General features: G+C 41.6%; 2 protein-coding genes and 1 long non-coding RNA gene across 4 annotated transcripts in view; 1 reads left to right on the top strand and 2 right to left on the bottom strand.

Moving 5' to 3' along the window:
- Positions 1-51,111, top strand: part of GPC6 (glypican 6) — a 1,079,188-nt gene extending 1,028,077 nt beyond the window's left edge. Inside the window, exons 8-10 of one of the 2 annotated variants that reach the window (XM_073894397.1) lie at positions 28,365-28,501; positions 42,181-42,356; positions 46,059-51,111. In XM_073894397.1, the coding sequence (XP_073750498.1) occupies positions 28,365-28,501; positions 42,181-42,356; positions 46,059-46,261 (516 nt within the window). In that variant the 3' untranslated portion in view covers positions 46,262-51,111. The remainder of the gene's footprint in view (positions 1-28,364; positions 28,502-42,180; positions 42,357-46,058) is intronic. The other variant, XM_025874780.2, reaches the window with a different exon arrangement.
- A 29,458-nt stretch (positions 51,112-80,569) lies between these two features.
- On the bottom strand, positions 80,570-115,125 carry DCT (dopachrome tautomerase). The gene is made up of 8 exons (XM_025875267.2): positions 114,816-115,125; positions 106,391-106,690; positions 104,233-104,333; positions 103,927-104,093; positions 102,173-102,352; positions 98,179-98,314; positions 85,862-86,063; positions 80,570-80,817 (listed from the first exon to the last, which is right to left on the bottom strand). Exons 1-8 carry the CDS (start codon positions 115,108-115,110, stop codon positions 80,645-80,647), a joined length of 1,554 nt encoding a protein of 517 aa, XP_025731052.1. The 5' UTR covers positions 115,111-115,125; the 3' UTR covers positions 80,570-80,644.
- A 14,358-nt stretch (positions 115,126-129,483) lies between these two features.
- On the bottom strand, positions 129,484-143,972 carry LOC141373101 (uncharacterized). The gene is made up of 5 exons (XR_012378752.1): positions 143,845-143,972; positions 142,188-142,362; positions 140,041-140,115; positions 139,371-139,505; positions 129,484-135,006 (listed from the first exon to the last, which is right to left on the bottom strand). It is a non-coding gene; the product is annotated as an uncharacterized lncRNA (long non-coding RNA).
- Positions 143,973-144,179: the final 207 nt, after the last annotated feature.

The following is a 144,179-nucleotide window of genomic DNA, read 5'->3' as shown; positions in this document are numbered from 1 at the left end:
CACTGGTTGGGTGACCGGGTCTCTTATAGCCTCAAAGGCCCTCAGGACCCTCCTACATCTCTACCAATATGAGCTTGCTAAAGGAGCACATCCTGTGGCATTGCCCCTTCTCCCATTCAGCTGTTTCTTTAACCTCCCCCTGCATGACATATAGTCCATGACACAAATCCTCCGTTATGACTGACATGACCCAAACAAGGGCTTCTCCAAGTTTACAGTTTTTCCAAATCACCTAGGGACCTAGGGATCATATTTAAAAGCAGTTTCTAGCCCAGGAAGCTGGGGTGGGGCCAAGATTTTGCACTTCTGATGGGCTTCCAGATGAGCCCTATGCAGCTAGCTCCCTTTAGTAGCAAAGATCTAGAGAATGCCCCATGTATCCCTGCCCACCATAGCTTTGTTCATGTTCTTCTTTCACACTGAAATTTCCTCCCCTTTTTTCATCCCACAATCTATATATTCATCCTTCAAAACCTTGCTTTAGTACCTATTTCTTGACACGATCTAGGATGGGACTTAGAATCTATCACTAACACTTCCTCCTCAGAACTCCTATAGCACACAGGGTCTGGACCACCTGTTTGGCACAGAGCCTGTGCTAATTTTATCTTTAGTTGCTTTTTCATGTATATATCCTAAATCCCCAATTAGATGTTTAACCCCTTGAAAACAAATCTCCACGCATCTACTCCTGGCTTTTACACCACAAATCTGTAATTCTAACTACCTTGGAACTCCATATTCAACATGGCAAAAACCAAACTCCCTACCTCCTCTACTCGGAAAACTTGCTCAGCCAACTGCACTTCCTTCTCAGAGAGCTGCAGTTATTTATTCAACCAATACTTGTTTATTCAACAAATATTTATGCCTACTATGAGCCAGGCAGTAGATATATGGTGGTGAATGGAGCAGACGTGGGTTCACCTGACACTTGTCGGAAGCCCCATGGAATCTTGGAGAGCCTCAGCTGACCACAATTTAAAAAGGGTGATTCCCTGGAGATTCAGTCACCCAAGGTAGAAACTACAGGGTCATCTTGATTTCCTCCTAACACACCACCCACATTCATCCAATTTATTATAAGTTTCTGCTCTGCCACTGAAACGTATCTCACACACAAGCACTCCTCACCTTTCTGTGCTTCTTGCCACTGTCCTAGAAGCATTGTCATCCTCTCCAGCCCTGATGACTGCACTTGTCTGCCTACCCCCTACCGATCCTCCTGGTTTCAGCCTCCTCACCTCCAACTTATCTTCTCAACAACCCTGGGTTTGTCATTGTCCTGAAATATCCATCTGGTCATGGCACTTCTGAGCTCACAAAGATAGATGAATCCACAATGCTTATGAAATAAGTGATAGCATCAAGTTGAACATGCCCATAATCCAGCCTCCACTAGCCTTTGCTCAGCCTTGAGGCTACTCGCCTAATTCTCCTACTGTGAAAGTGGAACACTTCAAATTTCAGCTCAAAGGCCACCTTCCAAGAAACCTTCCTCACTCATAAGTAACCTTTTCCATGGCACTTAGTTTGTACTTGTGTCACACAGTCTTAGATGATTATTATTTGTATATCTGTCTGTCTTCACCTCCACTAGATTTTAAGACTATATTTATCTAGCCTGCTCAGTACCTAGTAAAATTCCCTGATACCCAAGACAATTTGGGTTTGTTAACTGGAATGGTGGAAATGTACTTTTTTGTGTCCTTGGTGCCAAACACTAAGCCTTACTCTTGGAAGATGCACAAGAAAAAAAATTATCGGTAACCATTACCTCTTCAGCAGCTTCAAAACATGCAGTCTTTCCACCTTCATATCACCTGATGATTGAATCTCATTTGTGTACCTGCCAATGGAAGTCTTCTCCTTCAGAGCCTGTTGCTGGAGGAGTGTTTTTCAATCTCGGCTGCATACTAGAATCACTCGGGCCATTCTGAAAAATCCCAGTGCTCAGGCTGTGCCCCAAGTAGACTAATTTCATCACAGTTTCTGTGGTCCAGACCCAGACATCAAAATTTTTAAAACTCCCCAAATGATTCCAATATGAGAACTACTGTGCTAGGGAATAGCTCAGTCCCAGGCCCAGTCTTAGGAAGAGGCAAAAGAGGAGCCACAGAACATGGGACAATCTGAAGGACATTCATCTGGCCCCAAACATCTTCCTTGGTGGCCTGTTGTGGTTCCCGCTGTGAGCCAGCAGAATTTCCCTTTGGATTATAATCTATATATTGGATTATATTTGGATTATATATATATATATATGTATATATAATATATATATATTTGGATTATAATCAATATATTGTCTCCAGTCGTCATTGTTAAAATACATATATAATATATGTTCCCTGGAAGGAGTAATCCACTAATCCTCGAGCTATGTAAAGAATGAAAAGCAAACTCTTTTGTGGAAGATGAGGGCCTGGGAAGGACAGTCAGGGGCACACACACTGAGCTGGGCATCATCACAGGCAGTTCTGGGAAGCCAGAGGGCACAGTGGGAATATCTGATCTGTCGGAGGGGGGAGGGGTGATCTGTCAGTAAAAGGTGCCAGGGGCGGGGGGCAGGGGCACAGAAAAGGAAGTTGACAGCAGGGTTGGACCTCCACTGACAAACATGACTTTCTCAAGTTGGCCAGAGCTGACCCTGTCTTGAATCCCTGAAGTCAGTAAAAATTGGTCTGAAGTTTGATTTTTAAAAATTAATTGGCAGGTAGGGAGCAAGGAAAAATTGTAAATAGAGTGGGATGCCCAGGACCTGAGGGGATTAAGTCTCCTGAGTCTCCGCTGTTTGGGACTTCCTGAGCCTTGAAAGCAATACCAACAGATCCCTAAATGAAAAGGTTAGCAGCATCCAGTCGGAGTCAAAAGAAACTAAGGTAAGGAGAACCCAGTAAAAATAAAAGTTATGGAAAATTATATATATATATATATATATATATATAGCAACTTTTTCCCAAGCTTTCAAAAAAATACCACCTGGGGACGGAGAACCATAGTGATCCCTCTATACTCTCCTGCCTAATGAGAATCTCTGAAAGCAAAATACACCCAGAGTGAGTCCCCATGAGGTGGTAATTTATAAAGCTGCCCCTACTCCATGCTGATGCTGAAATATACTGGTTTCCTGGTGCACTGGAGCCTTTGGTGGAAAAAACAAAGCTGTAGGAAAGAACTTGAATAATGGAAGGCTCCAGAGAGATAAGACGACACATCTGGGTCTGTGATTGCACCTCAGATTCTCTCAACCACATCCCTCCCCAAGGAACCTACTTCCCTTTCCCCATAAACTAAGTCGAATAGTAATCATCCTTTGCTTTGAGTGGGAATCTCTGCTAAATTACCAACAGCTCTGCAGGAATGCAAATCTGTGGCTAAGTCAAGGGTCTGTTTTCCCTTCTGCGACCCTAACCCACCACCCTAACTCTTTTGTCTTAGATTTAAACACATTAACTAAACATGAAACAGAAAGAGGCTATTACTTAAGGGAATTGGATCCTGGTAGCATATCCTCATGAATTTCCCTTATGGGTTTCAGTCAGCAGTGGATGTCTCAGAAACATTCCAGATGATTTCAAGGAGGCAAGGGCAGACTGGTAATTAAACCACATGCATCAGGATGGCTTAGAAACAGAGAACAAAGTGCAAAGAAAGAACACAAAACAAAGAGGCAGGAAACCAAGGTCCTGCCTTAGCAGTTTGAGGTCCTGGACATGCTTTTCTACACGTCTTATCCACCCCACCCCACCCCACCCCCAGCTGCATTACAGAAGCTCCTGAAGTGAGCCGTGCCTTTGCCTCATGCATAAAGCAATGAGGCACAGAGAACATGGTGTGAGCCAAGGTCAACCAGGTCCCAGGACTACTTGGACCTTGCTGAGCTGGATTTGGATAGCAGAGGAGCAGGGCAGTGTGAACATGGAGCTAGCAAGAATGGGCTCACCCTCCACCACCTCAAATGCTACAACACTGTTGGCTGGATGTCTTCTCTGTGCCCCTGCAGATCTGCTCTTCCCTTTCTCCAGGCTGCTCCGGCTCTGAACGAGCCAGATGATAGGGACTTTGTCTCTGAGCTCCTTTGTCTTCAGGCTCCAGTCAGGCTTGGCCAATGGGAGGCAACCACAGGAGCTCTTGCGGCGGCGGGGGGGAGGGAAGTGAAACCCCAATATTCAGTCTCAAAGCTTCCTCCATGAGGAGTGGCTGCAGACTGGCTGAGCACCTCAACTGCAGGTCCCAGTTCCCCTCAGCCTGTCTTCCCCACAGCTCTCTCCTTCCCTCCACTCTTCAGTCCTTCAGGCCTGGGGGTGGTGACTCTGCCCCATCGGTGCTAACCGTGGGTTCTGTGCTATTTCTTATGGTTGTCCAAACCCCTGCTCTAAACTTTTTATCAAGTCCCTTATTGAATCATCTTCAAATCACCCAAGTGGAGTTGCATTGTCTGCTTTCTTCCAAGACCCAAATGATATAGCCCTCAAGCTCCAACAGACTAATCATGAGTTGTACCTTCATTGTTTCAATGTGGGGCAGTCCTCAAGGTGGCTAAGGTACTAAGGCGACAGTCTTAACGTGGAAATGTCTGGAAATGCCAAAGATGCCAAAAATGACTACCAGAGAGTCTCAGACACCAGAAAAATCTGCTTGATACCTAGAAGACCATGTGACCCTTAGCTGAGGGAAATGAAAATTCTTTTCTCTTGGTCTAAAGTCAGTTTACAGCTCATGAGGAAGAATAGTGGTCTCTGCAGCATGCCATGAGAGGAATCTACAGTAATGTGGGTCACAGAGGGATCCCCTTCCTTTCTGAGTGATAAGGAGAGAAAAGGAAGTGAATATAAGTTATTTGGAAAGAAAAGGAGGTAGAAATGAATTTGCCTCTGTGAGCCACCTTCCATCACAAAATGTGACCCTCTTTCTTCAGAACTACCCATCAATGGGAATTTGTTTGGGAATTTAATGTTTAACAAATCATGAGTGTTTGATGTAACATGAGATTACTTTATCCTCCCTCATCCCCAGACCCTCATGAAAATGAGATGCTGCTCCTCATTTGGGGATTTGGGAGAGAAAATAAAACAATCTAGATCTAGGTCAGCAGAAAGTCTGTTTGTTCAGTGTAAGTAGGGCTCTCCGCTAATTAACACTTTCCTGGAAAAAAAAAAAAGAGTGAAAGGCGTGTGCAAGGAACATATATATCCCTCTTTAAATGGCACCATTTCAGATTCAGAAAACTAGCGCTTACCCCCTCCAAATGGAATAGTAATTGCACGTACTGAAAATTAAAATTCTGGGAAGCTGCCAATGCTAAAAATTCAGTCAGTCACCTGATACAACTAATTAAATGTCTGGACTGCTAATTAGTATTTACTAAATTATGGAACTGAAGCTTTAACTTCGCTATTTTTGCTTCAAGAATTGAAATATCATGAAAAGAGAAAGGTAACCAAGATGTCAGCTTGGTTACTCTTCCAAAAAGTGGGATTCAGACTCTTATGCAGTTCCAAGTAATTGATCTAGTGATCCCGAAGAAGGAATGCCATCTCTAAGATCAAATCTAGATAGAAGAAAATATGATTTCTTTCCTTCTTAATTGCCCAAACACAGTGGTCATATAATAATGTGCACGAAGGGCAAATGAATTTGTACCCATGGCTACGTGTGCTTTTTAAAGGCAATATAATGGTTTTCTGCAACATCAGAACAGTGGATTTTCTCTCCCAGATGCTTGGCTTCTGAGGCATCCTGTACAAAATAACGTATTCAAAAGTCTGCTTCTTCCCCACATAATCATTTGTTCAAATTTTTACCCTGCACAGAATGGGCAAGTTCTCATAGACTTCACATCAGTTACTATGTAAGATCTTTTTAAGAATATTATGAGGCTTTCTCCATAATTCAATAGTCAACTAGAAAAAAATATTTATTGAGCATCTACCATGTGTTCAACACTCAGCTAACTGCCAAAAGATACCAAAATGTACAAGATATGGTTCCTTACCAGGGGCATGAAGATGTTTTATAGAGGCAACGCATCCCGAAATGAAACAATAAACAAGCCAAATGCACGAGATGCTAATAAAATAAAATGCTCATTTGTATGATAGGATGATCAAAATAAATTTCACTCCAAGAGTGTCCTCCAGTTCCAAAACTCTCCATTCTATATGTGACACAAATAATAGCAAAAGAATTTAACTAAAGGTTCTGCAAGGCGTTTTTTAATCATGAGCATGTCCCTATCAGAGTGCCTGGTACCCGGTAAGCTCTGGGCAAATGCTGAATGAATAAATAAGTACATGAGCACAAAATGTAAAGGATGTAGAAAGTGGCATGAATTGACATTACCCAAGAAGGCTTCAGGGCAGAGACTGTTCTCAAACCAAACCATAAAGCAGAGATTGAAAACTGTCATCCTTCAAGGTAAATCCAGCTATATAGATGTGTTTGATTCAACCTACGACGCAGTGTTGGTGGTGGGGGCAGTGGCAGTGGTGGTAATGATGATGGTGGTGATGATGCTGATGGTGGTGGTGGTTGTGATGGTGGTGATGAAAGGGAAGGAGGACGAGAGAGAATGTAAAAGTCAAGAGACTCCACATTCAAATCTATATATTTCTGTTGTAAAACAAGGTCTGCCTCTCTGGGTCCCCTGTTCACGTGGCATCATTCCTTTCTTGGGGTGTTGTCATCCCACTTTGCCCCATGCTCCATCCTGTCTCTCAGCTGTCTCCCCAACCAAGGCCAGGTGTCAGTCAACTTTTATTTCCATGTCTGTGCTGTTGCTTTCTTATGTAAGAGAAATACTTCTCCATATACATACTCTCCAAAGTGGAAAAATGATGATCCAAGAGAGACTTATGTTTCAAGGAAAATGTGAGAGAGTATCTCTTAGAAAAATGAAGGAATTTCTTTGCCATCAATATTAATCCGAATGTGTCTAGTGAAAGAATAGAAATTACCTCCTTACACGATCAATTACCTCCCCAGTGTGACCTTCCATAAGCATTTGATCTAAAACTACAACCCATCTTCTCACCCCCCTCCACGCAGACTCTCAACCCCTTTCCCCCACTTTATTTTTCTCCTTAGCACTTAACCCTGTCTGACATATATATGTTACTGGTTTCTCTGTTGATCAGTGGACTTCTCTAGAGAAATCATAGGCTGCATGAAGGGAGAAATTTTTATTTTGATTTATTTTTTGGTCACAACTTCAAATCTTGTACCTAAGACAGTGCCAGGAACATAGTAGATATTGAATGAATAAATGAGAAATGGACAAACAGCCCACTTCTCCAATTTCTTTCTCTTCATGATCTCTGCCTTAAAGGATGAAGAGGCTGTGGATAGAGAGATGTCTTTCCCAGTGGGGAAAAGTGACTTCCCGGAAATAGCATGGGCAAAGGCTTGAGCTGGCAGGGAGCAAGCACATAGAGAGGGAAAGGGGCTCTGTAAGAAGCATAGTCTAATTAAAATGGAATATGTGTCATGCAGTTGCCACCTAAGAATCCATGACAGGTGTGAACAATAAGGCCCTGCCCGATGGCCTCTTGTCACCAATCCAAATCGTGGCCCACTCCACACTGGTTTCCCAGCACAGACCCGGCACATCCTTCTTGACCCCACCTGAACTCTTGTGCCACCCTTCAGCAGATGCTCCAGAACAGAGGCTAAACTGCTCACTGTAGGCTGTGAAACTCCATAGCATCTGCTGGCATCTGCCCACTTCTCTGGCCAAAAATCCTGCCTCTCCACTTTTCCATTCACACCAAACTACTTTTCAAAGCCTGTGTGGGCTTGGTCCACATGAGCCTTCAAACATGGAGCTGTTCCACCTGATTAGGAGGCCCGGCCTGCCTCCTTCTAACATTCCTCAAGAGCCAGCTCAAGTAGCCTCATCTGAAACCCTCTCTAAGACCCTACCGGTGCTGGCAGACCCGGACCTTCTCTTCATACTTCTCTACCATCTGCTACTTCTTCTCTGGCAATGCTAACCATTGAAGCAGCATGCATCACCTGTAAGACATGATGTGAACACACCTGTGAAGAGTCCTTTAATTAAAGGCACCTGTAGCATCCTCAGACAAGTGCAGATACCCAGGCCTTGAGTGTGCCAACCTCACATCTTAGACCCTTCCTGGAACTTCATTGCTTTTCTGGTTAAGTGGTCACTGCCCTTGGACACTACCATGTGCCTATTGCATGGATTGTAATTTAACACCCCTCATCTCCTTTGCTGTGGTTTAAGTACTTTTACCTTTTAACAGTTGCTCTCAGTTTAATCAACTTTGGGTCACTGGTCTTTGCTCTTGAAAAAACCCGCAACCAACCCCTCTACACTCAAGCTTCTATTTCTCTTCACCCAATTTCTATCAATGTTGACATTACACAGTATTACTATTTGTTTTGATGTCTACACTTCTCCAAAAGAGAAAGTTCCTTGAACGTAGGGACATCTTTTTCCTCTTTGTAGCCCCGCTGTTTCTCACACAGAGACGGTCCTTAATACATGCTTGCTGACCGGATGCATGGACACACACGGTACTAGCCGTGCCTTTGGCCCTCTGAGAGGAAAGACCATGAATTAAGTTCTGGCAGTAGTACTGCATATTCAAAAAAAGTAAACAAATAAAAAGATTTTAAAAATACATATATTTTTAATTACTGCAATAAAACTCATGGAACCCTGACTTACCATCTTAGAAAAGGTAGATGTAAAAAGCTAGGTTAAATCTGAAAATGAAAAGACTTTTCGGAGAAAGAAAACAAAGTTAAAGTCACAGGGCTAAATGTGCCCTGTTGATATCACCTTGTCTACTCCCTGGCGCTCTGCGTCTCAGTTTTCTGGTTTCTGAATCCGTGGGTGGGATGTGTTGCGGGTACAGGCAGGGGTGGGGAGAACTCATTAGAAATGCAGATTGCCAGGCTGCCGCTCTAGTGGTCGGGTCTGTACTTAGAGCACTTTGAGCAAGCACCTGGGTACAGGTGACCCAAGCACCACATATGTGCTACCCATTTTTGATCAGGGAAAGGCTCTTTTCCTTTTAAAGACCACACAGGGTGTTTCCCTAATTGCCCAGAATATTCATCACATTCTCCTAAAATCCTTTTTTAAATCACGTTTTCATAAGCCTGTCTCTTATTGCTCTGTCTTCAGGAAAGACTATTAAAACAAACAAACAAACAAACAACCCCAAAACTATCAAACAAAAGTGAGAAGGCTTCCCAGCTTCTTGTGGAAAGGGTCACCTTTTCAGACCAACATTGAGTTCTGAGCCCAAGTCCCAGCTCCTTCAAAGTTTGGACTTTCGTCCCAACTGTATACATAATGAAGAAGGGAGCTTAGTGACGCACCTCATTCCGGCGCTGACTTTAATCACACCCCGCTTTTGACTGTTTTGGAGGAAACCCTTAAAAAGCCCTACCTACTTGAAAAGGAAATAAATTGAACATGGGTTGAGCTTTTTGAATGTCTGTAAAAAAGACATTAAAATGTCTAAGACATTCGCTTTGAAGAAGAGAGTTGGTTTTCCACACAGAAAATAATTTGAGGGCTCCTGGATGGCTCAGTAGGCTAAGCATCTGCCTTCGGCTCAGGTCATGATCCCAGGGTCCTGGGATCCAGCCCCACATTGGGCTACCTGCTCAGCAGGGAGTCTGCTTCTCCCTCCCTCCCCGTCCCTCCCCCCTGCTGGCGCGCTCTCTCTCTCTCTCTCTCTCTCTCTCTGTCAAATAAATAAATAAAATCTTTAAAAAAAAGAAAGAAAAGAAATTGAAGTAAGGAAATGAAAACTGTTTTCAAAAGGCTGTTTAATTTTCCCTTTATTGTAGTAAAAAGGAGGAAGAAAATGAAACATGTCAGCGGAATTTGTGATTTATGGATCACGGTGGCATATTATAAAAATTCAGAAATCGCTCCTAATGAGAAAAATACCAAAAATCAAATTGGTGAATCTTACTTATTCAGGTGCAAGACTGGAGAGGTTAAGGTTGCTTCGCCCTTCGCAAGGGCGACAGTGCTGAGCAACGCCCCACGCTCCGGGATAAAACAGAACTCTTCAAAGGAAGAACAGAAAAGTAACCTAAGACGGAGGCTAACTCAACACAATCACCGTCATAGTTATTTATATGCAGAGGTCCTGTGGTTGAGATCTTTTTTTTTTTTTTTTGGAAGAGATGAAGAGTTATTCTCTAAGTACCACTGCTTAGCTACCAAATCCATTAACGGATAGCCCCCGGCATTTTATCTTGAAGATTCCACCGTGCTTCCACTACTGTTTTTATACTTATCTGCAATAAAAAGATGATTCCTCCGAGTGCTTGGGATTTGGCTGAATCAGATTTACCGTCTAGTTTCCCGACCGAATTCCCAAGTACAGTGTAATAGGAAAAGGAAAAGCTCTTTCAAGTCTCCATGGACTCCTGTGGCAGGGTGGTGAAAATTTTGTTTTCTTTACTACTTTCCATTTCATAAGAGAAACTCTCAAGGAGAGGATTTCAAATGCAAAGTTGTTAGATACAGACCATTAAATATGTAGGGTTGGATTTCCAACCTATATATGTAGCCCTATGGGGAAATTCTCCCTTTGTCACAGAAACCCATGGGATGAGCTGGTCCATGCAGTTCTATGAATAAAAAATCCAGAACAAGAACACTTTTCCCAATTTAAAAACAAGAGGGATTTTTAAGACTTTTTTTTTTTTTTTTCACATTTGTGTGTTGGAGGAATGGCCTAGATTTTATGGTGTTGTCCCTCTAGGATGATCTTAGCACAACCCGAAAAGTATTTTTTCTGCCAGTAATTAAGATAGATGATAGGTAGATAGGTAGGTAGATAGAAAGATGATAAATAGATAGATAGATAGATGGATAGATGGATAGATGGATAGATAGATTCAAGAACAATATAACTGGGGCGCCTGGGTGGCTCAGTCATGAAGCATCTGCCTTCGGCTCAGGTCATGATCCCAGAGTCCTGGGATCGAGCCCCACATCGGGCTCCCTGCTCAGCGGGAAGCCTGCTTCCCCCTCTCCCGCTCCCCCTGCTTGTGTTCCCTCTCTCACTGTGTCTCTCTCTGTCAAATAAATAAAATCTTTAAAAAAAAAAAAAAAAAAACAATACAACTTACCACTGTGCATAACCAGAAGAGTAACCAGGCAAACAACATTTGGTTCTTTTTCTCTCTTTGGACCTCCTAGGGGAGTTTAAAATACTAGATCTTTTTTTTTTTAAAGATATTATTTATTTATTTGAAAGAGCACGAGAGGAGGGGGCAGAGGGAGAAGCAGACTCCCTACTGAGCAGGGAGCCCAACGCAGGACTCCATCCCAGGACCCCAGGATCCTGACCTGAGCCGAAGGCAGACGTTTAACCAACTGAGCTACTCAGGTGCCCCTGTGGACATTTCTTTAAAAGGCCTAGAAAATTAGGAAATTACTTGCAGGGCTGCTCTAACCATGGTAGTATTTATTGTAAAAGGTTGGTAAATAGGGAATCCTTTGGAAGGCACTGCTAGAATCATAGCGGTGTTAGAGGAGAACTAGAAAAGTAGCATGGGCCAATAAACTGAGGGTTGTACAAAGACTTCCAGAGCACTTTCCCCCTCCTCCGCTATATTTTCCATCCTTTTTGAAATGAGTAAGACCTACCAGCAGGCCACACAGCTTTTAGAAAGCATTAAAACATCCTAGCTGGCCAGTTCTGTTGTAATGGCAAATTGAGGATCTGAAGCCCAACTGTCAAGGTTCAAAATCAGGCCCTGCTGCTTGTGCTCTGTGATTGAGGCCAAGTGATTTCCCCCTCACAGCCCCGGCCTCCTCTGCTCAAGTGGGGTCATGAGAACTACACAACGAGGTGTGAAGGATGGGTTCATGGTGGTGTCCACCCTGTAGATGACATCTCACTAAAGGAAGAAGTCACAGTAGAGCTGCATTCTCAGTCAATTTGCTGCAAAGTGAAGGTACCTTTCAACATGTTCGTGCAAACTGGAGGTAATATGGAGCAGCCATCACTGCTTTCATGATTGTTATGAACACATGTCTCATCTCCTGGTTGTATGTATCAGTGAAATCCCACTAGGACCAGCCAGGGCAGCTTCATGCCTGTTGCACAGGATCCCACATTTAGAATCAAATCCCACGTTTGATTTAATGCTCTGCTACTGCCAGGTTAAAATTCTTCTTCGTTTTTTTTAACCAGAAGCCCCACATTTTTATTTTGCACCGTGCTCCACAAATTACGTAGCTTGTTTTGAGGACACAGTTTCTTACTAGGTCCTGTAAGCCTGGTCTACAAGGCACCGTTCTATAGACATAGTAGGTTTGTGTTAAGTGTCTGTGAATTAAGCTGACATTGTCACCAATGAGTAACTGAACATGAATTCATTTATTTGAGGCCGGCTCTCAGAAATCACAGCTCTTCCCGAGTTTAAGTCTCTTTGTGGACAGGCCTCTTTGGCCAATTGCAAGAGTCCCGATTACAATACTCATTTAAAGGAAATTCTGTAAATGTAGAACTGGATGGAGTATTTGCAGGATCTACATTCATAACTTTAGACAGGAAGATCCATTAAATGTTAGAAATTAATTTGTGGAGCAAGCAAAAACGTGGAAAAAGCATTAGCAAAATCACTTGAGAAAAGGTGATTACCAATGTTTTTAATATTGGCATAATTGGCAACTGATTTTTAATACGTTCTTGATCAATATAAAGAGGCATTTCAAGGGAAAGGAAATAAATCATAATGCCATTAACCATCACACATTATAGAAGTACCTATTATAAGAGAAAATCCTTTCTAAGTTTTACTGTTCTGGATCTAAGCTTATTCATAGAAATAAAGAATCAAATACTATACTTGATTTCATTTTGGAATATTAATAGGATTAAAATAGCTTTAAATTTTCCTTTGACCCACTAAGCTAGGAAGTCAAAGTGCTAAAAATATATACTGTTGCTTCAAAATAGGCAGAAATGGATAACTCTAGAAAAGGATTTTTTTTTTTAATTTTTGCGAAGTATAACAGCAAAAGGACCTTTTGGGAGAAATTTGAACCAATTTAAATGCATAATTTGGCTATATATATATATATATATATATATATATATATAAACGTGTCTATATTTGTCATGTAGCTTCACTTGTCAAAAAATATCTTAAAACTTATATAGTCACAGAAAGTATCAATAACATAAAATTTCACATCCCCCTTTTGAGAACTATGGCCTTAACATTTTGTAGGGAAATAAAGCTTTGGTTAACCTTGGCTCTGGCAGACCTCATTAAAATAACAGCCTGTCAGTTTCAAGTTTAAAATAACAGGGTTGTCAGTTTTATATGCAGTCGAACAATCTACAATTTTATTTTCTGGGAAGCCTGTAGGAAGTGCCGGAAGGGGCGGAAAGATTGGACAACAGTGCCATCAGGTGGCTCTAGTGGAAGCCTGTCTCTAACCACCTACGGGTGTGGCTGGACTTCTTGAAGGAAAAGGTGGGATGATACTGGGCTGCCTTGAACTTAATTTCTTTTCTTCAACTTTTTGACAGCTTTTTGTCTTTAAGATGCATGCACATGCCCAGAGCCAATGCAATTTATAACTCAAAATTACAACAAATCAACAAGATACTCTCTGCTCTTTAGTAACCTGTAATTTCTGCATATCAATGGCTTGGTGCCATTAATTTTCAAGAGAATAAATCTTGTGAAAAGAAAGGGATATGGGGAAAAAAAACCCTTTAAGATTTTTTTATGAGTATCTTAGAAAAAGCTCTTCAGACTGTTCATATATGAGTTGTATACTTTTCTGGATGATTGTTATACTTAAGTAAAAATAAACAAACATAAGCCAAAAAAATCTCTGTTACACAGGCAAAGTATTGGCAGATGTCACAAAGCTGAATGCAACATGTTCCCATTTATTTAAACGGAAACAATTCTAGGGATAGGCTGGATTTCAGCCAGACTTCAAATATAACCTAACTCCAATTCAGTTCTTTCCTGGTGCATTTTGGGCAGTTGATTAAGGGGAGGCAGTGGACAACAGAAGAATGACATCAAAGGAAAGACATACAAATGAGTCCTGCTAATTTGAAGTGAAGCCTACCCAAAGAATTCAGAAGGACATGCAGAATGCTCTAATGTTAAGCTAATAGCCTGCCTTCCTCTCAAACAATCCAGCCGCTCTTATATCACTGGCCCCCACTCCTAATATGCTCAGGAAAAACCTTACACCTGCATTCTTAGTATGGTAGCCACCAGCCACATATGGCTATTGAGCACTTGAGATGTGCTGTAGAGAGAGCTGACATGTGCTGTTAAGTGTAAAAAACACACTAGATTGAGACCAATCCATATGGTCCAATATGGTGGCCGCTACTCTCATGTGGCTACTGAGTACTGCAGATATCTGTAGACTGAATGGAGATGGGCTGTAAGTATACAATACACACTGAATGGTGGAAGAGTAGTACCAAAAAAAGAATGTAAAATATCTCATTAAGACTTTTTCAGATGTATTATATGTTGAAATGATAATATTTTGGATATACTAGGGTAAAGTATTTCTATTGCATATGGCTGCTTTAGACTCTCATTGCTTTCTGGCCCAGAAAGGCCATTCTGCCATTTCACAGGTTGTTCCTCTCCCACTAGAGCTAAAAAGGGAGATCTCTGACATCCTTGCTGCTTGTAGGAGACTAAGAGAACCTATTGAGGTTATGGGATGCTTAAGATATAAAGGTGAAAGTCAAGTACAATTATATCATGAAGTCTAATCATAAGAGGAGTAAATGGCACCCCTCATTGATGCTTCAGGGGGTAAATTGGATCTTGAAGGTAACCAGATGGCTCCCAGGGAAAGGTAATTTACCTCACAGGGATAAGTACTTGATTTCCAAGAAAGAGTGCACGCTAGTCACCCTATGCCATCTGTCCCCATAGAGATATTTCTATGCATTAAGAACTTCCAGCTCCAAGTGCCCTAGCAATATATTAACTTACCAAGTTTTACTAAATCTTTAAGAAGATAGTCGAGGAGGTGGTATTTTCTCCATTTAGAAACAAATTTGTAGGGAAATGATATGACTTTGCCAAAGATACAGTAAAAGCAAACATATCTCCATGTACTGGGCACTTTTCTCCCCTACTGAAGAGGCTTCACATCTATGAGCTTTTGCCACGTAGGGTACCTCTGCCAAAAAGAGCTCTTCTGGACTCTTCTACCTGCAAAATGCTATTCATCCTTTAGTCCCATTTCAACTGCCACCTCTTCCTTGGAGCTCCCCTTGATTCCACCATATCTACTCAATAATAAGACACTGACTATACTGTGCCCTACAATCCATGAAAGTATGAGATTTACTAAGCTTATTTATATGTAATCTCCTTCCCCTACTGGATAGTAAGTTCCTTGAAGGCAGGACCATCTCGTATCTATCACTGTGCGTCTAGTACATTGTGCACACTAAACAGATGTGTGTGTGTGTGTGTGTGTGTGTGTGTGTGTGTAATTGAGTTGACTACCCATAAATAGACCCTGAGCAACCATTTCTCCATAAAATAGGGACGTTTACAAGAGAGATGTCCCTCCCGATGGCAATAAGTTATTCTTTAAGTAAGAGCATCAAGAATTTAAATTTCACTTACAATTTGTTTGAAGTTTCAGAATTTAAATTTACCCTCTGCCTGTTCTACTTCATTTATCTACCTATTCATTCATTCATTTGCTATCTATTGAGTACTACTATAAACCAGGCATTGTGCCAGATAGGACACTCATCTCCTAGGATGCAGTGAACACAAAGGACAGAGGCCCTGCCCCTAGGTCCCTTGCAATCTGGGCAGGAAAACCCATTACAAGGAACAGGGACATCTGTAGGACAGGAAAAACCAGAGGGATCCCTTGGAGCACACACTGGGGAGTGACTGTGGATGTCAGAGGAGGAGTCTTAGGGGAGGGACGTTGGAGTTGAGACTCACGGAAGAAATTATCCACTAAATCATACTCTTCTTTTCCCAATGTATAGACCATATGTTTGAGGTAGAATTCATAGACATCCTTGGATCCTGTGATTTACATTCTTGGGTGCATTTTTTAGTATCTCATTTTGTTGTTCCTCAAAATCCCTCATGCCAAAATCACTGGCAATTAAACTTGAACCAATTGCCAATTAGATTCATGAAGGAAAAGGCAGACCATTGTGTTACATTGCAAATGTAACACAATGGATGCAAAAATATCATTTATTTTATATCACATAGTAGAAGTCTACATAGTTAAGTATAAATCAAATCACACATGCCCAAAAGAGATTTATGTGCTTTTGGTTGCCTATTCCATGAGACATTTAGGGCAACCCATCTCTACCCTAAATGGCTTTAGAATTTTGATACATCTGATTTCCACCTACCACTTTCTGAATATTTTCTGTGATGCATCTAAATTACTTTTCCAATATGTGAACATGTTTGCAAGTACGCTCCCTGGTGGATGGAATCACATTTGCAACACCTTCCTTAAGAAGTTCCTGCTCAATTACAGCAATCTCAGGTGAGCAAAAGAAAGCTTCTCATTCCCTAGTAAGTTCCAAATATCTACAGTGGCTTCAGAGAAGAGACGAAAATACACATCTATCTCTCAGCTTTGGTGTGAAACAATACAGCCTCAAACGTTTGGAATTAAATGATGAATTCTAAAATATTCAGGAATGCCTAAACTCAAAACTGTATGCCTCCCCCCCCCCCACTTCTTTAAATTAGCAGATGTACTTTTAATATCCTGGATTTCATTTCCTGAAGATGAGATTTCAATATTTTAAGAGTAACTTCAGGTGGTTATGTGCCTAACTGAATCATTGCATTATGTCAACCACAGGTAGAAGTAGAAATTCTGTATTGATTTTCTGAGTATCGTCAAAGATCCTATAATGGGGTTGCACATTTGAAATAATAGTTGGCAAATAATCAGAATTTTTTTACCAAGACTAGATGTTCACAACATCAAACTTTGTTTCACATTGGCAAAATTGGGCTACTAAATATATAAGCTTTGTCTGGCAGTTTTCTGAATTAGTGATAATTTCCCCGTCAGTCCTGTAAAAAGGGATCAATCCCAGGCCATTGCCATGATCTTATTGGGTACATTAGGTAATTGAGGGAAAGTGGAGGAAATCTGTTCTTCAAACCATAAAGAACTTCCAAAAGTTTTCATTCCACAGTGATAGAATAGATGGTCGTGGGAACAGAGACCAGTTATTAAATATCTGAATGGCCTTAATGTGCCTTACATAACTGCTAAAAATACTGAATTCATTCTCTTCTTTTGAGAATGCATCTGAGATCTTCCTATCCTGCCATATAAAGACAGCACTTCTAATAACCTAATTTAGAATCAGTGCTTGTCACAATGCATGCTCTAGATCAGGGAAAGCTCCTTGGAGATTTCTGCACCCACACAACCAAAATAATGCCTGAGAAATAACAGAGAACAATGTTAACAACCAAGGAAGATAGAGCTGACCTCAAAAGCCAAGAGCAGAGAGTGAGAGAGCAAAGACTGGATAGACCCAGTGTCAGAAGCGAAGCAAAGGGAGAATTTACCAGGTGATGGTCAGAGAAAAACAGAATCCACTCTCAGCAGCCCGAAACTAGCTATAGATCACAAAGAACAAAGCAAAGCAAGCAAAATGGTTGGGGGCTCAGTCTCAGGGTCAGTCACAGGAGGAAGAACAAGAATATGCTTATACTTTGTGGTCAAGCCTTGTCCATGAAAATCCCCAGAACTGCTCATGAGGGAAAGTGACTTAGTTTAGGTCAGGCAGAAAATTTCAAGTCCTCTTCACAGTAGGCATTGATATCTGTCATTGGAAATGTTTAAATGGAGTCTAGGTGAGTACCTGTCAAGAATGCTCTAGAAGCTTTGGACAATGGAAGCTCTGCTGAGTCTCCAAATTTCATGATTCAAGGATAACATCACTCCTTGAAATTATTTATATTGTCACACTTGAGAAGTAAAGAGTACCACAATTCAGGTACCCACGGTGCAAAATAATACTTTGGTTTCATATGCATTTCTGCAGACCTAATGTCTCCATGTCTTTTTCTCCTCACTGTTGAATTCAGTGATAGTTCAGTGTCAGACTGTGTCATCTCCAAGGTGTGTAGAATGCTTACTACCCTCACTTGCTTAAAATGCAATACCGTAGGGAATGAGGCACAATCAGAACATTAGGTATAAACATGAGTATTTGAAACTTGATTGTTTTCTCAAAATGGGCTGCAAACATCTGACGTGAACAGCATAGGAAGATATTTCTGGTTTTCCCATATTAATTCCACCGTGAGGACCAGTGTTTTACCAGAAAAAGACCTCATCTGTCTTTTCAGGGTCATGCACTTCCATAGCATCATCACGTAGTCAAGGAACTCCAAGCCTGAGGCCAGGCGGGATGACACAGACTTTAAATTTTTCATCCAATTCCTCATCCCCTAAGAAACTCAACAAAACTAAGCATTGTCTTTTTGAACCTTCAAGGATTCTCTCACTTCCTGCTGATTTTTTTCATCCTTCTTAGTTTTTCCTACAAAATATATGTGTGTTTGTCTCCTCGGGGAGGAATGTAAAAAGTACCATACCACAGGGAAATATACATAGTATTTTTTAAAAAAATATGGTAATATTTTGAAATATTTTGAAAAACATGGTAATAGACTAGAACTTATCATTGGATTCCCTGGGAACATCTGAGAAAGCCCAGAATGTAAGGTTGGTTTTAGGTTGTGTAGTGACCCAGGCACTCAGCACAACGCTCGGTGTGTCGTGTGGCCAAAGTCTACTTTGGGTTCACTGACAGACTGTGTTCAACAGGACCCTACTGTCATCCCCAAGACTCAGTTAATATTTTCCTGAAAGGAAACATGTTGTGAGTGGCTTCTCCGTGCATCTCAGGACCTGCCCAATCTTTACACTATAGACAATGTGAGACAGCAAAAATAATCTCAAAGAGTTTCACACACTCAAAAGACATGCGAAGTTGAAGTTCTCATGAATAGGATGCTAAAAACTATGTCAGCAGAAGGGACTTGAGTCCAGACTTGAACATAAATCAAGCAGGTATACTGAGCAAGTCTTGTGTCTTCAGCTTCCTCATTGAACTACCTAGCATTAGTAACCCCGACTTCCTCAAGAGTATTAGGGGGATTGCGTTTACAGATATTGGGCCACATCAGAAGAGTTAGCATTCCCTCCGAGACTTCAGAACTTTAAATACCCTACTCTAGACCATCAGTATATGTTTTCAAGTGAGTGTGAGAAGTTGTGAACAGGTTCATTCACAGACCTCTGTTTGATCACTGAAGGAATATACACGACTTGAATTCTAATGCAAGTTCACACAGTGAATTGAATGACTTGGTGCTGTAATAAAAGATCATGCTTCTCTAGAGTAAAGCTGGACAAGGTCACAGTCTCTGAAACTGGATTATTAAACTCTCGGGTTGCAAGAATAGTATTATCTATTGTGAATTTCCCTTAACTTGACCAAGTAAAGTGGCCTTGTCCATGAGGTAAAAGTGAGGCTGACTTTGTCTCTTTAAACAGATTGTTTTCCCAAGCTAACAAATGACCTTCAGCCTATAAAATATTCACATTGTCTTTCCCCCCTCGATATGTATTATTTAGTGTGTAGCCCTTTAAATATTAACCATCTTTTTTCTAAAGATATGGTATATATTATTTACATCCAGCTACATTAGGTTTTCATACAGATAAAATAGGTACATTGGAATCTTTGTGAAACCATGAACAAATAGGTCTTCCGGCCAGGTGCACACAACAGGTGCCCAGTGAAGTGAATTCTGGGGCGGGCATGATTGGCGGAGCACAGCAGGTGGCCTTCTCACAGTTCACATCTCACACTTCACAGGGAAGATCCGGGAGAAATTAAAGGTCCAGTATAGATGGACTTTGGGCCTCAGGTAGACAGATAGACAGCCATGGGCAAAATCTCCTGGAGGAAATCAAATGTGCCCCATCAAAGGATCCACAGAGGAGACAAAGGTAATAATAGCTCAAAAACACCCCTAATCAGTATTTCATAGGTCACTTTGCTTAGAAAACCAAAGGGAAGTTACTGGAAATGGTAGGGCTTTATACGGGTTATAAAAACTGCTTGAGATGGGATTCATTCCATTTTTACTTAAATTCTCATGGTGTTTCCCCAAGCCAACATTGCTTTTGAGATCTCCAAGGCTCTTCCATCATGCCTGTGTAAATTACGCCTAGGATGACATTTGAGATGACAGGAGACTAGAATCCTAATTAGAGGATTAGAGGGGTCACCTGAGATCTCACTCTCACTCAGGGGATAATCAGGTCGAGGGAAAGCACTTTTTTTGGAAGGCCGGCAGAATTTGTCCATGTCTTCCTTATTCTCCAAAGGGAAGTCCAAGAAGGCAGTAGCTGGCAGATAATCAATCATTTTTGAAATCTTACCTCCCTTAGCAGATAATCGGCAGTGCTCTTCATGTATTTATTCACTCAACAAATATACCTTAAGTCCCCAGGACACGCACAGCGCTGTTTACCGAGGCTCTGCTGCAGAGCAGATATTCCACTGGAGTCAGGAAAGCATAGGGGCTCCTTAGCAAGAGGAGGAGCCGAAGACCAGAGCCATGGCTAAAAGCAATCTGTTCTGGATGGATAACATCATCCCATTGTTGGAAGTGAAAACTTGGAGCACCATAATGCATTTGTTTGTTTGTTTGTTTGTTTTTAACCCCTCTGGGTAGAAATGACTAATTGCCCAGCTTCCTAATTGTCCCCATGGCAAGATTCAGTGGCCACAAAAGAGCAAGTATCAGCAAAGATGTCTTTGCTTGGGAGGGACTATGGTTTTCCCCAGGACTTTTCAGGCAAATTGATATCAGTTCTCCCAAAGCCCTTTGCTTTTAATCCCATCACATTTGCTCCATGTCTGCTTACCCACTCCTACACAGGGACACTAGGGTAGCGAGTTCATACTGGCCATATTGGTATCCCCAGAGTGAAGCATAAAACCTGACTGAGAGAAGGGACATATGAAGTGTTTAATGAATGAATGCTAGGAACAAAAGCCTTTTTCTTATTTAACCAATGCAATGGAAATTTTTCTGAATTATAATACACTTTCCTATCTCATTAAACTGATTTCACTGGATGTTTTTGCTTGCTAAGTCACTGATTCAAAATATATTGGGTCAGTCCCTGTGCTACAGATTCGCAAGCACCAAACTGGATCTCACTTCTCGATTGGCAAAAAGTCAGAATCATAGACCTCAGTGCATTTGTAACTGTGCATAAATTGTATATGAGCACTACTGAACTAACGTATTTTCTGTAACTTGTGAAAAGTATGCAAAAAGCAGAAACTTTTGAAGAAAGAGGTAAAACAAACAATCTTTATTTCTTTTACTTTGCAATGTTGCAGATGTATTAAGAGTAAGCCTGCCATTTTATTGTTGTCCAATTGCGCTTGTACTGTTGGAAATAAAAGAAATCCAAAGTTTCTTTGCAGAAGTCATTTTAAGTCACTCGTCCATTTAATGAGTTAGTGAAAACTACATAATCTAATCCATAAGTGCATTTAACCAGGATATGTCAACTGCTATAGATTTCAGTGCCCCAGGAATAAGCTACTGGAAGAGAGAGGTGCCACTAGAAGCCCCTTTCCACTCTGGAAAAGTCTGTCAGGATAATTGAGAAATGGCCATCACCATATGGACCCATTAAGAGACATATCAATCTGTAGATCGATTAAATATTAGGAAAGCTTAATTCCTCTTATATTTTTATATTTAAAAAGTAAAAATAGAAATTCTCATGTTTTCATCCTGAATCACATTGACTCATCTTGCTCTCACCAGGGATGGATACGTACCTCCACCACCAACCCAACAAACACGCTCCGGAGGTAGTGGCTATAGGACATGTCCCTCTTAAGCCTGTTGGTGAAAAAAAACAATTCTGAAGCCTACGCTTGAATTTGAATCTCATGTCTACCATTTATTAGATGTAGGGCAAGTTTCTTCACCTCTCAAAGACTCCATTTCCCATTGCAAAAGGGGATAATGATCATACATCAGCACGGAGTTGAGGATTGCATGTGAGTGTCTTAGCCCAGTGAAAGCTCACAGTCAGTCCCCAACTGCTTTGAGTGGTCACTGCCCTGTGCTGAATTCAGCAAGGCTCTTAAACATCATGTGTCCCGAAAACAAAGTCTCATTTCTTTTCCCAACTTTTCGTTATTTTAAACTTTTTCAAACAATACTGAAATGGTTGAAAAAAATAATAAAATGAACATCCACATGCCTCTCAAGTAGGCTCAGTGATGGTTGACATTTTTGCTATTTTCAAAGAATTAAAAAACAAAGTAACACTTTATTCCTAAACATCTCAACATCAATCTTTTAAAAGCAAAGACAGTCTCCTACATAAACACAATACCTTGATTACACTTAAGAATATTATTGGTAATTCAGTAGTATCATCTACTGCCCATTCTGTATTCAAATTTCTCCATTTATCTCAAAACCCTTTCTTATAATTGGGTACTTACCTCTTCCAAATCCGGGATTCGGTAAAGGTCCACCCATAGCATTAGGTTGTTACATTTTTAGTTTCTTTTCATCTAGGACAGTCTTCCTGCCTTTTTACCATTTTTACCTCTTTTGAAGAGTTGAGGCCAGTTGGCTTATTTAATATCCCACACACTGAAGGTTCCTGATCGTTTATTTATGGTGTCACTTAGTTTGGCCCTGTAACCCCCCAGTATTCCCTGTAAACCAGAACTTGGTAATTCAGAATCTTGATGAAATTCGAGTTCAATAACTGGGACAAGATCATTTCTTAAATCAAATTGTCAGACACCCAGGACTTAGATCATCCTTTCTGCTCTTTGATATTGTCAATCCCTTTGGTTTTGCAATCATTCCATCATGTCAGCTTCCTCCTTCTTTTGTCTGATTTTGTGATTCTGAAAGGGTGGGCATGAAAATGGTACCACTGTTTTCCTATAGTCAAGTATTCATGGACCTTCTGACAAGCCTTCAACAAAGAGTCGATGCTTTTACTGGACCCAGGAGTTGAAATTGTCCGAAATCAGAATAAACTCCAGATAAGTTCTAGAAGAGGACCATATTTTCCCTGTGGCCCCCAACAGTGTGTATTTGGATGGGAGGCCTGCGGCATAACGGAAGTTAACTTCCAAAATCTCTCAGTGGTGTAGATGCAAAACATTTAATACTCGGTGATTACTGGTATTACTGACATTACAGCATTACGAACTTAACACTGGACAAATGGCAACTGTAACTTGCAAGTACTTGAGAAAGTTAATTTGTCCTAGAATAGCACCTGTGGGAAGCAGAAAGACATGGCTGCAAACTCTTTCCTGGATCCCAGGGCTCTGTCCCCATCAGGTCTGCATTAGTAAGGAATTAGGATTCACAGTACTTCAGCGACACATTCTGAACACCAGTTCTTGCTAGCATAAAGCTTAGCTCACTGTCGTGTGCACTAAGGTTTCCAGGAAGAAAATTTTAAAAACAACTCAGGTCTCGAGTTACCGCAAAATGGTCACACATATTGTTCAGAGATAAAAATAAGAGAAAATGTGAAAATACTTAAACGGCGGACGGATGAAAAGCCTTGCATGATACTGAAAAACAAACTGCAATCAAGTGGATATTCTTTGGAATCAAAGGCGTGCGCCTCCCTGGTGGCTAATAGGGTCCCTTTTTTGCAGCTTGTCTGCATGGCCCCCTCGGCTGGAAAGTGAATTGGCCAATGTTTCCATGCAGAATGTTAAAATGGCATATGCACCCCTTGCTGTTCCTTTGCTGTTATGTCCTTCAATCGCACCGTGAAAAGCCCTGGCTACTGAAATACCAGAGTGAACACGACCTGATTATAAGATGTCCTGTGGTGACTCAGAGGGGACCCACACATTCCTCACTTAGCCAGGTACAACCCACCATTCCTCCTGCCCTTCTGACATGAGTGCGCCTTGTGGGACCACCTTATTTCGTGTTAGCAAGATTGTCCGTGGCCTTGTAATAGATTGGGACAATTAAATCTATTTTCCCAATCGACATGTATTGAGCTCCTACCATGTGCTAAGATATGTGTGACCAACGTGTCCTTGTTTGCTGGGACTTCCCAGTTTTAGTGCTGAAAATATGGCATGTCCTAGAACCCCCCCCCCCATGTCCCAGGCAAACTGGGGTGGTTGGTCACCTGGCCCATCTAAGCACTGAGGATGACAAGTTAGAAACCTCTCCCTGCGTCAAGAAGCAGGTGGTCTTAGAATCAGAAAAGTAAGCCAATTACAAAAACTTAGAGTAATCAGTACTTAAAATAATGAACAGGGCACCATGGACACAGAAAGTTGAATCTAACTAACTGGGAAGCGAGAGAATGTTCCTTGAAAGAGACAATGCTTGAGTGTGATTTAAAGAATGAGCAGCACGACATACACAGTTAAATTTTGCAAGCCTCAAAAGAGGAGATACTGGTGGGACGTCATGCTATTTTATTCTTTCTTTGTGTCCCAAAATACATATCTTTGGTTCAGATTCCCACAGTGTAATGGTGGGATCTTAGCATTAAATAAACAGAAAAGAGAATGGTAATTCTTGGTGTACTTATTATGGGACAGAATACACCTTACAGTATTTCAGGACTGAAGCTAGTGACAGTTTTCTGGATTAGTTATGCATATGCAATGCCTATTTCTTCTCCTGGAGTTTGTGTTTGAGAACCGTGAAAATGAGTAGCTTAGGGGTGATAGCCCAGGTTGCAAAGGTGAGGGACACCAATGTGGCACCTTGAAGAACAAATCAAGCGAGGGATTTTATTTTTGACATGCTTTATTTTGAAAAAAATTCAAATGTACTGAAAAATTGCATTTTTAAAAAATTGTATACTTCCATCTAGATTCATTCAGCATTAAAAATTTGCCACACTTGCAGGGCACCTGGGTGACTCAGTCAGTTGAGCGTCCAACTCTTGGTTTCAGCTCAGGTCATGATCTCATGGGTCGTGGGATCGAGCCCTACATTGGGCTTCGCACTCAGTGGGGAGTCTGCTTGAGATTCTCCCCCCGCCCCTCCCCCTTCTCATGTGTGCATGTGTTCTCTCTTTCTCTCTCTCTCAAATAAATAATCTTTAAAAAAATTGTCACATTTGCTATCTTGCTCTATCTCTATACATCTATGTGATGATGATGATGATGATGATGATTCCTGAATCATTCTAGAGTAAGCTGTGGAAACCATAACCCTTTTAACTTGAAGTAGTCCAGCGTGTATCTCCTAAGAACATGACGGTCTCCCATATGACCACAATATGAGTTCATATTCAGAAACTTCAACAACAACACAGTATTATTTAATATAGAGTCAATATTCAAATTTTGCCAACTATCTCCATAATATCCTTTCTGGCAATTATTTTTCCAACCTAGTGCCCAATCCAGAATCATATGCTGCATTTGAATGTCATGTGTCTTATTCCTCTTAATCTGGAAGAAGTACTCAAGCTTCCCTTGTCTTTTATGACTGACATTTTTGAAGTGTACAAGCCAATTTTCTCATAGAATGTCCATCACCTAGGACATTGTGTTTGTCTGATGTGTCCTCATGACTGGACCTGCATTATGAATTTTAGCCACATAAGTGATGTGTCCTTCTTGTCACCTCACATCTGGAGACACCCCAGATCACTTTGTCCCACTACTTCGATCACATGGTTAAGGTGGGGGCTGGCCCAGTTTCTACACTGTAGAGTGACCAGTTTTCCTTTTGTAATAATGAGGAATCTGTGGTAAATACTTTGAGATTGTGCAAACATCCTATGCCCCATCAAACTTTCCACCCAGCGTTTTTTGCATTTGTACTGGTTTGTGAGGGCTGCTGTAACAAAGTACCACCAAGTGGGTGGCTTATGACAGATTTACTGTCTCACATTTGGGAGGCTAGAAGTCTAAGATCAAGGTGTCAGTGGGGTTGGTTTTTTCTGGGATTATGAGGGCATATCTGTTCCCTGACTCTCTCCTACCTTCTGGTGGATTGCTGTCGATCTTTGATGTTCCTTGGATCGTAAATGTATCCCCCTGATCCATGTCTTCATCTTCACATGGTGTTGTCCACGTGTATATCTGTCCCTGTGCCTAAATTTCCCCTTTTTATAAGGACAGAGTCATACTGGAGTAGAGTCCACCCTAATGACTCCATTTTAACCTGATCTTTTGCAACAACCCCATTTCCAAATAAAGTCGCATACATTCACAGGTACTGTGGTTAGGACTCCAACATCTTCTGGGAGGGATGCAATTCAACCCACAGCAGCATCTGTAGCTAATATTTGCTGAGATCAGTTATTACTATGATGGCTGCAGAATGGTGATTTTTCTGTCACTTTCAACATTTATTAGTTGGCTTTGGGATTGTGTTTTTTTATAATTGATAAACAGAATGTTCATCCATCTATAGCTGGATAGAAGTGGCCACGTCTTTCAAGCAAAAAATATAAAGCAAAAACATACACACACATCTGTGCCCAAAGTAGTTGAAAAGGACTAACTCTCATTGCAAAGCTCCTTACCCAGTCGGATTGGCCAGAAGGACAGCCAGGGGTTAGGGTAGCCCGTGGACCAAAGTCAGCATCAGTGGGGGAAATCAGAGAGTGCAGGTCTCAAGCCATCCTAAACATTTGTTTTGTGTAAGCTACTTCTTGGAATGTCATTACCCAAGGATTCTCTTCACGCTCTAAAACAAAAGTAACATCACACTATTTAAGGGTATGTGCCAGATTCTCAAATTCAGTATTCTGATCATCTTCAGGCCTTATGGATGAGCAGACATTTCACAGTACTGAAGCCTCTTGTCATCATCAGAATCACAGAGAAGCAAGGGCCAAAGACTATATAAATCTGGAGCTGCTGGGAAACATGATTGGAACAGAGGTTCCATATTCCTTTGTATTTACTCTTAAACCTGACAAAAGATCTTTGGAATTGTTTTCTAAAACTCTATACTCCATCCACAGTAAACACTGAATACTTTATTTCCAAAGGCTATCGATCTCAAATACAAAATGCCAGTAAGTCTCAGTGGTTGTCCCTTCTACGATGCCTTGTGGGTATGCTAAAGCTGCTGTATCAACATACCACTTAAAGAACAGAAATTTATTGTCTATGGCTCTGGAGGCTAGAAGCCCTAAACCAAGATGTCGGCAGGATTGGTTTTTCCTGAGGCTGTGAGGGGACAATATTTTCTAGGTCTTTCTCTACATTGTCTTACCTTTATGCATATCTCTGTGTCCCAAGTTTCCCTTTGGACTAGGGCCATTCTAATAATCTCATTTTAACTTTTATTACCTTTGTAAAAAACAAACAAACAAAAAAAACCCTATGTCTGAATAAGGTCACATTCTGAGGGCCTGAGTGTTAGGACTTCAGCATGTGAATGTGGGGGAATATAATTCAACCTACAACAGATGCATTTCAACTATCCATAGGTTCCCGATGTTCACATAGGGAATAGAATAGAAAATCAGAGTTGTGACTGCATGAACCTAGTTGTTAACTATGGAACCAAAATGGTACTGAATCCCTGTCTCTACTCTTTCTGCAGGTGAAAAGTCAGTGCTGAGCCTGAAAGCACTAAAGATGGGGTTACTAAGCTTTTCCCCTCCAACCATCCATAGGGCTGAGGATTTTACACTTACCTGTATTCGGAATGACTTTTCTTTTTCTGCTGTAGAGATTTTTAAGTGGGTTTGGGTTGCTACTCACCATCCAAGTGTGCACTGTACAGACCTGTCCATCAGTTAAGAGCGGAGGTTACCAGCAGTCAAATTAGTGACAATATTTATTTCTTACAGAAACAAACAGACCATTGGGGAAGGCATTTTTGTCTCTCGGTGCATTGTTCTCGTGCATTTATCTGACATCCAAGCAAATGAATTCTAAAGAATATATTTAGGGAAATCTGCAATAGGGAACACCTATTTTTCCCAGTCAGAGAGGGACCTGAAGCCATTGAGATGCTTCGTAAGTTTTTAATTCAAAGCATGGGAGGACAGAAAAGATGGAAAACAAAAGCCAATTACCTGCGAACTCTCTGCCAGGAGCTAGAGGAAGATTGAGGGAGGAGGTAGGGAGGCTTGCCTGGGCAATAAATCCTGCAGCATGGCGTCTCTCTCTTAAAACTGAGTTTGTGCTCGTCCTATCACAGATTCTCTAACCTTCACCTGTGTCGTGTCCTTGTGTAGAAATGGGCAACAGCTGGGGAGACTATTCACTCTCTTTCCTTGCTTTCTTGATCAGGTCACAGACATAAAAGAGAAACTGAAGCTCTCTAAAAAGGTCTGGTCGGCGTTGCCCTACACCATCTGCAAGGATGAGAGCATGACAGCAAGTGCGGCCAACGAAGAGGAGTGCTGGAATGGGCACAGCAAAGCCAGGTGAGGAGGACTCACCGTTCTTCTGGTCAGGGCATTGCGCAGCCAGCCCTGGAAGGCTCTGCTGGCCCAACCCTACGGGCCTGTTTATGCAAAAAGCAACGGAGGGTGGAGGGACACGTCGTCACTTAGCGACAGCAGTTCAGAGTGACAGGGTTGATGGGCACCTGGGAGCACTTACTCTCAAGGCACCATTAAGCGTGGAATCCTTGTTCTGAATGCCTCGCCTCTGGATGAGGACGGAGGAACGGTGACAGATGCCCGGTTACGGATATCCTGAGATCACAAAGCGCCTTTTATGTTCGCTTAATGACTTGAAGACAGCAGAGCTATTTTTATCCAGAGTGAAATGTGCAGGGTGCACTGTTCTTTCCATCACAAGTTAAACAGGAAGTGAAAGTTCAAGTGCAATATTTTTCACCCTTGGAGAAAAAGAGTGTTTGATGGGCTCATTGGAAGGGTAAGGGAAAAAGAAAATGACCAAGGGACAACCGGGAAAGTGTTCTCATAGGTTCCCTGCCTTGAAAAGTCCCCCTGGGATCTCCGGATGGGAGATGGCTCTGTTTTCATCCTGCTCGGCTGCCCAGGGTTGCTGCCGCTTGATGTGGAATTTCTGAATTTCTTAATTCAGCCCAGAAATGGGGTTGGCCTGAGTTTTCCTGGGGTGGAGGAGTTGGACAGGAGAACTGGCTGGGAGCTGGTGAGCAAGGCAGGACACCAGGAGAGGAGGCTGCCCAAGCACGCCTCAGTGGGGATGCGGGTGGGCAGAGCAGCTGGTAAATTGGACTCAAGGAGTCTTTGGGGATTGACGAGCAGGTGCAGAAGTTAAGGGCGGGGGGGATGGGGTCTGTTCTGGGCCTTAGTGGGCATTTTCAAGCAGATGAAGCTGCTGTGATCAAAAGGAAACAGGAAGATCCATGGATATTAAGTTCAGAAGAAACTGCAGAAGCTAAGCAGGGGTGCAAGTGAGGTGCTCATTAGGTATTATTTCTCACATGGCTGAGTTGAATTTTTTAGCATCTATTAGTAATGATATTATTAGCCATACTGACTCCCCAGTATGCTTAGCAAGGCAAAAACAAGACAGCTATAGAAAGAGCTGTAATCATTTCAAATTGCTCCAGAATATCAATGTCCAAATCTTAGATCACGAGGGAAGACAGATATTTGTCATATCAACAACACGCCCCTCAAAAATGCTTAGTCATTTATCAGGGTCCGGCCTTGTAGGAAGGAGACCTTTGGCCAGCAAATTCAGCTGTGAAATTTAACAGCTTCTAATGTGTCTTTTCCTAATGATTGTACAGAAAGACACTGTAAAGGATGACCAGATGGCCTAATGAATAAAGTGGTTGATTTTCTGAGCTGCTCTGTTACCCATCTGTGTTTACCTTTCAGCCTTGGCTGAAATGAAGGCTGTTTTGAACTACATTCCCACGGTTACACAGGTTGCTGGCTATTAGGGCATACACAAAAGGAAAGATAAGGAAATGTTGCAGGAAGGGATTGGGGAGGGGACTACATAACACTCCATCAAGAAAAAGAGTGAGAAGTTGGTGGCCATTAAAGCTAGAGCTAGGGGAGACCGGGTTTAGCCGAATTCCACATTGTGCAGATCAGGAACCCGGGTGGGTGAATGATCAGTCCAAGGTTGCCCAACTAGCAAGGCTGAAAGCTGGAAATCTCCCAAGTCCTAGCCCAATATTCTTTTACGTCAACATCCTCCTGCCTCTAAAACAAATGGCTGCTAAATATTTTTCTCCCCCGGTTAGGAGAACAAATGAAACAAATCCTTAGCTCTATAAAAGATTTAGCAGACCTACATTCATTCATTCAGTCCCTCCATCCATCAGCAATGTTATTAAGCACTCCCTCTGCCCAGGCACTCTGCAAGACTCCGTGATTTAAGTACTCTATGATAGTGGTGATGTCTGTCAACCAATGAAAAGTGCAGTGGCAGGAGAGGGGACTTCAAGGGCCATACTGGTGCACTGTAGGCTTGGGAAAGGACAGTGTGGGTGGAGAACCACCCAGATCAGTACTTAGGGACCAGATTTTATTTTAATCCAAGGTCAATGGGAGCCCATTAGGGAAATTTATGCATGTGAGTGAAATTATCAAATTTAATGCAGTATAATCATTTGCAAGGATATTCCAGAATCTAATCCAGTCTACCATTTTTTTTAAATGAGGCTGTCAAATATTTATGACTCAAATTATATCCCCACTAAAAAATTAAAATTTCATAGTTTCTTTTTAAAATTCTTCCACTGCCATGAAATCTTAATAACTTTATATTTAATAGCATAGTAAGTAGATAACCAGTAAAGACTTGTTGAATTAATTTAATTGAAGCTTTCCTCTCATTCTCACCCAAATATTAATCGATCCAGGAACACGTGAGAGAATTTTTTTCAATTCCACTAACTATTTTGTAAGTTTAAAATCCACTTGTAATGCAGGTAATAACCTATATTTCCTTACATTTTGAGTATGGATTTTCAGATAATAGGCCTTCTAAAAATTTGGGATGCATGTAAAAAAAAGAAAGAAAGAAAGGTTATTCTTATCAAAGAACCAGAACCTTGATTTAAAAAAAAAAAAAAAATTCTATCAACAGGGTTAATGGATTGTGGAACAGAGGTGCCTATTAGCACTGATAGAGCCTGTCATGGTCTGGAGTTCCTAACTCAAGCCTGCTTGACGAGACCACCGACAGCGTAGACATTTCTTCCTCCCTTTATGTTTTATCCACCCGACTCCTGCAGCCACATTCTTCCACGCACACCCACTCGCAATGCCCTCTCCTCCCACCTAAGCATTTGATCTGGCTTGTCTTCCAACACCCATATTTGTCCCTGCTATTTTCTGAACGCTACCCCACAGCTTGTTACCATACTTCCTGGATTCAGGAGCATAACTGTTTCACATGTTAGCATATCTGAAATCAAAATGACTCCTACCAGGGATATGTCCATTTCTTTCCAGTGTATTGTCTTTTCCCAAAGAGCTGTCACTAAGTGAATGGCTCCTGTTGACACTGATGATGACTTTAAACAGAAAGAGCAGGATACCCGTAGAGGTGGCTGCTATGGTGGCTGCTGGGTGAACCTGCTGTGTGGAGAGGGTCAAGGGTCTGGGAGCAGAGGCTCCTCTAGAATAAGGACCCGCCCTCAACTTCCTGCTCCCACCGTCAGCCATTGCTGACAGATCTCACTCTGCTTCAGGAGCTAGGCGGGTCTGGAAACAGGAGGGGAGGTAGAAGGAAGAGGCTATGCCATTCGAGGGGGAAATTGTGTGTATGCCGATGACCTGTGAGCATTGAGGTCTCCATTCCACCAAAAAGACTGGTTGTCAGGAGAGGCTCTTCCCTGCTTCCCTTTCCCTTGCCAATCTCCCAGGACAATTTAAAGACCAATGCGATCATGTCTACGAAAATAGGCTGTGAATTCTAAACAGCGCTTCCCAAATGTTAACGTGCAGGCTACATACAGTCTTAGGGAGCTTGTGAAAAGTGCCGATTCCGGCTCAGTAAGTCTGGGGTGGGACCTAAGATTTTGCTTTTCTAACAAGCTTCCAGAACATGGAGTTGTTGCAGATCCTGGGGCCACACTTGGAGCAGTAAGGCTCAAAGACCGAACACCAGACACCCAATGGAACACACTTATACTTAAAAAAGATTCATCGCTTATCTGAAATCCAGATGTAACTGGCAATCCTGCCGTTTTATCTGGCAGCCCTACTCTAAGCTCCTATTAACATGTAAGATACTCCCTTTTTCAGTTCACGCACACCCCTCGGGGAGCATGTTATGATTTGTGGTTTTTCCTTGGTCTCCACGCATACCCTGATGCTTCCTTTAATGGGCTTTCCTTAGATTAAAAACAACAGCAACTGGGCTGAGGAGGTCACGTGGCGCTGGTGTGACGTCAGCCACTGAAGATAGCCGGAACACAGGCTAGGTTGAAGCCGTCTCGACAATGAATTGCTTAGGCTTCACATGTGCATCAAGAGAGAATTTGAAGTTGGAAATCCTGCACAGCCTTTATAATGCAGGGTATTGTCCACACAAACCTCTGGTCTCGAATGGGATGCCCGGTGGGCTAAGGATGGGTACTTCAATTCCCTGGCCAGTGCTTGACTTAGTTAATGCCTTAGTTCATGCTGCAGTAACAAACACACCAGAGTCTGGATGGCTTAAGCAGAAACTGATTTCTCATAGTCTGGAGGCTCTAAGTCCAAGATCAGGGGGCCAACAGGGTTGGGTTGCAGTGAGAACCCTTTTCCTGGCTTGTGGACAGCTGCTGTCTCTGCCATGTGAGGACAGAGAGAGAAAGAGGGTTCTAGTCTCTTCTTCTTCTAAGGGCACTAATCTCATCATGTGGGGGCTCCACCTTCACCCTCACCTACAACTAATCACCTCCCAAAGGCCCCACCTCCTAATACCATCACATTGGGAGTTAGGGCTTCAACATACAGATCTGGGGGGTGGGAAGGGGACATAAATTCTCTCTACAGCAGTTAGTACTCAGATTCACATCCTCCACTATCAGAACAGCTAATAAAGAATTTTCCTCAGAATTCTTAGCAGTGTCTGCTACTCAAGAAAAGCAGCCTAGGATGCATCCTCAGTGACCGACAGGACAGTAAGTTTGCAAATGTAACTTCTTCCATGTCTCGCTGACGTAAGCAAATTCCTAGAGAGAAATGAAAGAAGACACAGCAACACTGACTCAACTCAGACAAATAGCAATCAAAAGGAAGCTAGTAAGTAAGGGGAGGGGGGAATCGATAATAATCTAGAAGGCCAAAGGGGGAAAAAAGTGAAAGCAGCACGGTGTGGGTTACAAGTCTAGGCCTCCTAACGCTCCCAGGGTGAACGCAGAGATCCCAGAAGGACACGTGCAACCATCTGTCACCCCTGAGAAGGGCACCGTGGGTAGCTGGGGGGTCAGGACGAGCTGTGGGTAAGGAGCTGGAGAAGAATGACAGGATGCAAGCAGGAAAGCATGGGCTCTGAGGGAGATACAACTTGTATGTGGTTAGCGTTTGCAGGCTAGAGCTTGGTCAGGTGGCAGCCACCGGAAAAATAAAACCCTCATGGTGTTCCTACAGGCTCTTCACCTTTGGGCTCCCATCGAGGCAGATTTTACTTTCTGAGGCCATAACTCTGTCAAATTACATCACCATCTGTATCTTCCTCAAGGATTGTTTTCTCTTCCTGGGGATTCTTTGTTTAAGGCCACAGGAGGGAAAGAGGAAAGATGAGCACGGGGCATGATGGGAGGGGCGGGAAGAGTGCGTTGAAAGCGCCCCGTGAGAGGCCACGCTCAACAGCCTGTGGATTTTGTGACAGGACACACGTGGGTCCAGATGTGCCAGCGTCTCTTCAGTGATTTCCAGATTCCTCCCCCTCCCCATACAACCGGCAAGCCACTTCCCGCGTCCACCCCTCCGTAAGCCAGTGTCCAGCCTTCACCGTGTCCTTTCTTCAAAATGCCTTCTGGGAGGAGGCCAACCAGACGCTGGCTGATGAGGCTTATTCAGGTCCGTTGGAAACAGAGTGTTCGCAGGGAGCCTCTGCTGGTTTTCAAAGCCCCTGATCCTCACAGAAATAACTGTGTCCCCAAGGAAATCTTTCCTCAGGCCGGGAGATAAATACAGTAAATTGTAAGAAATAGGAAATGTAGAAAAATCTAGAAAGTAGATCAGTCCCTCTCACCAGCCACCGAGTGGATTGACTAAGCAAAGAAATAGCAAGTCATGACTGGGGACATTTGAGCAGATGGAAGAGGCTTGAAATGATGCACAGCAATGAGAAATCTGTCAAAGACAGTGACTTTGCGGAGCCGGCAGGACAATATTGTTTTAGTCTGATTGCAGAATGTGTCCCAAAGCACTCTGGCTGCATTTTAAAGAACTGCAAAGTATCTGATGTATACCCAGCCAGGCAACCGCGTTCAGGAAGGGGGGAAATCTGTCCGGGAACGAACTGGAAGCTGTCAAACCCAGCATTCTTGAGCGCATCCTTCCGTGCTGTGCACACGTGGGAGGGAGGAGCCCTCGAAAGCTGCAGTCCTGCAGCCGAGGGGTGCTGCGTGCACTCCCGCAAGTGGGGAAAATGCAGCTCCCAATAGGAGGCAAGAAGTGCATTGCTGTCAACCACTCAGCAGCCCTGGGGACTGGCTCATGGGTCTTTTGTCCCGCTCAGGCTGTAGGTCGCTGCCTCAAGCCCTACGAAGAAAGGATGCATAAGGGGGATCCTGCCAAGGAGTGGAGAGGCCAAGTCAAAGAGTTTAGCTTCTGCTCGATGCGGCAACCAAAGAGCTGTGTGTCCTCCAGGGGTCCCCAAACCATTTCATGCCACGCGCTCTCCAGCTGGAGGAAAGGCACAACAAATCGTTCCTCTGTACGGAGTCCAGGCTTTACGAGTCCAAATTCTGCAGCCGTCAGCCCCTCCTCAGAAATAAGTTTGGCGTCCGAGGGGCCATGTTAACAACTTCATTTTCATAAGAACGCATTAGGATTGCAGAGTGTGTTAGATTTTTCAAGCATTGTCATATAACTTAGCTCAGTAGGGCAGCTTATGAGACGAGGTAAGGATTATTCATGTAAATATACAAATATATATAATCATATAAAGCAGCTAACTGGCTTGCCCACAATCACCCTGCTGGGTCTCGGAATCTCAGATGTCCTGCGTCAGTCTCTCACCTTTGACAGTATTATAGGGTCACATCCCATCGAAGTACCTAATGTCACAGGTAACTCCAGCTTAGCAGTCTTCAGGAATGTATAAACCCACTTAAAACATAAAGTCACACTTTGCTTTGAGTAATTCCACTTTCTGGTCCAAAAAAAAAAAAAAAAAAAGGAAGGTGGGAGGAGGGGAAAAAGTAACCTATATCAAGAACTTTAGAGAAGTTACACTTAAAACTGAAATTTTTTTTAAAAAAACTGTGGTAAAATATACATAACATCAAATGTAACACTGTTACCATCTTTAAATGTACAGTTCAGTGGCCAGTAGGTACATTGGCATTATTGTTCACCATCACCACCATCTATCCACAGGCCTTTATCATCTTCCTAAACTGAAACTCTGAATCCGTTAAAGACTCGTTCCTCACTCCTCCCTCTCCCCAGCTCCCAGCAACCACCATTCTCTTTCCTGCCTCTATGAATTTGACTCCTCTAGTTACCTCATGTAAGTGGAATTGCACAATATTTGTCTTTTTGTGTCTGGATGATTTCACTTAGCCTGTCTTTAAAGTTCATCCGTGTGGTAGCACGTGTCAGAATTTTCTTCCTTTTCAAGGCTAGATGTATTATCTGTACATACCACATTTAGTAACCTGTGCATACATCAATGGACACATGGGTCGCATCCACCTTTTGGCTATTGTAAATAATGCCACTGTGAACAGAAGGGCACAAATATCTGTTCCAGTACTTGCTTTCGATTATTTTGGATTGAATATTCCAGAAGCGGAATTGCTAGATCATATGGTAAGTCTAACTTTAATTTTTTGAAGAACCGCCATACTGTTTGCCATAGCATTGCACCATTTTACATTCCCTGTAGCAAGCACAAGAGTTCCAGTTTCTCCATGTTCCCAAGCCTGTTGATGGTAGCGCACATTCGGTTAGGGATGCCTGCCGTGCTGGCCTGGTCACATCACTCATAGCAAGCTCCATAGACATTTCCCCAACCAGGGCCCTTACTTATGGCTGGGTTGGCTCTTGCACTTCAGCAAGAAACCATCAGGGAACCTTGAGGAACAAGATTTATTACTTAGGGGACCTGGAGAGCGCATGGCATGCTCAGTGACCACATAGCAAGGTCAGGGGTCACAGGGACAACCTGGGGCTTTGCCTTTATTCAGGTCGAGTGTAGGGTGCCTGAAATTTCTCAGGTTCACTGCCAATTGGCTGATTTCCTAATATAAAACCGAAGAGTAGGAATTAGGGCATGGGAAGGGAGATGTAGGGCATGGGAAGGGAGATGTGGGGCACTCAAGTGGTCAGTTCTCTAGGTTTTCCAGGGCTTTCTGAAAGGGGCACTTCCTGGGTGGGAGCAGCCTAGTTTCTTCTCCGCTGTTCTGCAAGTGGCCATTTCAGGTAGCCGCCGATGCATTTGGTCAAGATGCTGTCTTTGAAATGGATGCCCGGGCAATCAGAAGCTTAATGTCGGGCACTTACACTCCACTCTATGTCCCTACCAACACTTGTTATTTTGTTTTGTTTTGTTTTCAAATAATAGCCACTCTAAGGGGTGTGAAGTTTAAAATTTCTATTTTAAGAAAGCCTCTGAAAGAAGTTATGGGTACCACAGGCTCATAATCCCTTATCTGAGATCCTTGGGACCATCTGTGTTTCGGATTTCAGGCTCCTTTTAGATTTTTAGCAAGTCATCCTAGGGCTGATACTATACATTATGTAATAATACTCCCAGTGGGTGGAGTCTGAGGCTGTAACTCACAGTAAACCACATTCAATTTCTGCAGCAAGATGTATTACTATTGCCGCTAAGTGAGATAAAATGAGAACTCTGATTTAGCCTCATTTCAGATCAGATCAAGTTTTGTTAATAAGGGGAGTACAGGAAAGAGAAAAAAATAACTTTGGAAATTTTTAAAATTTTGAAACTGCAGATAAGAAATATTGGGACCTGTATTACTGTCATACTACTTAGATTAGTAAAACTCTTAAACCCACAGGAAGGAATGAGTATGTAGCTTAGAATTAGAAATCGCTGGAGAGACACGTATTGAATGCAGCTCATTTGTGGCAACAAGCAGGACTGAATCTGCTTTTGCCTCTCCGCTCAGTGTGCCTTGAGGCAGAAGCAGTAGGAGGAAGCATCTGTCACCTTAAAACAAACCCAAGCCAGGGGCCTGGGGCCCCCATTTCTCCCCATTCCTGCCCCGGCTTCCACTTGGACTCCTACCAACCCCACTGGGCACCGGCAGGATAAACTTCCTTACAGGTGTCTCGCTTCTCAGACTTTTACTGGCTTTCAAATCCCATTAGATCGTGAGAGCTGGGTGACCCTTTCCCCCACTGGGCAGATCCTTCTGTCAAAGCAACCACCAGCATTAATGAGGTGATAAGAAATACGGACTACAGATAGGTCAACATGTCTGTCCTCCTAGCAAGCACATTCATCTAGCAACTGAAAGGAGTGATTTTGAGTGGTGGCCATGACAGACATGATGGCTGGCCAGGGTGGGGGGGTGGGGGGGGACGACTTTCTGGGGTGTCAGGTGACAGAGGGTGACAAAGGGTGTCACCTCTGCCAGTGGGAGCCCCGACAGAGCCTGCAGCCACTCACAAGGTTGAACATATAAGTGCCCCCACCCCCCAGTTCCTACGGAACTCTTCCACCCCGATCAGCTATAACGTGTGGGTGTAAGGAAGGAAGCCTATGTCCACAATATGAAATTAGATGTTGGTCTTAGTCCATTCAAGCTGCCGTAACAAAATGCCGCATCTGGGTAGCTTAAAAACAACAGAAATTGATTGCCCACACTGCTGGAGGCTGGAAGTCCAAGTTCAGTGTGCCAGCCGGTCCAGTGAGAGCCCTCTTCCGGGTTGCAGATTTTTCAGTTTTTCGTTGTGTCCTCGTATGGTGCAAGGGCTAAGCTAGCTCTCTGGGGCCTCTTTTATGAGCTCTGCCCTCATGACCTGATCCCCTCCCAGAGACCTCGCCTCCTGAAACCATTACCTTGGGCATTAGGTTTTCAACAAGTGAACTTGAGGGGAACACAAATATTCAGCCCCTAACAACAGATGGGAAGAAAAATAATTCTGCAAAACTGCTGAAGGTCTAGTTCCTATACATGCTCTTGTAGAATAGAAGGTAACCTGAATGGGCGAGCTATGCCTGCTTGTTCATGGATGGCACCCACTTGCCACGCTGAGTGTGAAGCATTGACCAACCATGACACCCTGTTCAACCTTCCAATCTGTCCTAATTTCTGGGTTCTCCCTGCCCCTGGATAAATGTGCATCCAGCCTGGGAAGCTGGCTTATCTGTACCAAGATCCTGCTTCCTTTCCGTGTCTCCCCAAACTGTAATGGTGCAAAAATAGAATGCCGTCATGACAAGAAGCTGGTGCAAAATCTAATAAAGAATAGTATGGGCTCAAAGAGGCATCCATTTCTTCAGGACACGAGCATTATACAAAGAGACCAAACATGAGTCCTGGGCTTCTCTAGATCCCTCAGGTTGCCCTTTGGATATCCATAGATTTGGCCTCGGGATGTACCTCTGGAGTGACAAAATGGCCATTTTCTTTTTCAACTGTGCTTGTGGTTTAAGTTTCCACATTGTCTCTAAAGTTACCCTCTGAATACACCAAAAGGAGAAAAGGTTCTTGAGGACACGGGTGCATTGTTACTTGTTTTTATTGTAAGCGGCTGAGCATCAGTAGGCACAGTTAGAGGGTGGGTTGATTTGGCAGTCTCTTATTGTTCCTGGATGCTCAGCCTCCCAGGGGTAGCATTCCCATGTAAGCTATCGCAGTCAGCTTCTGATAAATGAGTCCCGGCTAGCCGTGCAGTGCGCACAGCATCTGAAAGAAACAAAGCCCTCCTCTGACCCAGCATAGGTACAGCTGCAGGAACATTGTCCGAGATGTTGAGGGGCAACACCAGAACCGACGGGCCTCTTTCAGCCACCCTCAACTCCCGTGTCAGCAAAGGCTAGCCTGCACTTGCTACTGTTCATGCCAATGAGCTTTAGTAATTAAGTAGAGCCCGTGGAGCCCAGCACATGTAACTGATGTCAGTAATAGTCAATCCAATGCCACATTTTAGAAGTCAAGTCCAGAAGCTAACAGAATTTATTAGTATATCAGCCATATTATGCTTTGCTGCAACACTAAAGAGAGGTAGTTCTATGACTTCTAAAAATTTCAATTAGGACTTTTTTTTTTAGGGCAGCAAATACTGTGAAGCTTTATGGAAAAGAATTTGCAATGCACTCTGTGTGTTTTATTATTCATTATGTGGTGAACATGGTGAAGTCGATTTTGTTCAAGATCTAGATGAAGACATGGAGCTCATTCAGAGGACCTCTGACTTAAAATGGATAAACCAATTCATACACAAATGCATCATGCATAAGATTTCAATAACTGAAAAATGGCTGAAATATAAAAATCTCTCCGTGTGTTTCCATTTCTTCTTTTGGAGGCTAATGGATAGAGAACCTTTGGTTTCTGGAACTTGGAAAATGACCCGCAGGAAGGGGAAGAAATGTAAGCATAAGTATGTTGCACAATGATATGTAAATAGGAAGGACAAAACAGAGGAATGGAAGTTTTCTCAGCTTGCAAGCCACAACAGTAGAAGCAGTAGAAGAATGATGATATAGCCATCAGGCAGCATTGCCCCCAGCCTATCGGGTTCCTGTCTCGGATGTCCCGATTCCCCTTGAGATCCACTCTTCATCCCTCCACCTGGGTCTCCACCCTGAAGGCGGATCTCTACAAACTGCATCACCCGGGTCCCCTTGCCCACTGGCCTCCAGTTGACTTCAGCTAAAGGGAGGCAGCACGTGGAGGTCAGAAGGAGGGACGAGAGAAGTCAGGGTATCATTCCCTCGACTCTCTCCCTAACAGGCCTTGGTTTGACAGTTGCTGTGTCATTCGGTTGCTCTCTGCGTTTTCAGTTCTTGGGCATACTGGTGACAGTCCCTTCCCCTCTGGCCCTCCTGCGATTGCCAGTCTTGGGGTTCCTTGCCACCCAGCGCTGGTTTCCCTGTTCATACCTTCATAAGTTGTCTCTCCTTCAAACCCTCTTTATTACCTCTTTGAGTGTGCCATCTGTTTCTTACCAGGACACAGACAAATATAGAACCTTTGTAAGAATTAGGAAAAGGCACCCGATGGGTACATGAGGGTTCATTATATGGTTGTCTCTGCTTTGGTATGCATTGAAATTTTTGAAAATAAAACAATTCCCAAAAAGAACAAAAAATAAAAATGTGTCCCTTCAGTGAATGCTGCCCTGCAGGTGCATTGCTCTGTGGGCACAGGATTCAGGCTGGATTCCAGCCAAACTCCCTCCCTCAGCGGGTGACTTTGTGCAGTGCATAAAATGCCCAGATGAATGTGGCAGCCCTCCAAAAGGATGGGTAGATCCCTAAAAGCTGGAAAATATCTTAAAGAGAAAGCAAATGTTGACTTGGGTCTTTAAGGATATTTGGGACTTAAATTGGAAAGTGCATTGCAAGCAAGGAATACCCTGCAGGACAGGTGAGTATAAACTGTATACAGGCTGTAGATTCTGTTAGGCAAGGAGGGCACTTTGAAGGGATTGTTGCAGCATAAGAAAGTAGAGACAGGATGGAAATGGGCCTTGACAGCTGAGCTATAAAATGTGAATTGTCATTTGTGATCAACCACGCAGTATGGTGCACCATTTGGACACGTGGACTCTAAAACTAGACCTCCCTGGCTTAGATCATGGTTTTGCCATCCATTAACTTTGCACAGCTACTCATCCTCACTCAGCCTCAGTTTTCTCTTTTGCAAAATGGAGATAAAATAGCATGCACCTCTTAGATGTGCAAGGGGGCTGAATTTTAAAATACCCATGAAGTGCTTAGCACGGTGCCTGACAGTAAGTACTTGGTAGACATCAACTACTATCACCAAAAGTTTTTCAACAGACGAGTAATTTGATGAAAACAATAGCTCATGAAGATTCGTCAGATCATGTGTGCAGGATGCACGAGAAAGGGAGAGGCAGGGAGGGAAGTCGGTTTGAGGCTGTTGTAGCATCTGCACTCTGGGAGAGCCACAGGAAATGAGGTAGAAGAAGCAGGTGCAGGGAGCTCTGGGAGAAAAAGAGAAGGAGGGCTGTAAATGGGTGGGTCGTGAGCATGAGGAGTCAGAGGGGGCTCCAGACACTTTTCTGAGGTCTGTAGCCTCCACTGGTATAAATGCACATAGGCAGCTTGGACAGTTGGCTTTGAAGGACTGACAGTTTTAAAAGTTTTGTACAAGTTAAAGGAATATGAATCTAAATTTGCCAGTAAAAGAATTAAAGAACCGTTAGATTTTACCCTTCTGCTTTGCCCAATATTGAATATTAGATCCAAGATACTGTTACCAAACAAAAACCCCAATGGACACCTCAAACATTCCAGTGCTAACTGGTCACACCTCCAATTGCCAAAGGGGGATTTTTATATGCAGAAGTTCTTCTGATTAAAGTCTGAGGTAAGGCGTCCTCGGTTGAGAGAGAGCATCCTCGTACAAGAGAATTCTCTAAGAGCATATGTAATTTACAAGTTCAATTCTTAGCAAAATTAACCAGAGGGCGGAGGAAGCTAGCAAGCCCTTGACTTTAGTATCTACCATTTGGAATAGAGGAGGAAAGTCGTTAATTTTAAGAAACAATTTCTGTAAGTCCCCAGTAGAAGATTCATTCGTGGGCAAGCCTCCCTACAAATTCAGTACCATTTTAAGAACCACCCTGAAACCACTTTTTAGCCATAGCTCCCCCTGAGAAAAGTTATCCCTTGTTTTCACTCTCTGGTCTTTCTTCGCAGGAGTCAAGCTCAGTTGTTGCAGATGTCCTGGCCCACTGTCAGAGACAGCACAGCACAGTCTGGTACCCAGGCCCCTCCTGCCTCACGTTAATCTGTTCTCTCCCTGTCGGCCTCACAGATACTTGCCCGAAATCATGAATGATGGGCTGACCAACCAGATTAACAACCCGGAGGTCGACGTGGACATCACACGGCCCGACACTTTCATCAGGCAGCAGATCATGGCTCTCCGTGTGATGACCAACAAACTAAAGAATGCGTACAATGGCAATGATGTCAACTTCCAGGACACGAGTAAGGAAGTCTTTATTGGTACCAATAACCTCCACAGTGAGAAACAGGTTGTAGATGATACCCCACTTTTTCTTCAAGAGCAATGTGTACCTTTAAATCTTGTGTCCTGCTTGCCCGGTCTGCAGAGCTCTTTACAGTCCTTTGGACCAAAAGCTCTGATCCACAAAGCTTAGGATTCCACTAAAATCATAACTGGTCTTAAGGAATAGTTTCAGTGGATTACATTCAATGCTTCCCAAGCTAACACTGGGTCTCATTTGCCAGGTGATCCATTTATGATCAAGCAACAAAGTAATGTTTTCATCTTCTTCTTCCCCCATCATCATTTACATCTCTGCCCCAAACTCTTATCCCCTTCTCCAACCACCAAAAGAAGAATGTTCTGAAGCTTCCTCAGACAAGGCTAGGTTAAAATCCCGGTTTTATCACTTACTGACTGGGGTCTTAAGCAAATTATTTCTTGAGTCTCAAGTTTCTCTTCTATAGAATGGGGAACGTTCCAGCCTGTGAGGTCGGGTCTTTGGGAAGTTCATTTGCGGCCATCTGTGAAGGAGCTAAGATAATATCTCATGTGCCCTGGGTTCAACTGCGTTAGCTCTCCCTCTATCCAGTCCCTCACGTATATGAACTGTAGACACCGGTCTCTGAAATAGTGACAGAAATAATGAAATGCTGGTGCAATAGGACCCATGACTAGTTTATTAGCCATCCCAAAATATCAGCAGTGATTGGAAAGTCTAGTAAGTGAGCGTTAAATTAAATTTGGGGTTTGTGTAAGTGGTTTTAAGATGCGTAACTATACAAATTTGGGGGGGTTATTTTATTGCTTTGGGTTTTTTTTTTTAAAGATATGTACCCTTAAACAGAGTTCTTGGGAAAAGATTTCTTGAACATAAGCTGTGCAGTCACCAGTGATTCTCTAATTTGGTCACTGAAGCAAAAGATGATGCTTGTGTGCTTGAATTAATGAGATAGAAAGAAACAAGTTACAGATGGAGGACATTAAGTCATCCAAGTCTTAGCCAGCATCCTACCGAGTTGTCCCCTGCAGAAAATTTTTAGTGCTTTATTCCATTTTAAGCAACTCAAAAATTAATTTTCTAAATGCAAGATAATTGCCAACCCACTAGACTTTATTGCTGTAAGATTTCTGAGAGTCCTCCTATTATTTCTCCTCCTCTTCACTAAACCTCTTCTTTACCTCTTCAGAAAAGAACCTTCCACGAGGTGTTAGCCTTTGATGCTTCTCCCCTGCTTGTTCCTTAGTTTCGCTCCTCTGAATGCATCGTCATCCTCTCTTTCTAACGAAATGCTTTATTATCTGGAGAATGACTATAGGAATAAATAATTCAAGATAATGTAAGAATTAGTTGAGGTTGGCCTTGTTTCTCTCTCCTCTCTGACCTAAAGAGGTTATGTACATGTCAGTCTGCAAAGCTTAGGGAACGTCCTTGTGGAGAGATCGCGCTCCACTTCCCCTCACAAGAAAATAAAAATTAACAACAGTTAAGAGCATCACTTAGCTCTAACCCAAGCCCCATATTTGGTCCTCCATTTTAGGATAGTGTCTGTTCTATAAAGCATTATCACATCTTACAACAATCATCATCCTTCCTGCCTTTGACATTTTAAAAAATCACCCCTTAAACTCCTGCATTTCTGACTCCTTTTCAGAAAGAGATGGGGCCATTATTTTTCTCAGCTGGATCTCCTGTCATTATTTGCTTACCGCAGTTTTAATATTCTAGATCACTTTAATAATATCTTTGCAAAGGTTATATTACTTCTTGTTCATAATACCAGTGTTAAGAACAATTCCCTTAGCAGTTCTGGTATCTCTGAATTTAATTAATGGGCATTTCCCCCCTTGTAAAGGCCACTAAAGATAAATCCGAGAAAATGTTAAGAACCTGGTATAGTGTATTCAAGTGATCTTACCTGATATTTAGATGTCCCATTAAAAAAAAAAAAAAAGAATCATGCTGAGTTGTGCCTTGCTTATTCAGGGGGACCGTAGAAGAGTCCCTGCGTTACTTTGGCGGCACTTACGTAGTATCTAGCGCCCAAGATGGCGCCGGTATGCCAGGGGCAGCTCAACAAGCTCAACCTTGTTTTAGGCCAATAGGGAGGAATTTATTGAACGAATCTTTGAGCAAGTGGGGCAAACAGTAAATATCATTACCAGGTTTACAGTTTCCTCAGTTCTCCCAGGCACATTATCTCATTTCTACCCAACGATCCTGTGAAACAGATAGGAATATATTCATTTTCACAGCTGAGCAGGCGAGCCACAGTGAGGCTCACCGGCTTGCCCTCGTTCACTTAAAGAAAAAAACGGCAGGTTAAAATCTAGGTCCTCTTTGCTGTAGGAACCATGTTTTTTTGTTCTTTGCTTTCCCATCAGGCCTCATTGCAAGTGCTGCGTTTGGTGCCCTCACACACTTCACCAGAATGGCTTCACACATACTCTACATGTAAATGCTATTGTCTGGATCTGTTGAGATAAGGAAAGGGACAGAAGTTGAGGAAACTTCCCAAGGCACATTTAATTATTCAGCGAGTAATTTTTGTGCACCTGCTGCACGCCAGGGACCGTTAAAGGCAGTGGGGATACAGAAGTGAACGGTATACACCACACGAAGTCTCTACCCTCCACAAGTGTACATTCTCACAGGGGACACAAGAAAACCAGCAAGTTAATACTACAGTTGCAAATGGCAATAAGTACTTTCACACAGCTAGAAGCTGATGGAGACCGAACCGGGACCCAGGTCTGAGACACAGGGTTTGTGAAACAGGAAGGAACCAAGCGGTGAGAAGTGGGACTAGAGCAGGCCCAGAAGGCATGGCAGGCAAGTGGGAAGATGCCATGCTAAGAGGACATACGAGGTGGGCACCTGGGCATTGCTTTCAAGCAGGAATGGCAAACATTTTCTGTCAAGAGCCAGATATTAAATACATTCAGCTTTGAATGCAGAATGAGACAATGCAGAAGCGAAGGGGGTGGTTTTGTTCCAGTATAACCTCATCCATGGACACTGAGGTTTAGATTTCACACACACCCTACTCATACGTCACAAAATACTATTCTTAGTTGGATTTTTTTTTTTTAATTGAAAACATAAAAACCATTCTTGGGTTATGGTCCTGACAAATACAAGCAGCTGTCCCTAGTCATCAACCTCGGGGTCAGAGGGAGAAGTTGGTTGAGATGGAGCTCATCCTCACTCTTAGAGAACAGAGGTGGAATCAAGTAGTCAAAATGCATAATAATATGTGCCTTTCACAACTATGTGCGCCTGTTCCTCAGGTTGCCTACTTAGCCGTCTTTGTTTACTTTAAACCTCATTTCAAAATCCTTTACCAAAGCACAGTATCTGCTGAGAACAATGGCCCCAAAATACAAAAGGAGCGAGGGACAGAATTTCTTAAAGCAATTTAAACATTAGCCAGAATATGAAATACCTCTCGAATGCCAACACGGTAGGGATGGCCCCTAACTGGATGTCAGTTAGCACTGTGTGTCAGACATCTCTTTTGGTCGGGTCGGCCCGCCCATCACAAACCTGTCCGCTAACAACAAACCCGTTGGGGGGGTTGGGAGGGGGAACGTCCCCTTCCACCCCCAGACCCAAATCTGATGGGTGCCCCCACTCCTTCCCAGTCCTGGTCTAACTTTCTTTCTCAATCCGCCCACGCCAGGCGATGAATCCAGCGGCTCGGGGAGCGGCAGTGGGTGCATGGATGATGTGTGTCCCACGGAGTTTGAGTTCGTCACCACAGAGGCCCCCGCGGTGGACCCCGACCGGAGAGAGGTGGACTCTTCGGCAGCCCAGCCCAGCCGCTCCCTGCTCTCAGGATCTCTGGTCTGCATCGTCCTGGCACTGCAGAGACTGTGCAGATAATCCTGGGTTTTTGGTCAGATGAAACTGCATTTTAGCTATCTGAATGGCCAACTCACTTCTTTTCTTACATTCTTGGACAATGGACCATGCCACAAAAACTTACCCGTTTTCTATGAGAAGAGACAGTACTGCACTCTGCCTCCCTTTCTGTTTGCCCAAAGAGTACTGGGTGCCACACTGGACTGCTTCCTCTTTCCTTCAGCTCTCTGTGGGGACCTTGTTTATTCTAGAGAATTCTTAACTCAAATCTTTCGTACCAGGAGATTTTCTTACCTTCATTTGCTTTTATGCTGCAGAAGTAAAGGAATCTCACGTTGTGAGTTTTTTTTTTTTCTGTTTAAAAAAAAAAAAAGGCAGGAAGAAAATAATTTTCCTTGTAAAATCAGGCCAAACCCCCAAGACAACCACACTTTCGACAAAGGAGCCAATAAGAGAGAAAAATTAAAAAGCTTTAACACTGTAAGTTCAACATTGCCAGCCGACTCCCAGTATAAGCTTTTCTGTGATAAATTGGGTTTACAAAATGCTTTCGGGGAGAAAGTTTGAGATTTTTTTTTTTAACGTGGTGAAAATACAGTGTTGTCTTGGAGGTATCGTCTTGCACTCTATCCACACAATACCAAACTGATTTGGGGGTACTGATACTAAATTTAGAATTCCATTGTTAACATGAGAGTAAAATTGCCACGACCCAGCACCTCTCTCTCACCTTGCCCAATTTCAATTTCAATGATGGCACCATTTTCCTTAATTCTCTTAATGTCTGTCCCCTGTATCCAATGGGCACAGATTTTTCTCTTCATCTCCAGCAACTAGTGGACACTCCCATCAATTCATCCTCCTTAAGGGTCTGAACTGAAAATAATCTTCAGTGATACAATGGCTTTGCTCTAGCCACAGGTTGGACGTTAATTCAACGTTTCTGCCCCTGTGCTCATTACCGTCCCAAAATAAGAGTTCTTTTAATGAACTCATAAGCAATTAGATCCATAAGTGAGTTTTCATGTTTAATGGTTTGCTTTGTGTCAGTTGGTTTCTGCATCACAAGGGCATTCTCTTACAAAATAACTCACAACAAAAACCGTCAAGACAAAAAAAAAATATATATATATATATAGTATTGACATGGAGATTTCTTTCACTTTTTTAGTCTTAGTATGATCATCTATTTTTATATCTCTATATATATATAAATCACAGATTTTAACTTCTTAATTCCAAGCTCAGGGTTGACACACCTTTGTAACGAAAATGTTTTGTCAACCACCTCTTCTTGTTTTGTGCTGCTCAGAGAAGGGATTCCTCAACGATCTGTGAGCACCAAGAATCAAGAAAGAGAACTTTTTACGTATCTAATTGTCCGTTTCTTAAAAGTTTGCCAGGGCACACCCTTTTTTGCATGAGCGTGTTTTGTCCTGGGTGCTCCAGATGGTACCGGGCTCACGGGGGGAGCCTTGGGCGTGCAGGACTCTCCTGGTGATGGAAACCGTAGAATGGTGTATACACACAAAACCATTGCTTCCATGTACGCCTTCAGCCTAGGATTCCTGCTTGGCACTTGGACTTGGACATAGGACCTAACTCAAGAGGCCACTTAAGAGCCACAAGCCTGACTGATCCTCCAAGTGTACCAAAGCCAGGCCCTATGCTCCCCCTGGTAGAGAGAAGCAAAATAAACCAAACTGGGGCTTTAGTCATACAGTTGGCTCTCCATGTGTTTCTTGGTTTTGATGATGATCTGGGGTTGGGAAAAGTAATGTTTCAAGACACCACCGTATGCCAGTCACATTTTATTTAACCCATTGGCAGAAATGGCATGTAAATGGTATTTTTTGATCTTCGCTCTCATCAAAATTATAATTAGTTGTTGATTTAGTCCTCACATTTAAGTAGAACACATGCGGCACAATAGTATTAAGTATATTTGAGCACTTTTGCAAAACTGCAAAGTATTTAGAAGCATCTATTGCTATTTTATGCCTAGGGAAATATAAAAAGTAGGATTCTGTGAGACTTTGTGGCATCTTTTCATTAATTATCTTTATGAAATTAACACCTGATCTAATTCAGCATTGCATACTTCTAGAAAACCATCCATTTCACTGCCAAACTTCGGCTTCCTATCACCAATTACACAGAAAACATCTCTATGAAGGACCAATCATTTATGTTGCCCATTTCATTGTATGTTCAGAAATCAGTATTGTCTTTCACTAATAATTAAGGTGCAATACAAATTAAATCAATTTTGATTTTCCAGAATATTTGACTAATAACTTGTTTTTATGGCTTTAAACTCCGAGTCTTTCCTTTTTTCAATATTTCTGCATTGTCTTCTGTGAAGTAGATCAGAATGCCTTGTTTCCTCTGTGCTTTCACCCCCAAAAGGCTTTGTGCATGTGTATGAATACACATTATATTAATGAATGTGAACCCATGCTCCGTATACACTAAACACACAGATAATATATAAACTCCTGCTTCATTTGTTTCAACACCTTCATGATTGATAATATTCATATTGGTGAGATAACAGTGATCCATACGAGCCAGGCAGAGAGCTGAAATGACTATCAGTTAATGATGCCACAACATTCATCCCCTGCATGGATGTGGTCAAAATATTATTCAAATCGCACTTCCTAGTTTTTATCATCATCCGACTGTGTTGTACGATTTTCAGACCAATGTAACATGAGACTTGTTTTCTGTCCTGAGGGAATTAGTTTAATCTAGTTATCCCATTTCAGTAAGTATTTCAGCATTCCTCCTCTCCCCTGCCCCCTGCCACGTTAATTTCTCTCGTCTCAACATAGCGATCGGAGATGAAAGGATGCTCCATTATTTCTCCCGATCTGCCCTCATTTGCTTTGATGTCCCCTAAATTCTCTAATCACATCACAACCTCTGTTAGGAGTAGGGAGGAATGGGCTCACTTGAAATCAGACACTAGAAATTGTTGGGTGACGCTCATGACCGCAAACACTTAGCTTTATTGAAGTGCCTCTCTTTACATGTTCTTTAGTTATAATATGTATTTTTCTAACAGAAATACACGTCTGTAACTGGTGTATATTATACTTTGTATATGTTATAACAAAAGCTAAACAGAGGCTAAAGTCTTTAGCAGAGAAGAATGAATTGCCAATTCATGAATAAGAGCTCTGCTTATGGTTCTGTATCGAAGGGTAACCATGACAGCCTTCTGTCACCTTAATGAAGATCAAGTGGGTACTCTGATGACCGCCATCATAGAACAACGTTACCACTAGCAATCAGACTCCCTTACGGTGATTTACCCAGAGAAGTAACTGGTATTACCTACTTTCATTGTAAGGGTTAGGAAATACTACTTTGTCTACACTGAAAAACACTATTAAGTAGTAATTGTAAAAGTAACATTCTGTAAATCAAACACATTGAAAATATTATTGGACACAGAACCCTGATATTTAATTTATATTCCCTGCTGCAGACATTAGCCTACTTTAATGCTTTAGCCATTACATACATGTTTTGGCTACACACTGAACACCAACTAAAGTCCCCAAGGAGGAATAGAAACTTAGCAAATTCCTGAGTTGTGACTCTTTTATGGCTTCTCTCCGCAAGGCTAATTATCAGGTAGTTTGATTACAGGTGGAAGTGTTAGCAAATGTAAGTTTTGACTTACCCAAAACTTGCAGAAATACAAACTCATTTTTATTTACTTACAGTCACTAATAGACCTGACTTTTAACTTAAAAGAGGGTGTGTGAGGGGAGTGTGGGGGAGCAGTTTAGCTTTGCCAAGAGAAGAGTAAAGGAGACCATAACTTATACATTTGCAACGTGTTTCTCCTTGGTGGAGACATTAGCCAGTGTTTAGTTTCAGGCCAAGTTATACAAATAGAGTATTGATTTGTATGCATTCTGGAGCCTTGCTGCATCACGGTTTGCTATGGCGTGGGACTCAGCCTAGCCTGGGGCTATTTGAACCTCATTCAAAGTTGAATAGTTACTCGAATCTTTGACATTGCCTTGTAATGAGGGACTTCCATGAGAAGACACCTGATGATGGATAATAGTGAGGTCTCTGTGTGCATATGCATAATATATATGCAGGACAAATGTGTGCACCAATCAAACCTAAAATTTTATGTGACTGTCAAATGAGTATTACTTGGGTTAAGATTTTTCATTTCTGATTTGGATAGAAAATTGCTATTAATCTTGTATTAAAATAGTTTTTAAAAATCTACCAGTGCCCTTTCTGCATTTTCTTAATTATTGTCATAGTCTACATTTCAGAGTTTTTGAATTTCTCTTTGTTTGAGACCTTTTTAGAAACTGCAATATTAAAAGAAAGAAAAAGAACCATAGATTAAATCAGCACCACTCATCTAAATATCCTTGGCTTTTGAAATCATGAACTTTTAGAACTTTGGAACATTTGAGAGTTTCCAAATGTGTCTGGAAGATTCTCTCCTTTTGTATTGGTTTCTTCTTTAAGATAAAATTTAGTGGCCTGAGAACTGATGTCAATACTTTAGCAATGAGGTAAAAAAAATTAAGATAAAATGTGAAAAGACTAACCATTTCCAAATTCAGCAAATTGCATTGATTTTTCTATTTCTGAAAGTTTCCATGCTATCAGGAACGCTAAATATTGTATGACATGCTAAAGATTCATTTAACAGGTATTTATTAAACTCCTACTCTGTGCTAAACCTGCTCGAGGCGCTGATCACTGGTTATCAAAACCACCAGCTGGAAATTATTCATTCTCTATACAATTAACCATGATTACTACAAATACATCACTTATTTCAAGAATGCTCTTTTAAATAAAGGAAACCATATAAATAAAGTTATCAAGACTACAATGTTTAACCGTAAGCAATATTTTAATTTAGTTCGTATTATTACTATTTTGGTTTCTAATGAGAAAAGTGATTTCTACATAAGAATTAAGAAACTTAAGGATAATTCCATATATAAAACCAGAATATAACAAATTTTATTTGGAATTCAACTGAACCCAATTTGATGGAAAGGAAAAACATTGAAATGATCTTGGGAAAAAAAATAATAAAACCACCACAGAGCCCTTTATCAGGTAACAACAATATTTATTTTAATTTGCTCTTTGGATAAATATACTCACAAATATGAAAGATGGCATTAATTTTTAAAATACCAACTTGCAAAGTAGTGACAATTAGACACGGATTATTGTTTTCGGCTCAAGAGCTAGAAAGATGCACCCACAAGTTTGTCTATTCAAACAGACGTTCACAATTCATTTAGTGTGGATGCATTTCCATTCCATAGACATATGTATTTGTTTATGTAAACACGTGGCCAAACATATTTTGTTGGCTCGTAAATGGGGCACACAGCAAAGCCGGGAGGAAATAGATGCCTGCCTTTATAGCTTGCTTAAGGAGTTCATTCTCCTTCACACCTCGAAACATAAAGTAGAGCAAGAAAATGGAAATTTTACCCTGTGAGTGCTCACGTTCGGAGAGAAGCAGAAAGACGGACAAACTGACTTAAGACAAGTGTTAGAGTATTTACCCTAGATAAAACATCTGCTCTTCAATAGGAAAGAGCATCTGTGGATTTTAAAAATAAAGGGAAAATTTGACTTAGGCAATAATAGTCATCCATTCTTTCAAAAGATGTGTAATGAGCAATGTAATGAGCAATAGTGCTGGGTGTCAGACCAAGGCATCAAGATTTCTGCTCTCAGACAACTTACATCCAGGTAGGTAAGAGACAGACAACTCGCAAGTAAATAATAAACAAGATGACATCAGAAAGAAGAGATGCCATGATGGAACTAGTACAGGAAATGAGACAGTGATTGAGGAGGAGACTCTCCAGGAGATGCTCCCCAGGTGATACTCGAGCTGTGATCTCATGACAGGAGGGAGACAGCCATGTGCAGACCTGGGTGCAGAGAGTTCCAGGCAGAGAACAAGCAAATACAAAGATCTCTGTCCAGGAATGATCTTTGGGTACTCCTGAGTGGCTGGGGACTAGTAAGTGAGCTGCCGGGTGGTGGGAGATGGGTGAAGAGCTAAATGGCAGCCATATTAGGCAGAATGGTTAAAGTCATGATCCTTTGCCACCCGGTAAAGCCAGAGCCATAAAAGGATCCGTCCCTATAGCAGCAGCCCTGCTGGTGGCCCTTAAGAGTATTTTAAGGCACCTTTTAGCAAGGAACTATGCTAAGATCTTTATGTACTTGATCTTTATAGGATTTCTATGATGTAGGAATAATAACGCCCATTTTATACCGAATAAAATGAATCACAGTGAGCTTAATTAACTTGCCTAGTCACCTAGGTGAGGCCAAAGGAACCGAGATCTGTAATAACTAGGCAGAAAAGTGGCAGTATGTAAGGATAATTTGGGTGTTTTATTATAAGTACAAGAAAATTATCCAAGGGTGTTCTGAGACTTGGCAACGAGTGTGGGAACAGGAATCCATAGATGTTTACTTGCACAGAGGGTAATATTAAAATTTTATTCTGAGATGAAGTGCCATTTGGTGGCATTTGTTGTGTTTTGTTTTTTTTTTCAAAATTAAAATCCAAAGTAAATAAACTACTGATTCCAGGTTCTTGCATAGTTTTGAACTTAAGGCCAGTGTGAACCAAAGCTTGATGCCTAGGGAGGAACATGTGTATCAAATCTGCTTTCCCTTTGTTTGTTAATTTGGCTTACACTTCATAGTCACAGACAGCATATCATCCACATCCACTTCCCAGGATTCCTCCCATGCATTAGCCTTGTCTATCACTTATTTATCCATGCAGGTGGTCAAGTGGACTCTAAACATAAATCAGAACAATCCAACAAGTAGTCAGTTCAAACAGACAACTAGTCAGGCTGCTTTGTTGACTAAACTGACTGTTACAAGATCTTGTGAAGTCTATGACATTGAAGATCCAGCCAAATCAAAGTCCTGGTGATCACTTTCACAGTTAAAATAAAAACCAAAGTGCAGGGCACCCCCTTGTGCCTTTCTTCCTCATTGAGTTGACACTCCTTTTATTGTTAGATCCCACCTCATGTCACTGCCCTCCTTCCCTGAGAGAACTGGGCTTATTGATGACAGATTTTTATCCCTCTTGAAAAGGTACTCTTTAGCCATCTCATAAAGCTAAGTGAATGTCAAATCAAAGAAAAGTTTGTCTACAAAACTCTGTTTCTCTTTTGAGATATAAAATGCCTTATTCTTAAGTAAAGCATTTCACCCCAAAGGCAGCTTTAAAACTCATTTTATTTCATAATCTTTTCCACGCCTCCATGAAGTAGGCAGGAACTACTACCCTTATTTTACATATCAGAGAAGCTACCATGGTCTTATCAGTATGTCTACTCTCTCCCTTTTTCCTTTTGCGTTGTCCCACACCGAGTCCACCCAAATCTTAAAGGATCCGATGTAAATCATTTGGGCTTTTATCAGCCTCTTGCTAATTTACACAACCAGCCCAGCAGCTCAGCCACAGGAACCCACGTCTGGTAGAATAATACCCTAACGGTGTTCCAATTCATCTCTGATCCTGAATCACGTATTGTGAATTAGCACAGACCGAGTTCCTGCACATGAAAAATTAGACGTCCCCACATTATATTAAGCCAAAGAAATGTCACCAGAATGGCTTTATTAAAAGCTTGTTAGTGACATAGTACTGATTTTATTGGTTTTTATTTGAACCATTTCTTGTGAATGAGCATGATAAGGTGAATTTTCTATGCCAAATATAAGCCCAGGTTCTATACATTTGTTTGTTTTTGAGCTTGAGGGCCTCTCCTTTCTTTTTGAATGTAAAAGAGAAAATTTTATATTGAATATTATGTCCATAGACAGAGAGCATGAGCCATGAGAAATGTGCAAGCAAAATGATTTCTCTAGGAAGGAAATAAGGACTTTCCTTACATCCGAAATGTTTCTTCCTTTGAAGCAGTCCTATGATCTTTCCCCTCCTTGTACCTCATGAGCAGGGAGGGTGATGTAGCTTGCACAGAGGAGGTAAAATGAAGAAAGAGAAAAGAATAGAAATCCAGTGCCATTTGAAACACATGATGCTTCTTACATTTATCTGACCATTCCTGAACCTTCACTGTGAGTGTCCTGAAAAAGAAATCCCAGAGAAAGGCCAAGAAGCTATGAAAAGGTGCTCAACATGACTAATCAACAGGGAAATGAAAATCAAAACCACAATAAACTATCACCTCACACCCCCCCCAAAAAAGGCGGGGGGACAATAACAACACTGGTGAGGATGCAGGGAAGTGGGAACCCTTGTGCACTGTTGGTGGGAATGGAAAATGGTACAGCCACCATGGAAAATGCTGTGTTTTTTCCTTAAAAAATCTAAACATAGAATTACCATATGACTCAGCAATACCAATCAGAATTGAGAACAGGATCTTGAAGAGATATTAACACTCCCATGTTCATTGCAGCATTATTCACAATAGCCAAGAGGTAGACGCAACCTAAGTGTCCATCAATGGATGAATGAATAATTTTAAAAACGTGGTACATACATACAGCAGAATCCCAGTCAGTCTTAAAAAAGAAGGAAAAACTGAATGGGAAGAAATCAGAGAGGCAGACAAACCATGAGAGACTCTTGACTCTAGAAAACAAATTGAGGGTTGCAGAAGGGGAAGCGGATGGGTGGATGGGGTAACTGGGTGATGGGCATTAAGGAGGGCACGTGATGTGATGAGCACTGGGTGTTATACGCAAATGATGAATCATTGAACACTACATCTGAAACTAATGATGTACTATATGTTGGCTAACTGAATTTAAATATAAAAAAAGAAGGAAGTCCTGTCATACGCTACAACACAGATGAAACTTGAAGACATTATGCTCAGTGAAATGGGCCAGTCACAGAAAGATGAATACTGCATGATTCTACTTTTATGCAACATCTAACTCTGTCAGGCTCCTAGAAACAAGAAATAGAATGCTGGTTGCCAGGGGCAGGGGGAAGGGCAAAGGAGAGTTGTTGTTCAATGAATATAGAGTTTGAGTTCTGCGATATGAAAAGATTCTAAAGGTCTGTTGCACAACAATGTACATAGAGTTAATGCTACTGTATTATACACTTAAAAATTATTAAGATGGTAAGCTTTATGCTATGTATTTTTTTTACCATAATAAAGATAAGTAAATAAATCAGAATACATGTGCCCTGTTCCCAAGACATCTAGGGTCTAGTATAACGGTGGGAATACCAAACAAATTCATACCAGCTGACTGTATAATTACATATGATGAGTGTGGTGATAAAGGCTTCCACCAAGCACCATTGGAGTGAAGAGATAGGCAGGGGTGTTGTGGAAAGAGAACTGGTTAACAAAAGATAAAAGAAATAAAAAAAGAAAGAAAGAAATCACAGAAGAACTATGGTACGTTGAATGAATAAACACTCTTCTCCCTCGCGAGGCATAAATAAGAAGACTGTATGTCCCAAATCATCTGAGACAGTTATATCTGCTGTCTCAATACAACAATTAACAGTACCTCTTTCACTCTCCAGAGATTTCCTGGTTTGAATGGTAAATTGTATGGTCACCCCATATATGAATAATGGCTATCCACAAGATCAATTTACATGTAAATGTATATGACACCTTATAATTTTTCCAAAATACCCACCCAGCTGAGGAAGTACTGGGTAATGTTATGCACAACTAAACTTCTGACTTAAATCCACCCTGTCTACTTGGAAAACATCTGGAATCAGAATCAAAAATCCAAAGACGACTCTGACATTGTCAAGGACACTGTATGATCCCAACTCACAAATGTCCAGCTCTAAACACTAGCCAGGTTTCCTCTCAAAATGGACCATACTTGGAACTTGATCCCAGGCGACTCCTCCTGCTTTTTAGCAATTTTGCTGTATGTGTCAATTGGCGCTGCCCCAGAAGTTGTATTTTGGTTCCATTTGCTGCTGCTGGAAAGCTATGATTTGAGGCACGTCTTCTTCATTTGCCGAACTTAGTGGCCCCGTAACAGCTACAATCAATGTCTTTTGTGTTTTGAGTCACAGGCACAATCAATGTCTTGACTGCTGTTGCTAACTTGGCCATCTAGATCGTCTTTCTCAACCTTTCTCCTGCCCTATCATACAGGACACATCAGGTGGTGCCAATAATCTCCTATGCATTCAATGCAACCCCATCCTTTCTCTGCCACTCAGATGAGCGTACCAGAGTGCAAGGAAGCTATCACAGAGCTACTGAGGCGTTTGTTCCAACTTACAGTCATTCATAAATTTTACTCACTCAATTCTTATTTCTAACAAACTACTTGCAACACTTTCCAACAGATTCCTACTTTGGATTTATAAAACCATGCACTGTTCCACTTAACATCTGGGAGGCCATGTTCCAGAGAGAAAAAAGTGTGATATAAAAAGTGCCACCTGCTGATACCCAACATATAAAGAGATACCCCTTAGACCGAAGGCCACTGGCAGAAAAGAACTTACTTTTTGATTAAGTCACTCAGCCCTTCAAAGGGTACCTTGAGCTCCGTTTTTTGCAGAAGCACTTATTCTTCAAGATATTCTTTAAAAAATGGTTGGGTATAAATGTGTAGGTTTGCACTGTCCACAAAACAGAGATGAAAGTTGCTATTAGAATTAAAAACACGACACAAAAAAAATTATACAAGACTTGCAAAATCTAGCCAACCATCTAAATTCAGTTCATATATTTATACTGTGATATATATTTGGGAGAACATATAACCGATCAAGATATATCCCCCCTCCTCTAGGAGAAAATAATAGCACGTACTAAAAAATAGTAACAAAAGCAATACCAAAAATAACAATGCTAGGAATTGTTCTAAGCCTTTCCCTCGTATTAATTCATTTTAATCTGCAAATAAAATGTTCTTTAAAAATGTAGGTACCATTATTGTCCTCATGAAGACAGATGAAGAAACCAAGGCACAGGTTAGCTAAATGACTCCCCAAAGTCCCCTGTAGCTAGAAATTAGAGTATATTTTAAAAAAATACTGAAATCGTTATTGACAACTGCCAAGATATGGAATTGTCCACCAACAGATGAATGGATAAAGGAGGCGTGGTGTGTATTTACACAATGGAATATCATTCAGCTGTGAGAAAAGAAGAAATCCTGTATTTGTGATCATGTGGTTGGACCTTGAGGGCATTATGCTAAGTGGAATAAATCAGACAGAGAAAGACAAATACGGTACGAGATCACGTATGTGGAACCTAAAAAAGTTGAACTGATAGAAACAGAGAGTAGAATGGTGGTGACCAGGGCCTGGGGCAAATAGGAAGATGGTGGTCAAAGATCTAAGATAATCGAGTTATAAGATAAATAAATTCTGGGACTTCAGTGTAGAGCATGGTGATTATAGTTAATACTGTGTCATATATCTGAAAGTGCTAAGAGACTAGATCTTAAATGTTCTCACCACAAACGAAGGAATGTGACAAGATGGGGGTGTAGGCTAATGCTGTTCCGTGAAGAGGTACACAGCTCTGAATGAATGGAGGCAAAGTTCTACGTGCCGTGCAGGAGCAGAAAGGAAGGAGGGAGGCTACCTTCTGGAAATAATGATCTAGTGGGGGCTCCATTGCAGGCAAAGTACGTGAAAAATCGTCAATGATCATCTCATTTCCATATATGCTTTTACTCTGCCAAGATCTTAAAAATGGTGTTTCCTGCAAGTACCCTGGGGTCTGGGGAAAATGCATACATAACTCTGGGAGGATATACTTAAAGCCATATGTGCAAGCATATAAATATATATGGGTTAGAATAATTGATCCTATAGAGATCTGGGTTTTCTCCCCCAATTCCCTATACTCCACAGAAAAAAACAAGGCAAAATATTGACTCGCAAAATTCTCATTCAATCTTAAAGTCTGGGTGACATTAAGATAAACCACAGTGGCTTTGCGCTGTTCATGAGATCATCTAACCTCTTGACGGAATTACAGCTTTATAATCCTACCCCCTCTCTTTATTACCCTATGTACAGCACTCCATTAGCTAGAGTGCAGTCAGAAAAAAACCTTCCCAGCTGCTGAATTACCCTAATCACAATTCTTTGCTTACCTTGCCCGCTCTGGGCTGCAGGGCGGGGGAAGGAGCAGAAGATGGAGGGGAGGAGAGAGCTGATGTTTCAGTGACAACTAGAAGAAGGTGCTTGACATTTCTTCCCTGCTCTTAGTCAGCATGACAGCCCATTCAGTCTCCACCTCGCCCAAGCCTGTATCAACCCAGTGTGGAATATGGCAATTTCCTAAGCCACGGTCATTAAAGTAAATACCATTTCTCCCCATAAGTCTCCCTTTAGCTGCTGCATTCCTTGTGCTTGTTTAGCTCATGATATTTCATGCCAGATATTTTAGAGACAGTGCTCAAGTGCAAATGGCCAAGCAGCTAGATTGTGAAATGCCATGCTCCCATCCATCAGGGGAAGTACACTGCAGGGAGGTTGTGTTTTGTATTTGTTTTACATTCATTATGTGTTTCTTGCTGAGCCTGCCTTTCCCACAAATATTGATGACTGAGATAATGACTCTCTATTAACACCAACTCATGTTTGGTGATTGTGAATCTTCGGAAAGTACTTAATAATCACATTAAAAGATTTTGCTTTATGGTGGTGGCAATCCTGACAGATGTGTTATTGTGTTGTTAGACAAAAGCTGTCTTGAGAAGGTTTCAAGGTAACGTTTAAAAAGTAATCTTTTATTAGGCTGCCTAGCAAGATGCCCCATAAGCCCTGAAAACACGTAAGAGGTTTGAGTTCGGATAAAGAATGTGTTACCAGATGGCAACAGTAATTACCCTGTCCCCAAACTCAAATTGTATTTACCCTGCCTTTTGCCTACAAAGTTGCCAATGCAATATCCAGCTTTTCCACTGGAGCGCACCATGTCATATTTCCTGCTGGCACATATATTAATGAGCGGGTGCTTTTATTAACAGTGTAAGACAAGAATATTTCAATCTTGTTGTTACCCCTGCTGCCTCATATAGATCATAAAGGACAAGGATAAAATTTAATTTGCAATAACTCTTTGGAGCCAGAGTAATGCTTGCCCAGGAGTTCCTTGTCAGAGCATCGTGGCTTTTCATTAAGTACTCAGCCACTAAATTCTTTTCAACTCTGGCAGAAGCAGCCAGGGAACACTTTGGGAGCTCTATAAAAGGCATTCTCCTAATCTTCAGACCATTGGAAAGACTCTTTAGCATCTGTTAAAATATTTTTTCCTTCTAATCTGCCTGCAACTAATCGGGAGAAAAATCCGAGATGTTTCTTAATTAAGCAATAAGAAATGGTGGAGGGTGGTCTGTGCTGAGTTAATCACAGTTGTAAAGCATGAAAAAAGGAAAAGAGTTAAGTACCCCTAAATCCTTGGGCATCTCATTTCCCTCTGAATGTGCCTTATTGCTGTTATTAAGAAGTCTTTTTGTATTTCAGGATAGGAAGCTCCAAATGCGGAAAAGCTCAAGTGCAAGGGAGTGAGGCAGAAAAAACCAGCAAAATCCTCCACTGTGGCCAGGAGAGGGGAGGAAGTGGGGGAGCAAGGGGTAGAGAGGTGCTTCACTCTGCTCTCTTTTAGCCCCTGGCTTCTGGGAGTGGCCTATGAAGTGCGTCCTCAACCAAGAAGGAAATAAAACCGTGACAACTGTGAGATGTCAGGCAACAGGGGAGGTGCCAGCTTCACTACAGAGCACAAGCCCGCTTCACGTGACCCAGTTCCTTGTGCGATTCTCAGGTCATGTTCATCAGCACACAGCTGGTGAAGGAGACAGTGTGAGAGCCGAAATCTCCCTCCCCGAAACCAAGTGTGCAAACTTCTCTTTAAAACCCCCGGAAAGGTGAGCACCTAAACCCTCAAACCTACCTCCCAGTCCCTAGGAATCCGAGTCCCCACAAACTCCTTACCAGCAAATCCAGAGGTTACAGAGGAGCATGGCAAACTTGCTTTCTCTCCAGACCACTAAGCCGGGAGTCCTCCCTCCTGTTTGGTTCAACCCCGAGACCAACCCTAGGAACTAACTCTGGAACAGTCTTTCACATTGTTACATGCACTTCTCCCCTCCGTGAAAAATCTGCCCGTGCCTCGTTAGACCTAATGTTAGGGAGTGATTGGTTAGCAATCTCAAGGTCAGCGAGGACAACAACCTTCATCTGCTCTGCCATCAAAATTGTGAACTTCATCCTCACAAGAACTGGATGGCATAGGGCAGCACACAGCCCCTCACACTGCCTGCTGTTTTGTCTTTTCACTCTCGTTGACATTTTATTCATTGAAGACAGCAAAATCTGTCTGCTTGAAATCTTATATTAAATATCAGAATTAAGTACATAACTGGTGTTTTTGCACTTTCTCCTCCGCACAGTTGACCCTCACGATTTGCAGATTGCATTATTTGCAAATTTGCCTACTTGCTAAAATTTACTGTAATCACCAAATTCACTCCAAAGAGCTTCCACGGTTGTTTATAGACATGCATATGCACAAAGCAGTGAAAACAGAGTCACAGACCTACACATACCAGGTGAGGATGGACAAGGTGACGCTCTGCTTTTTCATATCAGTTCTCCTACTAAAAACAAGTGTCCTTTTCACAGTCTATTTAGTGCTCTGTTTTCACATTTTTGTGCTTTTTGTTGGTAATTTTGCTGTTTAAATGGCTCTGATGCATGGCGCTAAATTGCTATGTAGTGTTCTTACACTCAAGAAGTCTTTGATGTGTCTTACAGAGAAAATACATATGTTAGGTAAGCTCCATTCAGGCATGTTGTAGTGTTCGTGACTGTGAGTTCAGTGTTAATGAATCAACAATTTATATTGAATAAGATGTCTCGACACAGAAACACACATAAAACAAAATTGCATATTGATCAGTTGATGAAAATGTTGTGGCCAGGGTCTTGTAGAATCTAACCTTGTATTCCCCCAGAGGCAATAATTCAGTTTTCGCTAATTCAGAGTTTGCTGCTACTTTGTAGAACATAACTACCATGAATAACAAAAGTCGACTGGATCATCAACATTGCTTACTTCAGCGCAGGACCAGATGGTCTCCCTGGTGAATTTTATTAAACATTTAAAGAAAAATCAACACCAATCCTTCTCAAACTGTTCCAAAAAATCAAAGAGGAGGGAACACTCCCAAACTCATTTTATGAGGTATCATTATCCTGTTACCAAAACCAGAAAAAGACACTACTAGAAAGGAAAACTATAGGCCAAGATCCCTGATGAAGGCAGATGCAAAAATTCTCAACCAAATACTAGCACACCAAACTCAGCAGCACATTAAAAGCATCATTCACCATGATCAAATGAAATCTATCCCTGGGATGCAAGGATGGTTCAACATATACAAATCAATCAATGTGATACATTGCATTAATAGAATGAAAGAAAGGAATCATAGGATCCTCTCAAAAGATGCCCCCCAAAAAAAGCATTTGACAAAATCCAAACATCCATTCATCCGTTCATGATAAAGCTCTTCACAAATTAGGCATAAAAGGAACACATCTCAACATAATAACAGTTATTAACAATAATAACAGTTAATAATAATGTTGACAAGATCACAGCTAACATCAATGGTGAAAGGATGAAAGCTTTCCTCTAAGATCAGGAACAAGACCAGGGTGCCCACTCTCACCACTCCTATTCAACTTAGTACTGGAAGTCTTAGCTACAGCAGTCAGACAAGAAAAAGAAATAAGAGGTATCAGAATTGGAAAGGAAGAAGTAAAACTGTCTCTATTTGCAGACAACATGATTTTACATATAAAACTTCTAATGACTCACCCAAAAAACGGTTAGATCTAATCAATGGATTCAGTAAAGTTGCAGGATACAGAATTAACATACAAAAATCAGTAGCATTTCTATACGCTAACAATGAAATTTTTGAGAAAGAAATCAATCCCATTTACACTGATATCAAAACCAATAACATACTTAGGAATAAATTTAATTTAGGAGGTGAAAGAGCTGAACACTGAAAACTACAAGACATTGATGAAAGAAATCAAAGAAAACAAAATAAATGAAAAGGTATCCCGTGTTCATGAACTGGAAGAATTAATATTATTAAAATGTCAACACTACTGAAAGCCATCTATAGATTCAATGCAGTCCCTATCAAGATTCCAGTGGCATTTTTTTATAGAAGTAGAAAAAACACTCCTAAAATTTATATAGAACTTAAAAAGGCCCCAAGTAGTCAAAGAAATCCTGGAAAAGAGGAACAGAGCAAATAATCCAATTTAAAAAGGGCAAAAGACCTGTTCCTCCAAAGAAGACCTATGAAAAGCCAATAGGTACTTGAAAAGATGCTCAACATCACTGGTCATTAGGGAAATGTAAATTAAAAGCACAATGAGACATCACCTCCTACCTGCCAAAATGACTATCATCAAAAAGACAAAAGATAACAGATGCTGGTGTGGACATGGAGAGAAGGGAGCCCTTGTGCACTGCGGGGGTGACTACAAATTGGTGCAGCCACTTTGAAAACCCGTACGAAGCAGCCTCAAAAAAATGAAAAATAAAACTACCATATAATTCAGCAATTCCACTTCTGGGAATATATATCCAAAGGCAACAGACACACAAACTCAAAGAGGTATCTGCACACACATGTTCTTAGCAGCATTATTTACAATAGCCAAGACATGGAAACACCCTAGTGTCCGTTGGTGAATAAATTCATAAAGAAGCTGTGGTATATCTATACCAGAGGATATCCTTCAGCCATTAAAAAAAAAAAAGAGGAAATCCTACCGTTTGTGACAACACGGATAGATCTCAACAGCATGATGCTAAGTGAAATACATCAGACAGAGAAAGACAAATACTCTATGATCTCACTTACATGTGGAATCTAAAAACAAAACCAAACTCATAGAAACAGAGTGCAGACTTGTGGTTAGCAGTGATGGAGGGTGGGAAGGAGAAGTGGAGAAAAGTGGTCAAAAAATCGAAACCTCCAGTTCTAAGACAAGTAAGTACTAGGGGTAGAATGTACCACTTTCCTCTAGTAACACGGCTGCATGGTATAGAGCAAAGTTGTAAAGAGAGGAAATCCTGAGAGTTCTCAGCACAAGGAGAAAAAAACTGTTTCCTTTCTTTTTTTCTTTTTATTGCATCTGCATGACAAGATGGCCGTCAGCTGCACCTGTTGTGGTAGTCACTTCACAATACGTGTAAATCAAACCAAAAAAAGAATTGCTTCCTTTACATTCTCCCCTCTCAGGTGGCTAGAACCAAAGCTGATAACACTGTAGTGGTTCTGAGGTGAAGTCACATCCATTTTAGAGAAGGGGTATTCTTTTAGCCTCCTCTCTAACATCTGAGATCGCGTAGTTTTTTTTATTATTATTATGTTATGTTAATCACCATACATTGCATCATTAGTTTTTGATGTAGTGTTCCATGATTCATTGTTTGCATATGATACCCAGTGTTCCATGCAGAACGTGCCCTCTTTAAAACCCATCACCAGGCTAACCCATCCCCCCACTCCCTCCCCTCTAGAACATCACGGAGATTTTTAAAAAGTCTTTTGATCTGGCCCACAGCTGGGCCGCTCTAAGGCAACTTTCCCTCCATACATGTGGCATTCTGATGTCAGTACCTGAGACCACTTGAGGCCCCTGCCTGTGGCTTTTGACAAACTTTGGCCAGGCCCACAGCCCTGAGATCTGAGAAAATCAATACCTTGGTTTGCCTATAACTCTGCTCTAAGGCATAAGAGAGACCGAAGTGCGCTATCATAAGAAGTATTCGAACATATTCTTCTAGGGTCTTGCTGGCCAGCAGACTCCACTGATGCCCCGTGTGCCTTTGAAGAATACAGGGAATCCGTCTCTGACCTCAGCCAGCACCCCCAGCAGGTACAACTACAGAATGTACCACATCCACCCCACAGAGAAAACATGGGATGCCTCGTGCACGAGAAAGGTACAGTTCTAGGTGCTAAAATAGGAACCGTGTCCCTTTCTTCCATGGTCTCTCTCCCAACTTGTCACGGTGGCTTTTTTTTTTTTTAATTTGCTATTGAACTCTGTCTTTGTTTTAAAAGAATTAAAATGTTGCATGAGTTTCATTGGTCATCTTTATACTGTACGTTGACAGTTTGAAATGAAAATACAAGCGCATTTCACTCTAATGTGGAAACCATCAAAATTGCATAATCTGTACTTCTTCACTGGTGCATATGTATTTTGTTCTCACCAAGACAGTGAAAACACTGCACCAAACTAACTCAACTGTTTCCATTTCACTTCTTAATACTCACACCTTCTATCAACCCTCTCTACCTTCGGCTTCCTGGCAGGTAAGGAAGGACAGGAGGAAAAGGAGCTATGGGTGGCTCTGCTTTTCCCCTTCCTTCCAGGTCCTACTGTGAGGGTGAGTGCTTGCTGAATAGGAAAGTAACACAAGTAAGAAACACTATGATGAGGTTCACTGGCCATTTGTGTGACTTAGAACATCATCACCCCCTTTCTGCATTCCAGGCAAGTTCTCACTCAGATGAAGGCATGGCCCTTGGGGTCAGCAGTGCTCCTACTCACCAGTCCCAGGGGCATCGTGCTTGCTGGCCCCCACCTTGTGTCTTGCTGGACTCCCTCACACCCCTGGGGGGCACCAGAAGTTTGTGCTCATGGGGCAACCCCAAGGCTATATGAGAAAGCAGGCATGAGGCACAGAAGACACACATAGTATGCCTTCTCTCATGTGGCCTGTTGTGCTATCCCATCAGACTTCGTATACAAAGCTCACATTCAAAGGCAAAATGATTAGGAATTTCAAGATGGCAAAAACAGAGTGTTAAAGTGAGCCCAGGGCCCTCCAGAGCACAGGACCCTGTGGGATATAGGTTACACACTCACGATGCTGGCCTGGGCACCTAGACTGGGCTGGGCCACACACCTGGAGCCACATGTGGCTTCCCGAGTTATGTATGGAAAACATGCACTACCCAGACAGGGGAGTCTTGAAAATAAGGACCCATTTCCTGGAGAATAACGAACCCTTGAAATAATGAATGTGGTCATTCAGCCTGGGTGGGTGCTGGTTATTAAAAAGGAAGCTCTGGGCCTTACCTGAGAGCTCGTTGAGCAAATTGTAGGAAGTCACTTGAGAAGGCACTGAGATGATCCCTTTCACCAAAAAAAAAAAAAAAAAAAAATCCAGGAGAGAAAATCTGAGGTCTGGGTGTGAGTGAGGAGCCACACAGATAAGCTCAGCCCTGGAAATACTTTAGAGATGAGCATGAGCAAGGTTTTCAAGACCCATGGGGCCTACAGGCAGTGGTTTGAGGAAAAGGGGTTCTCCAGTGTGTACAGTGGGAAACAGCTCGAACAGGCCAACTAAAGTAGGGGGCAGGCTGGTAGAGAGGACAAGAGAAAGAAGAAAGGAGGAAAAAAATCCTGTTTTGGAAGCAGCCACGTGAAGACCTTTGGGAAGAAGGGAAGATAGATTATCTGTGAGGTGCTGTTGTTTGAACTCTGAAGGCGGGACTCTGAGTCCAAACTTCAGAAAATAAGAGGAAGCAATTACCAGAAACAGTGAATGCAGGGAGCAAGGGAGAAGATAGGGGAGCATGTTGGCAGGGGGCTCTGAAGCCTGCATGCAAGGGACAGAGGAGGTTACTAATTGATGGTTTGGCTTTGAAGATTTGGAGTGTCATTCCAAGATCGTTTGTACATCTATTTGAAACAGACTGCCATGCACAATTGTGTATCACGGTGCACAGACCACAGTGGTCGTCCCCAGGATTCGCCCAGGTCCTGGCTTCATGCAGCTGCGTCTTCCCTTTCCCTTGGGCGTGCATGGCACCTGTGACATGTTTCTAACCACTAGAAAACAGCAAAAGTGACAGGAAGTCTGTGGCTGCATATGTGAGATTACGTTGCACAGGACCGAAATGTCCGTCCTGCAGAAAGCGCCTCTCCCTTGCTGGCTTTGGGAAGCAGGAAGCGTGTTGGTGAGGCCCAGGGAGCAAGGAACTGAGGACAACAGAATGCAGCCAGCCCTTCCCTCGTCCAACGTCAACATAAGCTTTATGACCTACAAAAGTCAAGGTAGGCTTTCTAAAGTTCCGTACCCATGTACTGGTTATCCCTTGCTGCGTAACAAATGAACACAAACATGGAGGCTTAAAACAGCATGCACTCATCATCCCATAGTTTCTGCAGGTGTGGCTCAGACCTTGATGGCAGTCTTGTGAGCACCAGAGCAGGAGCCCCAACCATGCTGTGTCTCCCTCCAGACCCACAGGAACCAGGAGATAAGTGTGTGCCTCCCTGGCGGTTTCATCCTTCTCATCATCCTGACCTCAGGACCATGTTGCAGGTTCTAGCACCTTTACTTCAGTGGCTTGGTGGTCACCTCCTGCAGATGAGTTCCCAAACCAGTAGTTCCAGCTCTGAACTGCTCCCGAGTGCCAACTTCCATCTTCCATTTCCTAAAGTCACTAATTCAAAGAGTCAAACAGTTACTATCTAGTCATTCGAGTATTTAACCAATGTTTGCTAAGTGACTTCTCTGTGCCAGGCACTGTTCTGGGCACTGGAAATGAACTAACATCCCTGCCTTTATGCCACTTATTTTCTAGTATGGGAGGAGACAGATGCTGAATGTTTGTTGGATAATGTTAAGAGCTAAAGAGAAAAAACAAATGAGAGAGAAGGATATAAAGTGCCAACGTGGGGAGCTGAAATTTTATACAGGGTGGACAGGGAAGGTGGTGCCTTTGGTGTAAAAACATGCAAGTAAGAGGGCAAGCCAGGCATGTGTGAAGGAAGAAAGTACTCCAGAGAGAGGGAACAGTAAGTGCAAAGGCCCTGAGGCAGAGTGTGCTATTTGAGGAACAGCTAGGAAGCCAGTGTGGCTGACATAGAATGACCAAGATAGGGAGAGTGATAGGAGATGAATTCAAGGAGGGAAGGAAAGGGACAGATTTTGGGGGTCTCATAAGTGATTGTACCGTTTTGACTCACAGTGAGAGGGGTGTGATTGGGAGATTTTGAATGGGGTTCGCTACTGTGATAGCAGTGTGGGGGTAGACTGGAGGGGGACACGGGCAAAAGTAGGACTTGCTTATTCACTTCTAGAACAGCATCAGACACATACTTATTGGTCAAGAAATAAATGCTTAACACTTGAATGTTGTCAAATCTATTGATCTTTTACAATTTTTTAAATCAATGTCTTAAAAATACTTTCTAAATTTGGTGTGGTAATTAGAAATGGTCTTTCCTACCATTACATTCTAAAGATAATTAACTTACATTTTCTTCTATCACTCTCACAATCTCATTTCTTAAATTTGAATTTTCATCTATCTACAATCTATTTTGGTGAAAGGAATAAAATTAGGAAGCCAGCTTTATAATTTTCCAAATGGCTAGTCATTCATCCAAGCTCCGCTTATTATATAATCCAACTTTCTCCTACTGACAATCGGGTGAGATTTAGTTCTTATTCTGACATAAATATGAGCTATTGATAAAAACCATTCCTTATGCCTACTTTGTCATCATACCAATATCCCCAAACAGAGGCATTTACATACCATATAAGTTTGTTGATTGATGATCACTACCTAAATTACCTGCTAACACAGTGACTAACAGTTCTATCTCTTACTTTTCATCGCCAACAATTACTCCCTGTGATTTAAAAAGTAGGAGGAAAAAAAACAGAAACAGAGAGTCACAGAATTTCCCCCAGTCTACATGGGAACAGACTTGAATGTTTAATATCACTCTGTGTCTACAGCACGGGATGAGAAAGCAAACAAGAAGTTAGATACAAGGAAAACCATTTTCTTTCCCTCCATCTTCCAATCCTGTGAAATATTTCCATTTTAATTGAAAATGGGAAATAGGAAAAATTACGTAAAGAACTCACCAGGAAAGAAAGCCTATTGTCACGGTAGTCCAAGAAATGTTGTTAGAAAGTCAATAACCAACATTTACAAAGTGGGGATGGCTGTGACACCCCTAGGAGCATCGGGATCGGACATTTGGGTTGAGTTATGTGACCAGATATTCCACAAAAGGTTCAATCTGTCGTCTTGTGTTTGGTTGATTTCGTGTTCTCAGCTTCAAAGAAAGGGATGCCTGAACGTCCCCCCTGGCATCCTAGGGAAGGTGAGTCACTGAATGTGAGCCTCTACGGCAGTGGATGTGGGGCCCCATGAAAGCCTCCAAGTTCAGCTTCTTTTGGAAATAAGAGCAGGTGGCGCTGTTGTCCCAGGAAAGAAGTGTGATCAGACACCTGGAGCTCTTAAGGTTTGTAAAGGAAAAGCTGCCAGGTCCCACAGGGAAACACTCTCCTTCCTCTGCAGGGAAAGGGACAGGGAGTTCAGAAACAAGACTGGTCTGATGTCCAACCCCACGTTGCTGGGGCAGCTGGTCCCCGGGCAGAGGCGTGCATGTGTCACCAAAGGAGCTTCTCCCAACTGCAGCTCAGGCAAAGGAAAAGGGACAGGGCCCTTCAAAGGACAGCAGTGGACAAGGGTGCACAGATCCTTTCAGTAAAGAGTGGACCAGGGTGTGGTCAAAGGGTATGAGCTCTCTAAGATAAATAAGTGGCAGGGATGTAACATACAACATGATCACTCTAGGTAACACTGCCCTATGGTATATTTCAAAGTTGCTAAGAGAGCAAATCTTAAAAGTTCTTACAAGGAAGAAAACCATTTTTTATCTTTTTTTAGATATCTATATGAGAAGATGGATGGATCTTAAGAAAACTTGTAATCATTTCATAATATATGTAAGTCGAGTCATTGTGCTGTCCACCTTAAACTTATATGGTGCTGTGTATCAATAATATCTCAATAAACTGAAAGGGAAAAAAAAGATAGAGCCTGAAAAAGAGGGGAAAAAATGTCAGATAGTTGCAACAGAAACTCTCTGGCCCACAATGCCTAAAATAACCATCTGGCTCTCTTTTTTTTCTTCTACTTTAAATTTTTTATTGTTAGGCTAATCACCATACATTACATCATTAGTTTTTGAGACCATCTGGCTCTTGACAAAAAAGTTTGCAGACCCCTTCCTCAAAACAATAAATATAGCTTTATTACCACAAAATTGAAAAGTATGTGTAGATCTGTGGTTTTTATATAATTGAAAGTAAATGAAATATTAAAGACAACTAAATTCAATTATGATTTCAAATGATTCGTCTTGTGTTGGACGAGATTTGGATGAGTAATACATTTATAAAGATGTAATAAATTTATAAATTTATTTCATAAATCTTCCATTGATATCTTCATAAAATTAAGTTTTCTCTTAATTTTAGTAAATTCAATGTTTTATCATTTAGATTTCACATAATTTATGTTGTTGATAGTAAAGATTGGAAGATTAAAAATACAATATAACTGTACTTGAGGTGTTCAGTATTTTCCTAAATTTTCACAAAACTGCCAAGTAAATGTAAATTTTAAATTATTTTTCATATTTTGTTTCAAAAACTTTTTGCTCTACAATATGCAAAATGTATTAGATTTTAACAAATAAATAAGTTATTATTTTCACCCCTAGGAGCATCGGGATGCTTTTTTTTAAAATACTTTAAAAAGTATTTACTTTTAAAAATTTAATAAAACCTTTAAAAATATCTTTATAACATTGAAAAAAAGGTAGACCAAGGTGATGGCTGAACTGTTTACAACGAGTTTTCAAAATCCACACGTGGAATCATGAGAAACAATAGGAAGAACAGTTAACAAATTGCCAGTGCTTTTTTCCTCAGGGATGAAGTCAAACTGAGGACTACATAAACCCTGGCAGTTTTGAGCAATTCAGGAAGGGGAGAGCCCCGAGATGGAAATCCTGAATTTCTTACTAGTGGGTCATATATCATAAAACTGGAAAAAAAAGAAACATGATCCTTTCTGGACCTCAAGGTTGCAACTTCAGTCATGCCTACTACTTTTGGAAAGAAGCTTTTTAATAAGGTTACGAATATAATTTCTATCTGCTAATAGAATTGGTAACAGTGATGAGTGATAAAAGTTGATATTTGCTTTTTTCCCTTAAGTTTTGTTCAGTAAGTTTATAGTTTAGGGGAGGGATGAAGTTCATTCTGCTTAGATTTAACAGTTTAAATACATGGACATTACTTTGATATGCTTAATAGCTTAATGAAACAGAATAGTCCAGGGTTAGGATTGCAGGTTAAATTTAGCCTTGGCTAGGGGCACTGGGGTGGCTCAGGTGGTTAAGCAGTGGATTCTTGATTTCTGCTCAGGTCATGCTCTCCGGAGGTTGTTAGATTGAGCCCGGCATCGGGCTCCACACTCGGCAGGAAGTCTGCTTGAGGTTCTCCCTCTCCCTCTGCCCCTACCTCCTCGATCTCTCTCAACTAAATAAATAAATGTAAACAAACAAACAAATAAATACCCTTGGCCAAATACTGTTTACCTGACAGCAGCCAAATCTAATTCTAATGGTAGTAAATATCCAAAGATGTTGAAGTTGAAAGCCCAGCAGCAAAGATGTATTCCCAGGGAGCGAAACGATATTCTAAAAATTTTAAGTACACTTCACCATTTCCACATAATGTCTGATGATGTATTTTCAGGATTTTTATTATTCTTTCTATTCTTTTCTTTTGCAACTAACCAGCTTACATCCTGCTGGGGTTAAATCTATCCCCATTTGATTTCCATCTTTGACCCAGTTGTATTACATTTGTGAAACTTATCACTAGTGTCAACTTCTTTCCTTTTTTTTTTTTTGTTTTGTTTTGTTTTCCACTTGCTTTTCTACAATATTAAGGAGTAAACATGAAAGTAAATATTCAAATAAGTACGCAAATAGTGCAGGGAGAAAAACCTAACAAATCTGTGGAAACTGAGTTGGTGCCTGGCAGGGGGCCCCCCATGTGGTGTAGCCCACAATTTCCTTTGGTTGGACAATATAGGCGAATCCCATGTAAGGCAGTCTAAAGGTATCAATGCATGATTTGGGGAAGAATATGTTCTACAGCAGTCAAATATGTGAAAGACAACAGACAAAATATGGAAAGACCAAAAATGACCTCTGGAAGTTTGAAAAGATACATTGCAACCTTCAAATATCCAGGCGTGAGCCAAGTAGGAAGGGCATATGGCTCAACAGGGGGCGTCTCTCCATTTCTCCTGCCTGGTCTGTAAGCCAGTCAATGGCTCAGGATCCAGATGGAGAGAGGCGGAGAGAGGCGGAGAGTTAGTCAACCCTTTCCCTCCCGACTGTTCAGTCCCCTTCTGTTTCTCTCCCACCTCAAAGCCAAACCAAAGGAGCAAACCAAGGAAAGGGCAGGGTCTGAGGATCCCAGGCACATCTGCGGTGAATCCAACTTGAGCCTGTCAGTGAAGCTCATGTCTTAGAAGGAACAGGACAGTGGGAACATTTGCTCTGGCTTCAGAGGGGGGAAAAAAGAATGGTAATGAAGCAGAAGCACCGTGTCAATTGCTTAAAGTTCACTCACATTTAACATTTCACACACCATTTACATTCCTGTTCTCTCTCCACCAAGTGAAAAAGGCAGCGGTGCCCTTTGGGGCTTAGCCGGACTATTGGCCTCCCTGAAGTGCCTCTCTCTCTTTCTCACTCTCTCCTTCCGCTTTTTCCTGACTCAGTGGTGAGAGGTGTTCACGCCAAAGTTGAAACCATCTGTGGCTCAGTGACGCTTCACCCCCAACGGAGCGCCAAGAAATCACACAGGCCCTTCCCGCGTGAAAGAGCGACGATCCTCCAGCAGAGCCCGGCTTCGTTGTGCAGCTCACTTCGCAGACCCCGCGGAGCCTGCTTTTGCGTTTCGGAGCCCTGATCGCCCGGCTTGATCAGTGAGATCACCTGCAGCACTGCTGTCTCACATCGGGCATTCCAAAGAGACCTGACAAGTTTACTTTGCCATTTACTGAGCGACTTCTCTGTTCCAGGCTGCTATAGGCTGAACCATGCCCCGGCCCCCATTCATATGTTGAAATCCCAACCGGCAGTGCCTCAGAATAGAACCATATGTGGAGATAGGGCGTTTAAAGGGGATGATTAAGTTACAATGAGGCAATTAGGGGGCCCTAGTCCAATGTGACTGGTGTTCTTAGAAGAAGAGGAACTGTGGACACATGCAGGGAGACACCAGGGATGCATGCAGGAGAGACCGTGTGCAGAGGCAGCAGAGGGTGGTTGTCTTCAAGCCAAGAAGAGAGTTGTGGGGTAAGAGAAACCCTAGCTCAAACAAGCCTAAATTAAAAAAAAAAAAAGTGCCCCCTCATCTTCAAACTTTCCCTCAAGGAGACAAAATGGCTGCTGTGATTCCAGACTTCATGTCTTCACACCATAACACTCCGGGGTAAGACCTTGTCTTTGGGCTTTACTTCCCAGAAACCTCAGCAAAGATTCCTTTGCAATGTTAAGGCTTTCGGTTTTACATTCGTGTTTGAGACGCTGCAGCCAGGGTTATGGAATAGAGTAATTGACTTAAGACCAGGTTCCCACCCAAAACACAGAGCTGAGGGTCTCAGGGTGGAGATGGGAGAGACTTCTGGATACCTTGTTAAATAAAGGTTTCCAGGGGCTGGGGGGAGGAGAGAATGAGGACTTACTATTTAACGGGCACAGAGTTTCTGTTTGGCATGACCAGAAAGCTCGGGAAATAGATGGTGGTGACAGTGCGTGACAACGCGGATGTACTTAATGCGGCCGAACTGTACACTTAACAATGGTTAAAATGGCAAACTGTATGTTACCTCTATTTCGCCACAAGAAATTAATCTAAAAAATAAACTTGAAAACTTTCTTAACACATTCCACGTGCATGCCAGCTGAAGCCAGTTGGTATTTCATCCCCAAAGTGCCCCTCTGCCATTGAAAATAGTCCTTGGGAACACTCCCTAGCCACAGAACCAGGGCCAGGGCCAACGGGCATAAAAAGAAACCTGCCAAATGTCAACACAGAGAATTATGCTCAGATTGTATTGAACACTGGCCTGTGACAGGGCTCAGGAAATACCGTGCTATTCACGAGAGCAGAGAACCCTTATCTTAGACTGCCAGATATTTCACACGGGGAAATAATTAAGGTCAAGTCTCTTACTGGTGGTTTGAATGGGAAAAAAACAGTGAGCTTTTTAACAAATATTTGCTAGTGACATTTTTTAGTGTCTAGAGGAAGGGAACAAGCTCCAGTGGGGCAAGTGACAGCTACAAATGGAAAATGAGCTGCAGCATCTGTTTTGTCCTGTGTCTATGTATGGTGAGGTACCTACACAGAAGTCTCAGACAAACCTTCCAGAGAGCGGAGTTCTTGCCTTCTGACAGCTACGACAAAGCTGAGCAGATTGCTCTGTGATAAAAGCTATGCCATTGCATCCTGTCTCCAGCAAGTGAAAAACCAGGTGTGAGGCAGCCATCTAGCTGCAAGGTGACTTCACTGTCATGGGACGTTCTGAGCAGCGGTTGTGCGAAAAACAATGAATTTACATCCATCACGCCCTGTGTCAATTTCAGAATGATTTTATCATGCGCGCTCTTGTGCCGCCGCTAAGCTGGAAAATGTGGACTGTGACATACCGAAGCAGAAAAGGAACAAATTTGCATGTTACTGGGCTGGAAGAGCCTTTGATTGTTGGAGACGCCCAATGATGCTGTCAAGCACCGGCAGACAGGGCACCCAGAACGCACCAGATCTCCGCTCCCGGCGGCTGACAGCAAACTATTGACTCAGCACAAGATCAAAGAGTTGGAACTGTCTCAAGTAAAAGCGTTAAAAACACCAAGAAGCCGGCATCTTGATAAGAGGACATTGAGAGGCAAGAAATGCAGAGAGAGAAAGAAAACAACCTTGAGTCTATAATATGTTACAAGCCTCGGAATTGTAAAAATGCCCGATACGAAAAGAAAAGGTGCAGCTCAAATGAGAGTTGCAGAGCTGAAAAGGTTGGAAGTTGTATGCTTGTCACAATGGAAGAAGAGACAGGGGAGCAATAGAGTTCCGCAGGATTATGACTGAGATTACATGTCTGTGTTCAAGGCTGATCACTTGCTTGCACAAGTAGGTCTGTGACTTCAAGCACCGACACATATGCGTTTTAGCTGAGTGTGCCTCCTTGGTGTCAAGCGCAAGACTTTTGAAATACAAATACTCCTTTAAGAAGAAAAGAACTGATCCCTGGCAACAGTCAAGTCAAAGTTTGCTATTTAAAGAAGCAAATAAAAATATTGGAAATGAGACCTTCAGTAGAAACATTAATGATAAATTTGCTGCTTTGGGAATTGGCTTTTCAGCAAAATGAGCCATATAATAACATACCTATCAGTGGGGAATATATTAATGATTCCCTTCAAGAGAGGGTTTCATCTTCTGGCAGCATTCTAAGTGTTTCAAATCTGACTCCCCGATTTTTTTTTTTTTTTTGCCCTTTCCTACTTTCCATAAAAACAGCTACCGTCACCATGTCTGGGATCCCCATTGGAGAGAACCACCAAAGAAAGAGAATAACAGGTAGCTCCATTTTTCTCATGTAAACACGTCTCAAAATAAGCCAAACAAAACAAAACAAAAGGGATTGGGGGGGGGCGCCTGAGTGGCTCAGTCTATTAAGCATCGGACTCTTGATTTCGGCTCAGGTTATGATCTCAGGGTCATGAGATGGAGCTTCACTGAGCGTGAAGCCTGCTTGAGATTCTCTCTCTCCTTCTCCCTCTGAAAAGAGAGAAGAAAGAAAGAAAGAGAGAGAGGGAGGGAGGGAGGGAGGGAGGGAGGGAGGAAGGAAGGAAGGAAGGAAGGAAGGAAGGAAGGAAGGAAGGAAGGAAGGAAGGAAGGAAAAGGAAAAGAAAAAGGAAAAGCCCTGCCCTTTAATTCCCCCTTTAATCTTTACTTGGGTACACATACTAGAAGGGGAAACTATAAAAACTAGATAGCATGCTTTCTTTACCCTTTGAGTCCCTTTTCAATCACTTAATATCAGATAAGCCACTGTGGGCACCCAAATAAATATTTGCTTTTGGTACCATCCTGCCCAATAGTCTAGTCTTGAAAAGTGAATTTTCCACAGTGAAGGACATTTCCTGACACCGTTCACACCCTCGGCTGAACTCAGACACTTAGATCTGGTTTCAGTTCACTGATTCAGTATTTTTTTCAGAAAACTTCTAAAAACTTTTTCAAAATTTGCCAGCTTCTCGATAACAGTTTTTAATTGAAAAAGAAATTTCTCCAACCTCCAGCTATGGTATGATCATATAAATAATATTGTATGATAAATTATCCCCTGTGTATATTTGACAAGCATAAAGGAGTTTTGCCTGGTAGCTGAAATGTTCCCCCAAACTTTTACGGTTTGCTGTTGAACATTCAACATTTCAAAATATATTAAAAAGGAAATTCTAAGAGCCTTAATTATGACTACCTTGCCTGCACAGGAAATCATTTCCTTCTAAATATTGTGCTTTATCTGTTCTGATTTCTGAATTCATGGCAAATCTTTCAGTATTTGTTTTTTGTTTGTTTGTTTGTTTGTTTGTTTGTTTTCCCAACCCAGGCAATTAACCACCGTATTGGAAAACAGCTCTAAGAACTTTACCACATGTTGCAATTTTCTAATAAAACACAAGAGGGCAGGTTTTGCTTTATTGTAAGCCTAATTCCACTGCTGTTCATCAGGACCGTCATTGTGCTAATTACAAATTCAGAAACACTTAATAACATACAAAGTGAATGAGTCATCAGAGTGTGTGCTCTGGCAGTGAAATCTCTACGATTTTAATGAAGGACAAGCTTAAGCTTTTCTATGAGGCATTATTAACGACGCAGGGCACAATTACACTTGGGGGAAACGGTGATAGTTTTAGCAAAGAATGGCTTGAAGAAGGATGGACCAAATTCAGTCATATTACATCCCTGAAGTCTGACTTGAGTCAATGGGGCAAATAACACAAGTAGGTTAAGGATTTTTGCCAAAGAGACACAGTCTTGATGAGAATGTATAAAGCATACACGCTTTGAATAGGAACCTTGAGTTTTGTTTTATTTTCTTTTAGACAACTTCAACTTATCATATTGCTCACAATTTTCTTGCATGTTGTTTTCAAGATTTCATTAAACTACCTGCCAAAGCGTAATTACATTCACAGGGGTTGTTTTCAGCTTGAATTACCCTTGTAGCTAAAGCCAAAGTAGCATGTCATCAGTGGATAGTTTCTGAAGAAATTCGTGGGTCCATCTGCATAAGAAAGGCATTGGTTTGCCTGCCTTCATAATTTGGCCGCTAACTCCTTCCACTGAAACAAGGCTTTTAAGACACCAGATAGTGGAGGACCCTAAAATGATATCAAGAGGTCTTCACTTTCTATCGTAGTCCCTACAAATGGTAGAATTAAGGTCTACCGATGGTGGGAAGAAGAAAATAGCTGGATGCGTACACTTGCATTAGGTTGCACGGAGTAGATGTCCACATAGTGTAATGGACAACTCAGAATCTGAAAGAGAGGTTGTCACTAATTTCATGGCAGGGATTGAAGACCCCACTATCTTATGTTTTATCCAGCACATGTTAAAACAGAAACCAGAGGCCCTGAATGAAAAGTTCTACCTTGAGATCAGCTTATTCCTTAAAGAATGTTTATAAAATACTCAGGATGAGCAAGGCTCTGTGGAAATAGGAAGAGTTCAACCTTGGGTTTTGCCATTGCATTGGGGAGAGTAATTATTTCCCCACTGGCAAGTGAACTGGCTCTTTTCTGTCCCTGTATCAATTAACCACCAACATTTTCTGGGTACTTAAAGTGCTTTGATAAAATGGCATTGGAGCGTAGAGAGAGGTGTCCAATCCGACCTCTAGAAGCTTCCATTCTAAATATGGAAGCGAACTCCACATAACCATTACTTCATTGACTCTAACTTCTTTCTTCTGGGGTCTCCAACAAAATGATTGAACCGGAACGCTTCCCAGGAGGATCAGCAAGTTAGTTGCTACAGGCCCTTGCCTCCCTGGTCAGTGACTTAAGTAGCCACCCTACCCGACCTCCACCCAGAGATCCCTTTAGACTGTGGGCACATCAAAAGTAACTCAACACTTGGGAAGAGGCATGAAGTTGTAATTATGTATTGTATATATATATATACACATATATTCCAATATATGTATACCGAGTGCCAAAAAGATGGGAATTGATGTTCACAAATTAAAAACAATAGCCTCCAAAAGATGAACAATTTGCAAAACATTTATTTTTATTTTCCTCTTTAATAAATTTTTTACTTCTGGTTAACATGAGATTAAAATTATTCATTAGGATGATTATAATTAACAGTGTTAAATCCTAAGCAAGACACAAATTAATATCAAAGAATTTTAGAATTAGAAGGGAATTTAATTCACAAAGGAAAGAGGTTATTAGATTTCATTCACTTCTGGACGTTAGCTTTATAACAGCATCTCTTTTGAAACAGTAATTCATATACATACAATTTTTCTAATTCTGAGGATATAAGCATGTAAAGTGATCTATTCAATTTCTTCAAGGTTGATGTTTTCCCCCCTATCATTGAGAAACATAACCCTACGACGCTTCGTGGTATTTTCTGAGTTTATGTGCATAAGATTCCGTGTAAGTAAATACTAACTTGTTCTTTCTAACAGGTTTGTTCTACCTTTAAATTTCTTAAAAGGCATTCATCACAAATTGACTGTAATGTCAGGAAATGTTAGAAAATTTTATTCCTCTTCTATGAGCTACAAAATTAAGAAATCATTTCTCTTAGGAAGACATTACAAAACATATTTATAAGAAGTTGCATCTTCTATAGATAAAAGTGGCTAAGTATAAATGATTACCCTCTATTTCTACCTCAGATAAACCTTGCTTTAAATAAATTATGCGGGAATGCAATAAATGAAAATTCTGATGTACCAGAGAGGCAAGAGAGAGGTGGTTATTTGCTTTATGGAATTATTCATATAGCTCATCTATAAAAAGTCATTTTCCCTGCTACTCTTATTTTTATTTTATTTTTTTAAGATTCATTTTATTTATTTGAAAGAGAAAGAGAGTGAGAGAGAGCATGAGTGGGAGGGGCAGAGGGAGAGGGAAAATCTCAAGCAGACTCCCAGTGGAGGGCAGAGTGGGAAGCAGGGCTCCCTCTCATGACCCTGAGACCATGACCTGAGCCGAAACCAGGAGTCAGGCCCTCAGTGGACTAAGCCATCCAGGTGCCCCTTCCCTGCTACTTTTAACATGTAATTAATTTCAATGTAACTTTTCGGAGACACACCTACCATGCACAATTATATCTTCATTTCAATATTTCTCTTTTGGTTTAAAAACAGGATGTAAAACTGTATTATTCCCCAACAACCCTGAGTTTGGAGCATAAACCTTCCAGAGTGGAGTATGTTCGTGAAACTTTGCCAAATTTTCTCCATAGATACTGTTAAAGGCAGGAACTGCGATCTATGTGTGGAGGGGTGGGTAAAGAGACCCAAGCAGGGCTTCAGCCCATGAAGGACTCTGGGCTATTTTGATTCTCATCTGCTGAGCCCACTCTCAGATATGCCTATGGCTTTATGAGGCTCGCTCAGACTCAGATTTGGTTCTGATGGGGCTATGTCCATTTCTCCGGCTTTCACAGTCTTATTTTGGGGGGATAACACTGTGTCTTGATGAATCTTGCACCATCTAGCTCCCTCCCCTCTATGTAGAAGGCAGCTAGCTCCAGGGTCCACTTCCCCTTCCCACCCATCCTTCACACACATCCATTCCAGTAGAGAGCAGCTGAAATGAGTGGACAGACAGGCTACCTTCTAGAACTTTGGCCTCACCCCTGAAGCATAGGTACCAGATATGAGCAGATGAAATTTACCTTGCAACCTCAGTAACCGCTAACTTCTCAGAAGTAGGGATCATCTCGGTAAGCCTGAGCATCTTAGTAAATAAAGATGGCTTCATTCTTCTCTCTCACAATAAGATGATTACTTAGTAGAACATAACCATTTAATTCTGAAATGTTATATTTTGTATGGATGGTTTGCTTTTAAATGATAAGACTTCATAAGTAACTGTCAGCACAGTGCGGCATTAATAAAATCGGAAGTCAACTCTTAAAAATAAACCAACTGCAGGGTGCCTGGGTGGCTCAGTTGTTAAGCATCTGCCTTTGGCTCAGGTCGTGATCCCAGGGTCCTGGAATCGAGCCCCACATCGGGCTCCCTGCTCGGCGAGAAGCCTGCTTCTCCCTCTCCCACTCCCCCTGCTTGTGTTCGCTCTCTCGCTGTGTCTCTCTCTGTCAAATAAATAAAATCTTTAAAAAATAATAATAATAATAACAATAAACCAACCGCATTATATGTGGAAAACTTTTCATCTGAGGCTACCTGGTAAAGAAACTGGTTCAGGATCAGCCAAATGAGACCTCAGAGCAATGGAAGTCTACTCAAGTTGTCAGGATTCTAGCCTTACAGCCTTTTTCAGCCATCCCTTCCTGGAAGAAGTGGTTCTATGCGGGTTAGGAGATTTAACACAGTATATTAATTAACTAGAAAACTCTATAATTTAATCTCTCATTTATTTTTCACTATAGAATCAATGTTTACCCAGCTACTGAATCTCATGATATGTCTCCTGTTAAGAACTACAGATTTTGATAAAATCTGGACAAAAGAGAACCAAACTGATCATCCATTCCTTCCTTTACTCTCCGTCCTATTTGAAAAATAAGGCCTATTTTCCTCCTCAAGGCTGTTTTAAAGGCTGGAGAAGAAGAGAGAGAGAAAGGAGAAAAATAAGCCACAGAAAGATGATCAGGAAGGCGTCTAAAAGCATAGCTGTTTATAGCTAACCTCATGGAGACTCAGGAAGCATCTGCCACCCCCACCCCCTGCCCCATTCCCACTGAAGACACTTGGGCTAAGAAAAAACGAACCATGATCTTGCTCAGGTCTCAAGTTACAATGACCTGCAAATTAGAATGAATCTGCTCTATCAGTTGTGTGTGCGCGTGCGCACGCGCACTTCACTCTCATGTCCTTTCAGAACATGAGGAGGCTTAATCAATATGGGGAATTATTATCAGATACCACAAATTGTCAGCTCTACCTTTGTTTGATGGTAGAGATAGCCTCAAACATTCCAGTTTGTGTTTGTTAAACAAGTAAACCAGAGACTACAGCTAAGCATCTTCTGTACTGGGGATGATCACCTTAATAGGAGGGACTGCGTCAAACGTCTTCAGCTAAAGGAAGAACACGGAGTACTAGTTTGTTCATCGGCAGGGTCAGTCCTACAACTTGGCTGGCGCCTCTCCAGGGGAAGGCGTGAGCTCTCTAGGCTTCTTCTGTGTACTTCTTGTTGCTTAAATGTGTCTCCACTAGGGGTGTGTAGCCTTTCCGGAGTCTTCTGTACTGAAGGAAAAACAGCACCACAAAAACACCAGCCAAAGCCCCCAGCATCCCTGCGACCACCAAGAAGGTTGTGGTCCAACCTGGAGTTTCTTCAGCTGGAATTAAAGCAGAAGAGAAGGGTCTTCAACTGGGATTTTCATCAGCTAAATACTCTTAGAGACGAAAAGAATGAACCAATTTGCTTTTCACATGATTTTTGTTGATAAAGCAAAACTATACCAGCTAGAATAAAATTTATCTTCTTCCCCACCAACAATTTGTCATATCCACAATTGTTTTTCTTGAGGAAATGGCATTCCATTATTTAAATACAGCTAATTGCATGTTTTAAATTTCTTACAATAAACATACAGAATAAACCCTCCAAGGAAGTATATAACTACTTTTGTGAGTTAGAAACTCATTTGTTAAAGTGTATGCTAAAGTAGTATCTGGGGAACTGGAAATATACAACCCTCAGGTGGAGAAATTCTGCTATTGTCTCTACCTTTTTATAGGGTGATAAATGTATAAGACAGATCAGATGGGCTGTTATAACAGAAGACATTCAATAGCAGGAGCAGATGAAATTTGTACCCATTTAAAGAGTTGTGAATAAAACCTGAATCTTCCACCTGATAAATCTAATACTCGACTCAAATAATATTTTATAAGCACTCTCCACAAAATTAATGGATTTCATTTTAATGTACCTATGCCTATCTGTTGTGTCTTTTAAAAACTCTCCTATCAGCTGTTTTTTTAAAATTGTTTTAAAGATTTTATTTATTTATTTAAAAGAGAGAGAGCACAAGCAGGGGCAGGGGGTGGGGGAGAGGGAGAGGGAGAAGCAGGCTTCCCGCTGAACAGGGAGCCGGACACAAGGCTCCATCCCAGGACCCTGAGATCATGACCTGAGCCGAAGGCAGACGCCTAACCAACTGAGCCACCCAGGCGCCCTAGGCCAGCTATACTTAAATTCAGTTTCTCTCACCTGGGGTCTTATTCTATACCCTATACTTGCCTAACTGTAAAATCCCCCTTCTAGTTTTTTCCTCCATTCCACAGAGGGCCCTTACTCATCCTGCAGGGATTCCTCCAAGATGACTATAATTTTTCTCCTCCCGCTACAATCCAACATCTGTTGCCAGAACCATCTTCTTAAAAAACAGATGTTTATTCTGACATTTCTTTGTTCAGGAACCAAAAATGATTGTTCTTTTAATTGTGGTAAGATACACATGACATATATTTAACCATCGTAGTCATTTTTAAGTGCTCCAGTCCAAGCATTAGTGCATTCACAGTGTTCTGCCACCGTCACCACTATGGGACTTTTTTCATCCTGCAAAACTGAAATAATATCTCCCCAGTACCCCAGCCCTCCAGCCTCTGCAACCCCCTTTCTACTTTCTGTCTCTATAAATTTGACTACTCTAGAGACCTCACATAAGGGGAATCATACAGTTTTTGTTGTTTTGTGACTGGCTTTTTCATTTAGCATAATATCTTCAAGACTCATGCATGTCATAGCATATGACAGGATTTCCTTCCTTTTTAAGGCCACATAATATTCCATCTGTGCATACACCACACTTGGTTTATCCATTCAGCTATCAATGGACATTGACTTTTCTTTTGTCTATTGTGAATAATGCTGCTATGAACAGAGGTTTACAGATAATCTGTTTGGGTACTTGCTTTCAATTCTCTGCTGGATCATAAGGTAATCTGATGTTCAATTTTTTGAGGAGCTTCCATATTGTTTTCCACAGAGGCCACGTACCACCCTGCATTCCTACCAGCAGTGCACGAGGCCTCCAATTACACCACAGCCTCATCAGCACCTATTACCCACTGCTTGGTCAGTAATAACCATCCTAATGGGTAGAAAGCGGCCTCTCATTGTGGTTTCTGCCTAGTTTTTAAGGCCCTCTGTAACCAGGCTCTTTTCACAGATCCAGATTTAATTCAGGGATTCTTCTTCCCAAGGCTTCTCCAGCCAGGCTTCTTCACGCAGTCCTCTACACAGACTACACCTTTCACAGCACTGTTCCCTGCCCTTCTTCAATTTAACATGCTCTCTTCTCTCCGCCTCCCCTACAGAAGATCCATCATCTCTTTGAATCTGACTGAAGACCCCTCCCCTTCAAGAAGTCTTTCCCAAAATTGGACAGCCACATGCAGAAGAATGAAACTGGACCATTTCCTTACACCACACACAAAAATAGACTCAAAATGGATGAAAGACCTAAATGTGAGACAGGAGTCCCTCAAAATCCTGGAGGAAAACACAGGTGGCAACCTCTTCGACCTCAGCCGCAGCAACTTCTTCCTAGAAACATCGCCAAAGGCAAGGGAAGCCAGGGCAAAATGAACTATTGGGACTTCATCAAGATAAAAAGCTTTTGCACAGCAAAGGAAACAGTCAACAAAATCAAAAGACAACAGACAGAATGGGAGAAGATATTTCCAAATGACGTATCAGATAAAGGGCTAGTATCCAAAGTCTATAAAGAACTTATCAAACTCAACACCCAAAGAACAAATAATCCAATCAAGAAATAGGCAGAAGACATGAACAGACATTTCTGCAAAGAAGACATCCAAATGGCCAACAGATGCATGAAGAAGTGCTCAACATCACTCGGCATCAGAGAGATACAAATCAAAACCTCAATGAGATACCACCTCACACCCGTCAGAATGGCTAAAATTATCAAGTCAGGAAACAACAGATGTTGGCGAGGATGCGGAGAAAGGGGAACCCTCCTACACAGTTGGTGGGAATGCAAGCTGGTGCAGCCTCTCTGGAAAACAGTATGAAAATTCCTCAAAAAGTTGAAAATAGAGCTACCGTATGACTCAGCAATTGCACTATTGGGTATTTACCCCAAACATACCAGTGTAGTGATCCAAAGGGGTACGTACACCCCAGTGTTTAAAGCAGCAATGTCCACAATAGCCAAACTATGGAAAGAGCCAAGATGTCCATTGACAGATGAAGGGATAAAGAAGGTGTGGTATATACATACAATGGAATATTTTGCAGCCATAAAAAAAAATGAAATCTTGCCATTTGCAACGACGTGGACGGAACTAGAGGGTATTATGCTAGGTGAAATAAGTCAGAGAAAGTCAGAGAAAGACAAGTATCATATGATCTCACTGATAAGAATTTGAAAAACAAGGCAGAGGATCATAGGGGAAGGGAGGGAAAAATGAAACAAGACGAAACCAGAGAGGGAGACAAACCATAAGAGACTTTTAATCTCAGGAAACAATCTGAGGGTTGTGGAGTGGGGGTGGGGTGGGGATATGGGGTGGCTGGTGATGGACATTGAGGAGGGTATGTACTATGGTGAGCGCTGTGAATTGTGTAAGACTGATGAATCACAGATCTGTACTTCTGAAAAAAAAATAATACATTATATGTTAAAAAACAAAAGAAGATAATAGGAAGGGGAAAATGAAAGGGGGCAAATCGGAGGGGGAGATGAACCATGAGAAACTATGGACTCTGAGAAACAAATTGGGTTTTAGTGGGGAGGGGGGTGGGGGGATGGGTTAGCCCCGGTGATGGGTATTAAGGAGGGCACATACTGCATGGAGCACTGGGTATTATACGCAAACAATGAATCATGGAACACTATATCAAAAACTAATGATGTAGTGTATGGTGACTAACATAACATAATAAAATAAAATTTAAAAAATAAAAAAAAGAAGGCTTTCCCAAATGCCCCACTTCCTTCTCCAAACTTCAGCTATAGTTATGTCTCTCTAGGCAAAATTGTAAATTTCTTTGTCAGACCAATACGTGAAACATGAATTTGTGTCTCCTAATGAGTTAACACATTCTGGGCAAATTCAGACTCTCAGTCTACACCTGTTAATTAGCTGATGTTGGAGGAATGGAAGTAGGGGCAAATGCACATCCCAAACTTTGTGATTGTTACTATGTTCAATTCCAGAGAAAAGAGAATGAAGTTTCAAAAAGATATCTCAGTTGTCCTGAGAAAGGAAACTTTAAATCAATAAGGAAAACAAGCAAAGTTGCAGGACTAGAAGGAAAAGCAAGGGACAGATTCCAGGGCTTAAAAGACTGAAGTCAGAGAGAGAGAGAGAGAGAGAGAGAGATGTCAGCTCACAGGTCACTATGATTACACCATAGGCAGAGATTTAGGGAAGATAGAATAGACACAAGTGGAGAAAACTCACCAGCAGATGCGCTGTGTGTTTTTTTGGGTTCTGGACAAAATAAGATATTTTTTATTATTTTGTCTTTTCTTTCTCAACCTGTCCTAAGATTGTTTAAACGGCCCATGGAGCTATATTGGGGCTTGGGCAAATAGAAAAATATGTGCCCATATATATACTTATCAAAATATCCTGCCATATTTTTAACCAAGTGGAAAAAAGCTAATAAAATATCTACAGTGTAAAAACATGACTTGAAGAACTTTAATTAAGAACACATATACGTGAAGCCCCATGCAGCCCAGTCTGTTGGCAGGCCAACATCAACCTCATAAACCCACCCAACAGGGCTGGTATGGGCTAATTGGAAATAACTGGTCTCATTACAAAATAATGCAGGGTTGAATAAGCAACAATAACAACCGCCTGTCTTTATTTAAAATCTTGATAGTGTATTCATCGTTTTTGCTTTAACTTTGATTTTAAGAAAATATTACATTACATTATTGTTTATCTCAATTACTGAATTTTTTGGTCTCCCCTTGAACTTTGTGTTCAGGGCAAGTGCTATACTCACTTCACCCTGAACCAAGCCCTTCCTTCAAATGATGATTCTCCAAGTCCTGATGACCTCCATCCACATGTGGCTAGTGCATTTTGATTTTATTGGCTAGACATTTCAAACCAGTTTCTTATTAATTCAGATTATTTATTTATTATATATTTATTATATGCTATTATTTATTAATTCAGTCATCAAACTAGTCCCTTTTCTGATATTTAATTGGTAGTTTAAAGGCTCATTTTGTTTAATATATATATTCTAGAAAATTGTTAATAAAATTAATTAGTACTGAGTACTGAGTACTTGAATATAAGGTCTTGGTTTGCATTTTTGAAAAGAAAGAAAGGTCCTTCGGAAGATGAATGGATTATCCCCATAGAAGTTGTATTTGTTACCTGGCAGATCAATGGCATAGCTATAGCCAAGTTGGTCTGCAGTTAAAAAGAATTCCTCATTTGTCACCGGAGGGAAGAAAGGAACCATGTTATACATCCGATTGTGACCAATGGGTGCCAGTTCCTGAGGCCAGGCATCCACAGAAGGATTGGATCTTTTCATCCACTCATCAAAAATGGCGTCGGTAAAGGAATGAAGTACCTGCAAGACAATTGAACATGGCATTTGACATTGATCTGTCTGTCCCAATCAGGCCAATCTCATTGGAGCTTTCTCTAAAGTGGAATGGGGTTCTTCTGGACATGAGGATCTTCTCTATACCCAACCGTATCTTGGTGACATCCCCACTGACATTTTTAGTTACGTTTTCAAGGCTGCCTGGCATCTCTCCAAACAGGATCATCAACCCCTTGTCAAGTGAACAAATGAAAGTTCATTTGCAGATTTAACACTGGTTTGGGAACAGCGGATGCCTTTCCTAAGTGAGTGTTAATTATTAAGTTGGAGAGAAGGGCAAGTATAAGATAGATATCTTTGGTTTTGGTGGGGTTTTTTTTAAAGATTTTTTATTTATTTATTTGAGAGCGAGAATGAGAGAGAGAGAGCACATGAGAGGAGGGAGGGTCAGAGGGAGAAGCAGACTCCCTGCTGAGCAGGGAGCCCGATGCGGGGACTCGATCCCGGAACTCCAGGATCATGACCTGAGCCAAAGGCAGTGGCTCAACCAACTGAGCCACCCAGGCGCCCTGGTTTGGTTTTAACAGAAGAGGAAGAAGAGGCTGTGTTTAACAATATCGAAACACAAATGGAGAGGAAGGGAAGGGAAGGGAAGGGAAGGGAAGGGAAGGGAAGGGAAGGGAGGGAGGAGAGAGGGAAGGAGGTGGGGAGGGAGGAAAGAAGGAAGGAAAAAAATCTCCAAAATGGGTTTTCAGATTTTTCCCAGCAGGACAACCCTTCTATGTACTCATTTCATAACACTCTCATTTGAATTTTCAGTGTTAGGCCAGCAAAAGAAAGTCTAAAAAATGTTGTGATGTGCACGGTGCTCATTTTTATTTTCTCAAGGAAGTTATTACAATCCTTCTCAATTACAGCAATTATTATATGTTTTAAAATATTAACAGCAAAATTTCCACATTTATAGCCCCAATTTTGCAACACAACATAAATGTGAGAGTTCAGCCCAACTTTAATGCTGGGTTCCTCTTTTATTTCTAGGCTGTAAGTTCAAGGACCTAGGGACACTGTTCCCTTCTCTTCCCCTGGGTCCCAAGTGCTGTCATCCCGGAGCCTGTCATATGGGGATTGGGGAGTATTTATTCCAATAAATGCTTATCAAATGAATTCATGAATTCATTCACCCTTATTCCTTGTACTCCAATTAGAGCACTGGTCAAATTATACTATAACTTGTTACTATTTTCTTTAACAACACCCCTAACTCCTAAAGGTCAGAGATCGGGTCTTTTTACCTTTGAAGCATCAGCTTAGCATGCAACCTGGACAGAGCTGATGTTTAAATAAGAATTTGTTGTCTGAAGACTGTGCCATGCAAAGTAGTTTTGTCTTTTGTACAATTCAACTAAAGAGGCCCCTTTCTATCTGGTGCTGTTTCCTCAACTTGCAATCCCATTTCTTCTGTTTTCTGGCATCAGTCTATCTAAGACCAATGCAATGGTGCCTGCCCCGAAGAATGTTGCCCTCATCAGGCAACAGCAAGAACTTTCTACCTATATTGTCTCGCATGGCTACATATAAGATAGTCAAAAGAATCAAGTGATTTACTCAAGGAGCTTTTTCCCGAATGCATTTTTACAGTTCATGGCAGAGACAATCATCTTAAAAACAAAAACATCAAATTTTAAGACCTGGGCTTTTACAGAGATAAAAGATTTTTTTTCCTACTTCTAAAATCTTGGATTTGAGTAACAAAATTGAAGCTCCAAAGAAATAAAGGTATAATGTTTATTGCATAAGCAACAACTTTGGAAGACATGTGAAAATGCAAGTGATCAATGTTTCCTACAAGGAGAGCTTAAAGAAAGTCATCAGCCCTGGAAAAAGAGCTAAGTGTTAGTTATGGGTGTAGGTCGCCAAAAACGTACCTCACGTCCTGAATCCTGGGAACTCCAGATAAGGTTAGAAGGTTCCCATACAGGGAAGTTGTGCTTCATCCTCCAGCCGTAGCCTGGGGAGCCTGCCAGTTTCAAATAGAACTTTTGCCACAAACATGGAGCCCAAGCAGTAGAGGCTGAATGCCTAAGGATAATATGCACTATTTGTTGCTTACCAAATATCCACTCTCTTTTTCCTCCGTAACTTCCTTTTTTTTTTTTTTTTTTGAGTGAAGCAATGTATCAAACTATCACTGAGATTGAACTAGGAGTCACTGAATGGGACTTCCAAGAAAGCTCTTTAAAGGTGGAGGTCTCAGCTTAAAAGTGACCCTTTTCCCCTTTCCATTTATCCTTGCTGTTTCCTGGAACATGGATGTGATGGTTGGAGTTGCAGCAGCGATCTTAATTGCTAATTAACAAAGTTAGGAAAAGAAGCCACTCACCAAGGGTGGTAGAGCAAAAACACAGAAGGGTCTGTGATGACTCTGGAGAAACAATACCAGCCCCGGACTACCCGCCACTGGGGATCTTTTATATTAAGAGAAAAATACACCTCTTTTTTTGTTTGGGCTTCTATAACGGGTTTTCTGTTCTAAGCAGCTGAACCAAATCCTAAGTGATACACAGAAAAAGTATCTAGGGGTGTACCAGAGTGTATTTTCCAAAGGTCACACAGTATCTCCTGAGCTTTTAGATACTGTCTGAGTTCAAGTCAGAGATCAAATTCTGATTAGAAAAAGAGACAAGGGACTCGTAGGACACAGGAAGATCCAGATTCAGTGCTGCAAGAAGCAAATAACTTCTGGAAAACACCAGAATTCACCCAGTACAAAGCATAAATAATTAAGGAAGGGACAAGACTCTGCAGCAATTCATAATTTGGAGAGATAAAAGAACAGGGAAAAATAATAAGGAGAGATTATAGGTCCCAGAAGGGCTATAAAACATTGTACAATAAATGCTCTAGTAGGAACTATATACAGAGCACCCAATTTATAGAATGTAGTAAAAGAGGTTAGTGTGTGCCAAGAAGATGCAAAGAATGCAATAAACAAAATACTGCAAGCAATAACGTATCCACAGCCATAAAGAGAAGTGGTGCAGCCTGTAGAATAGATATTTTTGTTAGAGTTGTGAACATTGCTCCAAAACAAGATACCCTGAATTGCTCTTGAGAAACTAATAGTATCTTGGTTTCACATTAGTCAAAAATGAGCTCAGTTAATGTCTCTGTAAAGGCTAAATGTAATTGAAGGGTAATAAATAAAAGCAAAAGTAAAGTAACAGTATACTATGGTTGCTTTATATCTGCTATAGAGATACATAGTTATATTTGGGTATTAAAAATTGAGTGCTTCAGAAATGAGGTTACAAATTTGGTTCACAAACCCATTCTATCTTGTTCCAACACATAACGATAGGTACAGGAAGAAAAAAACTTTCACCTTGGAGGCAGTGTTGAAGAAAGTGTGATTCTATGGGCTTTCAAGGTAAACATTTTTAAATGCAACCCTTGCAGAAAAAAAAAAATCAATCAATCAATGGCTATTGTGCTGGAAGGCATAAAGAAACTTGAATAAAATATAGGGAAAGTGTGCATATCTTTTTCAGGATCACTGGGGGATAAAGTTACTATCAAACTTAACCTTAACTTAGATGTTTGCACAATCAGATTCCTGCCATAATGACCACAGACACCAGTACATCACCAAAGACCAGCACACTGTGGTGTTCACCACTTAAGTTCATGTGTTCCTGTCTAGAAGACATCATTCATGGTCAGAGTGAGTCTTATTGTGATAATGTTCTGCTCCTCTGAGAACTCATATATGATCACTCAGAAATCACACAACAGACACCCAGTTTCATATGGGAGGTTCCATTTAAAACTTAAGGTAGGGATGCCTGGGTGGCTCAGTCAGTTAACAGCTTCTGCCTTCAGCTCAGGTCATGATCCCAGGGGCCTGGGATTGAGACCCACGTTGGGCTCCCTGCTCAGCAGGGAGCCTGCTTCTCTCTCTCCCTCTACCCTCCCCACTCATGCTCTCTCTCTCTCAAATAAAGAAATAAAATCTTTAAAAAAAAAAGAAAAGAAAAGGTACCCTTTTTACATATATTTGTATAATAACATTGTATACAAAATATAAATAAGTATACACAAAATATATGCAATATACATTGTATGTAAGATATATTAGCATGTATATAAAAAGAAATATCAGTTATGTATGGCGGCAGATGGTACCTAGACTAATTGTGATGACTGTTTTTGCGATATATACAAATATTGAATCATTACGTTGTACACCTGAAACTAACTTAATTTTATATGCCGGTTATATCTCAATTTAAAAAAGAAATATCATTTGAGCCCTTGAGGAAGAAAGCTTATACTTTAAGGATTAAACTTTGAACACATGCAAAAAGAGGACTATAAGAGGTTCTGCTATTAGTACGACAACTTTAAAAGAAGTCACTGGTTCAGCATATGTCATAAGCAGGTGGGAGAGAGAAAACCAGGGGGATGTCAGAAGAGATTCTAGATAAGAACTGAGATACTCCCAGGCCATTCATGTCTAAGGAATTACCAAAGCCCTAGGAGAAAGGAACCCAAATCAATGCTATAACCACTTTAGATTTGTATATAAATGTGGTTTGTCATTATACTACTTAATTTCATCAATGACAAAGAGTATGCAGTTCATCTCTTAGTATAGGTTTAGTTCTTCTCAATAGAACATGGGTTTATCCTTACCAAGTTTAGAGTTGAAAAGAATTTCTTCAGGTGCCATTTAGCCCCTGTCAAGTTAAAAAACCAAACTATCCCCTAGACCAAGGGTATAGAAATCCTGCCACCCTGGGATGCTCTGCCCAAGCAGAGGGCCAGCCACCATCTCTAATACCTCAGCTCTTACAAAATTCACCAAGGTGTCACATTCCTTAGGAATTATTAACTTTATCTCAGTTGTTTAAAAATACATACACTAAATAAATAAATGTAACATTATTCAACCTTCTGGAGGGCAATTTGGCAGTATCTACTGACATTTCAAATGCATTTATTTAATCTTTGACCTGGTAATTCTATTCTCTTGACTTACTCTACATGTTCATGCACTGAAGCATTGTTTGCCAAGCAAGAGATTAGAAACCACCTACATGCCCATTGACAGAAAACTGGCTAAAATTTTCAGGATAAAGCCACAGTATAGAATACTATACAGCCATAAAAAAGGAATGGAATGGCCTTTATGAACTGATATGGAATGATTTAGAAAAAGTAAAAAATAAAAATAATGAAGTCACAGATGTGTCTATAGTGTGCTGCCATTCAGAAAACATATTTGCTTGTATATTTATAAAATGAATCTGGAAGAATAGGGGAAAATGGTAATTACTAGCTGGGAGATGGTAGTGATACAAAGACTTCATTTTATGTCTTTTATATTTGAACCCCTTATGTGCATTATCTATTTTAAAATTTTGAAAAGAAAGTATTTAGGAAACGATGTAACAACCTAAACAGTTTGCCTTATAAGTACAATTGTACAAACATAGAATAGGAGAGGAAATAAGCAGAAAATTGAGATGGAATTACAGACAATTAAAAATCTTTTTGCCAAGGTGCCTGTGTGTCTCAGTCAGTTAAGCATCTTCCTTCAGCTCAAGTCATGATTCCAGGGTCCCAGGATCGAGCCCCACATCAGGCTCCCCGCTCAGTGGGGTGTCTGCTTCTCTCCCTGGTCTTCCCCCTTCTCATGCTCTCTCTCTCTCTCTCACTCACTCGCCCTCAAATAAATAAATACAGCCTTTTAAAAAAACCTTTTTGCCAATATTTCTGTAACTCTAAATCATTAAAAACTGTTAAACTATTAAAAACTTAAAAATTAATGTAAAACAATGTTAATTTAAATACTGAAGGTGTTAGCCTAATTATACTTTTCCTTTTTTTCTTAAGATTTATTTATTTGGGGGGGAGGATTAGAGAGAGAGAGAAAACCTCCAGCAGATTACCTGCTGAGCGAGGAGCCTGATGCAAGTCTCGATCTCACAACTCTGAGATCATAACCTGATCTGAAATCAAGTTGGATGCTTAACCAACTGATATGCTTCTTCTTTTGTAAGAAAGATAAATAAAATGGATCCATTTTTAAGTGCTTCATTCTTGGGAAGAGAGAAGCAATGTCCTATATTCGTCTTTTTAAATTTTTAACTAAACTCATACCAATTCACAAGTATTTTATACTTGTTATTATGACCTATTAATTTTACTAATTGTACTACAGCCTAGAACAGTAGAGTCAGAAGGGTATTAACTTCATGTAGTCCATTAGATTCTTGTTTTTAGAAACTCATTTTCTCTTTTCTTGCTTTTCCCCCCTAAATTAATGGACTTAATCTTACCCAACTATTAGTCATTGTTAAGAAATAAATGATGATAAGACTATGTATACGTCTTATTCCATGTATGAGTTCAGTGTATAAGATGACAAACAAACACATGAGCTATGCAGTGAATATTAGCCGTGCAATCTATGAATCCCCTAGTCACTTAAGAATTGAAAGAATTAGAACTTGCAAAATGTACCTTTCTAAAAGAATAACATTCAAATACAGCCCTAAGAATAGTTGCTTTGAAGCTGGAAGGAAAATATTTAGTCTCTAACATTGTTTCTTTCTTGGCAGTTAACTCAACTATTTAACGTTAGGGTCTTTTGCTTTTCTTTTTTTTCCCCCCTAGATTATACCTAAATTCAATACTGAAGACAGCACTACTTAGCATTTCTGTGACCGAATCATATTTTCCAGATAAATGTATGCATGTCCTTCAATTACCTTATGAATTATTAGAACTTCAGAGATTGGTTTCAGAGTTTTTCTTGTATTTTAACATTATATTTTTTACTCGTTATTGTGATCAGATACAACTTTGCCCCTCTCTTGCTTGAAGAGATTTCAGGAAAATAATTTTAATAAATGTTGCATGCAATATATTTGCATAAACTGCCTTATGAATTTGAAATTCCAGAAGCTATCACTCTTTTAACCAAAATGCTGTAACCTGGATCTCAATATGTGCAAGAATTATTTAAGCCTAAATTGGTTTCAACATGAAACTTTATGTAAATAGCCTAAAGTAATTGTGAGTTCTGGAACTAGTGCCAAAACACTTCATAGCTGCAAAAAAAAAAAAAAAAAAAAAAAAAACTGTGGCTTTTCATCTGCTTATATGCACTTGACAACTTATACCAAAGAAGAACAGAATTTTAAATATTAAAGGTATTAAAAGTAATGAAGGCAAGGATGATTAAATATTTAGTGCTTTGAACTACACGTAAGTCACAGAATTCCTCATCCATAAAGTCATAATGTGGCTCCCTAGAGCAGGAAGAGAAACATGACTGATAGAGGAAACATACTACAGAGAAGGGACATTAATTCCTTAGAGCAGGAGTTGGCAAACTAAAGCCTGTGGACCAAACAGAGCTCACCACCTGTTTTTTATTTCTCTCTCGTAGAGAGAGAGAGCATGAGAGAGCATGGGGTAGGGGAGCAGAGGGAGAGGGAGAGAATCCCAAGCAGGCTCCACACTCAGCTCAGAGCCCAATGCAGGGCTCAGTCTCACGACCCTGAGATCATGACCTGAGCCAAAAATCAAGAGTCAGACACTTAACCGACTGAGCCACCCAGGCGCCCCTCACCACCTCTTTTTTAAATAAAGTTTTATTAGAACACCACACTCACTCATTCATGTATTGTCTATGACTGCTTTCATGCTACAGAGGCAGGGTTGAATAGTTGCAACAGAGATATTGGGCCTGTAAAGCCTAAAACACTCACTATCTGCCAAGCTCTACACACAAATTGGGCATCCTCCAAAGAAGGAGATAAGATGGAATAATCCTTGAAACCTCGGGTGTTGAAAAGCAAGTTACTAGCAGCACCCTTCTTTCCTTTCGTAGGAGAGAAAGGTTGTGTGGAGGCATATAATCCTGAATATGCCAGAAGATTCTGCTGTTCTGCTCATAATATTTTGGCATACTGGATAAGGAGTACTGTGACATTTTTTCTCATGAATATGGACTGGGTGTATAAATTATATAGTTGAAAGTGTATGTTTTACAAAAATTTATTTAGAGAAATATAGTATAGATAACTAGATGTAAAGATACAGAGCAGAGAAGGGAGACACAAGTACTGCATGGCATAAGCTGATGGCTGAGATAATGGCCAGAAAAATGATGTGAAATACCCAGTTAGAATCAATAAACAAGGCAAGCATCCTACAGAAGAGCTAACACAGCTGTGGAGGTATTGCACAGAAGCCCCCACCTTGCTAGAGGCTGGGATCAAGAGTCCACATTCCTGACAACTCCTTCATGTTTTGTCACACAAATACGAGGGAAGAAACACTTTTTAGAAAAAAAGGAATAGCTCATCAACTGCTCCATGTCTGGATTTCCCACAGCTCACCCTGGCCAGGCACTCATCTATCTGGGAATCCAGAAACCTACCCAGACCTTCACACCACCAGGCAAGCTCAGAGCATTGTGAGCTATACATTTACCCTCCCTCTTCATATCTCCTTTTTTGGTACCCGGGGGGAGATAAAAAATAATAAGTCACCTTTGAAATACCTCAGTATTCCTTTCAGTAAAATTGCCCTAGGGCGCAACTGTCTGCCATGGAGAACAAGATAAGAAACCTTAATTAAGGTTTGGAAATTCAAAGCCAACATATAGTTCTCTAATTCTTTCCCAGCGACTACCATAAAACGCATTGTTGTCTTATGATAAATTTTGTATTGTACTTGGCAGTTTCTAAAGCAGCTTTGCATTATTCTAATCTATTCAGTGTTGCATTAATGAGCACACCACTCTCCTCCAACACCAGATCAAGCCCTGTGACCTGCACTTTGCAGAGCGGGAAACACAGGCTTCACACTTTCAAGGAGACTCCCAAGATTGCACAATTCAGGACGAAATAAAAAAGTTATTTGACTTGTAATCCAGTGTTCTTTTGACTATGCCATGTGGCCTCCCAGAAGCCCAGAAAAACAAACTGCTAGAAACTGATGGTATGGACTGATTTATGGCCCCCTCAAATTCAGGTGTTGAAACCCTAACCCGCAATGTGACTGTATTCAGAGATGGGACCTAAAAGAGGTAATTAGGGTTAAATAAGGTCATATGTGTGGGGCCCTGAGATGATAGGACTAGTGCTCTTATAAGAAGAAACCCCAGACATCTCTGCCTCTCTCCACTATGTAAGGACACGTCACCAAGAAGGCAGTGGTCTATAAGCCAGGAAGAGAGCTTTCCCCAGGAACCACATCACTCAGCACCTTGATCTTGGACTTTCAGCCTCCAGAACTGCGAGATATGAATTTCTGTTGTTTAACAGTCTATTTTATTTTTGTTACGGCAACTTGAGCAGAATAAGATACACTACTAAAATTAACATTAAAGTGAGGAAAATTCTGGAAAAAGAAAAAACCCATAAAGTGTTTGCTTACTACAATGCAATCTATACTAGATAATATTTAAACTAATTTGAATTCAAAATACTGGCAAAATAAAAAAAGACCAGTGGTGAAATTTCTTCTTCTAATTGCTTTGAAACCATCCATTCAAGACACACAACCCTGAAGATAATGTTAAAATAGTGGATAGTGAGTTAAGTATCTGTAAAGCAGAGACACTGTAGGAGTTTAGCAGCTGGAGTACAAATGTTTAAGACATCTAAAGTTTCTAAACCAACTCTGGTGAGCTGTACTTAAGGGGGGAAAAAGCAGCCCCCCCCCCCCACGCCAGAGAGGGCCTGGCTCTATCAAGGAGGCCTTGGTGGGGACGCCTGGGTGGCTCAGTTGGTTAAGCAACTGTCTTCGGCTCAGGTCATGATCCTGGAGTCCTGGGATCCAGTGCCGCCTCGGGCTCCCCGCTCAGCAGGAAGTCTACTTCTCCCTCTGACCTCTCCCCTCTCATGCTCTCTCTCTCTCATTCTCTCTCTCAAATAAATAAATAAAAATCTTTAAAAAATATTAAATTAAAAAAAAAGAGGCTTTGGTGTTCTGCGGGGCATAAGCAATCATGGAACATCAACATCAAACAAGGTCACTCTGTGACCGTGATGGATCAGGACAAAAACAAGACAACTCCATGGTTGTGTCTGAATGTAGACAAAATATGAACATTGTCCAAACCATACAATACCTAACAAGAACATAGCCCTTTCCCGGCTATCACAAGCGACTCCCACTGCTCTACCAATTACTAAGAATTACTGGGGTACTCAATCATAGAATTGCCCCGCTTCCTGACAGCATCCAATCCAGAGCAAAGCCCTGCCTCCTTACACCCTCCGCATCTCAGGTAGCACAAGCCCAAATCCTTTTCACTCCTTTTTAGCCCCTGAGCGCCTCGCTGGGTTCCCAGTCTGTCCCAACAACAAGGAATACACCATCCTTGGTCTTACGGAACCATGGCACCACGTGCTCCACTACAGGTGCTCCTCGCAGTCTCTGGCTGGAGGGCGCTGACCAAGGACAGCTGCGATAACATGACCCCGACCCGCACCTCCCCTGGTTTGTGAGTCTCCAGAGAGCCCCTTGGTGAACAGATTTTTAAAACTAACAGAGCTTGGGATTCTCACATTATAATCCCACTGCCGAGTTTCTTTCTGTTTTTCCTTTTGTTTTAAAGTGAGACCGAAATCGGACTCAAACATACATCAAGGGAGTTAGTTCATCACATTTTGAATTTTAAAGAACCGTGAGGTTCCTCCCTACCCAACAACAGCTCTCTCTGTACTGGCTGTATTTCCCCTCCGAGATATGAAGCTACTTAATAAATTAAGGAACATCAAATGTGGTTTTTGTATTAATTGAAGACATTTGTCATTTTTTCTGCCCAGCACTCCTTCCCCACCTTCCGTCCCCCTTCTGGCTAACACAAATTTACTTCCCCACAGGCAGCTCCCTAAAGCTGTGTGGGTTGGGGTCACACACATGCGTGGACAGTAGGGGTGAACATGTGACCTTGCTCTGGCCAATCAGAGTACCTCCTTTCCACTTGCCATACTGATTGGTTCACGGAGGGCAGGTAATCCAGGCCCGGCCCGTCCTGGGACCGTTCTCCACTACTCTGGTAACGTGGCTGCTTCCGGCCCCTGCCCCACGTGCTAAGCTGGTAGCGTGCTCGTTTGTGGCTGCCGATGGCTAGCTCGGTTACCACATGGAAAGAAGTTGTTCATGAAGACAGAGATAGAGTTGACATCATTTGAGCCCCCAGATTCGGCACCCCTCCGTTTCCCAGTTATTTAAGTCAATAAATTAATTTTTTTTATCGTAAATTAGTTTGGGTAGAATCTACTCATTTGCAAACAAAAAAGAAATGACTGAATATAACTGCAAGTTTGCAAACTGACCCAAACCAATTTTTCTGTTCAGCACTACCAGGTTCTCTTACACATTGGTAGCGTCCTGCGTTTGGCGGTGGACATTGGCCATAGTCCTCACCCTCTCAAGTAAACTCGTAGCCATGAAAGCAAGTAAAGACAGGATTCTGGTAAACCTACATTGATTAGCAAGTAGACACAGAAGGTGTAAAAGAACCCGTTCTTGTATACCCAGGGAGGTCCACGCCATCTTCTGACGAGTGTCTTACGTGGAAGATCCAGTCCAAAGTGGTCACAGTGATATTAGGACAGCAAGAACAGCTCATTTTTAGGCAGAACGCTTTGTGAGTGAGGGGGCCAGGAAGAAACACCAACAGAGCTGTGGACTTGGTGTGCTGGGTGGCTGGGCTTCATGCAAGGCTCACAGTAGTTCCACCACTCATCTTCAACATCACTCATTTTATGATTGAAAAATTATTGTCATTATACTAACTTATTATATAAATTGTGATATAATTTATAATATCACTATGCTAACTTATGAATCCACCTCTGGACTATAAACTCCTGTCTGTTGTCATTCCAAAACTAACCATCTCCAAAGCGTGGGTTTCTGAAAAGGGGACTTTAAATGCTATCTAACCACCTCTCAGGCGCAGAATAAAACGAATTTAACATTTGAATACATCCCATTGTCCACAAAGAGAATATAACACACACCAAACCTTAATCTTACTGAAAAGCAAATAAATCCAACATCTTACGTAGAAAATTTTTCATCTAGTCTGAGCCTTTGAACATACCACAAAGACAGGATCGTTGGCAGCAGAATGTGGCAAAGCGCTTGTCCCATTCAAGAAGGAATGAACCAAGTTATGTAGGCTCATCACTTGAGAGTCCAGGATGCCATTTGCTTTATCAAACCCTTCCAGGGCATTCCTGAGAGAAAATCAGTCTGTCAGCGACAACAGTTACAATTGATAAACGTCTCTTTTTATTGTTTCCAGCCTAAATAACAGTCTTCTGACTTGAGATGGGGAAGCTCTATCATAGCTAATTAACTACAAATTAATCCCAACTTTAATGATGATCTTCTATCAGGGGAGGGAACTCTTAATCAATGCTCCTTCTGCACCTGCTCAGTTGGATTATACCTCTTTTATATACTGTATGACAATTCTATATCTTCATATCTGTCTCCCATGGCAGACTATGAAGTCCTAGAGGACACAGACTGTGTTTTCTCCAGATTTTTATTGCCAGAGCTCAGTACAATGCCCAGCACATGGTCCGTAATCAGAAATATTTTTTGAATTAACATATAATTTTATATTCCCATTCCTCAACTAAATAGACCTCCAGCTTGACTGTAACATATCCGGCATTCTAAATGCATCCCCAAATTCCACTTAACCTTGTTTTTTTCTCCTCCCCATTTTTAGGTAATTCAAATTGTCCCTATCCAAACTCAGTGATCCTCAAATTTAAGCATACATGGGAATCACTGGAGAGAAACACATATTTCATGCCCCACTTCAGAGTTTCTGATTCAGGAAGTGGGGGCTGAGTCTTCACAATTTGTGTTTCTAACCAGCTCCCAAGCTATCCCAGTTATGGTAGTCTGGGCCCCACACTTCGATAACCACTCCCTTAACTCAAATCTATAAAGTTTGCACTCCATTTCAATAGCATTTTTACTACCGTGAAAAACAAACGTATGCTCCTTTTCAAACAATCTTAAATGTCAGCCTTTATAGGACCTTTGCCACTACTCAGAGCTGTGTCCAACCCCCGCACAGACCCTGAGCTCTGCGGCACTGGGCACAACCTCTGCATTTTTCAGTTTACCCCACCTCCGCCCCAAATAACCCATCAGCTGTATAGTTTACACATAGGAAAGAGAGAATCTGGTTTGAGGGGAAGACCATGAATCTATCCACCATGTCTTTTTGGAGCCCCATTCATCTTTGCTTAAAATCTTATTTATAGCCATACTTATTTCCCACAACTCTTAAAGTCTTTTTAGATGGAGCGAATTATTAGTTGGCCTTTAAATTTCAAGTATTGTGGTGTCATTGCTGTGCCATTTGGTCTGTAATACTCCTCTGAGATCTCAGACTTCAATATTAAGGTCGGATACATTTAAAAGAAAAGAAAAAGAAAGCGCATGATACGTTTAAGAGAAAAGAAAAAGAAAGAGCATGAGCAAATATTTTTAAATTTAATTTTATTATGTTATGTTAATCACCATACATTACATCATTAGTTTCTGATGTAGTGTTCCATGATTCATTGTTTGCGTATAACACCCAGTGCCCATGTAGTACGTGCCCTCTTTAATACCCATCCCCAGGCTAACCCATCCCCCCACCCCCTTCCCCTCTAGAACCTTCAGTTTGTTTCTCAGAGTCCATAGTCTCTCATGGTTTGTCTCCCCCTCTGATTGCCCCCCTTCATTTTTCCCTTCCTACTATAGTCTTTTTTTATTTTTAACATATAATGTATTATTTGTTTCAGAGGTACAGGTCTGTGATTCAACAGTCTTACACAATTCACAGCACTCACCATAGCACATACCCTCCCCAGTGTCTATCACCCAGCCACCCCATCCCTCCCACCCCCCACCACTCCAGCAATACTCAGTTTGTTTCCTGAAATTAAGGATTCCTCATATCAGTGAGATCATATAATACATGTCTTTCTCTGATTGACTTATTTCACTTAACATAATACCCTCTAGTTCCATCCACGTCATTGCAAACAGCAAGATTTCGGGGTTTTTTTGATGGCTGCATAATATTCCTGTGTGTGTGTGTGTGTGTGTCTGTGTGTGTGTGTGTCTGTGTGTGTGTGTGTATACCACATCTTCTTTATCCATTCATCTGTTGATGGACATTGCTGCTATAAACATTGGGGTGCATGTACACCTTCAGATCTCTACATTTGTATCTTTGGGGTAAATACCTAGTAGTGCAATTGCTGGGTCATAGGGTAGCTCTATTTTCAATTTTTTGAGGAAACTCCACACTGTTTTCCAGAGTGGCTGCACCAGCTTGCATTCCCACCAACAGTGTAGGAGGGTTCCCCTTTCTCCGCATCCGCACCAACATCTGTCATGTCCTGACTTGTTAATTTTAACCATTCTGACTGGTGTGAGGTGGTATCTCATTGAGGTTTTGATTTGGATTTCCCTGATGCCGAGCGATGTTGAGCCCTTTTTCATGTGTCTGTTGGCCATTTGGATGTCTTCTTTGGAAAAATGTCGTTCATGTCTTCTGCCCATTTCTTGATTGGATTATTTGTTCTTTCAATTTCAGTTTCAGTTGAGTTTTGATAAGTTCTTTATAGATTTTGGATACTAGCCCTCTGTCTGATATGTCATTTGCAAATATCTTCTCCCATTCTGTCAGTTGTCTTTTGGTTTTGTTGACTGTTTCTTTTGCTGTGAAAAAGTCTTTTGTCTTGATGAAGTCCCAATAGTTCATTTTTGCCCTTGCTTCCCTTGCCTTCGGCGATGTTTCTAGGAAGAAGTTGCTGTGGCTGAGGTTGAAGAGGTTGCCGCCTGTGTTATTCTCTAGGATTTTGATGGACTCCTGTCTCACATTGAGGTTTTTCAACCACTTTGAGTCTATTTTTGTGTGTGGTGTAAGGAAATGGTCCAGTTTCATTCTTCTGCATGTGGCTGTCCAATTTTCCCAACACCATTTGTTGAAGAGACTGTCTTTTTTCCATTGGCCATTCTTTCCTTCTTTGTCGAAGATGAGTTGATCATAGAGTTGAGGGTCCATTTCTGGGCTCTGATTCTGTTCCATTGATCTATGTGTCTATTTTTGTGCCAGTACCATACTGTCTTGATGATGGCAGCTTTGTAATAGAGCTAGAAGTCCGGAATTGTGTGCCACCAGCTTTGCTTTTCTTTTTCAACATTCCTCTGGCTATTCGGGGTCTTTTCTGGTTCCATACAAATTTTAGGATTATTTGTTCCATTTCTTTGAAAAAAAGCTGACGGTATTTTGATAGGGATTGCAGTAAACATGTACATTGCTCTAGGTAGCATTGACATCTTCACAATATTTGTTCTTCCAATCCATGAGCATGGGATGTTTTTCCATTTCTTTGTGTCTTCCTCAATTTCTTTCATGAGTATTTTACAGTTTTCTGAGTACAGATTCTTTGCCTCTTTGGTTAGATTTATTCCTAGGTATCTTATGGTTTTGGGTGCAGTTGTAAATGGGTTCCATTCCTTAATTTATCTTTCCTCTGTCTTGTTGTTGGGGTATAGAAATGCTGTTTAATGAAGTACCCTGGTGGGGCGCCTGGGTGGCTCAGTCATTGAGCATCTGCCTTCAGCTCAGGTCATGATCCCAGGGTCTTGGGATCTAGCCCAGCATGGGGATCCCTGCTCCACAGGAAACCTGCTTCTCCCTCTCCCACTGCCCCTGCTTATGTTCCCTCTCTCTCTGGGTCTCTCTCTGTCAAATAAATAAATAAAATCTTTAAAAAAAATGAAGTACCCCGGTTCTGAACACTGTACCTATATAGGCCATAATTAGAAGTACAAAAGATGGTTTTGAATAGCCGTTAGAAAATATTAAAACTACACTATTCATTATAGTGGGTGGATGATGACTTTCCTAACACTGTTTCCTTGTTATCCTCACTTGTCAAGTCTTCTGCATTACTTAGCTTTGTACATGGCTCCCAACACCCAGATCTCCTTCCAGTTCATTACAACCACAGGCATGAAAACCTTAAAGTATTTTAAAATGCCAGTCTAACAGAGCTCAGAGCACCAACCTGAAGCTGAAGGTAGAGTTCTGGAAGAAAGGAGGGCTGTCAAACTTCTTGAGAGACAGACAATCTTGTATGTCTTTTAAAGTTGGCAATTTCTCACTGTTTAGTCCCACTTGATTTCTTCTTAACAGACCTTCATATGTCCCATTACAGAGGGTGACCCGGCGGTTATAGTCATCTAGGCTAAGGGTTGTAAGGAGAGTAAAAATGGAATGTTTTAATCTGTGGATATTATCATAACTTTGGGCCAAGCAAACCAATCAAAATCTTAGTCATGATAAAATCTTATTATAGTTACCCATCCCAACATGTTGGGGAGCACTATCCAGAGGGCTATAGGAAAAGCTTAGGGTGTAGAAGGGGGGAATCCCTGCTAGATTGGCCTACACCCCCGCAAACACATGCATGCCCAGACTAGGGGTGTGTTCAAGGAAGCTCGACAAAGACACTGGGCAGGAGAGCTAGAGCCCTTAGGTTAAAAACAGGAAGATTTGAAGGAAACAGATAAATAAAGGAAGGCAGGGGCACCTGGGTGGCTCAGTCAGTTGAGCATCTGCCTTTGGCTCAGGTCATGATCCCAGGATCCTGGGGTGGAGCCCCCATCTTGGGCCCCCTGCTCAACCGGGAGCCTGTTTCTCCCTCTCCCTTTGCCCCTCCCCCTGCTCATGCTCTCTCGCACTGTCTCTCGCAAATAAATAAATAAAACCTTTAATAAATGTATAAATAATAAAGGAAGGCAGAAGAACCTCTTGGGGAATCTTTTTTTGAGATGTGTGCTAGAAAAAAAGAAACAAATTTAAGGAATCACTGAGGATAGGATTCTCCATGGGCTACAGGCTGCTCATTTGCTTATGCTGTGTTCTTCAATACTTCAGAGATCATTCTCCCCCGCCCCATCCCCTGCCCCTCTCAGCTCACCATCGCCTGATGGTCTAGCTATACAGGACTGTTTCCAGAGACTTTTCCAGCTTCATACATGATGTTCCCTCCACCTAGGACACACTCACCACCCTCCCCTCCATCTGTTTGTGGTGTGTGCCTCTGCCTCTTAGAGAATTCCCCTGACTCTCTTCTTGGCTTTGCACTTACATCTATCATGATACGTTTCACATTGTATTGTAACTCGTTTACAAGCAATCTGCCTTTGGAAATATAAAACGATATCCAAAAGGGAAGCTATTTTATTCATCTTTGTATTGTCAGTACTATTACACTCCTTGGAATATGATCAGTACTTAAGAAATGTTTGGCTGAATGCAGAAACTAATTCTAATTTTAAAACAGTCGATCTAGAAAGGATAAGCCCATTCGATTCACAGGTGCGATTTCCAGACCTCTATTTTTTTTTTTTTTTTTTTTTTTTTTTTTTTTTAATAAGAGGGCTCAGGGCGCCTGGGTGGCTCAGTTGGTTAAGCAACTGCCTTCGGCTCAGGTCATGATCCTGGAGTCCCGGGATCGAGTCCCACATCGGACTCCCTGCTCGGCAGAGAGTCTGCTTCTCCCTCTGACCCTCTTCCCTCTCATGCTCTCTATCTCTCATCTCATTCTCTCTCTCTCAAATAAATAAAAATTTAAAAAAAAAATAAGAGGGCTCAGAATTTTTCAAAATCCCCCTTCCCTCAGGAAAATCATTTTCAGAAACATGTACAGAGAATCCAGCCTGCATTAGAAACAGAAATATAAAGTGCCTCTCCATCTCTCAGACTTAGGAAAATATGGTCTCTGGATTTCCAGTGCAGGTACGTATATACCATTACCTATCACAGATAATTTCCCAGCTGGAGAATCTTGAGTTCTGACTAATTAGAGTTGGGTCATCTTGTCTTGCAGCGCCAAGCAGCTGGTCTGTACACACGTCACAGTCGTTCCTCCCGGTGGCAAAGTTCCAGTAGGGCAAAGCAAAGGACTCATTGTCGATGAGTTGCTAAAAGCAAAGGGTGTGCCTAGTTATGTAACTCAATATATCAATATCAAATACAACAAGAAAGCACATAAAGCAAAGATTGATATGGGTCTTGACCAAATGCAAAATAAAAAATACCAAAGGCATAGTTTTGACCAACCTGGAGATCCCTTTCCAGCCACAGCAAATGGTACCGGTGCCAAGTAACAAAGGCGGGGCCTTGGTGTGAGAAGTCTATGGCCTTGTATGGGCGCCCTGGTCCTAAAGCAATTGGGAAACATATTAAAGATCATGGAATAGCATTTTTTTTTAATGTTAGTCCTTACATTAAATGTGGGATGTGTCTGCAGAGCCAGTAAGTCCAAGCTGTTCTCATCGGAAAAAAAAAAAAAATGGTTTTTGTCATTTATCTCTCTGAAAGCAAGAACAGCAACAACAAAACAATTTCAGAAGCAACTAGCACTTCTAGGATAAATTCTCCATCTCTCAAAAGTTTGATTGTCAACAGAGATCCAGACATATCTAGGTCGTTTTCAGCTTTGAGAGTCCCTGTCAAATGTTTAATTTTTAAGTAACATTTCATTAAGATGAAATAATGTTATCCAAAGGGCTAGATCATTAAGACCTCAATGAAATATATTTTCAAAGGATATTTTCAAACCTATTCCTCACAAATGCACACATTTACAAGGGAAGGATTAATTAATAATAAAACAACTTGGACTGCTTTTAGTCCTAATTCAGGCATTTATGTCACCAAAAAGAACTTTCATGGATTGTGCCTCTGCCCTCAGTCAGTTACAACCACCAGCTGACAAGCATGGTAGCCAAGACTAGAAGAGAGAAAAATACATTCAAACCAATTTGGCTGGCCACTGGAACCACCGATTTTAGTGAAAAGCTTTGGGCAATTTAATGACCCCCTTACTGCCCATTCCATCCTTCTTCCGCCTTCATAAAAGCTTTTGATGGTTATGTAGAAACTTTAGCTGGCTTTAGTTCTTTTTCAAAGTACCTATAATAACTTCAGAGAGCTGAACAGACACGAATATAAATTTAATTCCTAAGTATGACCAGAAACTATAGTCCTCTTTCCCTCTTGAGAGAAAACCCTCTCATAGAGCAAAAATTCCTCTGAGCGATGACAGGAAAACTATAAAGATTTATAGCCAGAAGAGCCTCCTTATCTATTGATAAAGACAGATGCTTACCTGAGAGGCAAGAGTTTTTAAGGACTCACACTGAGGAAAGACATGCTATCACTTCCTGATGGCTACACAGTCTTTTTTAAGTGTTTTAATTCAAAACAAAGCTTAATGTTCCCCAAACGAATGAATGAGGTGAAATCAAGCAATGGGGAACCAGTGATAAACACAAGGACAGAAAATTCCAGTGAGAATCTGACTATTCAAAGGGAGTTTGACATCTTCATTCACCCTGATCCCAACAAGGGACCCCAAAGGTGGGGATAACAGGTACAGCCAAAGAAAGCATCAGGAGTACACAGAATAGAACCAGGAATGGAGGCACATCCCCCTGGAGCGGGCTGACGTCTGTGGTGTTCACTGACTGAGAAATATCTGAGGGTGTAGCTGGTCCTACTAGATTAATGAAGTTCTTAACAAACAAGCTCCCAGTCCAAGTCTTAGGCTCTAGAAGGGCGGGGCACCATTTACCCAGGCATCCACTGTAATGGTTCAAAGGGTTAATTCAGGAGGAACTCTACATTGCTGGAGCAGCTTATGCTCTTCCTTGACAATACGACTCTGAAAAAACCCGAGGATCCCAACAGCAGTGCACCATATTACAGGCACCATGAATGATGACCAAAAGTCTAAAGACTAACACATGCGGGTTTAATGAGATATGCACTTTCCACACAAACACTCTAATTCTGCACAAAGAAGCTTCATGTGCTTTAGCACATGTTCCGTTAATTCCTCTAATTTGAGGAAAAATGTCAGAGAGGGCTTCCATGGCCAGATTTAGACATGTTTTCTTCTGGAATCAAAAGGAATTTGCCTCCGCTTCACCAACTCTTGCCTTTGAAGATTAATAGCTTCACAGAGGAGAGTTTAGACTTTGAACGCAAAATACCCACTACAGGAGAAAACATCTTCCCAAATGTCAACCGACGTACTGGTAAACTGTGCTCCATCCTAGCTTCAGGGAGCATTTGATAATCCTCTGACTTTCATAAGCCTAACCCTTCCTGAGGTTGCTCTCTTGTTAATTAACTTCCCTGAAATTACTTCCCCACCCATCCCCCCACATCCCCAAACTATAATAATATACCCTCTGCTGAGAAAAAAACCCACCTAATAATGTATCTCTAACAGAGTAATAATGGAGCCACACAAAGAAATCATAAATGCTGCAGTTGGCAATCTGTGGCTGGGTCCCGTTGGGCCCCAGCAGGCCGAGCCAGTGCTGGGTGGTGATCACGTAGTTGGGGTGTGTCGTGTTCTTTGCAAGGTCTAAGGCGTCCAGGAACTGCTCCCTCTCCTGAGCAGTCAAGGAATGGATATTTTTCCGAATTACCGGGGCTTTCCTCTGATTGCAGTCGTGACCGGTCCAGCCAAACTTGCAGACTCCACAGTTGTAGCCAGCAAAATGTCCTGGTTTATTTTTAAAAGGAAAAAAAACGGGGGGGGGGGGGGAGATGGAAGAGGGAGTCAGTTTATGTAGCTTGGAAGAAATTTCTGAATTTGAACTCTAGGATTAAAAGGAGGAAAAGATGAAAGTGTTTGCAAAAAGGCAAAGGAAGCCAATTTCCTTCCCTTACTCTCCTCTTGAAATGTTTGCATCTCCAAGTGAACAGAGTACTAGAGTTCCTTAGAAATATTCCCAGCAAAGAAACAATATGAAAGGGGTCACAAGCTGTTATGGGTGGACCGTGTCCCTTCAAAATTCTTATGTTGAAGTTCTAACCCCCAGTTCCTCAGTATATGACTGTATTTGGGGCTAAGGTCTTCAGAGAGGTAATTAACTTAAAACTGAGGTCATGAGGTGGCCCCCAATCCAATATGACTGGTGTCCTTACAAGAGGAGGAGATTTGGCCACTAGGCATTACAGATGGAAGACCATGTGAAGACCAAGGGACAAGGCAGCCACCAACAAAGCAGGAGAGAGGCCTCAGAAGAATCCAACCCAGCTGACACCTCGACCTGAGACTTTAGGCTTCCAGAACTGGAGGCAGAACGAGTTTCTCTTTCCTCCCCACAGCCCCACCCCCAGGGCTGCCCGCTGTCTTGGATGGGCTCGCTGCTGAGCCCTGCTATCCTGTGGCACACACAACAGGGCCCACACAGAGTGAGTGTGGCTCATTGACTTAGAGAAGGAAGAAGATATACACCCAGCTCCCGGTGGAACCACAATAAATAAGCTGATTTCCAGGAATTTAGGTGAAATCTAACATTACAAAAGCTGGTTTATTTCACAAAGGAGACAGCATTAAGACAAAAATCAATGGAGGCCGGTGGGTCATAAAGGTGAATTAGCTGCCACGGTATCACCAAGTGCAAATCATTGCAGGGCTCCCCGTCCACGGCACAAATGTCCCTGCTTTATCTACCCAGGGAAGGAGTACTAGTCATATGAACTAATAAGCATCTTCCTGATTAGCATTTAAAGTGGAAATTATTTCAGCTTGTCCTGGACTTTTCCCTTTTTAGTCTTGATTACTGCCTCTGGTATGACCAGCACCTCATTCCCTAGGTGGTGATAAGTTAGAGAGTAAACATTTAAATGTTATTGGAGCAAAAAGTTGAAGCAAAAGGGGATGGTAATGCTCATCTCCCAGGGGATTAGAGGAGTTACATAAAGCGTTAACATGGGAGACCAACTTTGCTCTCTTCCTCCTCCCCCTCCCTTCCTCCCCAAACCCCCTCCCCTTCCCCCATCCCCCTCCTCCCAGACCTTTTTCCTGGCTCTCACTTCAATCCACAGCACTTTTCCTTCATCATCTCCTTAAATTCCTCTTTGCCTGGGTTACCACTCCTGCTTTCTGCCTCACGATGGGTTGTCTACAAGGTCATCCGTGACTCAACATGTCAGGGTCAGATGCTAGTGCCCTGAGCTCCCCTGGTACCTCATATGCCCCCACCATTGGATATACCACACCAACAGTAATTATCTACTTGTCTCAGGTACAGGCAACTGGAAGGCAGTTACCCCACTGCCTAGGCCTGTGCTCGGCCTTATACAAAATGAATATTTGTTGCATGAATAAAAGAAATATAAAACCAAGTCACCACGATGTGCACTTTAAAAATCGTACACTTTTATTTGTAGTCATACCTCACCAGAGCTGAAATTTTTTTTGAAAATTAACTAAAAACAAAGAAGTATAAAACATGTGGTAGATAATCCAATAAACATAAAATTTCTTCTTCCTCTCTCTCCCTACCCTTGTGGATTAGAAGGAAAAGCAGGCCCTGTAAATAATTTTGATAAACTGTAAATACCAAAGCAGAGGTAAGCAAAAAATACTATGACCGTAGTAGAGAGAGGATCATTTGAATTTCTACAGGCAAAGAAAATTTTACAAGAGCATGAAACAAAAGGATCAGCATTTGTATTATGTAAACAAAAATGCACAGGCCTCCTTTTCTATTAACCCAATGGATTTTTTGATGGTTAAAGAAAATGTCATTAAAGATATGAGTAGGAAAAATTTTTCTTAAGGTAATTTATTTGGGTTCAATGCTCCTCAAAACATACAAAATATCCTACCCACCCTCACAGAGCTCAGTTATCTGTAGACTTCTTTGCTTTAACATCATATGAGAACATAAGTAAAAAATACTTAAACAGAAAAAATTCTACTAGCCCCAAGAATTAAACATGTTGTAGAATAGTTTCAGTTAAACATTAAAATTTACATTGATTACTAGAGTGAAGCTATTAAATAGAAATTATTTATAAATATTTATTGAGCAACCAACAAAGTACCAGATACTATACAAATGCTCCGGAGTTATTTTCCCCCAGGGAACCTACTAAAATTGTATATCTGTTTCAAAACACCTTTGATTAAAACATATCACCTTCTCTGGCAGCTTTTACAGGAATAGAATATTTTTGAGGAGTGAGTGAGAAAATGCATCCGAAGAATACTAAATGCCCAAACTTCCAGCTACTTACCTAGAGCCAGATGACTGAAGGTGAATATATAGCCACAGCTTTGCAATAGGAGAGTGAGTCTCTCCTTCGAAATGCTAAGGAATAGCACACTTCAATTTTATAATAATCAATTCAATACAATTCCACATTTAAATGCATAAAACTTGTCTTTGAATTTTGTTGAAATTGAGTAATTCCTAACTTACGCCATGAGTTTTAATACTCCTTCACTTCCTTTACCACAATTATTTTTGGTTGCTAGAAACAAAATGATCAATAGCTAATTATCTCCCTCATTTGTTTATTCAACAGATAATTTATTAACACCGACCGCCTAAAGGGCGGTCAAAACTCAGCATGCCTCTCTCTGTGCTCCCACTTGTTATGTTGGAAGAAGTTTCCATGCTTTGTAGCTTTGGACTTCACTCTTCCAAATCTGTCATAGTAGGATAAGAGTTCTACATCACAGAGTTCTCATGGAAAACAAGCCGGTTATCATATTAAGCACTTAGAACAGCATCTGGTACATAGTCAGTTCTATATTAAGTGTTATTATTACTAGATACCACATAGAAACAGTATTGTAAATATTTGTTTTCCTGCCTGTCTTCCTCATCCACGACACTGTGGACACCTTAAAAATTATATTGCGGGGGCGCCTGGGTGGTTTAGTCGTTAAGCGTCTGCCTTCGGCTCAGGTCACGATCCCAGGGTCCTGGGATCGAGCCCTGCATCGGGCTCCCTGCTCCGCGGGAAGCCTGCTTCTCCCTCTCCCACTCCCCCTGCCTGTGTTCCCTCTCTCGCTGTATCTCTCTCTGTCAAATAAATAAATAAATAAAATCTTTAAAAAAAATCATATTGCGTTTTTCCCCTTTGTACCTGAAGGGCCTAGCATCACTGGTGCTAAATAAATGTTAGTCGGGTAGATGATAAATGAATCAATGAATAATGGAATAAAAGGCATTAGGTACTAAAAGATACAGATAGACATAAGGCACAACGTCTTCATCCAGGGGATGAAGGACGTGTGTGCAATGAACCACCAACGCAAGTCAAACTGTGGGGAAAAGTGAAAACAGAGGAATAAACCAAGCACCACAGAAGACAAAAGACGATATGATTAATTCTGACTCAGAAGACCAGAGCTGCTTCACAATTATGTTGAGCAAAGACGTTTCTTTTTACAAAACCATACTTGCCCCTGAAAAGCAACGTAGAAGGTAAGAAGAAAGAATTGGAGAGGGGAAGGAGGCAAAATGGGGGGGAAGGGGATTAAGAAGTACAAAGTTCAAGTTACAAAATAAATAAGTCATGGGGTATAATGGACAACACGAGGGATACAGTCAACATTATTAGGTAGGAACTTTCAGTACGCAGTGTATACAAATGTCGGATCCCTGTGTTGTACATCTGAAACTAAGATAATAACACTTATCAATTATAACCCAATAAATTAAAAAAAAAACACACTTGTCTGCATGTGAGCTCACCTACGGCCCAGAAATGTAAAAAAAAAAAAAAAAAATTCCTTTTCCAGCATCTCTCCAAAACCTCTGCATTCGGGCCCCTTTTATGTTTAGAGCTTCTAAACATGGTCCAAAGAATTCATGAAAATGTTGCCGACAACAGAAAAGTGCAACAACGTGGAAACCCAGCACACAAAGTGCTTATTTCTCTAATTTAGATTCCCTGGTGGTTCCCTACATCAACTTAACCTGAGTTCATTTATTCCCCTACTCTACCAATAGCGGCAGCGAAAACTACAAGACGGGCCTCTTAGGAGAGATGGCATTTTCTTACTAGAAAATGGAGAGAGAAGGAAAACTAAAGGACCCCGAGATACCAATCTATCTACCATTGAGTATGTCCTTGGGCAAAAATTAAATTTAAAAAGACAAAGTCGTAAACCTACTTAGGACTGGGAGAGCAATGGAAAAGAGAGTGAGAACCAAGCCAGCACGTTCCTACATGAACTGTATCAGCTTAACCTCAGAAGGCTATTAGACTAAATAAGCTTAAAGACCACCGATTAGTGAATTTACAAGGAGCTCTAAATAGCCTATTCCTTTTAATTAGAGATTCTATTATTTTAATAACAATACTTTATACTCACAGAGAGCCTTTCATCTACAGAGCTCAAAAAGATTTTACAAGTGCGGTTTCATCATTATCCCCATTTCAGAGATTGGAAAAACGGAGGCGCTTAGTCACTTGTACAAACAAGCAGTTCTTTGACAACTGTTCAAAAACGATTTGGTGTGCATGTTTTCCAAAAGTCCAAGAACACAGCTGCAACTGGTATGTTCTCAGAAATGCCAATTGGCTAGTGAGATGTGTAAGGTGAAGAGCTAATGCCAAGTCTCCCGAAATTCAGCTCTTCCTGACAATTAAGGTTGGTGGGTTTTGGGTTCCAATTTATCCCTAGAGATAATAGAGAATAGAGAACTTCTCTCTAGAGGATTTGAGCACATCATTTAGGGGGTTTCCCCTCCAGAGTTTGTTTTTATCTCTTTGTTAGGCTAATATCTTTTACCAGCTTCAAGCTCATGAAGACAATGGGGTATTTTATTTTATTTTATTTTATTTTATTTTATTTTATTTTATTTTATTTTATTGTGGTAAGAACATTTAACACATTTTTAAGAGTATAATACATTATTGCTGACTCTAGGTGCAATGTTGTACAGTAGCTCTCTTAAGCTTACTCATCTTGCCTAACTGAAACTTTATGTGCACTGATTACTACCTCTCTACGTCTCACTCCCCTGGCCCCTGGTAACTAGCATTCCATGCTTTGATTCTATGAATTTGACTTTAGATAGCTCATATAAGTAGAATCATGCCTTATTTGTCTTTCTGTGACTGACTTATTTCCTTAGTATAATACCCCTTAGGTTCATCCATGTTGTCACATACTGCACGATTTCCTTCTCTTCTTTAAGGCTGAATAGAGTTCAGTTGGATGTATATACCACTTGGCTAAAATGTGGAGAAATTGGAATCCCTCTGCACTGTTGGTGGAAATGCAAAATGGCACAGCCACAATGGAAAAACACAGTATGGAGCTTCCTCAAAAATTAAAAATAGAACTGCCATATGATCTCACAATTCCATTTCTGGATATTTGTCCAAAAGAATTGAAATCAGAATCTCATAGAGATATTAGCATTCCCATGTTTATTGCAGCACTATTCCCAATAGCCAAGATGTGGAAACAATCTAAATGTCCATTGACAGGTAAATGGTCTGTTTATTTTTCCACTGCATTAACAAAGTTCAGGGTCACCAATAGTCTGCTTTCCAGAAGCTAAACTAGATCTCTTCCCTAATAAATTTTGGGTGACCTAGAAGAATCCCAGGAGTCCTATTTGCAAAAAATTATGAGGATAACAGACAGGAGGGCTTTTGGGTTCAGGTTTTGGGATCAGGTTGAAATTCTGAAGACTGCTTCCCAAACCATGAAAAGCTACCCTTGGAAGGCAAGCAACGCACCCTTTGGGGGAGAATAAGCTGAATGAAGGTCCTATGTCTTGCTTTGGGACACATGACACATCATAGAATGGTGATTACTGTTTATACTAAGTTGGTTTCCAGCTCAGCCACTAGGACTTGGTCTGATGCCCTGAGACTCAAAGAATAAGACCATTTAGCCAACATAAGGGGAGCCATCCAGAGTTGGTATGGAAAGAGCTATGGTCCTGAATGAGTCTACACAGATCAAATCATGGAGGAGGGGAGGAGAGCCATAGGCTAGTAGTTGGTCTCAGGAGCAGCCAAGGCCTTGACAATGGCTGGGAATGGAGACCATACACACTGAGAAAGCTCTGTTCCTTGGACTGACCTACAGACATGTGATGTCCTTAACAGTCCAGACTCACAGGCCAAACCCTCTTTCTGACCCACTGTCTCCTAGGTATATGTTTATCCTCCTCAGAACAGGGGATCCCTTTTTATGTTAGGAAGTGGATCACTGTGCCCCTAACTTCCTGTCACTTCTGGAGGAATATTTATAGGTCTACCTCCTGGAAAGGGAGATTATAATTATCCTTTTCTATTCTGCCATTCTCTAGTCTCTCCATCCTCACCTTTAAAAACCAAAACAAAACAAACTTGCCTACGAGGTCAAAAATATAAAGTAGATGATGATAAGAAGAGGTAAGAGTTATATCTGATTTCTTAATATCTTCTGCCCCAGGATTCCATAAATGGAGAGGCCCAACCGTTATAAGTGGTAGCACTCTCTCGTTGATTTGGCCTGGAAATAAGTGTTCTAGAAGAACTTTTGAGTCATAGACAAAGAAGTTACTGTGTAGTGTGGTTTTAATCACACAGGTAATATGAAACCTCTGCTTCTCAGACACAAGCCAGGAGAATCCATGAGATAATGTCTATAGAAGACAATGTTCAATTAGCTCAGAAAAAAATGGATAGTATATGTTCAATATGCTATTTAAAACTTTTGTCACAATGAATGCCCAACGCAAAACTAGGAGTCCCTTGGAGTCGCAGAATTAATAATATGACCACAAAATGATTATACAGCCAGAATTTTTTGCCTGTTAAAAAAACTAACATCATTCCTACCTCAACATTGCAGTCCTTTGTACGTTTCCTTAGTTTACCTTTTTATATCCCTACATAGCCCCATTATCTGGATTCCCTATGTGCCAGCATTCTATGAGAATGTAAGGAAAAATAATAATTTAAGAAGGAAAACTTGGTACGCAGCTGGGTGCTGTAGAACAGTGGCCAAGGGCTTTGCTAATGTTGCCGCATGCACTTTCTGTGCGTCCGATGCTCTGCCAGCCTTTGAGTGTTTATCACCGCTGTGCATGGCTGCTGAACACAGACAGGCACTACTGAGGAGGATTTGAGAAGGCTCAGAAGAGCTGGAGGCACAAGAAATGCACAGAGATTTCAAAGAAGTCATAAGAGAGACCAAGGTCTGAAAGAGGGACACTGAGCAAATGGTGAAATGCCCACAGCCAACCCAGGCAAGAGCAGAAAAAGCCACTGTTATCCTGGGATTCTCCCTCCCCAGCCCGCAGAAGCTCTGTCCCACCACAGCCCTCCGAGGGGCAAAGGGACAACCCAGGCACAACCTTAACTAACAAGATGTACTCTGCTTGAGACCCATTCCAAACACGAGAAACGCTGAGGCTGGGACCTTGGAAACACCTGCCTTGGATGCCTGTCTTCTAGATGCCAAGGCTACCCACCCCCCTCTTCTACAAGTGCAAACCCATTTCAGAAGGGGAGGCCACCGAATCCATCTTGAAAGAACTTGCTCTGAGCTTCAAAGCTGACTCTGGAGCTCGTTAGCTTCCCCCTTCCAACAAACAAGCCAATGGCATGTTGGCATGAGTTCACATAACCAGGCTTGGCCCATGTAATATCCATTTGGTTTCCATAACTAGATGTAACAGAGGGTGTGAAAAATAGAACCAAGACATCAGCCCGACTCAGTTTGCTGCCTGTGAAAAACAAACTTGGTTGGCCACTTAAAGCCTAGTCTAACAGTTTTAAGAGTCTCATCTCTTCCTGAGAAGGGGCTCCTTTCCCAACTGGGGCCTCCCCACCCGGCTCAGGACATGGCCGGGTCTGCCGGCCTCCCTCACCTGTGCATCGGCAGGTCCGGTGGAAGAATTTCCTTGGCCAACCTTCTCGGTCATCCTGGTTCCGTAGCACGTAAGGACCGCTCCAGGGCCTGGTGTCAGCTTGCACCTCCATGCACTGGCCCCGGCCCTCCTGGGAGCCACAGATGTTGTCGGGCTCCGGACCCAGCGACGGGCAGCACTCCTTGGTCATCAGGCTGTCCACCGTCATGCAGACCCGGGGGAACTGTGCATGGGCTCCAGGCAGGATCCCACAGCCCAGGCAACTGAGCACAAGCCCCCACCCGAGAGGGCTCATGGCTTTATCAGCAGAACTCCCTCTTGCTTTCCACTCCCTGATTCTACCCTGCCTTTCTCCTTGTCTCCCACTCTTGAGCTCTTGAGTGCTCATTCAGTTGATTTTTGGTTTTGGGGGGTGGGGGAGTTGATATCGTTTTGTTTTGCACTCTATTCCTCTCCTCTTTAAAAAAATACCTGCAAAAATCGCAGAACCCACGTGAGTGCACGTGTGTACATGCACACGCACGGACTATTTTATGTGATTCAAACAACTAAAACAAATTTAAGGCCATTAGAAGCGCCTCTAACAGCCAGATTTAATGAGGGTAGCGCTTCTCACCATCTTTCCCCCGTTAAATCAGGCTTTGTCTAATTGAGTTAATTTACGGGGTACTGCAGTCATACTACTTATTATACCGGTATTTCTAAACCCCTCCTTTCCTCCTTAGCCCATAACTTTAATTGCCTTGAACTCAGTTCAAAAGCCAAACACCGTGCTGCCTTTATTTGGTCTGGCTTGCCAAACCACGGGGCCTTGTGGGGTTTGGGTAAGGGCTGGGAGAAGCCATCATTAGGGGGATTAGGATTAGAGAGACCCTCATTGTTAGCACATGACCCAAAGTGCATAATGAAGTACATACAGTTGCTGGCTTTGTTTCCAAAGGGCAAAACCATCTTCATTATCTGGGCTCATGTGCCCCAGCCAAGCTTGTGACCTCAGACTTCCCCGGGAGTCAATAGATGCAGTGAGCTCCTCGTTGTTGTTAAAAGGCCTTTACAGACAAGCGTGCATTGCTAACCACAATCCACTCCTGACTGCTCCCTGACATGCTAGAAAGACCACTGCAGGAGGTCACACAACTTCAGAAATAAAGAAACATTTATTTAGGGCCGACGTACAAGGAATTGCTTTGTCCCACAATTAAGGGCCCCTTTCCCTCCAAATGAGAATGTAGTATTCTCCTATTCAGTACATCGAGGCAGTAGATTTTCTTTTTTTAATTACCCAAAGTAGCATGCCACCAGAAATTCAAAATTATAATTGTCTGATTGTAAGGAAGGCAGTGAGACAATTGGGAGCAAGGCCTTGCAAGTGACATCTTTTGATTCATGTTCAAGTTGAACGTTGTTAGGCTTCGGTCTAGAACAGAATGCCTCCCCCTGGTGCTTCTGGGAGCAGCAAGGGGAGCGTCCTGACCGGTAGTGATGGCGACTGTTAGAGCACCCCTGTACTCTTTTACCCCAGTTACGCCTGTGGAAACAGGACTGACTCAGGTCCGTTAGGGTCTGGGTCTGGGTGTAGACAGCCGACGTGCCCCGGCTTCTGACGGTTTCCAAGAAGATGTTTGGGCATAAAGACAGACTGTTCCAAAGAAAATTCCTAAGGTTAAAAAAATGTTTATGTAGATGTTCCTCCCCTCTGCACGTCTGTGTCATCCCCAAGATTTTAAGTTGTTGTGACTCATTAAATGGCAGTTCTCATCTCTGATTTACTCCGATGCCAGCCAAGACCCAAGCCCACAGAAGCAACATCTCTGAGGCTGTGGCCAGGCCAGGATTTGTTACAAGTTCTCTAAGCCGTGTTAATGTGCAGTCACAGTTGAGAAGCAGAGGGTTAGAATAAAACAGAGTTCCAAAGGAAATGTTGGAATAGAGTCAGCTGAAAGGTTCAATGTGTGTTCCTTTCCTGAATTATCATAAACTGAGGGGCTTAAAATAACAGAAATTTTTTCCTCTCATAATTCTGAGGGCAGAAGTGCAAAATCAATGTGTTGATAGGACTGCACTCCCTCGGAAGCCTCTAGAGGAGAATCCTTCTTGACTCCTCCAGCTTCCAGTGGCTGCCACCATTGCTCTGTTTCGCTGGGTTGAAGCAGCATCATTCTAACCTCTGCCATAGTGACATGACCTCTCCTCTTCTGTCTCTGTCTCTCCTGTGCATCTCCTGTTAGGACACTTGTCATCAGATGTAGAGCCCACCTGGATAATCCAGAATGGTCTCATCTTGACATTCTTTAGTCAATTACATCTGTAAAGACCCTCTTATCAAACAAAGTCACATTCACAGGTTCTAGGGTAGGGACATAATTTCTCAGAGGCCACTATTCAACCCCCCAAATTTTCTTTGGAACATTACAGCTCTGGTCCTGACCTCAGCTGTGAGCCCCAGACGCATATATCCAATTTCCTACTTGACCTCTCACTTGGAGATCTAGACATTTCTCAATTAACATTTCAAAATAAAGTTTTACTCTCTTCACCCAATTTTTTTCTCCATTGGTCTTCTTCTCCTTAGTTAAGGAGCCCCAGCACAATCCCAGTAGTGGTCCTTGATTCTTCTTTTTCCCATCTTCCCTGTATATGCTTCTCGGTGCACTTAGAGTAAAATCCAAGGTCCTTTCCATGCACTAATCGAAGTGAGGGCCACAGATCCACAAACATGTGTTCCTGGTCTGCATCAAAATAAATACAATAAGGAGAGAAATTGACAGTCAGCATTTAGAAACTATCATGGCAATTTGGCATTGCCACAATGTTTAAGCACATGATCAATGGACTCATCGCATTGAAGAGGAGTCTAGTTAGGAGGTTGTCAAACTTGCATGGACATGATCTGGTAGCATAAGCTACAGACTAATCCCATTGGGTTGCATGTTGGCCTGTGGCTGAAAAAAAATTTTTAATTATTTTTTAAATTCTTCACCGTGGATAGTTTAAACCGAACTGGTGTGTAAGGTCCTCCATGAGCTGTGCCTTGCCCACCTCTCTCTCCCTCTTGCTCTGCCATCACAGAGCACACCCATCACTCTAGTACTCAGCCATGTCAAGTTCATTTCCACGTTGTTCTTTCTACTGACATTCCCTCCGCCTGGAATGTTCTTCTTCAGAATCCTGCTTGTCACTCAGGTGTCAGCTCAAATGTTAGCTCCTGAGAGAGGTTGTTCCTGACCACTCACTCTACTGTGTCTACACCAAGCCACCTACTTTCCACCACATTGTGTTATTTTTCTTCAGAACACTTATGACTGTCTAAAATTATCCTGCATTTTGGTTTAGTTGCTGATGGTCTGTCTCTTCTATTCTGGTATAAATTCCAGGGGAGCAAGAAACTTAACCATGTTGCCCTTCCCCGGTGCTAAGAACAGTGTGTGGCAAAGAGAGGCTACTTGATAACAGTTGGTGAGTAAACATCCTCAGTTCAATTTTTTATGTTCATCAGAAAAGTCTCACCATTATAGGGATTGACTTTATACAAATTATGTGTTATTATTTTGACTATATAAAATAAATTTAGACTACTAAATACTACTATTATGTTAAGGGTTCCTTATAAGATTTGTTATGCTACTAAAAATGTTTGAAAACCACTGGTCTAATCCAACACTCCAGCCTTGGCCCCCACCACATCACCACCACCAACAAATTCCCTCCTCACTATTTCTGACAAGATATCAGCAACATCTGGTTAAACACCTCTAATAAGGAAATTCCTTTAAGAAATAATTCTAAAGGTTAGGAACTCTTCCTTTTTAATAAGTATTTAATATTTAATATAATTTGAATTTAAATATAAACAGTGAAAATTCCCTTCACCAATGTTTCCAGCAAAAGCCCTTGGGAACTCCCCTGACCCCAGCTCCCTGGAATGTGTACAGTCCATTTTCCACAGAATTTTGTTCCTTATCTTCTCTTTTTTCAGACTAAATTTCCTTAGTTCCTTCCATTTTTCCTTCATATGACCAATTTTAAATCCTTCCATTAGCCTATACTCTCTTTTTCTGGAAAATTCAGTTTGCCATTTGACCCCATGGTGCATGTTTCCTATAAGTTAATTCAATGTTCCTGATACAACCTAAGTAAAGATGACTAAAAAATTAGCTCATGAGGTTTGCTTAGCAGCCACATCACTCATCAATTTTTTATCTGTTAGCTTAAGCTAAGTCAGGTAGCAATTAAGACCTCAAAATCTCATGGGCTTGTGAAACAATGTCTACCACCCTTCAGCTCTGGTTATGCTCCACATTGCCTTCCCCCCAGAACTCAGGGTGAAGGAGCATCTTTTCCTTACTCTCCTGATACTGCTTATCTTGTAACAAAGAAGTCAGCAATGGGCCACTGCTTGAAAGTAGTCTACCTCGCTCATTTCTGCTCACATTCCATTGGCAAACTCAAGTCTCATGGCCAAGACTGCTATTCTCAAAGACAGGGGCTCTGTAAAGAGGACTCCTCCAGGGAGGGTCAGCAAGTATTTTATTGCATTTTAAACCCACTTAAATCCCTACTCTTCTTTCATATAGCTTTCACGAAGCTTCGTCAAAGTCAAGTGCCTCTCCTATCTCCATCCCCTATTCCTTTCCTCTGGACTTGCCTTTGGGGTCTGTATTAGTTTGCTAGGGTGGCCATAACAAAATGGCACAATAAACAAAATTTATTTCTTACAGTTCTGAGGGCTGGTGGTCCAAAACCAAGGTGTCAGCAGGGTTGGTTTCATCTGAAGCCTCTCTCCTTGGCTTGCAAATGGCTGTCCTTTTGCTGTCTCTCCTCATGGTCTCTCCTCTGTGCACATGGGCCCTAATGCCTCCTTGTGTGTCCAAATTTCCTCTTCCTGTAAGGACACCAGTCAGATTGGGTTAGGGCCCACCCTAACAGCTTTGCTTTAACTTCACCTCTTAAAGGGCCTCATCTCCATATGACAGTCACATTCTGTGGTACTGGGGATTAGGGTTTCAACATGTTGATTTTGAAGGAACACAATTCAGCTCATAACAGGGTCAAAACACGATTTTACTTTTATCTCTATTAAGTTAGAATTACCTTTTGATATCAAGCCGTCTGCCAACATGAAAACATGTCTTGGGAAACCACCAGGTGGGACTTCCAAGGCATTTTTGAGGTCATGTAATACACCTCATGGTGCCATTTTATGAGGATCCAGGGAAGAGATTTCTCACAGGGCTCAATATCCAGGAAAGCTGTACTTCACATAGCAACTAGCTTGTTCCGGACTTTTAGACCCCGTGGATCTTACAATGGTGTTTCTTTCTCTGCCTTGGCCAGTTATGAAGCTTAGAGCCAATTTGCAGCCCCCATGTCAAGCAACTGATTCACACAGTACTTATCTAGTTTGATATTTTCTTTTCCACGTGTTCCTGGATTCTGGGATTCTTATTTTATCCTTTTGCAAATTTATGCATTTTTCCAGCCTATCTCAAATCTCTAAATATCAGATATAGATAGATATAGATAGATATACATACACACACACACACACACACACACACACACACACACACACACATATACGTCTCTGTAAGTCCAAAGGTAAGAAACACCCAACCAAGTCATTGTTTGTAAGCAAGCCAAGGGTTAGAGAAGAATTCAGGAATTCTTGAGAAGTTGGTGCAAGTAATCAGACATCTAAGAACCAAGCCAAGAGAAGCTAAGAAGATGTCTGGTCATGAGCATAGCTATAATTAATACTGCCTTATTTACAAAAGCAAAAGTCTTTGCTAGAGACTGAAGAGCAGGATCCAGGAGGAGATATCTCATGGGCAGATTGAGACCATTTGCTGCCAGTGGAAGCCATAAAATCACAGACTATTCTAAGGAATGTTCTGAAACCCAGTTGAGAGGAGGTTGGGTATCACAGAGCTAAATAATTTGAAAGTAGAGAATGCCTTATTAAAAAGCAATTTGTTTTACAGTAGAGGGAAGCATCTTAATAAAAAGAATGTTCTGCCGACTTCCATTGTGCATTTCAGCACCTAACACCTTCTTGCACGAAAGAGGGATTCAGTGCGTGTTCCTGGGAGTGAATTGAATCAGATCCTTGAGGGAGTCTGTGAGTGAATGGTACAGGGTGGGCATGCAAAACCTTGCAGATAGGATACCAGCCTGTGCTTCCCAACATTCAAAGGAGGAAGACATGGCTCAAAGCCTGGTAAGCAATCCAATGGGGCAGTAACTGTTTTAGAGCTGTTGCTAAGGTTAGTACAGAAAAAATCATTTACATCTTTCTTCTGCCTGTCAGTGAGTTGCCTGCCCTTTTCTCCAAGCCTCTGAATGTGAAAATCCTCCCCGTTTTTAGTCCCTGCTGGACTCCTCTGCCTGATGCTTTTTGATCCATTCTCTGCTGCCACATCATGGGGAGAAGAGATTATTTTTTTTTCCCCTGTGTCCAAATTGTTTCCTAAATGCTGGGCATCTGTCCTGATAAGGGTTTTGCTTTCTACATCTAAGAGCTTTTCTTTTCTTGGTGGTGTAAATTGTTCTTCAGAGGAATTAAGGGTTGGGAATGTGCTGTGTGGTTTCTGGTATTTCAGTCAGAGGCAGTCTTTCCGTCCAATTTGGGGATAGTCTGTTGTTAAAGCTGTGTTTATACATCAAACACATTTTTTAATTTCAGATTTTTGCATCGCTCATCCTTATATTCACCTCAGCTCTTTGTGATGCACACTGCTGCCCTCCGATTCTTATTTTATCCTTTGTTTTTTTTATCCCCCACCCTGGGAACAGGTATTAATTTAGATTTTTTTCATGTGTACCCCTACAATTTAATGACTCACTTGGGTAAGTAACCTAGCTACTCCTCCTTCAAAATATGGATCTTTGGAAGGAAAGGAATCACTCCCCTTTCTGCCCACTTCTGATCAAACCCAGCAAGTACCATTTAGAAGTTTGCAAAAAATCGTACCAGTTGAAAATGTAAACTCTTCAGGACAGCTCTAATACTAACAGATCCACCAGAGTTTATAAAGTTGTGGCTAGAACTATTTGGGGTCTAGAAGGATCACCAAAATGTATTGTCAAGTGAAAAACATAAGGTACATAACTGTGAATTCATTGTGCTGACGTTTATATGTGAATGGGTTGGGGGAGGGAGGAAGGGAGAGGCCATGCCTAGCTAGCTGGGTGTAAGTGAATGGGACATACACAGGAAACAACTTGGCTGTCTTTGGGAAGGGACCCTAAAGGGTTGGGAGATCAGAGAGTAAATGAGACTCATTTTTGTTCTATACGTTTGTACATTTTGGATTTTGAACCAGGCATATACAGGACTTACTCTTTTAAATTGTACATTAAAAAATTGAAGTTAAAAAATTTAGAATGAGGGACATTTGTGAGGATGACATTAGGCAGAGAAACTTTTTCTGTGAGTTTAGTAAAAGCACTATGGCTTTGGCACACCCCAGATTGGTTTTATTGATCTTGACCCTGCTACTTCCTAGTTCAATGACCTTGGACAATGTGGTTACCTTCTGTTAGCTCCAGTTTCTCCATCTGCCAATCCAAGATGATAATATCTATGAAATTTAATTCTAAGGGTTAAATATGGTGCCACACATAAATTGCCTAGCAGAACCTGGCACGCAGTAGCTACTCAGCAAATAGTGACTGTAATTATTGTTACTTCCATAAAAGAATCCACTGACACCATGGTCAACTTTTTAAATTTCTGTACTGGCAAATCATTAGTCTGACCCATTATGTCATGTTTTATTTGTTTGGAGAGCCATTACCTTCTTAATCAATAGCCCATAATGCCTCTATTTCAATGGACAACCAAGAATGGGGGAAAATCCCACTAGGATACTAAAAAATCCTCCCCACTGAATCTTTATCCCAAGATTTATCAATTAATAAACATATGCATGCATGCATGCACACTAACGCATTCATACCTATATGCATACACACACCTAATCCAAGAACCTAATTTTAAGTACTTTCTATAATATGTTTCCCTCTGGGAACTAAATCAGTGCTTCTAACTTTGACATATGGAAAATATTCTCATCCATAATGCAATGTTACAACCTAGAAATGAAAGGAACTCTTCTCTCTTTTTTTTTTAAAGTTGTATTTATTTAAGTAATCTCTACACCCAACCTGGGGCTCAAACTCATGACCCCAAAGTCAAGAGTCACACGCTCCTCCAACTGGATCAGCCGGGTGCTCTGGAACTGTTCTTTCTGAGATTCTGCAAGATTAATTAAGTGATGTGTTTATAGGTATACTATTATCTTAGCCTTGGAACGTAGGTCCATCAATTATAACAAAGATATGGGTGAACAAAGCTTAAATAAGCCACAAAGACTATGGATAAGCCAGATTTGAAAGCATTCTTATTAATTTTAAGAGCTGACAAAAATGAATGCTATCATTAAAAATAAAAAATAAAATAAATCTTCAAAAATGACTTGATCTGAATCTGGTGCTTTATACGAAGCTCATTATTTTTAACTGCTGTCAAAAAGCATCTAACCATGGTGTCTGTCTGATATTCTCTTTGAAAATGACTCCTTCTCATTTAATCTCAGCTGCTCTAATTCAGTTCCTTTTAATAAGCCAAGTGCACACACACACACAGCCCAAAAGAATAACTCTAAATTTCCAATTCATTTCATAAGCTATAGAAAAGAACTATGTTCTTACAAATCATGGCAGACAGCAGCCCGCCAAATGTAAATTTCCCTGTTATGAATTTTTCATTTCTAAAAAAATGTTCTAGTCTAAGAAGAAAAGCAGACAAAACAAGATAATTTCATAGGGGCTTTGGTTTAGCTTTTGTTATAAAAGAAGCTTATAATAACATAATATTTGTACAGTCACAAAATCTATTGAATTTATGCCGTGGAAATGGATTCCCTCTTGAGCAGGGCAGTTCAAAGGCCGGGTCAGAACTCAGCAGAAGGTGCAGAAATGATGGAAGATGTGGACTCTCGGTGGAAACATGTTTGTCCTCACTGAAGACCCGAGGAAATATAAAACTACTTGAACAAGCGAAGTCATGGTGCATAAGGGGACCGGGAACCATGGAGGGTGAAGAGTTAAAAAAAAAAAAAAACCCACACCTCCTTATCTGTCTTCAATTTCCACTGAGAAAACTTGAGCTCATAGAATTTGTGTGAGTTACCCAAGATTGCACAGATGGTATATTAGTTTGCTATGGCTGTCATGAGGAACTGAAAGATAAACTGAAGCATTTTAAATTTTGAAGAGTTTATTTCAGTAAACATCAATTCAAATTGGGAAACCCCAAACCAGAAGTGATCAGGAGCCCTCCCCGAACAGGAGCTGGGGACAAAGCTTTTCCTCAGAAAGTGGGGAAGCAAAGCAAGGAAACTATGTGATTGGCTATAGCTTCGGGAAAGCCCCCTTGGCTGTCTGTGATTGGTCGTCCCTAACCTTTTCCACGCGTTCACTCTGGCTTAGGTTTTGGTTTGCTTACGTAGGCTACCAGCGCATTAGAGCCACCTCAGACCGATGGCCTCCTTCTCATTTGACTGCTTTCACACGAAGTACCACAAACTGACTGGCTTGAATCAATAGGCATTGATTCTCTCCCAGTTCTGGAGGCTGGAAGTTGGGAGGTCGGGGAGCTGACAGGGCCAGGCTCCCTCTAAAAATAGTAGGGAAGGGTCTATTCCAGGACTCTCTCCCAGCTTCTGGTGGGTTCCTTGGCTTGTGGTAACACAACCCCCCATCTTCACATGGCCTTCCCCTCGTGTGCCCATATGTATTCAAATCCCCCCTACTTATAAGGATAGCAGTGCGTTGGTTTCTGGGCCCACACTGGTCCAACACAACTTTGTCTTACCTCTAATTAGATCTGCAATGGCCTTATTCCCAAATAGGGCTGTACACTGAGGTACTGGGGTTAGGGCTTCAACATATAAACTTGGTGATGGGGGACACAGTTCAGCCCATTACAGACGATAAGTGGTAAACTTGGGTATCAAAGCTCATAAGCTCATTCACTTTTCGCAACGAGGTCCCACTCACCACATTCTCAGGCTGTTGGGTTTAGAAGGAGAGATGGTATGAGTCACGTGGATGGGGAGGACACACTGAAGAGAAGTCATCGAAGACCTAGCTTATTTTTAGTGATACATTGAACTCTGCTTAATCTCATAGAAAATTCCAAATGGGGTGGAGGGGAGCCCACTTCTGTGAAGGTTAGCCTGTGTCAGGCAGTGCCAGGCATTCCTTTCAGTCCACAGTTAGGGTTACCCATGGTCTCTGAACTGTATCACTTCACAGACTATAGATCTGGAGAAGTTTAAAAATCATTTAGACCAGGGCTCTCGATTGAGAAAACCAAGGCCCACCCATCTAGTCAGCCACAAAACCTCAAGTCTCCTGATTCATAGTGCAGTGCTCTTTCCTGACACTAGGCGACCAGGAGAGTAAAATATGAGAAATCTATTTCCTCACAGGGACACTTTTTTCCCTCTCATCTTTGCCTCAAGCATCTCATATTTAAAAGTCACTCTGAATTCCCATCTCTCTGGGGCACCTGGGTGGCTCAGTCTGTTCAGCATCTGCCTTAGGTTCAGGTCATGATCCCAGGGTCCTGGGATTGAGTCCTGCTTCAGGCTCCCTGCTCAGCGGGGGTCTGCTTCTCTGCCCCTCCTCTGGCTTATGCGTATTCTCTCTCTCCCTCTCTCACTCTCTCTCTCCTGCTCTCCCAAATAAATAAATAAAATCTTTAAAAAAAAGTTCTCATCTCTCTGCCAGCTCAACAGCGAGGGATGGACAGCTAGCAAGTGCTCAATACTATTTATTAAAGGAATTCATGTATGAGAACAAGGAAGCACTGTGCCTTTAAGGATAAACTTCAGGTAAACATCCACGTGGCCTCCTGAATTACTTGCCTCTCCATCGATTTGAAAGACCCAGGGAGCTCCTTTACTTCCTTCTGAATTGGGAGGTGGCTTGGGCTCCTCCTGGAAACACTTTCCCTCTTTTTCCCTTGAAATGAACTCTTCATGGAGTTTCTGAATGTGGCTGCTCATCTTCTTGCAGAAGAAAGAGAAGCCTCCTTGGGTGTGGCCCATCGCTGGTTGTGACTGGAGACTGCATTCACTTCTGGTTGCCACTGTCAAGGTTCCTTTGAGACTGTGCACAGCTGAATGAGCCCCTTCAGGAATGTTCCTTCCGTCAAGTCTTCTTCCTACAAACAGACTTAAGGTTCACAGGTGAAGTTATTCTGTCCAGAGTCCCCACAACCTGATGTTCTTTCACATTTATATGTTAACTTCATCCAAGAAAATAATCCAGATTTAGGGTGATTGCTGCACCAGCCTTTAAAGAAATATTTAAATATTTTAAGATGTAAAGAGAAAGCTATCTTGAGGGAGGCCTTTATCAAACAGTGTGAGAGAAAGGGCCAATGTTGCAGAATCCTGCTAAGAAAGGGAGAGTTGACTGCTATGTTCAAAGTTTGATGAGAACTCCACACTGTCTCTTTTCCCTTTTTCTAGTATTAAACTCTCCAAGGGGCGCCTGGGTGGCTCAGTCGTTAAGCGTCTGCCTTCGGCTCAGGTCATGGTCCCGGGGTCCCGGGATGGAGCCCCGCATCGGGCTCCCTGCTCAGTAAGGAGCCTGCTTCTCCCTCTCCCGCTCCCCCTGCTTGTGTTCCCTCTCTCGCTGTGTCTCTCTCTGTCAAATAAATAAATAAAATCTTAAAAAAAAATAAAAAATAAACTCTCCAAAATGTGTGATCTGTACTATAGTTCTGCAAGATGGTACCATTAGGAGAAATTGGATCGGGGCACATGGAACCTCTTTATTTCTTACAACTGCGTAGGAATCTACAATTATCATAAAGTAAACATTAACTTTACAAACTCTCTAGAAGAACAGAGTCGGCAAGCACACTGATAGAACAGCAGTTTCCAGGGCCCTAAAGCACTCTAAAGGCTCTTCATTGTTTTTGCAGTAACTGATGGAAGCACCGTATGATCACGCAGAATGACATTTGTCATTGGAATGGGTTCACCTTTGAAAACCAAGAGCAGGACAATTCCCCTTCTCTTTCAAGGCCTACTTTCCTGGTTGAAATCTTAAGGACCCCCCTTGACTGACCCATTCAACTCAGTGAATGGACCCAGATAACTAATTATAGAGGGGTCTTTCCAAGGGAAAGGGATGGCTATTTTGTTCATCTTTATATCCAACATCTAACACAGAGCCTAGCACCTAGTAACTGCATAAAAAATGTTTGTTGGAGATGTAATGGAATGAATGAATGATGGATGATAAATAATGACTCTCGTTGCCTTAGGGCTCAAGGTAGTTGGAGATGGGAACCATTCCAAATTACTTGCTGATATCTTGCAAATCAAAAGCCCAAATTTGGGGTTTAACATAAAGTTTTTTCACACTATTTCTGATGACAATACACAAGTTATTTTAGAAAATTTGCAAAACACAGAAAAGGATGAGGAAGGAAACTTAAATCACTCATAATTGCACTGTTGAGGAAAAAATTCTATTTAATCTTTTGCTCTTTATCATTGCAGAGGAATATAATTCTTCGTTCCTTCGGTAGTCTTTTTAATCAAATTGGAATTATAATACACACATTTTTATAATCTACTTTTATTCTCCATTAATTATACAATGAAAATGCTTTTCCATAATTTGCAGTTGTCAAAGCACAGAGCTGAAGAAGGCTGAAAGCTTCACTCAGTCAAAACTGTGTCAGTCATATCAAAATGTGGCAGTCAGAGAGAGTGGAAGCAGTCAGGGGGGTTCAATGGGCTTGGAAAGTTCATTGTATCAGATTGTGAAAATGCTTCATGCCTGTACCAAAGAGAGTAGACTCATTTGTAACACGACTCTGAAGGATAGAACAGTTTTGGCTATTGTCATAACTGAAGTCAAATATAAGGAGCTATTTAATGAGGGGAGAGTCGACATTAGGACAGATCTCTGGCTGCATATTATTAGTTGACATCTTCAGGAGACTTGCCAACTTCTTGAAACTTAGAATTCTACAGAATCCAGGGGAAATGCTTCCCCCTCCCTTGTGCTTCATGAAAGAAGTCAGACAAAATGGGTTCATACTATACGATTCCATTTATATCAACCTTAGAAAATGCAAACTAATCTCAAGTGACGGAAATCAGGGTGTTTGCCTGGCAGTTAAGGTTGTGAAGAGGGAATTAAAAAGGGCATGAGGAAACTTTGGGGCAGTAGGTACATTCATTATCTTGATTTTGGCAATGTCTTGCTAGTGTGTAAGTATGTGAAAACTCATCAAATGGTAGACTTGCAATGTGTGTGGTTTATTATATATCAATTATATCTCAATAAAGCTGTTAAAAACAAATAAAGGTGCTAGAAGCAACTGAGATGTCCTTCAATAGTTGTATGCATAAACAAACTGAATGGTACACCCATAAAATGGAATTCTAGTCACATATTTTTTTTTAAAAAGCCTTACCAAGCCACGAAAAGACATGCAGAGACCTAAAAGTACGTTGCTTAGTGAACAAAGCCGATTGAAAAAGCTATAAACTGTATGATTCCAACTCTATGTCATTGTGGAAACTGTGGAGACAGTAGAGAGGTCAGTGGTGGCCAAGGGGTTCAGGGGAAGAAAGAGAGGGATGAATAGGTGGAGCACAGGGGATCTTTAGGGCAGTGAAATTATTCTGAATGACGCTGTAATGGTAGAGACACTTGTCAGCACCCATAGGATGTGTAACACAACGAGTGGACCTAGATGCAAACTACGGATTTCAGTTCATAATAACGTATCAACGTTGGCTCATCAACTGTAATAAATGTAAGGTGTTTAATAATAGGAGAAACTAGGGGCAGGGGGAAGGGGACATATGCAAAATCCCTCTACTTTTTGCTCAATTCTTCTGAAGCAAACTACTCTAAAAAAGGAGTCTATTAATTTAAAAAAAAATTTAAGATGCCAACAGTTACAAAATGTGGAGGTTGCACCTCAAAGTTCAAATCTCAAGCTCATCCCAAAAGACTGGAAACTCCAGAAACTCTGCCTTCAACCCAACCGCAACCCCCCAAGCTCCCATGCCCAGTTCTTGCCCCCACATACCCTACACACCCAGGGACCTGTAAATCTTACAGTTAGTGACACCTGCCTCCTAGGGTTGGCCTCCCAGGGTCCTGCTCCTGGAAGACGCCCCCCCACCCACCCCCAGAAGACATTTCCCTAGAGATTTGATCTCATTCCTTTGTCACTCCATTCCCAGACTCCATCTTTTTGTTTGGAGTCTTTCAGTTTATTTTAGGTGCAGTCTGACTCACTCCTTCCAACTGGGGATTCCCTGAGACTAATTTCTTCTATTTTTGGAGATTTCCTAGGCAAGGTCCTACTCAAGGCTGCCTAATTGGGATTATCCATTGATCATCTCTTCCTTCCTTCCTTCCTCATGTGCACCCACCCTCTCCTGTGCAGCAAAATTAGGGCATCCATGTATGAAATCTTGTTTAGACCTTTGCTGTCTGGTTTCTTGTGGGTCTCCTCTAATACCGACTTCACATTTACACTTTGGTGAAGGAATGATTCATTTCAATGTAGAAAGTTTATAATGTATCAAGGAAGCCAAAGAGGAAGGCATTAACCCATTATTCCTTTATTCAAAGAAAACTGTGGTTTACATTTTGATGTTTATACCTTCAATCTTTTTTCAGTACATAAACATAATTTTAAACAAAATTGTGATCATATTACATTCTGTAGTATAATTTGTTTCCGTTGAACAATATATTATGCACATTTTCTCATCTGATTTTAAGGGCTATGTAATAACTCACTGCACAATAAGTAATTGTGATGTTATCATAATAGCTTTAATCAATTCCTCTATTTTTGGACATTCAGTATTGTTTGCAGTTTTTCACCTGTATTAATAATTCTGCAACAAACATCTTTGTCAATTGATTTTTATATTCATCTCTTATCATTTTCACAGGTTAAATTCCTAGAAGTCAGACTGTTGTGTTGAAGTACTTGTTTATTTGTAATGTGTTTGTTACATGTTTCCAAATTGCCTTCCAGAAAGATTGCACCATCTCCACTCCCAAAAGCAGAGTACGCGAGTGCCCAAGAAATGATTTCATCATTAAAGCCAAGACTTAAAGGATACATCGGAGTTTAAACTTTAGCGGGTTGGGGAGTGCTTGTCAAAATGTAAGATGCAAAAATTTGGAGAGAAGAATATAACATGAGACCTTTGTGGACCATGTCACGACACAATATTTCTGTTAAATGTTAATTGCTACTCACTCACTCTATGTTAATGGCTCTAGAATTGTAGAGAATAGAAGATATGACAGTGTCTCAAAGCAAGAGGGAACATGGTTTAACTGTAACACTTTTTAAAGTCGTAAGAGGTTTACATGATCATTTTATATTTCAATTATGAGGAATTTCTTTTAAACCTGGTTATAGATAATGTAATACGGCACCTCCTCAGAATTCACACAAAGACAAGGCCCAGGGACCTTGCCTGGCAAGTCTGTGGTATGAAAGAAACCTAGGTAGCAGGTTCTTCCCAGATGCGTGGAACATACCTGCATGCCTCTGGGCATTGCCAACTGACTCTTCCGTCTGCCTTTCTCATTCTCCATTCAGTCTGTCATCAACATCCACTTACCTTCAATGACATGGTGCTCTTACCCAACCCTATCTTCTGACCTTGTTCTGAACCCTGTAAAGTGCAATCCAGATTAATCGACTCAGAACTTAAGAGGTGTATTCTATGCTAGTTGTTTTTGGAACGGATTCTGGCGTGTTACCAACCTTTTCACCCATCTCAGAAATGTTACAATGGCATGTACGGATCTCATGGATCTTCTCCAAGTATGGGCTGGTGGTAAGGTGCATAATTTGCATGTGCTAAGGCATAGAAACAGGAACCGTGAAGAAAAGAAGGTATTTGCATGTGGTGTATTTTGGACTCGATATGTTGAGCATCCTTTTTAACTGCCAAAGCATTAGGGTGGCAGCATTGTGTGAAATCCGGTTGGCCGTCAGTTATCAATATAAAACCAAAGTCCTACTGCCACCTACTACTACTCAGAGATTTCCAAAGGTCACCAATTCAATGGAATGACCAATTGTAGGTCAGCCAAATCATCCTAGGCTGGTTTCCCAATGACCCCATATCGCCATGATCCCCAGCACCTTGGGGCAACCAGGGAGGCTCCAAAATGCCCATGCCAAATGTTAGCTTGCTATTTGCCAAAACATAGGTAGACCCTGTAGATTCCAAATAGAGGTAAATCCCCAAGTTTTACAAATGAAAACTCCCAAGCCTCCTAGGAATGATTCAAAGTTGCAGAAGTGTTAGAAAATCTGATGGAAAAGAAAAGAAAAGACATGGGCTGGGCCAGAGCTTGAGAAAATTATCCAGAACCAGAATGGTCTCAAGAATGGAGTCAACTGGACTTACACATTGCCTACGTTTTCCTTTTGTTTCACTGTTTCATTCTGAATACTCTTTAAATAAAATTCTTCCTGTCTGGGCACCTGGGCGGCTTAGGTCATGATCCCAGGGTTCTGGGATCGAGTTCCACACTGGGCTCTCTGCTCAGCAGGGAGTCTGCTTCTCCCTCTCTCCCTCCTCCTGCTTGTTCTCTCAATCTCTCTCTCTCTCAAATAAATAAAAATCTTAAAAATAAAATAAAATAAAATGCTTCCTGTGTAATTTTCTCCCTGTTATATCCACCCGCTCCCTTGGTAATTCTAAAGAGAAACAGCAGACCCTAACGTAAGTAAAACTAAATTTCACTGCAGCATGTCACAAGATAGCAAAACAACCTCAACGGATAAGCCAGGAAGAAATAAGGAATAAGTATCTCCATTAAATTGGTGGACTTTGAGTAGATTATTCTCTACAGTGTGCGTGGGCCTTATCCAATCAGTTGAAGGCCTTAACGGAACAAAGACTGACCTTGCTGAGCAAGAAGGAATTCTGGCAGCAGGTGGCTTTGGACTTGAACTGCAACATCAGTTGTTCCGGGGTCTTCAGCCTGCTGGCTCACCCTGCAGATTTTAGACTTGCCAGCCTTGATAACCACATGAACCAATCCCTTAAAATCTCTTGATAGATAGATGATAGATAGATAGATAGATAGATAGATAGATAGATAGATAGATAGATAGAAAATAGATGTGCATATATGTATATATGCATATATATATATAGAGAGAGATACACATCCCTCTACATGTATAAACACACACGTACACATTCTATCAGTTCTGTTTCTCTGGAGAACCCTGACTAATACAACCGCTCTATACTTTTCAGATGGGAAGATTCCACAGTTGTAAGAACAAGGCTATCTTTTGGGGGCCAAACAGAGCTGCTATCCTCAGGAAACAAACAGGATGGAGGACAACAGCAAAACAATCACAATGTTGGATGAGTCAGACCACGTAGATGAGTGTATGGGGAGCCTCACCGGACAATAACTGTCCTGCTTAATCCATTAGCAAGAGAAAGCAGGTGGGCCCAGCATAATGAGAGGGACTCTGCTGATTATCTGTTTATTCCCACAGTTAAAATTGTCAAAGAAATATAAATAAATAAATCAGAGCTGAAGAGAAAAGCTTGAGAGCTATACATTTAACCTCCGGAATAAAATTTGGCTCAAAGAAGGCTAAAAGTGTGAGATACTTACACCCATTCCAGAAGCAGTTAGAGTACTGAGGAAGGACTTTTCCTCTCTGAAGCATGAAACAGTGGCTATTGGTGACAACAGCAGAAAAAACAGCATTCTCTTCAGGATGCTCAAAAGCAAAACTGGCTGCATGATTTAGAAACACACAGAACATTTCTGATTCTTATTGAAAAATAAACAAAATGTAGCATCGGTGGTTAAACAACATTCTAGTTTTACGCTAGACACACACACAAAAAATGAAATGACAAGTAATTTGACTCCTGGGTCTAACCTCAAGCTCCAAGACATGAAGTATATTAAACTACTCTCTCCTTGCAACTCTGACCTGTCCTGCATTCCAGAAATGCACCCTTTCCATCAGAGATGATTATACCCCCTGTACTCCAGCCCAAATGCAGCTGCCTTTCACCTGTTAAATATTGGTTCATTTAAAAAAAAATCATTCAGATAAGCAAGAAAAGCAAAAACTTAATAATACAACCCATCACGCAAAGATAACCCTATTAACATTTGGTGGCTATCCTTCCAAACTTTTCTACCACAGCCAACCTCACACGAGTCATTTTTAGTTCCTTTCTTTCTGAATAATTATTTCCCAAAGGTTTTAAAGCAGTTTGGGCACATTCTTCTTCCTGAGCCTCTGTTTTTTACCACTTATAAAATGAAAAATGAAATGAAATGAAATGAAATGTAGATGGTACACATAACAGCTATGTGATCGGGTGGTTGGGGAAATTAAATGTTAGCGCACCCAGTACTTAGAAAGTAACTTGACCTTCCCACACCTCCGTCTGCTCTTCCTTCCTTCTTCCCTTCCTCCCTTCCTTATTGATTTGTTCCTTGAAAATATGTTCACTGAGCACCTACTCTATGCCAGGCAGTGCACTAGGTACCAGGCTGACGATAATGAAGAAGAGCCATGAGCCCTGCATCCATGACAAACAGACACACTGAGGTGGAGAAAGTGACAGGGCAGTGGAAGAGTGGCAAGGACATCAGAAGTCGGGGATGAGGAGGAAGGTAGTGTCCCAAGCATGGGGAACAGTATTACAAAGGCCCTGAGATGGGTCATTGAAATATGGTTGGAAAAGGAAAGAGTTTGTGAAGGACCAGGCTGGAGCCAGCAGAAGCTGGAAGAGATAAGGAGGGATTCTCCCCCTCGAGCCTCCAGAGAGAGAGCAGATGGCCTCCACCTGGAGCTCAGATTCCTGGCCCCCACAACCATGAGAGGATGAGTTTCTGTTGTCGTAAACCACCCAGTTTGTGGCCATTTGTTATGGAAACGCTAGCAAACAAACACATACTTATAATTCTCCTTTTTAAAATTGCTCCTATAATTATCAAGCTGAGCTTCCCTAACTACTGGAATCATTCACGAGTTACATGTTTGTTTTTTACCTGTAAAATGAGTGATGTTAATTGTGCGTAAGTGAGGCAAGTATTTTCTTTCTCCATTGTTTGTTTATGTTTTTGCTTAGTGAACTCATTTATCCAAGTCAAAGCAAAAATAAACGTGAGTCTGTCCTAATCCAAAGCCAAATTTGTGAGATGTGGAATTAATAAGATGCAACTGTAAAATGGTGAGATCTTTGCTATTTTTATAGAATGCAATGCTTGTGTTCGCATTTGGCTAATGTAATTGATCATCAGCCAAAATCATCTGCTCCAAACTTACACTCTTATTTTTAGTGCTTCAAACCATTTGGAAAACACCATTCCACTTCTGTTTGTTTCTCAGAGTGAGGTCAGCGGCTTTACTGCAGGTAGATGCTTGCTGTCTGTTAGCTTAGGCAGAGGTTCTCGACCGACGCAGCGCACACCCTTGGCGGTCCTGGTGCATTTGTTTTTGATCCAGGAGGTATGTGTTACTGGAATTCAACGGAGAGGAGCCAAGACTGTCCCACTCAAAATGTCCATAACCACCAATGACATAGATTTCCAATGCAACATTTGAGCCACGCCAAAGAGAGTCTGTTTGTCTTTAGATGTGTGGAAAATACTAAAAAGTAACTTGTATTGTCTTCCTCTCTTTGTATACAGGGTTCCTTATGCATAACTCCCTTAGACCCTTTTCCCATCAGATGGTGTGTTCACACGTCCCTCTCTCTTCCCCTACTCTCTGTGTTACATCAGAATTGAGACACACTTCATTCATCTTGGTATCCCCAGCACATGTTAGGAACAGAATGAGTGCTCAATTCAGTTGGATGAGTGAAGGAATGAAATGTTGGTAAGCCAAAAAGTTTAGGAAAAGGTTTATAAGAACAAATGATCCCTTTCGTTACAGAAGTACTGTTTGAGGAAAGAATGAAGGATTTGGTATACTTGCTTAGAGTCCTTGACTTGCCAGTTCTACCATTATCATACTTGGTCTTGGTTTCTTCAGCTGGAGAATAAAGGGAGTTGGAGTTTGGTCTGCCTTATTCCAGGGTCTTTTTCGGCTTCACAAATTCTGCTTCTTTATTGAAGAAAGATAACAGCACATCAAGGTTAGACACTATAGCATTATTGTCAGGTGCAAACAATTTAAAATTCTCGACTAATCTAACAGCAGCCATTATCATATTCAGGGTCAGAGTCTAGATTTGGCCAAACATCCATTTGTAGAAACTACCTTTCAAAAACACAAATGTAACAGTTCTAGAATGTAATCTATGTGGTTTTGTGTCATCTTGGTTTCCATGGCAGATTATTTTTCTTGCCAGCCCTGGAGTAAGAAAGGGAGGATACCAAGAGATGTTTTAGGTAGACAGAGTTGAAAGAGAATGAGTATGGCACAAAAGAAGAGAGAAGAGAATATGACAAAAATCATAGGATCTTTGTGATTCAGTTGTAAAAGACGGACTTCCCTCTTGCTAGTGAACCCTCTTTTGCCTTCTCAGCCTCAACCATTTCTGAAGCAAGCTGCCTTGTTCACGAGGCCCCATGTGACAAAAAGTTGAGGGCAGCCTCCAGCCAATAGCCAGCAAGGAACTAAGGCCCTCAGGCCAACACCCACAAAGAAGCAAATCTTGCTAACAAAAACATGAGCTTGGAAGTCAATCCTTCTCCAGTTGAACCTTAGGATGGTTCTACACCTTAGCACTGGTCTACACCTTAATGATAGCCTATTAGAAACCCTGAAACAGAGGACCCAGTTAAGCCATGCCGAGATGCCCTGACCCACAGAAAGTGTCAGATAGATAATAAATGTGTGTTGTTTTAAGCTGCTACATTTGGGAGTGATTTGTTACACAGCAATAGATGACTGATATACTTGGTATCAAGATCTCACATATAGTTTGTCACCTGGCACTAAATGCCAATGACCATTTTTTATTTTTCCCTCTGGTGCTTACAATCATTGTTGACTAAAACTCTGTTTGGTCACCTACCACCCAGATCTTGGCTTTTCCATTAAAATTAAGTAGAATCTTAGGGAAATAGTTGACTCCTGCATCAGGGCAGAAAAAGCAAACGCAGAGCCTGAAACATTTTGTGGTGCCAGAAAGCAAGGAAGTGCTCAAAAATGATGGGGTGTGTCGAAAGAATAGAAGAACCAACTTGAAGGAGACTTCAGTGGTCAACCTAGAACAAGGTGAGCAAGAAAACAGAGGATAGTAATGTTTTATAACACACAGAATAAAATGAATACTCATGACTCCGCACAACATAAATAAGCATGGAAATGGGGACAGTAGACTTTAATTAACAAACATAGAAAGAATGATGCAAATAGAAAATAACAAAAGACAAATTCCACAGTAATCATTGTATGATGAGAGATGGTGTGTTGACATAGTCTAAAAATAAAATATCTATTAGTTACTAAGGGGGGAGGACTGGAAAAACCTTGAGATATCACCTTAACCAAATGATCTAATTAACATCACCAACAAGAGGACATTACATATAAACATCACGTACCTCCTTCTGACATCATGCAGTAGAAGAAAAGTTCAATATCACTTTGGTGGCATTCTTGCCAAAAATGCCTAACTTCAATTTATTTATGAAAAAAAATAAGACAGATGCACATGGAGAGTTTTACTATTATCCAACTGCATGGTGCTCTCTGGGTCTTAGTTTCTTTTTCTAGAAAATAAGGGGGTTGGACTGGTCAGTATTCTTCTAAAGTGTCAAAGTCATGGAAGACAAGAAAGATAGGATTTTCACAGATGAGAGGAGACTAGAGACATGACAAAGAAATGCCATACGGGATCAGAAAAGGGACTTCAGGGAACACTGGTAAAATTCAAATAAAATCTCTAGATTAGGGGCGCCTGGGTGGCTCAGTCGTTTAGCGTCTGCCTTTGGCTCAGGTCATGATCCCAGGGTCCTGGGATCGAGCCCTGCATCGGGCTCCCCACTCCGTGGGAAGCCTGCTTCTCCCTCTCCCACTCCCCCTGCTTGTGTTCCCTCTCTCGCTGTGTCTCTCTCTGTGTCAAATAAATAAATAAAATCTTTAAAAAAAAAATCTCTAGATTAGCTGACACATTGTATCAATAGTATATTTGTATCAATTAATTATTAAATATCAAATCGATTATTAAGTATATATCAATATTTCTTGGTTTTAATCACTATGTGGTTACACAGGATGGTAACATAAGGGTAAGCTATGGTGAAGGGTACAAGGGAAGTCTCCCTACTCTTTTGCAACCTTTCTGCAGATCTAGAGTTATTCCAAAATACAGGGTTTAAAAATAAAAAACTCCATCTGCTATCCTAAGATTGGGATTCTGATGGTCTTTGGCCTCACATCACGACCTAATAGGTACAAGATCTTTGATCTAAGCTGCAAAGGAGTTTCTCCTTGGTAGATCTCTATGGACCCATAGCAAAGGACACCCTGCTTCTGAATAGGGGGTGGAGTTCGCTTTTCTGATATAGTGATTATTTTTATTTAAACCTCCTATAAAATATGAGCTCAGTTTTAACTAATGTCTTCTAACTTTATAGAGTCAAGAATCCACAAGTTTTCATCTCTGTCCTTCAAATCATTAATGATAGAATTGTTCATACAAATCATTCACAAAAGAAAAATGTGCACGTCGAGGTCCTTATATACTGCTCTTTAGTCATGTTTTTACATGTTTTTCACATGACCTACTGAGTCAAACCTCAGTTATTTATAAATGTGTCCAGAACATACATAGCATGCCACAGTTCATAATGATCTGAGGAAAAGGTGATTCTACCAATCATTATGTGTGTTATGTCGGCGGTAGAAGCTGTCTAACATTGCCTTAATTATTTCTTGTAATAACTAATGTTTTACTCTTCCTGCCTATTGGGCACTGAGCTGATCACTTTATGGATAATTTCCTTTAATCCTTCAATAGCCTTCAGGTAGGCACAGATGAGACAGCAAACATACATTTGCTAGTAATGTCTGGCTTCAGAGAAAGAACAGGGTGGGTGTCTGCCGGGCCCCGTGGAAGTTCCGTTCAGGGGAAATGACCAAGTTGCCACAGGCAGCATCCATTTATCTGATCAATCCTCTTTTATTTAATCTCCTTTTTTTAAGGGGGGGGTAAGGGGGGAGGGGCAGAGGGAGGGGGAAAGAGAATCTTAAGCAGGCTCCACGTCAAGCACAGAGCCCAACGTGGGGCTCGATCTCACAACCCTGAGATCATGATCTGAACCAAAATCAACAGTCAAATGATTAACCCACTGAGCCACCCAGGCGCCCCATTTTATCTCCTTTAAATCAGATTACTCTATTAGCACTGGAGATGGGGGGTGAGGGAAGAAGGAGTTGAGAGAAGGCGGTATGAAAGGAAGGAAAGTAGGAAAGAAACATCGCAAATTGTATGAAGAATCTCAATGTTGTCACAGAAAAAGGGAACTTTCAGTTTGATGTGTTTTAAATTAGAGAAGTTTCCAACTGGAAGAGAAGGACTCGGGGGGAATATGAAAACCATCTTTAAAAATGTGAAGGGCTGTTTCAGGAAACGGGGATTCAATGATCATGCGTGGTCTGAGAAGGAAGTTTAGAGAGACATATTTCAGCTTATTATCAAGAAAGTCTTGGGGCGCCTGGGTGGCTCAGTCGGTTGGGCGTCTGACTTGATTTCAGCACAGGTCATGAGATCAAGCCCTGCATCAGGCTCGCTGCTCAGAGGAGGGTCTGCTTCTCCCTCTCCTACTGCCCCTGCTTGTGCTCTCTCTGTCTCGCTGTATCTCTCTCTGTTAAATAAATAAATAAATAAATAAATAAATAAATAAATAAATAAAATCTTTAAAAATGAAGAAATAAACAAAAACTAAAATACATCAATATAAAATTCTAATGATTACGAACCGTTGAGAAACCAGAAATAAGAAAAAGATGCAAAGTATTTAGTCAAATCAAACCCCTACAGAGTATAGGGTTTTGCTCACCACCATTAACTAAGCATGGGACGCTTCTGCCCAATCTTAAATAATCCCTGTAAGTTTTCCATTCAACAGTCTGTGTGATATTTATAGAACAGTGTGGCGATGAGTCTTATATTTCTCTAAACATATGCCTCTGTGTGTATGTCCATGTGGATACATATGAAAATAATTAGGAGAGAGAGAAGAAACACATGAACCCTTTAAGGCAACAAAGGCCAAACAAAGTATCCAAACCCGTTAGAACTTTGGAATAGAGAGAGATGATGGTGGACTACTGTAACCAGGGACCCTTCCTACAGGTAGTAAGGTCTGAGGAGGAAGTTGAAGATGGTCGAATGCACAAAAAGGAGGAGGAGGGCCTTTCCAAGGTGGAGACAACAGAGTGAGCAAAACCTTGGGAGCAGCCATGAGCAGGTTCTGAGAACCCTGGTTTGGCTCCTCTGTTAAGTTAAATCTTACTTGTGTCTTTAAAAGGTGCCAAGGACCGTTGCCCTCATTTCCTCTGAATCCTGTCTGTGCTTTGGCGTCACTTGTGGTGCAGGGTGAAGGACTGGGCCTTTCTGATGAGGACCGGGCATTCCCAAGGACACAGCGCTGCCAGAGATGAAAGTAATGTTGTCTCATTTCTTAAGTGCTGGGAGAGTGGAGCAGGGGGCCCCACAGTCCACACGCGCGGTTCTGCTGGCTGGCGGGTTTGCCCGCTAGTTCCCCCCAGGCCTATAAATTACCCTCTCCACTCAAAGTGCCTCACAGACCGCCAAAATGCATCATGTGGGGAGGTAACAATGGTCAGTTACAGTTTTATTGACATCTATGAAACAATCCTGAGGTTAGAGTAAATTGAGCACACCAAGCAATTTGTATACCCTCTGACCATCTATTTCTCAGAACAAACAGGTGAAACTGTGGGTAGAGCTTGCTATGCCCGAGACTGTTGGGGTGTGGGGTGTTCCAGGGGGATAAAACCATCAGGGGCAGCCAAAGCCTGACCCTAAACCCGCCAACTGGGACTAGGCTGGAGGATAAAGCAAGATGGCCTGGACGATCTCTCCTCTCCATCCAGGTTAAAAGGTCAAGGATGGCTATAAGCCTCCAGGACACACCCCCCTCTGCCTACCGTGACATGCACTTGTTTCCTCCATGACCTTCCTGATGACATAAAGGAAGAGAGCAGATATGATGCCACAGCAACCTCCCGGGCAGCCTGAGGAAAAGGAGAGAGTAAAATATGAACTTCATGACAAATTTTTGGTGCTCGAACAGACCATGAAAACAGGAGGGGTAGACAGGGCTCACCACGTAGGAATTCAAGCTGATTTTCTGAAACTCCCCCTCTTGTTTGCCTCCCTGCCTGCAGATATTGGGCTCACCACTCCAAAATCTAAGGTGAGCAAAGTCAGCAGCTAGCTCCCAGGAGGTCCCCCATTGGGACCCCTTGGTTGGGTGGAGTCGCTGGAAGGTTCTGTGCAGTCCCAGGACTATAACAGCATAGGAGGAGGTGTGTGACCCAGATTTTAGGGCAGTGTCAGGAAAGACTGTGCCTACTTGCAGCAAATAGGAGTTAACCTGGCAAAGCAAGGAGTAAATAGGCAAAGGGAAGATCACAGAGAAGGACTAAGAAATGAGTAAGGCCAGTGTTCTCAAGACCTTCAATGTGGTTGGAAGCAGAAGAATGTGGTTGGTATACTGAAGGTGGTAAGGAGCTTGAGAGACTTTAGGTAACATAATCAGAGCTGTATATTAGAAAGGTTCATCTAGCAACAGTGTAGGGGAAAAAAATGGACTGGGTTCAAGGGGATACAGAAGGCAGCAAAATTAGTTAGGAGCCTGTTACAATAATACAATTATTAAATAAATCAGTTTCTAAACCAAGCTGGCAACAGTGAGGAATAGAGAGGAAAGGCCAGGCTCACGCTGTATTAAGGAGGCACAAAAGAAGAAACAGAACTAGGAAATGGGCTGGATGTGGGAGGTGAGGGATGGGGATGTGAAGGACCATCCCCAAGCTTCAGCCAGAGCTAACGGAGTGGCTGGTGGGACCACCAGCAATTACCGGATCGCACAGCATTGGTCAGGAAACTGTATTCCAAGCATGAAGGGTTTTAATGCAAGTAATGGGGGACTTACAAAATCTCAGGAAGGACTAGCAGTGGTCCTCAGAAGCCCTATGGTTGCTGTCCGGAGGAGAAACTGTTTCAGATCTCAAGAATTTATAGAAAGCCTGGACCCCAGGCTGACGCAGGCAATCACCGAGAAGGAGCCGGCAGGTGTCTAGCCCGCCATTACCAGCCAGGTGCTCATCTGGGAGTTCAGCTGGAGAATGGAAAGTTGAGTTGGGGAACGCTGTATGACGCCACCCCGCCTCGCCACCAAGGGGGATGTTCAATAGATGCCTCCAGACAGTATGAATGAGGTCGTGGCTGCAAAGACAGATTGGAAAGTTGTGGGGCTCAGAAATGAGGTCCCCCAGACAGACTGTAGAGAGAAAATTGAGAAATAAAGACAGTATCTGCCACCGGCCCAAATATAAAGCCACAGAGCAAGCTTCCCGGTGCTGGCCAGCCACTCCCTAACCTTAGGAACGCCTTCACCCTACAGAGCAGACACAGCCCCCAGATTCAGCCGGTCCCTGAGACTGCCACACCTCACATTATCTAGTGCAGTACTGCCCAGGCCTGATTATGGAGTAGGATCGGCTGATTCAGTGTGCTGGCAAGTAGTTTGAGCCCCAATTAGTTCAAAGTAGACGGAGATGATGGTCAAGTGCGGGTGGGTGGATGGGGAAGAAAATGGGCAGAATTAGGGCTTGAGGTACCAGCTGGGTAAGCTATTTTCTACATTAAATTTAAACCCTCTATAACTGCAGCCCAGAAGGGAAATATGTCTGAGGAAAACCACATGATTCAAAGCAAATGAACTAAGCAATGCTTCTTTGTGCTAAAGATTTCATGGTCTGTCTCATCTGTCATTGGAGAAAAAAAACTTCTGAAAAGAATACATTTTTAAAAGCAATTCATGTTTATCAACCAAGTAATATATATAAGATGATTCAAGGAAAGGCAAAATAAACCAATATCAAAAGTGTGTTCTAAAAAACCAAAGATTCCCATTGGAACTAAGATATCTCAAGGCATACTAAATATGTAATTTCTATAATTTCCCCCAGATGTAATCATTTGCTAAATCACAGTGGTGAAGGAGGGGACCAAGAAGAATAACACAGGTTGGAAGTAGCTTCCAGACAATTTCTCTTCCACTCTTCGAGTTTTATCCCACCTGCTACCAACAGCTCTTCCTTTTCCATCTTCTTCAAACTTCTAATCACTTTTATTCATTCTCTGAAGACTTTGACAATTGACCACGGCCACTTCTGCCTTTGTCCAATTCCAGGTCCATGTGAACACCCATCCAATATCCGGGCTCTCATCTCCAGTAAATTCCTCCTTTCCTCCTAAAGGAAAAGAGGAGTATTCATGGCCAATCCATCACCAAATATTGTTGATTTTAATCCCTAAAGTTTTGTCAAAACTGTTCATTTCTCTCTGCTTTTCACCAATGCTATGTACTACTCAAAGTTGTCCATAGCCTGAGCAGAGGCTATAACCTCTGTACAGATCTCCCACATTTATTCTCGTTCCCCTCTAGGGTTATGGTTTGATCATCTTACGCCTGTTGCTTAAAACTGAGTATCTGAATAGATTCCAGTTCCTCATAGGGGAAGGTCCCAAATCCTTAGCATGGACTCAAGGCCCCCCAAGACTTGGTCTCCTCCGTTCCTGCAGTTTCTTCTTGCCCCGTGCCTCTCCTTAATCCCCAAGCTTCAATCTTGCTGGTCTTATTTCAATTCTTTCCAGTTTCAGAGTCATTGCCCATACTCTTTCTCCATTACTGGACCGTCACTCCCTCCCCCAACTGGTTCTTTCTTAGCCCTAGTTGCTGCTGATTTAATTTAGATTGAAAGAAAAAATTAGGAGGCTGGGGACAGAAAGCATAAGCCCAGCCTGGTTTTGCATGTAACGAGTTTGCACTGGACACCTGCTCAATCTCATCCAACTTAATCCCATCTCAGAAAGAAATTTATTTTACAACCAGAAGTAAATTGAGACACATGGATAAGAAATTTAGACAGAAAGAATTGTTTGAATTGTGGCCACTGTGGTCTGTTGTGTGGGTTCTGACCTGCTCAAGGGAATAATCAGGAAGTTGATAGGAGCTAAAATCCACCTTAACTTTCTAAGCAACTCATCTGTGGGGACTGCCCCAGCTGAAGATGTGCCTTTTTTCTCATTTGCATTAAGTAGGGTTGGGACCAGTGATTTCCTGATTCACGTCCCAAAGATGGGGGCCCTTTAGTGATTTCCGTGGTGTCCAAAGAAATGGAATAACTTGAAAGTCAACCAGATAAGAAAGGAGCCAAGACAAAGCCCAATGCTTGTGGCAGCTCCATTAGTCTGCCATGAAGCAACTCAAACGGTTAAGTGTGAGGGAGAACAGAAGAGAAGATCTAAATACATATTGAGCTCTGACACGGCAGTTAAGGATATCTAACAGAATCTGTAAGTGGTTCCTTTCTGACTTTAAGAGGTCTCTTAGAAGTCAAGAAGGGTTGAACGGAGCCCCCAAACACAAATCTTGCTATTTAGCATTCCCAATAATCTCGTTAACCCCTCCGTTGCTTTCAGATCCCGCTCCACTAGCTGCAAAATTAAAATTAGAATCAATACAATGAGCCCTCAGTATGTAAAATAATTCAAGGCTCTATTTCAGCACGAAGCTTCATTTAAGCTGTAGGAATAAAAAGAAAAGACAGCCCTTTGTTCTCCACATTTCACAAGCCTACAAATTGTCTCTTAGCCAAAATAGCTCCTCTAATCTTTAAGTTTTAATTAGCTGCCCACAATTCATAAAATATCAGGAATTAAAATGCTGATACCTCATTCTCCTGAGAAATGGCACACAATTAACCTCTTTTTTCTGGTTAAAGACAGAAATGGAGAAAGGGCAATGACAAAATTAATCTATTCTGGTGGCAAGGGCTTCCATGGTGCCGGAAGACAGCCTCCGACCCCGAGTCAAAGGGAAAGCAGTTCCGAGTGTGGAGAAACAGCGGATTCGTGGCGGATCGCCTTGTGGATTCGTGACAAGTTCTAGCACGACACCATGCCAGGCATCCAAATCTTACAAAAATGTGAAATGATTCTCCAGTTAACCGATCTAACCCACCTTCCTTTTTCCTCTGAAAATGGGTATACACATAGGCATTAAATA

The sequence above is a fragment of the Callorhinus ursinus genome, unplaced genomic scaffold, assembly GCF_003265705.2.
Source record: "Callorhinus ursinus isolate GAN/ISIS: 27379988/994484 unplaced genomic scaffold, GSC_fseal_2.0 scaffold7, whole genome shotgun sequence".
Taxonomy (NCBI): domain Eukaryota; kingdom Metazoa; phylum Chordata; class Mammalia; order Carnivora; family Otariidae; genus Callorhinus; species Callorhinus ursinus.
This window is presented reverse-complemented; position numbering and strand designations above follow the sequence as displayed.

Excerpts from the sequence above, each read along its gene's own strand:
- DCT (XM_025875267.2), bottom strand. The coding sequence starts at position 115,110 with ATGAGCCCTCTCGGGTGGGGGCTTGTGCTCAGTTGCCTGGGCTGTGGG. Across the intron at positions 106,691-114,815 it reads CCGGACCTGCCGATGCACAG|GACATTTTGCTGGCTACAAC; the intron begins GTGAGGGAGGCC and ends AAAATAAACCAG. Across the intron at positions 104,094-104,232 it reads GGCTGGAAAGGGATCTCCAG|CAACTCATCGACAATGAGTC; the intron begins GTTGGTCAAAAC and ends CTTTGCTTTTAG.